The sequence below is a fragment of the Balaenoptera musculus genome, chromosome 14 (assembly GCF_009873245.2).
Source record: "Balaenoptera musculus isolate JJ_BM4_2016_0621 chromosome 14, mBalMus1.pri.v3, whole genome shotgun sequence".
NCBI classification, from domain to species: domain Eukaryota; kingdom Metazoa; phylum Chordata; class Mammalia; order Artiodactyla; family Balaenopteridae; genus Balaenoptera; species Balaenoptera musculus.
Window position 1 is genome coordinate 83,471,998 of NC_045798.1, and position 144,179 is coordinate 83,616,176.

A 144,179-nucleotide genomic window follows, 5' to 3' on the forward strand; every position below is an offset into this window, starting at 1 on the left:
CGTCTCCTATCTCCATATCAGGCCCTCTTACTCTTTCCTGCTGTCTAAGTGTCACATGTGGCTTTGAAATCAGCCCCTAGTCACTAGCTCAGTATTTCAGGTCAGAATAGCTCAGCTCTAAGTTCTTTTTTTATTTAGTCAACATATATTAGTTAAGATGCTCGAGATACAAAACAAATACAGTTCCTCTTCTCATGGAATGTCTAACCAAGTGAGCAAGGTCAGACATCGAATATGTAATAATAAGGATGCCAAGTGTTATAAAAGTGGACATGCAGGATGCCATGGAGGTAAATTACAATAGGAGCTCGTCTTACCTGAAGCTTCAGGGAAGCCATTCCAAGGGAAATGGCATTCCAGAAATTTGAGGGGTATGGAAACAGCAAAGTGAAGAGAAGGGCCAGAGTGCTTTAGCTACAGCAGTGCATGTTAGAGGAACTTACTGGAAGAACAGAAGGAAGACAAGCATGATTGGAGGGCAGAGACAAGGGAGTCACGGGGTAGAGGATTCATAACTCAGAACAAGGTTTTTGACTTGGCCATGAGAAGTCACTGAATGCTTTTAAGAGGAGAGCGCAATCAGTGAGGCAGCACTGCCCCCTTGCCTGCTCTAAGTTCACGTGCAGCTCTCTGTGTTGGAGAGTTCCCAGGCTCCCTGGTGCACCCTCTCAATGGGCTCTCCTCCCTGCGAACTTCTTTGGTAGCGCACAGTATGTGTTCAGCTGGTGTATGAGTCAGCAAAGCATTGGGCGTTTCATGCCATAACCATCAATTCTCAATAAAAGAGAGAGAGCAGAGTTTTTCATCCTTCAGAGGGAAAATACTGAGGAATCACTCCACGATCCTTTAAAAAGCCCTAAAGGGACTGAGCTCCAGTTACTCCTCTGAGTAACCTACTTATTAGATTTCTCCATTCTCTACTGCTTCAATTGTATTTCCAGAATCACATCCTAAATAAACTGCCTGCATGAAAGTCCTTATCTCAGTGTTTTCTATTTAGGGAACTCAAATGAGGGTTAGTACTGGAAGTTACAATAAAAAGCAGACTCTAAGAATAGGGTTCTGGAAACTGGACCTTTCACTGGTGATATTTACCATTTCTGACGGTAGTAAATGGGATAGTGATAATCCCCAGGATGTTGTATCATCATAATTACCCAGTCACCCCTGTGCATTGGTTGAGGTAAAGGCGGAAGCAGAACAAGTACCTTATGCAATGACTTCTGTATTTGAGTCCAGTATGGGGGCAATGGTAATTACATGGATTGTAGAGTTGTCTTCTATTTGTTAACATCCCTTGAAGCCTAAAGAAAGAAAATAACAGGCTCAGATCAACAGCTGTCATTTACGGAACGCTCTGAAAAGTGGCATACTCCTACAGCCACAGGACAGATTGTATTACAAATCTGACAGGAGATGAAAATCTGAAGGAAATGGAACGCACAGCCTGGTAGTTCTCTCATGTAAAAGTCAGGGTCCTAATAATAAAGTAACAGGACCCTGAGACACGGGATGGGGACTTTTGGGTGGAGTCATGATAACCTTGAACCCCCAAATTCTCATTTGAACAGTTCACCTGTAGTGTAATGAACCCTAACCCTAACCCAATCACGTTGACAGTTTCCAATCTCTCGCATCCTCATCTCCCTTATTTCTACCTGGCAGCTGCCTTCAGTGACACGAAAGCTCACCACACCCATGGATAGACTTGGAAATGGCTGGGATTTAATGTCCACTGGAGTAACTATCAACAAATGCTGGCTCTCCCATCCCTCACTGGGACGTGTTCTGTTTGAGATGTGCTCTGTGACTCTGAGATGTGCTCTGTTTGGTTGCTCAGAAGTGCCCACCAGTTGCCCTTTGTAGTCGTCTACTCAGGGCTCATTGCCATTTGCTGTCTCCTTTCCCCACTCCCTCACCTGTGCTTCTGGTGGTCACCTCCCAGACAGCTTACCTAGACTCAAGTCCTTGTTTCAGGGTCTAGTTGAGGTATCCATCCTAACACAGAATTTTAAAAAGTCATTCTAGTTGCAGTATGGGATGTGCACTGGAGGGGGTTGACTGAACCAGAGAGAATGTGGAGAGACCAGTAAGGAAAGTATTAGTCATTCAAGAGAAAGATGCCAGTGGTTTAGGCAAGGATTGTGGCTGGGCATGGGCAAATTCTAGAGCTGGAATCTACAGTACAAAATTGATTGCATATTGAGTGGGGAAATATTTAGATTAATTTCCTGCCTGTAATAGTTGCCCCTTTTGCTACCTTGGGACCCATGTCTGCTACCACAATGGCTCTTAGCATTGGCTTTTCCAACATTTGCGGGGGAAGGACATTTTGCCTCTGAACACATGTCCACTTCTGGGATTTTGCTCTTTATTTCCGTACACCTCCTCAAGTTAACTACCATGTATACTTAAATCTCCACATACCATCACCCATCAGATTTCAATTATGTTTCACGTGCCTTTTAACTACCTTCCAGTTGCTTCCTGGTTAGCCCATCCTCCTGTTTAACTCTAGTGGTTCTTTCTTGCTTCTCGGTCTGACTCTTCATCATCAGGCATCCCTGATCTAAATGAATCCTTGCTCAGGATAAGTAACAGATAATCATCAATTATGTTACTACCAGTCTAAACAGATACCCCCAGCAAGTTGCCTCAATTCATGCAACTATTCAGAACTGCTGACACGTTACTGGTATCATGTAAGGATACATCATTTTTCTTAAAAATGGATGCTTTTGATGGGTATTGAGTGTTATTTTTCTATGCATGAGAGAGATCTCAAGGGCAATTCTGTCTACCTCTTCCCTTAAATTCCACCTCTTTGCTGGAGTGGGCAAGCCTCCTGTTTGGCTGAGAACACAGATCTCTCTATTCAACTTTCACAACGTCATGGCAACTCTATCTCCTTACATCTGGTGCATAAAGGGTACAGTTCTGGCTCTTCACCACATCTCAGAATATCTGCACTTAGAAGCCCCCGTTAGTGAATTCAGTAAGGATTGACAACAAGCCAGGATGTGGCAAAATCTTACCTAAGATCTTTAATATTTGTAAAGATCTGTGTTTTTAAGTAAATAAGCAATAGAAAATGTTAAATCATAAAAATGATATAACTAGTAATTAAAGGAGAAATGTTACACGTATCTGAAGAAGCACCATTACACTATTTCTGTGGCAGAGAAACCTAGCTGTTTATAAAAGTCCATATCTTCTTTCTGGCCACATGGCTAGACTACATTTTGTAGTTTCCCATGAGGTTAGGAATGGCATGTGACTGAGCTCACAATTCCAATGAAATTGTAAGTAAATATGATGTCCCTTACCTTAAATTCTGGCTAGGTCTCCTATTAGTGCTATCCCTTTTTGGTGGGCTAGAATGGAGACCACCACCAAGGTCACCTTGGAAAAGATTCACTGAAACCCTTTGTCTTCCTGGTCAATGAATCACAGTGCTGAGGTGGCCTATCCCCACCTGTGTCTGGTCAGTACTGTACACTGAGCAAGAAACAAACTTCCCATTAGAACTGTTACAGTTGATAGCTTACCTGGTTGATACAGTACCACAGTAAGAGTTTATTTCAGGCTGGATATTCTAAAGTACACCTTTTTGGAAGATGTGGATTTTAACTGGATCTTGAAAGACAGGGTAGGATATGAATTGGCTGAAGTAGGGGTGGATATTCAAGATATATGATAATACAAAACAAAAATCAAGGAGAACTTTTTGTGCAAATAGGTTTGGAAAGGCTATAAACAAATCAGTTTGGGCAAAGTAAAAGGATTTTAAGAGTAGTTCAAAGCATGGATAATAGGATTGAGCCAGGTTTTGGAAGACCTTTAATAGTTGGATAAATATTTTGATTTCATAACGTTGGCAATATATATATATATACATATATATATGAAAATGTAAAAAATATATATATAAAAAAATGAAAATTTTACTGGCACAATAAAGTAGTATTCTAAGAAGATCAATCTTGTGAACATAGTTTGAGGCCAAAATGAACTTTTCCTAGAAGTCCGAGTAAGAGAATCCAGAACTAGTTTTATGTGAGTTACTAAGATCAAGAATGTTAATGGACTTCCCTGGTGGTGCAGTGGTTAAGAATCTGATTGCCAATGCAGGGGACACGGGTTTGAGCCCTGGTCCGGGAAGATCCCACATGCTGCGGAGCAACTAAGCCCGTGTACCACAACTACTGAGTCTGAGCTCTAGAGCCCGTGAGCCACAACTACTGAGTCAGTGTGCCACAACTACTAAAGCCCGCGCGCCTAGATCCCATGCTCCTCGACAAGAGAAGCCACCGCAATGAGAAGCCCGCGCACTGCAAAGATTAGCCCCCGCTCGCCGCAACTAGAGAAAGCCCGCACGCAGAAACAAAGACCCAACACAGCCAAAAATATATAAATTAATTAATTAATTTAAAAAAAAGAGTAAAGGAACTTTAAAAAAAAAGAATGTTAAGAAGAAAGTAGATATGGCTATTCTAGCTATGAAGAGAACTCTTGTCTCCCCATTAGTCAAATTTAAATCCTGAGGATTTTCTTCTGTTTTGTAAATAAAAATTAAAAGGCAGAAACAATTAGTTTCAACTGCCTCTCTGCGTACCAAGAAATTGCCTAATTATTTTTATGAAATGGTGGACATGTATTCTTTAGAACTGAGGTTGCTTGACCAGCATTTGTAATGGTCTTTTTACTCACTGTGCTCTCAGTCTGATGAGAAAGACAGATATTCAAGAGCAATTACATAATTACAGTTGGGTCTAAGGGCTTACAAGGAGGGTTATAGGCATGTGTGCGTAGCGTGGATCCTAATGTCACAGAGGGGGGACAAGTTGGCATTCGGGACGCGTTCCTGAGCAGGGGCAGTTATGGTCAGTATGGGGCATGGATCCTCCCAAGGATCATCAATTAATTTATAAGGTCGAATAGGGTTGGGGGTGGAGAATATCAAAGGGGCAGGCGGTACACTGTGTAGGAAACACGGAAGCACAGGTAACTCAGGAGGAAATGAGCAATAACTGCTTGGCCTATTGAACGTTCTTTAGTGCGGAGGAGAATGGAACGTAAAGGGGAGTGAAGGTAGGACCGGAAACCATAAAACTTAAGTTTCAGATACACCGATTTAAATCCATTAGCGCTTCCCTACTTGGGAAACTGCTCAGACAGTGGTTAGAGAAATGGGATAAATAACACCAGTATCCTCAGTGATATACTTAGAGCCATTTAAAATGTTTATTGTCAGGCTGCCTTTAAATTTACCAGGAAAAAAAACCCAAAAATAAACACCTAAAACTCTTGTACCAGACTAATGCATTTTACCTTAATTTCCTTTTAAATCTCCTTCTCTGTGTTTAGCTTAAGACTCCATTTCCTCAGTTTAATTCTCACATTACTCATAGTTGATTCTCCTTAAAATAGGTGGGTTTTTTACCCTGATCATCTGGAAACAATTTAAACAAAATCCTTCATACATAAGCTCAGCTTTCTGATTTCCAAAGACTTTCAAAATGATTAATGTTGACTAGTTAAGTATCACACTGGTCAATAAGAACAGGTAAAGACACTAGAAAAGCAAACATCAAACTCTCATTCTGAGGACAAGGAAGGAGAGTCTGTATTCCAGCAGCCCTCCACTCCCCTCCAGCAATCCAGAATCTCAGTTATATGCCTTGTGATTTATGCTTACACTTTCCTTTAGTGTAATTCATTGATTCCTTGGGTCTAGGCTATGCTTTAAGGAATAAAGAGTGAGAAAGCCTTAGGATATATATGATTTGCCATACTTACTAAATCACTTAATCATTAACTATTTTTTGAGTGCCTACTTTGTGTCAGGGGGTGAGGATGGTCTTTGGTAAACCCCAGTGTGAATCTAACCATCATCCCTTTACTCATAAAGTTGCGTTAGAGTGAGGAAACAGACGCTAAAGTAATTATAATGAACTGGGGTGCGTGTTCTAATGGGGGCATGCAGGGTGGTAAGCAGGCCTCCAAGAGGCATCTGTGCTGATCAATGGGCCAGAAACGTCCTCCCTGAGAAACTGATGCTTAAGTTGAGACGTGGAGGAGCGGTGGAATTAGCCAGAAGAAGGTTTTAGGGGAAAAAATGTTCTTGGCAGAAAGAAGATCATTGGCAAAGAACACGGACAGCTTAGTGAGATAGAGGAAGTGAAAGAATTTCAGTATATTTTGGGAATAAAGTATGTGTTAGGATATCCAGAGTTGAATCTGGAGAGGAATCTGGAGGCGTAGGCCATGCAGTAAACCCAGGAGCTTATGTTGGATTTTATCTTAAGAGCAAGGAAAATCCATTGAAGGGTTTCAAGTAGGAAGAGGCATGATGTTATAGGGTGGAGGTGGCAGTTATCGCGTTAGTACCTGTGAGAGAGGATGGGCGTCCGCACTAGTGTGACAATGACTGTAAAGGAGCAAAGGCGTTACACCTATAACCACGCCACGTGCTAGCTTACTGGTGGCAGGACTAGTACACTGTCCTATAGGCTCCTAACTTCTGATGCTGTGACTGTTTCTTGGTGTGTTATTTTTCCATCAATCTTCAGCATTTTAAAAATGTGTACATCATTGTGATACCGGTCTATCGGCATACAAGGCTAGGCTGTGAAGTTCCTGTGAAGAGATTTTACATCAGGTGAATCACTAAGAACTCTCATTACCCTCGGCACTATTATCAACAACACCCGCAAATAACTTCCTGGTCTTTTAAGGATGTAAGAATATGCCTATAGAAGTTGAAGTGAACTAGCAGGTGAGAATGACAATATTTCAAATTTTTATGTAGCTTGTCACATTTTCCCCTGGGGCAGACTGCACTGAAGGCAACTTTAGAAAAATAGAATCGAACATAATATTCTTCAGATGTGAATTTATTAACATCTCTCTGGGGGTCAAGAGACACCCACAAAGCAGCTCTTTTATGTTGTGGGCTAAGTTTTCCACTAGTTTTTGGTATAGAAATATACATATCTTTTATTTTTCCAGAAGGAAGTTACTGACCAGGGTATTCAGAAGGCCCAATTCTTGGTGGTATTAAAAATATTTATTCATAAGAAACCAAATGATCAGTTCAACATTCAGAGACTTTGTAGATCTCTATAAAAAAAAGACTAACATCCCCTCCACATTAATTTTTCTATTGTGAAAATGTTACTAAGAATCATTTTTCCTCTGGTAATTAAATGTGCTTGGCATCATCTGAATATTGTAATGGTTCTGATCTGTGTGGTTCAGGTCATGTTGTCATATACTAACAGTGTCAAATAGGACATTGGTTCTACTTCTTGCAGTCTGCTCCAGGGACCAGGTTTTTATGTTCACAGAGGCTCCATCTCCTATAAATTGCCTGTGAAGGAGGTCAGGGTCCATATCCCCGCAAATGCATCCTGACTAGTTCTGTGCTTAACTAAGGCTCGGATAGGCTTCTGTAAAAGCAGGCTCTTCAGAAAGTGGGACCCAAAACAGGAAGCTGAGTGCTTGGAGGAGGGTAGTGAACACCACCTTAGAAGACAAGCCTGGGGACAAATACCGTGAGTGTGCGTTTGTTTTTATTTTTCCATTGCTCTGATATCCTAAACTATGAATCAATATATCCAACATATAAATGTTTAAAGATGCCTACATTCTGTCTCAAGACTTGCCCTTGACACGCTTTGAGAAGCAGACAGGTAGAACGATAGATGGATAGACCATTGGGAGCAATTCTATCTTACAACTCGCTGTTGAACGCCAATCCCAGGAGAGCGATGAGGGCACCTGTGCTTGAAGTTGGGTTTCCAGCATCAGGTGGAGGATGGAGGTTGCTCTGACTTGAGAAAATTTTCAAGTGAAGGGAAAGGAGGCTCTTGTACTCATCCCCACGTTGGCCAGGGCACCTGGGCCTGTCCTGAGTGTCGAAGGACCTGGGAAAAAGGTAAGGACCGGGGAAAAAATAAAAACAGGTAAGAATTCCAGAGAAAGCTGTTTTGTAAGGTAAAGTTTTGAAAGATCCTGTGAGAGAGAATTGAGGTGGGGGAAGAAGGCTTTTACAGATGTAAATGGTGAGCACGCAGGTGAACAGGGCGAAACTGGTCAGGGCGCCAAACAACAGCACAACCAAAACACATTTTTGATAGAGATGAGGATTAAAATTAAAAAAGAAAAGAAAAAAAGGGTAGGAGCTTTTCTTTTACTTAAGTAAAATTCCAGCTTTCAATATTGTGACTTCATAGTATCCAACAGTATTACTAAATAAATGCCTGAATATGCATTATTAAATATGCAGACCCTACCTCACTCATGCCTCCAACATTGAATCTTTCACAAAAGACTAACTGCTGTTAAAATTTATGGTCTCCTATAAATAGTTTACTTGGTGTCCGTGTCCATATGATACTTGGAAAAGGTCTAATTTCTTCTGTTTACTGGGTATGCCAGATGTTTTATGACAAATAGACCCAGTTTTTGGAATTACCCGCTAAGTATGATATTTAGCAACTAGACAGTGACCCCAATTTGTAAAATACGATGCTTGTAGTGAACAAGTTATGTTAATAATTGAAATGCTTTTTCGAGTTGTTGGTTTTCAGTTTTGATTTTCTCAGTACTCGTTCTACACATCCACTGGAATTTTCAGTCATCTGATTTTGTCAAATAATCGTTTGCATGAATTAAATATTTTAATCATTGGCTCTAAAAATACTGACAAAACAGCTGCACGGATAGTTCAGTATTCACTTGTAGGCAAGGCTAATTTATGAGGAGAATACTTGGGGTTAAAATTTGCATATGCTTACATTTACAAATGTTAACACGGACATGGCACATTGATCCTGATATTCCTCTGTTATGCAAGAATTCCTACTGACCTCTCCTTTGGGAAGTGTGAAGGCCATCAGGCAGGATTCCATTGTTTCCCCTCCCTTGTCTTCCACGCTGCTCCCGCCCTCCTTCTCCTATTTGCTGTTCTTGATTTCTTGGCCGTAGAAATTCCACATACCTCGAGGGCATCTGGTCGTCTGCTGGGAGCAGCTTGTCCACTGTCTGCACCTCTTCCCTCCGTCCTGGAGGGAATGAGACAGCTGGCTCTCTGAGGAGGGGCCTGCCTGGTGATCTTGGGTGACAGCGGAGGAGCTGGGTGGGTTGGGCATCTTCCTTTGTGCTGGAATGTCACTGAGTTCAAGCTCGTACTGCTTGATGCATGACCGGCTAATAAATCGAGAGGCAAGCTGTTGGGTCAAGGAACAGAGACTTTATTCGGACTGTCAGCAGACCGAGAAGATGGTGAACTTGTGCCCCAAAGACCCATCTTGCCTGAGTTAGAATTCAGCCTTCTTTTATACTAAAAGGGGAGGGAGGGAGTAAAGTCAAACATTTCCTGGCTCCCATCAGCCTCCGGAGGGCACGTGTCAATTTCTTCCTCCCTGCAGTTATTCACAGGTGGCCCTGGGCAGGATGTTTCCGGTGAGCAAAACAAAGGTATTTTCGCTTAATGCTCATTGCCTGGGAGGCAGGGTTCCCAGAGATGGGCCATTATGTATAATTTAAGCTTCTAGGCAACATGCCTTTAGTGATTGACTTGTGATAGAAGACAAAAGGTTCTTCCCTATGACAAGAGGATGTCTTATTTGCACACTCAGGGGGTGGGGGTCAGGAGATCTGACTCTAAAATTACGTTTCTTAGTCTATGGTTTTACTCTGTGGAAACTCAAATTTGGGCTAATTTGGCATGGCTAATACTAGGAAAAATTTTTTTCTTCTGGAAGCGTACCAGCTCAGTGGAAAGAACAGGAGTTCTGCACCCCGAGAGGCCAGCTCCTTGTTAGGTACACAGATACCAAGGGCAAGGGCTTACCATCCAGGTCTCAGTTTCCTGGGAGCTGGGAAGATTGAATGGCCTGTTCGTTATCTGTCCACCTGACCAGAGAAGCCTCCTTCTTGTCTGGACCATGTCCTGAGCCCCTGACATACACATTCGAGACATATTTACACCAAGCGAAAACACTGACTTACATTCGGTACTAAACAGAGTTATGACAATGGCGAGAGAGATTCTATCTCTGTTATCGCTTTAGGATTAAACTGATTTATCTGTATACTGCCTAATTGTTTTAAAATCTCCAAAGGAGAAAAATGCAGCAATTGTGAAAGCAAACAAAACAAAGAACTTTTCATAGGATACACTCAGATAGCCATTTGTTCAAGCAAATGTACTGAGGTAGGTAAATGGAACTGAGAGGCAGTTTGGTGTAGTTAGAAGTGCATGTACGTTGGAACCAGATACACCCAGTACTGAGAACCAGTTCTGATTCATGGTAGCTGACGAACAGTGAGTATTCCACTTGACATCTCTGAGCACTGGTTCTCATCTGTAAAATGGAGACAATAATAGATTCGATTCGATCTTTGTAAGGCACCCAGCACAGCATTTGACCCGTGGAAGGGAATAAAAATATAGTAACCGTTATTTTAATAGCATCATTCTGTTAGGATGACTGAACTTTCTTATATTGTCAAATATTCACTACACAAATTTTGATTATAGAAAAATGTTTATGTGTCGAGTGAAACCTTGAGCAAAAGATAAAATAGATTCAATTGCATTCATTGCTTATCAGAACAGTTGAGTTTTGGGAGGAGATGGGAAGGAACTTTGCCATGTTGGATGTGAGTAGTTCAAGAGGGAATCTGTAGGCTGGATGCTAAAATGTCTTTTCCCCCCTTTTAAAAAAAAGACTTTCACGCGTTCTCATGGACTACAGTGAACTAGATTGCCTGTTCCTGAATTCCTTAAACAATGTGTTATATAATTTTTTTAAATGCTGTCTTGACCCAGTTTTGAGACCCTGGATAGAGGCTGGTCAGTGCCCCTTCTTTTTTAAAATTTTTCTTTTAACTTGTTGAAACGATAATATTTTTAATATATTGGGTTAAAGTATATCATTAACATTAATTTTACCTGTTTTTTAAATTTCTATTGGAGTACAGTTCATTTGCAATGTTGTGTTGGTTTCTGCCGTACAGCAAAGCGGATCAGTTATACATATACCTATACCCACTCTATTTTAGATTCTTTTCCTATATAGGTCATTACAGAGTATTGAGTAGAGTTCCCTGTGCCATACAGTAGGTCCTAATTAGTTATCTATTTCAGTGCCCCTTCTTGACGGCCGATTAAGTCCATCCCAGGAAGGTCTCTTATTGGGCTCTCACACCCCAGGCTTGATGGCCCTGCCCAGATCACCCCAGGGCCAGGTGCCAGACCAGCAGGGACAGCCTGTTTGTTCAGAGCCCACTGACCGTGTTCATGGCAGCCCATGCTCAGCCTGCACCTCCCGCCTCTCCTGTTCCTTCCAGTGGAGACCACTGTAAACGCTTGTTCCCGTAGCTCCCCCTACCACCTGCCCCCAGCCTCGTGTCTTACCCCAGCGATCCCCTGTGTGGCTCCTTCTGGAGTGACATGGACTCCCTCTCCCAGGGAAATAACTTATCTTTTTTCTCCAGTTTTATTGAGGTATACTTGGCAAATACAAACTCCATATATTTAAAGTGTACAATGTGATGTTTATATATATGTATATAAAAACGTGTTTATATATAGTGAAATGATGACCACAATCTTGCCAATTAACATATCTATCACCTCCCATGGTTACTATTATTTATTTATTTTTTTGGTGTGATGAGAACGCTTGAGATCTACTCTCTTAGCAAAGTTGAAGTATATGGTCCATTATTATTAACTCTAGTCACCATACTGTACATTAGGTCTTCAGAAACTATTCATCTTTTGTATATATATATATATATATATATTTTTTTTTAATTGAAGTATAGTTAATCTACAATGTTGTGTTAGTTTCAGGTGTAGAGCACAGTATTTGTTTTCAGATTCAGATTCTTTTTCATTGTAGGTTATTACAAGATATTGAATATATCTTCCCTGTGCTATACAGTAGGTCCTTGTTGTTTATCTGTTTTATACATAGTAGTGTGTATCTGTTAATCCCAAACTCCTAATTTATCCCTCCCCCTTCCCTTTTCCTCTGTGGTAACCGTAAGTTTGTTTTCTGTGTCTGTGAGTCTGTTTTGTAAGTTCATTTGTGTCATATTTTAGATTCCACATAAAAGTGATATCATATGATATTTGTCTTTCTCTGTCTGACTTACTTAACATGATAATCTCTAGGTCCAGAAACTGTTCATCTTATAACTGAAAGTTTGTGCCCTTTGACCAACATCTCCTCGCTTCCCCCCATCGCCCGTCCCCCAGTCACCACCATTCCATCCTCTGTTACTGCGGGTTTGACTTTTTAAAACTCCACATATGAGTGAGAGCATACAGTGTTAGTCTTTCTGTGTCTGGCTTATTTCACTGAGCATAATGTCCTCCAGGTTCATCCATGTGTACATATTTGGCAGGATTTCCTTCTTTTTTAAGACAGAATAATCCATCGCATATACATACCACATTTTCGTAATCCATTCATACGTCAATAGACACCTCGGTTGCTTCCACATCTTGGCTGCTGTGAATGATGCTGCAATGCGATGGGAGAGCCGATAGCGCTGGGAGACAGTGACTTTATTTCCTTTGGATTTACACCCAGAAGCGGCGTGCTGGATCAAGTCCTTGTCTGCTTTTGGTATCAGGGTAATACTGGCCTTGTACAATGAGTTTGGAAGTCAGATATTTCGAACAGTTTAAGGATTGGCATTAATTCTTTAAGAGTTCGGTAGCATTCACCCTTGAAACCATCAGGTCCTGGGCGTTTGCAAGGGCTCCTGGGGTCTTGGGTGGCACAGGCTGCTGGGACCCTCCTGTTCTCTCGTCCCCACAGGGAAACTTGTGGCTGCAGGGATTCCCTTTGATGCTAGGTCAGGCTCATGGTGCTGGTAGCACTGGTGTCTGACGGGTGGATGACCTTGAAGTGGCCGCGAGGCTGGGTCTGATGGGCGGGTGCACGTGGGGGGACCATGGCACCAGGGTGCAGGCACCTCCACCGCAGCGTTGCTAATTGTTGTGAGGCACAGGCACTCCGGGGGGTGGCCGCGGCTCTCGGGTCGGGGCGTGCAGAGGTTAGGGGAGCGCGGAGGCCACCCACGGTCCTGGAGCGATGCAGCAGCGACTCCTTCCCGGGGTGGTGCAGCAGCGTGCTCCCTGGGGGGGTCTGCAGCAGCCATGGCTGTTGGTTGCCTCTGGCAACATGTGGTAAGCGAAGCAGCTGGTGACCTCTGTGGAGCGGGCACTGTGGTCCACGCCAGCGAACGCTAGGGGCGTCTGCCGTGAAAGCCGCAGGGAGCTGTGGCTGTCGTAGAGGCTGTGGAGGTCCTAGGCAGCACAGGCTGCCCCGCCCTGCCTCTGCAAACAGGACCCTGGGGACCACAGTAGTACCTGCCGCACGGCCGATACTGACGCCCGAGCTTCTTGTCCTCAGCCACCTCCAGTCACCTCGGCCACGCCGACCTTCCCTGCAATGTTTTCTGTGCAGATAGTCTCCATTGTTTGTCCCACCGCGTTGCTGCAAGTTCTTAATTAGACTCTTGGACCCTTCCAGGGCTGTTTTCCTTTGTGGATCGCTGTCTCATTGCTGTTTTTCTGTTGGGGGTTGAAGGCTGGTGTCTCCTACTTGGCCGTCTTGCTGACATCACCCCTCAGTAACCTCTGCAATGGCCGCTGTGTGCTGAGCTGCTGGCCTTGCTCTATCTGAGTAATACAAAGTTATTAAAAGGGCTCCCCTGGTGGCGCAGTGGTTAAGAATCCGCCTGCCAGTGCAGGGGACACGGGTTCAAGCCCCGGCCCGGGAGGATCCCACATGCCGCGGAGCAACTAAGCCCGTGTGCCACAACTACTGAGCCTGCGCTCTAGAGCCTGTGCTCTGCAATGGGGGAAGCCATGACAATGAGAAGCCCGCGCACTGCAATGAAGAGTAGCCCCTGCTCGCCTCAACTAGAGAAATCCCACGCGCAGCAACGAAGACCCAACACAGCCAAAAATAAAAACAAATAAATAAGTTTTTAAAAACCCCAAAACTTATTAAAATACCCTGGTCTTATAGAAGCCATGCTAAAGGCAGTCTTTTCATGGCACTTTGATACAAAAATATTTTTTGCTGTGTACATAGATGTGGACAGTTGAACATATAAAGGAGCATATATATGCACAACGTATGCACATTCTGACCCCTTGAGTGGGGATAGACCAAGCTCTAGCATTGCGTTTTACTCTTTATTTCATAGTGTTGTTGTTAGAGACCAAAATTTACTTTGAAGCAAAAATGACAATTGGAAAAAAAGAGGATCCTGGAGGCTCTCTCGTTTTCCCCCTCTGCCATTCTCTCTTTATAATAACTGTTATATCACATCAAGTGTTGTTCCAACACCCCTGAGAAATCTGTGCTCACCTGAAATGCCATGTGTATGTGAAGGGGCCTAAATGACTATTTCCAGGGGGAGGAAGTACAATTTTGAGTCTTCTCTTCTGGCCGAGTTTAAAATTTTAATTTTAATATGACAGTAAAATGAGTTGATATATCTGCTTTGGATGAACAGAGAACCAATTCTGGGGATGAAAATCCTCCACATTTGGGGCCACTGACACAGTGACTTTCTATTTCCATGGCTAAAAAAGATTTCCCCAGAACCAAAGCTAGCTAGCTTTCTGACATTTCCATTTTTCCTTTAAAGATTTGGAATAGAAATATTTCATAACCTGACTATTAGTACTCCTTATCATGGGAGTAGGTTTTAAATTTGATATTTTCTCTGATATCAGCAACTATTTTCTTCCTCAAGGTTGTTTCTTAAAGTTAAGGTCTAATGATATGTTTATGTTACTCTATGTACAAATTCTTTTTTGTGTTTAAAAATTTCCAAAAAGATTGGATAATTGAAAGCTTTTTGGAATTTTAATGCAATTCTTATTGGAAAAGTTGCATTTATTTTCCTGGGAATGATGGTTTATCATCATATTAAATGTCTTAAGTTTCCCTGGTTTTCTTTGCAGCTAGTGGGAACAGGTGGATGTATTGATAGTTCATTTACAAGGGGACATTTTTAGCATGGCAGTGCCCAAGGCACCAGGGCAGTAGAGGTAACCAGGAATGATAATGATCAATAATGAGACACCTAGGGTCAGATTGCTTAGGTTTTAACACTGGGTCTAGATCTAACTAGCTATGTGACCTTAGGCAAGGTGCTAGACTGTACTTTAATCCACTCAATAGATGTTGAAAACACAATGTATGTTTGCTACACTTTTTATTTTTCTATAATCATGCAGTGTCATAGAAAACTTGGTATTTTCTCAATAGGGGAAATTATGCTAATCTAGTACTACTTCACATACTGTTTAATGATTTCAGTTATGAAGTTATGAAATTTGAAGCCTACTGAAAATTTCTCTCACTTATTTTCATTGCAGTATTTATCCTTATTGCATAAGATAGAGAGACTTTTATTTTTAAAGGAAAATGTCAGAGCAAGATCACCTCGAAGTAAATGTGTGCAGCATACTAAAAGCTAAATATACTAATATCCTATTTAAAATAAAAGCCAGCATATAATATAAAAAGAAGAACCATAGGTCAAATTCATTGGCCAGGCCTCACTCTCAGCACAGTTTACACCTGATCTCATTTGATCACCACACCAACTAACCAAACCAGACTCCAGTATTTGGTCCATTTTACAGAGGTGGAAACCAAAGCACAGAGAGGTAGGTAAGTTTCCCAGGCCACACACAGAGTAGCTGATTGTACCAGGTTTTAAACCCAGGCTAAATCCATCTCTGACCCACTTGAGAACTAAACATCAAATATAAGTCAATTCAGCAAATGTTTATTGATGATATGTTTTCCTCAAGGTTCTAGACAATTCCATTATGCTCTCAGACATGGGGGCGGGTAATGAAAGAGAATTTAATATATGGATTTACCTTTAAGGTTGTTAAAGACTTTAGAATCTGACATATATATCATTTTGCATTAAATTAATGAGATAATACATGCATTTCCTGTATAACTTTGCAAGACATGATCTCCTCTGATGGACTGATGGTCAGTGCATGATAATAATATTTGTGTATCTCATCATCATAGGCAGTCATTACCCACCAATATCACTTTAACTTGGAATAGTAAATTCAGATCGACTAAGCTGTTACTTAAATGATTACCTGTTTAGATTTTGAGTTAAATTATAAAGAGAGACATCAACGGACATTTTGACGGCTGGGGAAGAACATTGGTGTTTTCGGTTGGTTGGGACCAGTGTGTTTATACTCTGGGAGACGCTAAGCATTTGAGAGCATAAGAGAGTGAGGGGCACCCAAACAGGTATTTATCAATACTTTGGCTGGCAAAATTCCTTTACTTTTTTCAAAACGTTTTCTAGGGCAGTTCTTCTGATTTAGATATTACAGAGTGAGAGTACAGGGTAGTTCAAATGGAGAGACAACTTAAAAATGTTGAAATTCTTAAATAACTCCTGCTTAATTCTTACTACAATTTTGTTATTGGTGGATTTTGTACCCTTTGCAATTAATGTTGGTTGAAATTAATTGTTGAAATTGTGCAACCACCTAAGCCAGAGGCTGCGATGTTTTCTAGGAGAAGCAAAAAGCAACTATTATCCAAATATTAGGTTTGCCAAATAGTAGCAGATTTTTCTCATTTTCTCTTCCCTATATCCTAGTGAGGATTAATAGTGATAAATATATTATTTAAGCCCTTTTAGCAGAAAACAAGTTTGGCATTAAAGAGTGCTAACATAAAAACTTTTCAGTAAATAAATCATTGTTTTGATTATACTCCAGATTTCCTGATGGGAGCACCATTACTGGAAAATATTCAGTGTGTTAAAAGGAGTGAAAATTATTGTTTTGAGCATTTCATTAGATTCTCAATTTCCTGATGGTATCACTGTTCTTTACAGAATACCGTCCATAAGAAGAACAGTGTGATTTCAAAGATTTATCAAAACCTTTGTTCCACAGAGAGTCAAATGATTTACTTGTCAAGTAAATACTTCATGACTAGTTAAAAATAACTGTCGGAAAATACTGACTAATACAGGGTTTGGGATGCAAATGACACCCAAAGCCATCACTGACAGGGCTTGGCTTTCCGGGTGTTATTTCATAGGGTTTTTCATTTCCATCTATGAGATTCCATTCCCTATGCGGTTTCCGTATTGCAGCCATTTCTCTGCAGCTGTGACAGAACACGGTGTCAGACTGTTCTGATAGTCTCCAAGTCCCTGTGGACCACGCTGGTGCACAGACAGGAAAGACATATATTTTTGTGTCAGAGGGGGTAATGAGCATCTTTCTTTCCACCTGCAATTTTTGCTGCAGTTCTTTGTTTGCCTGTTGATCCCAAACAATTCTTCCCACATGACATTCTGTCTCACCAAGCCCTTTATTCTTCCCCTACCTTGAAACACAGGATGACTATGGAAATTTGAAAAGAACGTGAAAATAGAATTCTGACTTGGTGACATAGAAAGATAAAGATGAAGGTAAATGATGAGCCCAGTTGTGATACATTATTTAGAAATCTTGCCTTGCTTCCATGAGGCTGTTCTCCTGAGGACCAACAAGAAGTGACAATGGGAGATGCGGTGATGGGCAGATGGAAGAGAATCATGTTAAAGATGCTTTTTTTCTCATTTGCCTTTGTGTACTTGCCCAGGGGTCAAGAAAGAAAAAAAACCCCTTTCACCAGCATGACTTATAGTCATGACACTGCTCCAGATAATTGTACCTTGTTGGTAGTTGGTCATTAATTATTTGTCTATTTGTCAAGAATCATTTGCTGCATGCTTGTTGTTTCTTTGCCTTCTTTGTATGAATGGTGTTCTATTTTATTTCATTAATAATGCTCATATGTGCTTTAACACAGGGGACTTAGAAACGAGGATGCATGTTTATACAGCAGGCAGGTCTGGCTTTTACTGCTAAGGTAGCAAATAATGCAAAGGGATATTTTAAAGCAAGAAACCATCTTTGCTTATATGGTGTCAAAAAGGTAAGAATACATTCATTTTGCCTGTAGAAACCCTAGGTAATTCTGCAGTATAATTAGAACCTTTTCACAAAGATTCTATTGTGTTTATACAGCCGTATCATTTATGTAGAACCTGTAAAAATGGATATTTTTAATTAAACAATGGAAACAGGTTATCCCTAGGTTAACGGTCTCCAACTTCATTACCACTCTGCTTGTTTTGCATTACCCTCCTTCTCCTTCATAAAAAAATTAGTCAATGACTCATTTTCTCAAGAATTTGCTCTGGGAAATTGAGGATTCCTCCTACCTAGGTTTTGGCAGCTAAAGTTTCAAGTGCCCTATTCCATAAATGCCCACATCCGGGATCTGAAGGGATGAGTGGCCTCTCTGTGAATCTACATGTGGGATGTTAGGTCTGTAAATGAGGCTGGAGACTATTTCAAGTGGGGGCACAGACTCTGCTTTGCAGAGCGGTGTGAGTGACAGTCATCAGAGCGACCACTTACCAGGTGCTGGCGGGCAGGATTATCTTTAACACCAAATAATAAAATTAGGTGATAAAGGTGGAAATATTAAAGACAGCACTTGGGGAATGATGGAAGAGCAATCCAGATGAGCTAAGACCCTCGCTAAAGGTTAACCTGACCAATTGATGAAGAAAAATTAGGACAAGAATAACCACGAGACAGGGCAAGGGTGCCATTATGCACAAATTGAGTGTTTAGGGGAAGACATAAATTGGGAGGAAGGAAAGTCCTTCCTAAGGGCTGTGTTAAGAAGTATCCTTTAGAATATTTTAACATCACTTATAGTGATAACTATAACCTGTGATGCATCCAATCAGAGACTAAGAAGTAACTTACAATTGCTGCTAATGATTTTATTTACTCAACAATGTTGAGATTCTATGTAATATTGAGATGTAAAAGGAAAATACGAAGTGTGCTGACATTCTACCTTTTATTTTTTTGGTAGAAAACAGTAAGTAAAAGAGACAAAAGCTACTGTCCATATCTCTCCCAATTGTGTTCCCATCCTACACTAAAAGCTGGGAATGCTCATGTAGGAAGTTATGAAATAGGGGGTGTATCTCCTGGTCGAAGAGAACTGCGGGTGCTGCCCCCTGGGAGGACTGAAAGAGGGCATGTCTTTTGAGGGTAAGCTTCTGCTTGGCCAAGGCGGTATTGATCAGCACATCCCATACATCTAAGACAGAAAGCCTTAGCAGGTTTGCTATAGAGGATGACTCAGGTGCCTTTACTCTCAAAGCATAGAGAAACAGCTAGGAATCCTACAGCTTGGTCCCTGGCCTAAGTTGGTTTCATTCCCAGGCTCCTAGTTTCCTTTCTTGGAAGCCTAAAATCAACCTGATAATCAGTATGACAAAAAGACTCAGATGCATACTCTAAGCTAGAGGTTCTAAGATCTTGAGTGTTTAACTGTTGCAACCAGCCTATTCATGTTTTAAGTTTTCTTTGTAAAATAGTTATGTACTATAAAATGATGCTAGTGATTTTGAAACTATGGATTGCTATGCTTGTAGGAAAATATGAATATAAGTGAATAGATCTATGTATGTTTTAGAAGCTGCAAAGTTTAATTTTATTTACTTCTCTAGATTTTGAGGCATAATGCTTGCGGTAATATTTGTTTGTTTCTTCAAGAAATACTACATTAGGACTTTTCTTTCTAATTTGTTTTACCCGCTGTGGTGATTGCACTAATGGTGTGAGGGCTTTTACAATTGGAATTCATTCATTCATTCCTTTAATGTCCATTTATGGAGTGTCTACCAATGCCACTGTTTTCGGGACTGGGGGTTAAAGGTGAAGACAACAGGGACTTCCCTGGTGGCGCAGTGGTTAAGAATCTACTTGCCATTGCAGGGGACACGGGTTCGATCCCTCCTTTGGAAAGATCCCACATGCTGTGGAGCAACTAAGCCCGTGCTCCGCAACAAGAGAAGCCACTGCAACGAGAAGCCCGCGCACCACAACGAAGAGTAACCCCGTTCGCCGCAGCTAGAGAAAGTCGGCACGCAGCAACGAAGACACAACGCAGCCAAAAAAAAAAGGATGACTACAACAGACCAAGCCCTTATGGAGCTTGCATTCTAGTGAGAGAGAGAAACAATCAGAAAGCAAATAAATACGTGATGTAAAGTCAGGTAATAATCAGAGCTAGGAGGAAAACGCAGAGTCTAGAGAGTGATGCAGTGGGGAGAGGCGTTATGTTTGATCCCGTTTTCAGGGCAGGCTTCTCTGGTGTTGAAACACGGAACTGGAGGGAGGGAAGGAATGTTTTGCGAAGATCCGGGAATGAATCTTCTCAGAAGATTAGCTTCACGTGGCTTCACCTAAAAGCTCACAACCGTACCCTACCTCTAATGTTCTTTCCCTACTTTCTCATGAGTCTGTATTTTGTGCTTCTATGAATCATTTTGGGGACCTCTACTGTTAGCTTATATTATGTTGATAGTAAATTCCTTGGATTGCAGCTTGCAGATTTCTCTCTGGTTTTGACGGTGGGTTATACTCACTCTTGTTGTAACGTCTGTGATTTCATTTTCTGGGAGGATGGCTTGCCATGAAAGGTAGGAACGGACACTGTGGTGGGCAGATGTGTAAGGTGGAAAAGGCGTGGGCTCACATCACAAAGCTTTTAATTTATTTCCAAATCGGAATTAATCACAAAGCCAGACATGGATTAATGATTGGTTTTGCAGAAGCGGCAATGGGTTAAAAGCGCCGAGAAACAATGTAATAGTCCCCCTCGGACAGGTCATCATTCTCTTAGTTTTATTTCATGAAAAAATCCTAGACCAATGAGCACTCCCTTGGATGAATTATACTGTTGGAAATATTAGTATTTTATTGCAACTGTGTAAATTCTATAAGTTCCTCTGTAGCAGCCAACCCAGCCCGGCGCAGTGCTGAATTACTTGGAGAAAAATTGATATATTTTCACGGTATGCATAAAGTAATCTGTATTTTCAGAAAAAGAGACTCATAGTGGCCTACCTTATTTGGGAGTTTGCTCTAGAAGCCTTTTGTTGGAATTTGTTAAAAGCTTGGGGAAAATAGCCCAACTCTTACTTAGCTGGAAGATAGATCCAAAAAACGGAGTTTGTTGTATTTTGTGTATAATCCATGTGTACAAGGTGCCCAAAGTGTGAACGACCCATGAGGAAGCCTTGTGATACAAGGTCTTTTCATCTTTAACCAAGTATTGCTTGGTTCTTTGACTCTTGTGGTGATGTACAAATTTCAAAAAACTGGATTGATGTCAAAGTTGAGGAACTTTTCATCGTTCTGTTATTGGAAAATTTAAAAGGTACATCTGTTAGCCTCTGCAATTCTGTCCCATTGCATATAATCACTAAAATTAAAAATGAACTTCTAATGAAAATAGAATCCCAGCACAGAAGTTGAACTTAGTACCTTTGAAAGTTAAGGCAGTCACTTCATCAAACAGATGACTTTCTCCGGTTACAGCCGATGGGAATTCACAGGTGTTAAATTAGCTTCGGAAGGACTCTCCTATTGTTTCTTAATGGAAAACTAGAACATATGGAGACTTGCACATGGAAAATAAGCATAAATCAAGTGTAAGACTTAGCATAGTCTGAGCATTTGTCTTTAGTTTTCTGGGCATGCAGGATTTGTTGCCTACTGAGCTGTGTGATGTGGTTTGCTATTTCATTTCAAAATAATAATGCAACAGTTTCAACATTTTAGCTTTAATCTTCTCCATAACTAGAGGAACTATTCATATGCTTTTGATGTGATAGTAGAGTGATTCTGTCTTTTGAGAATGACAATCAGTGCCTTTGTGATTTCACGGTGTAAACTATTTGAAAGGTGGAAATGAGGAGGCCAGGAGCCTGTGATGATATTGAATCGTTTGGGTATGTTTCTGAACAGTTAGGGACAGAGAGGAAGTACAAACCCAGACTAGAAAGAGTTCTTTTTACCCCAGGGATTTTTAGACTTTCTGGGTGCATATGGATTTTAGAAAAAAATTTTATTTGGATTTGATTTATTCTTTGACCTTGATGATATAGAGTGAAGTGTAGTTTTCCAGTCTTCCTGTAGCAGATTTGGGGCATTAAATGTTCATGTTCACACATCGTTTACAGGTACCAAATGTTATGGGTTATTTGTAGACCACTGGCTCAATAAAAGTCCTGGTAAGCGTTTCTAATCTATTGTTACTCCATAGAGACAAACTGCCTGACCCGAAATCATAGCATAGATTTATGTTGTCAGTAGGGTTGAGAGAGTAAAGTGGGCTGGTTTTGGTCCTATTGTTTCAAAAACTTATTTCAGCATCTGCCTATATTTGCACACGCAAAGAACAGCTGCAAATCTCATTGCCTTTTGAGCATTAAAAAGTGGCAATCATTCAAGAATACCATTCTTGGGGCTTCCCTGGTGGCGCAGTGGTTAAGAATCCGCCTGCCAATGCAGGGGACACGGGTTCGAGCCCTGGTCCGGGAAGATCCCACATGCTGCAGAGCAATGGAGCCCATGCGCCACAACTACTGAGCCTGTGCTCTAGAGCCCACGAGCCACAAATACTGAAGCCTGCACGCCACAACTACTGAAGCCCGTGCACCTAGAGCCTGTGCTCCGCAACAAGAGAAACCCGCGCACCACAATGAAGAGTAGCCCCCACTCGCCGCAACTAGAGAAAGCCCGAGAGCAGCAACAAACACCCAATGCCGCCAAAAAAAAAAAAAAAAATGAGTACCATCTTTTATGAGTTACACATCCAAAGAACACAATGAATGAATGCATGAGTGAATGAGTGAATATATAAACCAACTCATTTGTATAAATGGAAGTTTAAGGGCTCATGAAATTAATGATCATGAGTTAGAGAAAACCTTGTTTCATGGATTTGTTTGGTGACGCCTCCCTTAAAAAAATACCTCTCCTGGAAGAAGACCAGAGAGGAGGCTGTCATAGAAGTACCCGGAAGAATGATAGTGGCCTGATGTAGAATGTTGGTGATGGACTTGGGGTGAGGTGGTTGGATTCTGTGTATACTCGGAGGTAGAGATGGCAGGATTTGCTGATGGTTTGGATGTGAGGTAGGGGCGTGTGTGTGTGTGTGTGTGTGTGTGTGTGTGTGTGTGTGTGATTATAAACAAAGATGAATAAAAAGGAAACTCAAAGATGAGTGAGATAATAATGACTTTTCAAATAGAATAGCTAATTTAGTTTGTGTTTTAAAAAATCGAATAAACGTCTTTGAACAGTGGACATTTAAAACTATTGTTATTAAAATGTGTCCAAAAGTTCCAAGATTATTTAAAAATACTAAATAAAAGACAAAATGAAAATATACCTCTCCTGAAAATTTTAGCGACTTATTACAAAATTAAATCACTCGTTTATTTTATAGTAATTGGTTCTCCTGCTAACTGGCCCTCTTCTGTCCTTTGGAGGTGGTGGTGTCATCATTCTGACCCATCACCACTTTGCATCCAACTGCTTTATGGAAAGATACTGCTCGTGGTCTGCCTTAGGGGAAACAAATCAATCAGCCGCAGCCCTCAAACAGATAGGAAACATTTGTATGTGCTAGAGAGGCTACCACCTCTGTTTCTCATTTGTAACAGCCCGAGGTTTCTCCAGGAAAAAAGAGTGTCTGTAGCAAGTAAGCCATGGGTTGAATTCAAATTTAAGACTTCCTGTCTTTCTAAATTCTTGTTCAGTTTATTGTGTCTTGCCTCCTGCTGTATAAGATACAGATGAAGAGATCCTGGTTTTCCTGGGGGTTTGAAACTCAAGTTAAACCGACATCAGAAGGGAATTCTCAAATGAATTTTCAGTAAGTGTGTTGACAGTCTCAGAAATTTCAGCTCTAGCAAACACAACGTTCTTTTTCAATTAATGTCAAAACATCAGTGAGCTTGCAGTTCCGTTATACTAACATGGTATCTATATTCTGTGGTTTTCAGCCTGGCCCTGTAGGAGGTGAGGATTAATTGTAGCCAGTTTCTTTGACTACCCATTGAATCATTTCAGAAATAGTTTTTACCTTTTTAATTGCCCTGAGGTTATTCTGATAAGAAACCTTCTCTTCTTGGTTTGCAATATGCTGTGACTCCATCCAAAGTTGACTCAGTAAGTTGACTCAGTAAATCTTTCCTGAGATATAGAAGGTTTTCATTCATTTGCTGGGAGTTTGATGACAACATATACATGTGTGTTCTTTGCAGGAAAAACTGTTGGAAATTGTTTACTTCTGATATGTCTTATGTGCTTCTTAGTATAGCCTAGCTTACATCATTTGTAGAGGATATAGGCCTATCAGTGGTGAACTGTGGGTGGGGAAAAGACTCTGAGAAGTAGTTGCTCCTTCTGTGTTTTCAATAATTATGTGCTATCAGCTTTATGGGCTCTCAGAGCTTAGCAGTGCCTGGTACATAGAAGAATGATTAATGGTGGTATTGCCTGAAATGAAAATGTAGAAGAATGAATAAATGAATGGATGAAACTTCATAGTATTGTAGCTCACATGATTTGTAAAATGTCTACTATTTCTGAGCGCAGGCTTTTGGTTGACTGCATGTCTGAGGATATCTGAGATGGAATCATAAGACACAATGTTCAGAGAAAAGACACAGAGCGAACTATGTAGAGGGAATCTTTTCTGACATGCCCATCTATTCAACTACAGGTGTAGATGTGATAGTAACCCTGAAAGATGTTTTCTTGTACAAAGGTAAGGTAATAATTATTATTAAATATGTCTACCATCATACAAGATGTTCAAGGATCATTTTACATTTTATTTTGTACAGGTTAATTTGAACTTGCATAAGCTAATTAGGTTGTATGTCATCTTTCTGCATTTGTTAGAGTACGTTTGATGATTCAGTTAAGAATGGCCTTCGCTGATGCCTTCTGAATCCTCCATCACATTCACGTCAAGTCCATGCTTCCTACCGGCTGCACCAAGCCAGTGACTAAGTATGGCAGGAATACTGAGACAGGTGGGAGGCAGGGCTTATCCTGAGGGTGACTTTGACTTGAGGAGTGCCCGTCAACTTGGCTGAACATTTTTGAGCTGCTCTGCGGCCCAGTAGTGCTTCTGTTCAATGCTCCTTCCTTCCTTCTCTCCTTCTGCAGGTAGCAGACTTGCACTGTGATCTGAATCATCTTCTTGCTTTCTCCTGCCTCCTCCTTCAATAAATTTCTTGAATATCTCATCTCATCTTGGTGTCTGCTTCTTGGCAGACTCAAAGTAATGCAGATGGTACCAAGAATGGTCCAAAAGCCTGGCAGAAGATGGAGATTTGGGGTTGGCTCACTCACCGCACAGTGGGTGAAGAACACGTTATCCTGAGTGGTGGATGGGGCCTGGGTTATTCCTGGGACTCCGTGGCAGCCCCCCTGCAGTGGTGCCTCGCAGGTGCCATGGCTCAGGCATTTGAAAGGCAGGGGTGGAGGGGGAGACTAAGTGCTTCAAGGACGGCAGAGACAACAGGTTCAGGCTAACTTGGGTGGACGCGCCCTGCAGAGGGATAATGAAGACTCACGGGCCATTTAGTAGCAGGTGAAGACTTGTTACTTCCTGAGAGCCTCCAAGGTGACTTACAACAAAGCTGTTTCTCCTGCAGTGGAAGAGATGACTAAAGAATTGATAGAATCCCAGAGCTTCAGACATGTTTGAATGCTCAGCCAGCGTAGGTCTGTAACACTGGGGTGAGGTGCATAATTGGGAAAATGTGGGACCTTGAAATACGGGGTGGGGATATCTGGATGGACGCCTCTGAAGGTCTGGCTCTATAGACGCCGTGAACCTCAGAGCTTGCAGGGGGCCCATCCTTCCCCGTTAAGACCTGTGGGGAGATGCTGCAGATGGCTCTCCCCTGTAAGGAAGTAAGTGTCTACCTTAGGAGCTGTCCTTATGCCTCTCCTGAGTGCCTGTGTGAGCCATGCTTCTGACTTCCGTAACCCTGATGTTTTAGCATCTGCTCTACATGCATAAGTTAAATGCACCTTCTTCTGGGCACCTGCCTTGGCTTCCAGCCTCCCTCATCTTCCCCCTCTCTACCCCTTAGGAGGAGTCTTCTTCTCATACAAACCGAGCAATCCAGCATCCACAATCGCCACCACCTCCTCTACGGGGCTCTCATGCTCAGGGCCACTATCCACCTGCCCTAATCACCCCAGGGCCAGGTACCAGACAACTAGGGACAGCCCCTCAGCCCCAGAACCCCCTGAAATGATTCAAAGCAGCATATCCTTACCCTGCTCTGCCTGTTCCTTCCTGGAGAAACCACAGTAAAAGCTCTTGCCCACAATTCCTCCCTCTCCTCTGCCGCATGAGGGACCCTAGAGCTTCCCCGTGTGCATTTCCCCGTCACCCCCAACGTCAGGGCGTGTCCCCTCCTCTTGGCAATATGAGTAATAATGTGTCTTTTCAATGGCAGTCATTTCCTGATCTGTTAGCCTTACTGCACCTCAAATTTTCTATTAATAGAAAATTAAATTTTTTTTCTATTAATAGAAAATTTGTATTTTAAATCAGTGTCTGGCCAGTGGCTAAGGTAAATCGCAGCATGACCAGCTGGAGATGTACAGAGTCTGAAAAGGGAGACAGGAGACTCTACGCCACAGGGGCTGTAAGAACGAGTTCAGCTGGTGGTATTGCAGAAGCCAGGGCAGCAGCCTGGGCTTGGATCTTGAGGCTGTTTGATCAAGGGGCTTGAATGCAACGTTGAATGAGCAAGAATTCATTGACTTAAGGGCACATTCTCAAGCCTTGGCATTTAACACCCTGGCAAAGAACCCAGGCCATGGGATGAACTTATTGCTAGAATAGCTCTTAGAATCCTGGAAAAAAGTGATGGCCAGTCCCCAAGGAAGGGGAAATGCCTGAGTTACTCTGGCAGACAGCAGAGGAAGGGCTAAAGAGGCTGAGGGGGAGTGGACAGCAGTCACGGATATTTTAGGTAAGGCCAGGAGACCCCCAAGAGGGTCCGGGGGGCACAACATTCAGGAAGGCATTGATGACTCACTGGCAGTAGGGGACCAGCAGCACCAAGGTCAGTGGTGGTCCTCCTCTGCAGACCCATAGAAATGGGTCAGTACCATCCACAGGGATGCTGGCGCTCTGGAGCCATAGAAGCCGGGTGGTGAATCTGTTGTGATGAGATTTACTTGTGAATGGGGTTATATTACTACATGTGCACCAGATAGAGTATTCCTGGAACTCGAGAAGCAGAAGAGTCCCTGGCTTACAACCTGGAAATGGCATAGCTTGATTACCACCCCCTGATGCCTCTGGTGTGGACATCCCAGACTTTGTTTTGTTTCTTTTTTTTAAATTTAATTAATTAATTAATTAACTTATACATTCTTTTTAAAATATTCTTTTCCATTATGTTTTATCATAGGATATTGAATATAGCTCCTTGTGTTGTACAGTAGGACCTTGCTGTTTATCCATTCTCTATATAATAGTTTGCATCTGCTAATCCCAACCTCCCCATCTATCCGTCCCCCAAACCCCTCCCCCTTGGCAACCACAAGTCTCTTCTCTATGTCTGTGAGTCTGTTTCTGTTTCGTAGATAGGCTCATTTGGGACATCCCAGACTTTGAATGTGTCCTTGACCAAAAATGGTTCAGATGCAGGACACATAAAAGAAGCGGAACCTGTAAATATTTCAATAAATCTAGCTATGGTTTTGCTGAAACTGCCCGATACCTATGGAATAAAAGGAGTCTATTGCAGGATGATGGCCCATTATATCCATGTGCCTCCAGGAAGGGCTTATTATCCTGTACTGGCCCTTGTAATACCCCTGTTCTTTCCATCACAGAGACAAATGGGCATGGGTGTCACTCTGTACAAGATTTAAGGGCCGTTAGTGAGGTTTTACTTCCCTGCTTCTCTGGGTGTCTTCACTTCTAACAGCATCCTATCCTCAGTCCTGGAGACTGCTGCTTACTCCTCCACAGCCATAGAACTATGCTCAGCAGTCTTTAGTATATCCTTCCTTTCAGACTCACTGTATCTACTATTTGCATTCACTTGGGAAGATCAATAATACACAAGGACAGTTGTGCCCAAGGGTTTACAGAAGCATCCTCTTACTTCTTGCAAATACTCAACTTTACCTGAATCGTTAGAGACGTCCAATTTCCTGAGGACTACACTTTTATACAATATATGGATGATCTTCTGCTTGTTCTCCAGGTTGAGAGTCTTGCAGAATTGATTTCTTCCACTTGCTGACACTATCAGTGTACAGGGACACAAAGTCTCTAAGGACAGACTCCAATTTTACCAGAACCAAGTGTATTTTCTTGGCCATGACATCAAACAAAGACTAGGAGTCCCTTTCCCCTTAAAGACTGGAACCTATCCATGACTTTCCTGGCCAATTAACAAGCGAGGACTTAGAGGATTACCTTGGTCCCATAGGGTATTGTAGACATTGGATTCCTGACTTTTCTGGATCAGCTGCTCCTTCCTAGAAGCTAATGAAAGCTGACACCCCTGAGCCCTTGCCTTACAGAGACTCACTAGAGAATGATTTTTACAGCTTAAAGGACTCTCCAGTGATCGTAAATCTTTCTTTCTATTTGTATATTGAGACAAGTTTTGCGGATTCTACCTTAACAAGACAATGGATATCTGAGACCCATGGCTATTATAGCTTCACATTGATTTCATGACAAAAGCCTGCCCTTCTTGTTTGCACACAGTGGCAGCAGCTCAAGGTCAACAGAGGGTCCTGCTGACTTAGTCTTAAGATCTCCACTTAACCCCTGGCCCCTCGCACCATTCAGAGCTGCCTTTTGATTGAAAACACAGGGCCTTTTTCTGTTTCTAGACTGACTTCCTTTGAAATCCTTTATCTCTTACCTGCATGTATTTCTACCATTGCTGAAACACCCTAAAACCTGCCAGTCTTCTCGCAGAAGAGCAAGAAACTCATGATTGTTACGAATTTATTTGGGAGTTTCCTTTGGTTTTGTATGACCTCCTTGAACCCCCTTTGGACAGCCCTGATTGTGAATTACCTGTGGGTGAGTCCTGTTTGAGAACCGAAGCTATCAATCTGGATATGCTGTCAGAACCCCCTAAGACTCGTTCAAATCCAACCCTCTCCGAGACATGAAATCTGTACAAGTCGCCAAAACTGTAGCCCTTACTAAGGCCTGCCAGTTAGCTAGAGAAAAGAGAGCAAATGTCTATACAGAAATGCTTTTGGAGTGGTTCAAGATTTCAGTTTGCTTTGGAAGAAAAAGCACTTCTTAATTGTAGCTGGTCTACTCCAATTAAACAAGCCATCATACAAAAGCAGTTTCAAGAAGCAAAGTTTCACCTTTTAACAGATTAATATACTGAACAAGCTGTGTGAACACATCCAGGCTGCCCACCATGTCCAAAATTCAAAGCCAAGATGCCCTCCTGACTATTGGCATCAGGCCTTCAGCCAGTTCCAGAATCCAGCACCTGATTCTGAAATAGCACATTGGTAAAAATCAGATTGTTTGCTTCACCCAGATGACATCTGGTGGCACCGAGATTATTTGGTCTGCATTGGGATTCTGAAATAGAGTGTCTCAAAAATAAGCTATAACTGTCCAGAGAAAAGAAAATTTAAAAATATCCTAAGTAAGTATTAACAGGGAAATCTCAGTGAGATGACACGTCTTTGGTGCACGTTCCAGCTGTCAAACCCCAAATGGTTTTGAAAACTGTGAAGGTGCGCCAAGGCCATGAGCCAAAACTTTTAGACCATTTAAAACAAATCTATTAATATCAAATCCATCTGCAAATGGATTTCATTCAGTTGCTCGCAATGTGATTATGAATACATTCTTAATCACAGGATATTGTCTATTTTCTGGTTACCTGGAATCATTTCTTTTCCATAAAGTAACTTTTCTGACAGTAGCAGAGCAACTTAAAGATTCTATGTTTCCCACTGGAGTAATACTCATCTACAGCCATGTAACCAGAACAGTAATTAAAAGACTCTAAGACTTTGCCTGTCGCCCAGAAGCCTCACCACCAGTCCTTAGGGACATCAGGAGCAATGAATGACCCATTAAAAGGGAAACTTGCAAAACTCTCTGTTGCTATGGTCAAAGCTTTTACTCTTAGCTCTGGCTATTAGGCCCATTGTCACGGGAACTTAGTATCCCCATGTGGTTGGAAGCCTATGCATATGGGGATATCACCTCCATCCTTGACTGTGCTTGTTCACAGGCCACTGCAGCCAAATGTTGTAGAACCTTAAGGACAAGCTTATTTCCATGAAGCCCACATGGCTTTACCCAGAGATAAATCATGTGCAGCACTGCATGATGTTCAGCTTGAAGACCTCTTCTACTAAAAAGGAGACCAATGAAGATTGCTCTTAAACTCTTAACGAAAAACACCGCAGTGAAACTCCTAGGAACTGCCCTTGAATTCATGTCTCTGTCAAAAAGGCAGCATACACCCACCTCCCAGACATCCATGCCAATGGAAGCTCAAATGCTGAGAATCTCTTGGGGTTCTCCAGAAGCAAATGGCATCGCAGAGTAGACGTCTTTCTCAAGAACTTCAGATCAAAACCCATTAATGCTGGGAGCAGTTGACGGCCATCTCCTTCTCATCTCTTTCCCCCTTTTTTTCTATTCCTAACTCTCATTTTCCTTCTCTGTTGGTTTAAGGATTTTGTTTGTAAAAGTGAGATTCTTTAACTTTATTCCCCTATTTGTGCCATTTTGGGTAAATCAGTATCCCAGTTCAAAAAGGATCTTGGTTAAAAGGCAATGTCCAAGGGCTTCCCTGGTGGCGCAGTGGTTGAGAACCTGCCTGCCAATGCAGGGGACACGGGTTCGAGCCCTGGTCTGGGAAGATCCCACATGCCATGGAGCGGCTGGGCCCGTGAGCCACAACTACTGAGCCTGCGCGTCTGGAGCCTGTGCCCTGCAACGGGAGGGGCCGCGATAGTGAAAGGCCCGCGCACCGCGATGAAGAGCGGTCCCCGCACCGCGACGAAGAGTGGCCCCCACTTGCCACAACTAGAGAAAGCCCTCGCACGAACCGAAGACCCAGCACAGCCAAAAATAAAAAAAAATAAATAAATAAAAATAAAAAGTAGCTATAAAATTTAAAAAAAAAAAAAAAAAAAAGGCAATGTCCAAGGCTTACTGGTAATCTTATGTTAATGTCCCTCTCTGGGAGACTGGGATTGACATATATACACTAATATGTATAAAATGGATAACTAATGAAAACCTGCTGTATAAAAAAGTAAATAAAATAAAATTTAAAAATTCAAAAAAAAAACTAAATAAATAAAATCATAAAAAAAAAAGAAATTTAAGATCTGGTAGAAATGGGGCTGAGATAAGCTAAAGGAATGTGAGATTAGATTTGTAACATCAATTTAAGTTGGAATTGGATGTACATTCAGAAAGCTCTACAAAAAAATGAATTCTAAGATTTGCAAAACTGCCTGCTAGGAGGAAGAAATGGACCCACCCCATCTTCTCACCTGAACCACACACAGCTCTCCCTCAGGCACCAGCAGGAGGTACCTGATGAGTACCTTGTGGTGAAGATGTAATTAAGTTTTTTTATTTCTTTCTCAAGTCATCACAACCAATGAGATGGTGTCCCATCCAGGCCCCCAGCTGAATGAAATCAATGGATTATAAGCTTAAATCAGTATTTTGCTTTAAACTTTCTAGTTCTCAGCCCACAAGGTATCTCAGGGCTTGGACCTCATCCCAGGGATGAAGAGGTTTTTTTTTCTTTTAAATTAATTGATTGGATGTAAGTTGAAGGACTGTGTGAACAGACCTCTTCGTGTAAAATAATGAAAGCAATATTGACCCTGCCTCTGAGGTTGTTGAAGAAATGTTAACAGGAGGTGATTACAAAAGCCCAAAGGCACAGAGGGCTCATATGAATTCTAAGAGGCCTCTTTTACCCACAAAAAAGCAGGAAAATATTTTAATCTTCCTGAGTGCAAAACAGAGATCTGATTTTATCTCCTCAAGGCAAAAATAATCTCATATGGCCATAAATATGCAAAATGACTTTTCTTTTGCTCCAACTAATTGCTGTAGAATAGATGAGCTATTTCTTACATGGATGGAAAGGTAGAATGAATTGTGTAAAAAAGTGCGAGTTTAAAAAAAAAAAAAGTCCCTCTCTATCCTCATTGCTCTGTTTTCTGCAGCAGCTTTAAGGCTTTTGTGCAACCACTCACTCAACAAATAATTGGAATTCGACTGCAAAGAAAAAGTCACAAGAAGCCCTGATGGCAGTCATCAGCAAAGAGGTTAAGACTGCTGTTGACCAGTGGTGTAGATCAGGAATCCCGGGAAAAAAACAGAACAACACAGATACAGAGAATAAACTAGTGGTTGGGAGAGTGTGGGAGGTGGGTGAAATAGGTGAAATGGATCAAGAGGTACAAACTATCAGTTATATAATAAATGAGTCACAGGGATGTAATGTACAGCACAAGGAATATAGTCAATTATGTTATAACTTTTTTATGGCAATTTTTTTTTATTTTATTTTTAATTGACGTATAGTAGAATTACAGTGTTGTGTTGATTACTGCTGTACAGGAAAGTGACTCAGTTATACATTTATATACATTCTTTTTCATATTCTTTTCCATTATGGTTTATCACAGGATATTGAATATAGTTCCCTGTCCTATACAGTAGGACTTTTTGGTTTTTTGGGGTTTTTTTTTGTGATTCTTTTTTTTTTTTTCACACACACACACACTGTATTTTATTTTTACAAGAGATAAATAAACTGACACCAAGCATTGTAAATGGATGACCACAACAAAAGCAACAATGATTGCAATTACCAAATATTATAACTTTGTATGGTGGGTAATGTATAAAAATATTGAATCACTATATTGTACAGCTGAAACATAATATCGTAAGTCAACTATACTTCATTAAAAAAAACAAAAGCCAAAAAACAAGGTATGGTCAAATGTTGGGACTCGGAATCCCCATGGACCCAGAAGGGAGGCTGTGAGAAACCTTGCATGTCTGAAAGCTTCCACTTTGACCCTCGTATGACTTTAGTCCCCACAACCACTCCTCTCTTTTTTGTCAGTTCTCACATGAACTTAGTGCCCAGGCATGTTGATAAACCTAAATTGCTCAATCAAAATCTCTCAAATTACAAAGATAATTCCTTTCTCTTCTGGGTCCCGTCTTCGATGAACCATTCCTGAAACAAACTGAAATTCAGTGGTCCCCTCTTTTTAAAATTTTATGATATCTCTCTCTTCCTTCTTCAAAGCAGCACATGCACATGCACATACACACCCCTCCCAGAACCTCAGGGTCTGCCTGGAAGGCTCTCTTGGTTGCCTCCGCTCTGCCTTGCTGAATTAACTCCTACTCATTCTTCAGATCTCAGGATCAAAAAGGTCATATCCTTAGAAAAGCCACCTCCCTGATCCCCCATTATGTGCTCTTTTCCTTATGACACATATGCTAATTTGCACTTGCCTTTCAGTGACTATTTGATTATTATCTTTCTTCTCTAACAAACTATAAGATTCCCAAGGGCAAGGACTGGATTGGATTTGCAACCATTTTCTCTCCTGCCGCTAACCACGGAGCTTGGTGTGTTGTAGCCTCTTGGTAAAGTGTTTCTTGAAAGATTAAGAGAATGAAATGAACAAAGTAATAGGAATTAATTCGTTCATAAAAGTAGGCAGGAATGATTTCACCGATGGGACCAGAAGATTTCAAATATCTAAATTCCACGTTTCTGCATTGTCTCTCTAGCAGAAGCAGAAGTGTCTTCACACTGGGTGATGGAACTTACTGGGTATTTCAGGTCGCCCTCATATGGAAGCATTTTCTTTTTAGGTTTGTGAATACTTATAATCAGGTAACCATCAGATCTTGCTGCTCTGAGAGCTCAGACTATTTCATTAGTGAAGGAGAAGGAGGAGGAGGAGAAGGAGGAAGCAGCTTTCATAATGAGAAATATTTACAGCAGAACAAATTTTATTTCCTTACTGTATTATTTTGGAGGTAGTTCAGCTTTGTTTCGTTATACATCGAGAGTTATTATAAGCTCTAGTTTGGCTGAAAGATCTGATTTTTGCCGAATTAGGCAGGGCCTCCATTAGTGTGTGATGTGTTTTTCATGCCCTTTTAGAGGGAAAATTGTGAACTGTCGAAACATGGCTCTAAATGGAAAGATAATGTCAAAACTTCTTATAAAACACTGTAGGAAATTTCAATTCTCTTAGCAAGAAAGAGCACAAATTTAATTATGGATCAAAGTGCCTTCTGCATCAAGTGGAGAGAGGTGGGTATTGGGAATCCTGTGGTGCTCCTTATTTTTCAATATGACAAAAAAATAGAAACCTAAATATCCAAGGAATCCAATTTATATTTGTTCCCATGGTTTCTAATATGTAGGAATGCTTCACATGGTTCTATCTGAAAACAAAAAGGTTAATGAATTTCCTGACAGTATGCTAATATATTTAAGCCTATTCTTTTGGCCTCAGGTAACACAAACACACACGTTTGTAACCCATGGGGTGCTGGTAATTTACTGCCAATACCACACTTACTAGCAGTGAGGTAACACATTGTTACATGTCACTTGATTATGTCATGCCTGGCGTTTCAACCATCTGGATCCTTCCATAATAGCATCACATGCTAAGCCCAGAGGTGGGAAAACAAATATCAGGACAGAGAATCTTGCTTTCACTTGTTGTCAGTGAATGTCCAATCTGTGGAATAAAACCTAATCACAGCATTGCTACCATCCACTATTTTCCCGTGGATAACGTTTTATTAATGGAAGCTAGTTCTGCTGCTTTTAACATTTGCTTAGGTTACCAAGAAAAATGGCATGAGTCCATTCTCACATTAATCAGTATGAACTAATCTATCATGTGACCAAGTCATGGGGTCATGATGGATGACTGAAACCCTATCAGCTTCAAGATTGTGGCTCATGGTACATTCTACATCCTTCATTGGTGGGTAATAATTCATATAAAGACAGCTCATGAGAAATTTTTTGAGTTTAGTGAGTGAAAATGTTCCCAAAGCAAGATTGTTGGCTTTACTTATGTTTTTTATTTTTTCTCAAGACCCAGAATGCTTGAGACTATGTATCTGAAAAATATTGTATGATGGAGATATTTTTATACCTAATTTTTCAAGTCTGAAAGAAACATCACTTACCAGCTTGCCCCAATAACTATGTTTGTCGTAAGCAGAATGGTTTGTCAAAGATGTCTACAACCTAATGTCCAGAACGTATGAATATGTTACGTTACATGGCAAAAGGGACTTTACAGGTACAATAAAGTTTATGGACCTTAAAATAGGGAAATTTTCTTGGATTGTTTGGGTGGGCCCAATCTGATCCCACGACCTCCTAAAAGCACAGTGTTTTCTCTTCCTGGAATCAAACGACAGATGTGGCAGAAGGAGAGGGTGGTAAGATGTGGAGGGGAAATCTGAAGTACGAGAAGCACTGGACCCTACCGTTGCTGCTTTAAAAATGAGGGAGCAGCGTGTCAAGGAATGTAGGAGAGACTCCTGGTGGAAGCCAGCCATGAAACGAGGAACTTAGCGCTAGAGCTTCTAGAAACTCAATTCTGCCAACACCCTGCGTCAGCTCAAATCAACTCTTAACATCTTTAAGATCCTCCCCAGAGCCTCAGAGAGAATGCAACCCTGACCACACCTTGACTTTGGCCTTGAGAGACTCCAGCAGAGGACCGCGCTGGACCAGGACATATTGCTGATGAAACTGGGAGATAAAACCGGATGCTGTTTTACGCTACTAAATTCGTGGCAGTTAGGGTGGCAATAGAAAGCCAGTGCATGTTACAAGATAAACTGAGGTGTATTAAAGATTTTAAGAGTTTATTTGAGCACAAATAGATTGGAAAAAGGCCGTGCAAAAGCGGACAGGAGCCAGGGGAAAGACTTCTATAGAGAAAGTGCAGAAACAAAGTAATGAAATTGTTGACTGGCTGGAGCTTAAAGCTTAGCTGGCTGTTTGTGATTGGTTGTCCTTCGCATTTTGATTTTGCAACCTTGAGCCATTTACAGGCTTAGATTTTTGTTTCCTTACACAGGCCACCCCGACATTAGAGCCACCTGAGCCCAAGGGCCTCCTTGATTAATTAAACACAGTATTCTTGCCATTTTAAGATTTAATGGATTAGGTGTCTGATTCAATGTATCGATGTATAAAATATTTTATGGAAAACATCCATCCACATATCTTGTTGTTTCCAGGGTTCATTTTCTACAAAATGTTGTAATCTCTCAGTGGAAAAAAAAAACCCAAAAAAACCAGAACCTTAGAAATAAACGCTTTGAACTCTGTTGAAAATCTTGAAGAAATATATTCCGAGACAGTTTTAAACTTGGCAAGACGTGTCCTTCCATCTTTGCCTTTACTTTCTTACCTAACCAGGCAGAAAAACCCTCCCTGGAAAATTGGGAGCCGTAGGTAACCCTGTCATGCTTCCATTCATTTAACACCTGCTGCTGCACCGGTCCTGTGCTCTTATTATCTCCACGACAGATTTTGCCCTTGAGTATTTTGTTCAGTGGAAGTATAACAAGAGGCAGGCTGTTGACAAAAAGGATTACTGTTTTTCTGAATCGGTCCTTTTTATTTAAAACAGAGCTGCAGAGAAGAGAGGGATTCTTTGGCCAGATTTCCTTGCAATCCCATGGGGCCGAACAGAGCTATCTTTAAGATTAGATGCACATGACCCACGAGTGCCCCCTCCTCCTGATTGTACTTTGAATTCGCAGTGCTCAGTAAAGGTTCGTAGAATGAATGAATCATGACAGTCATTATATTGTAAGTTTGGGGGGCTATGTCACTGACTGCTGAAGTCCAATTTTTATGCAAGAATTTCCCCATAAACTTGCGGCAGCCCGCAAGCGCATATAATAGCTAGTGTCATTTGGAGCACTGTATCTGTACATCACAGGAGGGCGGCGGTCCTGTATTTCTTACCCTTAGAAACCTGCTTCTGCTCCTTCTCTGCAAACAATACACAGACCTCTGAAGTGCAGGATTTATTCTATAGCCGAGGGAGCAGTGACTCTTTGAGCAGCCGTTGTGGAGAGGTACAGTGATTTGCCACCGCGGGGAGACTTGCCCTGGGCTTGTGCTCTCAGGACATCCAACGCATAAGCTGTGCCCCAAGATAACCAGGGTGATAGATCTGTAAAACCAAAGAATCCTACCAGCTCAAGAGGTAGCAAGGATGCACAATGCATTTCTTTGCACAGGAATAATTTAATTCTGGAACATACACATTATGTTAAGGTTTCCTGAGATTAAGGAAATAGATATTTCTTTTGGAAAAATCTGAAGCCAGAGTTCTAATATTCTGGGAATAATAAACTGCGAAATTGGGCTTTTTGATTTTACCAGAGTAGCTTTCTTCAGGGAGTAAAGGAGAGACTCCCTTGGATGGTTAGATAAGAATTATCTTCTCTCTTCCATATTCTTTATTTATGGTTCTTTCTCATTCTAACCCAGAAAGCTTAAGAATATGTATCTTAAAAGAATTACGTTATGAAAATATTTAACCTAATTTTTTAAATTTGAAAGAAATATCATTTATCAATTTGTTATGGACCTCCTGTAAAAAGTTTTTGTTATGGGCTGAACTGTGTCCCCCTCAAAAATTATATGTGGAAGTTCTAACCTCCTAATACCTCAAAAAGTGACCTTATTTGGAAAAAGGGTCATTGCAAATGTAATTAGTTAAGATGAGGTCACCTTGGAGTGGGGTGGGCCCTTAATTCAGTATGACTGGTGTTGTCATAAGACGGGGAGTTTTAGACACAGGCACACATGCAGGGAGACAATGCCATGTGAACATGAAGATGGCCTGGAATGGCTCCTGTCCTCACATCCCTCAGAAGGAACCAACCCTGCAACACCTTGATTTGGACTTCTAGCCTCCAAAACTTTGACATTTCTGTTGTTTAAGCCACCGTTTGTGGTGCTTTGTTGTTGCGGCCCTAGGAAACCAGTACACAATTTTTTAAAATCTCTTTTCAAGTTGCTGCCATAACTATATGTGTGTTAGGCAGGATGACCTCCCAAAGATGTCCACACCCTACTGCCCAGACCTATGCCTATACTCTGTCATGTGGCAGAAGAGGCTTTGTAGATGGAATTAAGGTTATAAAAATAAGCTTTAAGTTATCAAGTGGGAGAATGGTTCTCCGTCTTCTATATCATCTGTGACTGAAAATCCAGGAGGCTTAGGGAACCCCTGGATATTATGGGGTTTGAAGTAAATATCTGCCAAAGTCCAAATGAGAATTTTATCTTCTATTATTATCATTATTTATGTGGATTAAAAAGCAAGATTAATTTTATTTGATATTTCAAAGCCTATTGAGGACAGTGCAAGATTGTTATATTGGTCAATTATGGGTCAAAAAAAGAAAAAGAGAACTGCTTCTTGGGGTTAGTTTTTCATGTTTTTAAAAGGACTAGATGTATAGAAAAACTACTCCACTGTTTTAGGTTGTATTTAATACTCTATAGGAAATCAAATTACATATAGGTAGAGACCTATATGTTTATAAGATTGAACAGTATTTGTGAAGTTTTTTGTTTTTAATTTATTTGTTTAGAGGCTTTTCAGAGTGACTGTTTTTTCTTAATACCTGTACCTTGTTTATTTTTCCACATTGATTTTTAAATGCTTCTAACATTTTACATTTTTTGCCTTGTATTCTAAGCCCAGTAATTTCCTGTTTTTCCTCTTGTCTCTCTGTCAAATTGGCTGTTATTTTCAAGTCACTAACCCACACACTTACACATGACCATTTTACATTTCCTCCATACCTGAATGTATTTCTCTCTTACCATAAACCCGAGACACATCTTTTGAAGCACATAGAACGTCTTTTATGTCAGGAAGCCAGTTTCATGCCCCCATCTTTGACATTATAGAATGCTAATAAAGGTCCCTCCGTGTGTGTGCTTGTGCAAGGCTGGGTGTGTGTGGACCAGTGTTGCGCTTTAAGAGCATAGTCTTTTAGTGACATCTGATTTCAGTACTTTGCCTTTTATGAGAAATGATTGAACACAGTCCTCTTAAGCTTTATTGGTTCCTGATTTTTTTCAAATCTCAAGTTGTGTCAAAATCGTTACGGAGAAACTGCATTATTTTTCGAAAAAAAGCGTCCATGTCTGTATACTTGTTTTTCCACCATTTTCTTAGTTGGCAAAGTTATGAATTTATCTTTTTTTTGTCAAGCTGAAGACTGGTCTTGGAGAGCTGTGGAGACATGCCCTCAAGTCCAGCCTCCAGGTTACGAGGTACCTGGACGATAAGTCTTCCATGCTGTGTATGATCTCCTCCTACACAGATCCCTGCAGTGATTTATGGACGGCTCCAGAGGTCAAGCCTGCTGAGCAGGGAAGCAGAGAGCTCTCTTTGCCTTGCCATGCAGTGGTAAATTAATACTTTGGGAGTTATATAAAGGAAGTTTTGTGGACATCCCACTGATATGAGAATTAATTCATTACTTGCAGATTATTAATACATGCTCAGCAAATAGGTTTTTTTTTTTGAAATTCACGTTCTTTTATTTATTTATTTATTTATTTATGACTGTGTTGGGTCTTCTTTTCTGTGCGAGGGCTTTCTCCAGTTGCGGCAAGCGGGGGCCACTCCTCATCGCGGTGCGCGGGCCTCCACCATCTCGGCCTCTCTTGTTGCGGAGCACAGGCTCCAGACGCGCAGGCTCAGCAATTGTGGGTCACGGGCCCAGTCGCTCCGCGGCATGTGGGATCTTCCCAGACCAGGGCTCGAACCCGTGTCCCCCGCACTAGCAGGCAGACTCCCAACCACTGCGCCACCAGGGAAGCCCAGCAAATAGGTTCTTAAGATTGTTAAGAAGAGGAAAGTATAGTGGCTAATTAAACTTCCCATTTACTTTGTAGATTTCAGTTTGTAATTTTCAAAAAAGAAAGTGTGTGATGTGGCCAAAAAGGTCTCTTTTTTTAAAAAAAAAAATAAGATTTAAAAATTGAGAATTTTATAGAATAAAATCACTCTATGAGCCTCACTGTTTTAGTGCCAGAGAAGAGACGGAAGAGCAGATTTCAATTTTCATGGTGCTGTCGCAAACTGAAGATGTCTAAAAAAGAATTGACCCAATTCCTCAGGTTTTGTGAATGTCTCTTAAAACTCTGAGATCTCATTTTACATGGGAAAGAAAAGATATTATTCATATGCAAAATAAAGAGAAGAAATAGTTGATATAAATTTACTCACTCTGATTAGAGACCCACTTTATCTTTTAGCTGCATTTAGGATTTGAGCCTTTAGCTCCCCTCTCTGTCATCTATTCCCCTCAGACTCCAGCAAGACTGTAGGTCCGTGGCTAGTCTTTAAGACATCTTTGAATAAATTAGAAGAGGCTCCCCCTCCGGGTGGATGCGGGTACAGCGCTTGATGCCTCTGTGAGAAGAAAGCATCCCTAGAGCAGCGTCCTCCAACTGAATGGCTTTGCCGCCAGTTTCTTAGCCCCCGGTGTAGTCCACTTGTGCATGGGGGCCTTTGGGTTATGCCTGGCCGGCCAGTCATCCCATGAGTTTGTATGTTGGCTATACTACTGTTAGGCCCCTTCTCCTATGTTGTTGCTAACCTGCTTATTCTTAAGAAAAACGTGTGACAGACCTACAGCTTGGGAATCAGCTGTGCATATTCTTACCCAGAGCTCCCGTTAGAACCCTCTCTCAGGAGAAAGAGCTCAAGTGGAAACAGACCTGTTTACAAATCAGCAGAGGAAATCCATGTCAGACCTCAAGGATCATCAGACACACTAGGGAAACCAAGAACAGGAAAGAGAAAACTGAAGAGAAATGAACAACAGAGCTGATACCGGGGAGATGGAAATAATATAGAGAATGAAAGACAGCTCAAATAAAACAAACCAACTTAAACATTTCTTTCACTAACGTATCCAGAGAGATGTAAGAAGGTACCACAACAAATGTAAAAAGGACAGAATGATTTGGAACGTGAATAATTCAAGAACTTCAGTTCAAAGAAATGTAAAAAATTAAATTTGAGTAACTTCCCAGAATGTAGGACAACAAGATAATAAATGAAACTATCAGACCATTGTGCAGTGCAGATGTGGAATGGAATTTATTGAGGGGAATTTTACCATGTGAGAAGTAGCAGAGAGTATGCATCTCCCTAGCTCTCATTGTCCACACCTAGGCCAGGTATAGGTGGTCTGCATGATGATGGTCAGGAGTCTGGCGAGAGGGGCTGACCCCTAACACCCCATGCACTTATGGGTGCAGCAAGGGGACATCTGTGTGACTTTGTAACAGGGGGATCTCCCTGGTCATGTAAGGGGTCTTGCTAGGAATGAGGGTCCTCAGGAGTCCACTGGCTGTTGTCACCCTGTTTCTCTGTGGAACTAACTCTGACATCCTGAGCCTGTTCTCTGCAAAGCTATCAAGGCAGAGGAAGTAGGCCTCCAGGGTCATTTAGGTGTCTCTCCTCAGAGACATTGATGACCAGGAAGTGCAGAACATCTGACTACAAGAGTTCCAAAATGATAGGGAAGAGAACATGGATAAGAGCACATTCACAAAGGAATTAGAAATAATAATGATTTCTTAGTGCTGGAGATGGATTCAAATCTTCATACTGAGCGTCTAAAGGATGAAGAAAGTGAATGTAAGCCCAGACTAAGCATGTCCTCAAGGTTTTTAGGATAACAAGGATAATAAAGAGAAGTTTCTAAAATCTTAGGAAGAAAAAACAAACAAAACAAATCAGATTACCTAGAGAAATTAGAATCAGACTGATAGCAGACTTTTATCTCCAAAATGCAGTGCTAGAAGATAATAGAGGAATACCTTCAAAATTCTGAGGAGAAATTCTTTGGAACCCAGATTCCAAATGGAGATAAATTATCAATCAAGTGTGAGGCCAGAGAAAACATAATTTCAGACATTTGAGTACTCAAAACATTTATTCCCCCCATGCTTTTGCTTAGAATGTTAATTAAGTACTCCAGCAAAATGAGATATAAATCAAGATGTGGGCATGGGATCTAGGAAGGAATGGATTCATCCCAGATGAGTTAGTGAGGTAGTTTCCAGAATGATAGCACATAGCAGTACTGGATTCCAGACTGGAGCAAGAAGATGGGGCCTCCAGGGAGAAAGGACAGAGGACTCCACTCAAGAAATGATATGATTGAGGGTCAGAAAAATTAGAGCAACACAAAACTCCAGGAAAAAATAAATGGCAAACCAAAAGCTATGGTCCAAGTACAAAGCAAATTTAAACGTGTCACAGTAATAGCTCCCTGATGGAGGATAGAAAAAGAATAATTCATTTGACATTTTCACTAGGAACTTTGTCTTTCAAGTGTCCCAAGGTCATGACATTGGAATGTAGAAAAGGAAGTGGCATCCTCACATACTAAGTGACCTGAATAGTGAATATTCATACAGTCATAACAATGTAATTCTGTTTAGTGGCCTTTCAACTTTTAGAATCCACCTATAAAGAAAGCACAGAAAGCTTGATCATGGTTAAAGAACAAAATATCCATGTTTTCAGCTCTGAAAGTCTGAAAGTCCAACTCTGCAACGAGCAGATGTGAGAAGGAGTTGTATGGATGGTGGAAAGTATGGTTAGGGTGCTAATATTCTCACCTTACAGAGTGAAAGTTGACTGATATTGTCAAGAATTGATGAACGAGAAATATTTAAATATATTATTCAAAACTACTCAGGTAATTAATAGAAAATTTTATATAATTATAACTTTACAACTTTATAAAAAAGAGAGCTATCTGAGTCAGTATAATGAGCAGTATACTTACTTTTTTAATGGGATATCAAAAATATTGTTAAAATTGGGAAACGATGGTGTAAATATATTCCTTCATTTTTTGTACTATTAAAAGATTTGAAACAGAACGAGTTAAGAGTTTGTCTCTGATGAGTGTTGGGATGGTGAGCTTTGGGAAACGATGGGGAAAAGGAATACTACTTTTCATCATGAATCCTTCTCTACCACTTGATTTATTATTATGAACATATATTTCTTGATAGAACATGAAAAATCACTTGAAAATACTTGGAGTATAAATAATTCTATAAACGTGAAAACAATCTGGTTATTTTTGAGAATGTGTCTTACTGAGTTTATATTTTTTAATATTATTTAGCATATTATTATATAAATACACAACTACTCAATTACTCTGAAATATTCAACAATATTGATGAAATAAAAGTTCCTCTTAACTCTCATCCAATCCTGTTCATCACACTGGTAATATTCTGTCATCGGTCCTATGAGACCATTTTATACACACTTATATTACACATATATGTATGTAGGGGAGCTCCTATGATTTTGTTTTATTTTAACATAAATAGACCTCTAAATATTGATATGCAACTTCCTTTTAACCTTGCTGTATGTCTCAGAGAGATTTTCATAAGTATATTTTCTATTTCTGTTTTGTATATAAGTTCATTTGCATCATTTTTTTTTTTTTTAGATTCCACATATAAGCAATATCATATGATATTTGTCATTCTCTTTCCGGCTTACTTCACTTAGGATGATGATACTAAGATAATACCACCTCTGGAACTTGAGGGCTCTGAGGTGTGAACATATAAATAGCTTTTATTACATAGAGCAGCAGGGAATTTGTGCTAATAGAGAAAAGTTCTATTTCATTTAAGGAAAGGGGTTAGAGAGAAATGTTATTGGAGAAATTTAGGATTTTTGGAAATATCTGAGATTCAGAAACTTATAGGTTAGTTATGAATACACATATTATTAGAAAATTTCAATTCAGGTTTTTAAAGATTGTGACATGGAAATGCTGTGTTTGAATAAAAAAGCAATTTGACCTCTCTCTTTTGATATTTACTGTGTTGACTTTTTTTTAATTGTCAGGGGGTACAACAGACATCTCTGACCATTTCAGTCCTAACTTTGCCCTCTTCTCTAAGCCTTGTCCCATCCAGGAATATAACCATTGAGGTATATTGGGTTGAAGTGTGGGATGGGATAGAGGTGTCTTGATATATACAGTTACAAGGTAATGAGTTTTTTTTTTTTTTAAGGGCTAAGGGTTTACATTAAAAAAAAAGATTGTGTGAAGATATCCGCTCTCCCAGTGTGAACAGCTCTGTGAATATAGTCACATCAAAACAGCTCTGGCAAAATTTCAAGCATTCCTGTTGGAATATAAGATAGGGCCAGTGGACAGGAATGAGTTAAATCAGCTGGCTTACTATCTTTATTCACACTTTTTCTACAGTGGGGTTGGATGTTGGTGGAAAAAGAAAAAAGAAAGGAAGAAAAGACAGATGACTTTGTCAATATGATAACTGGACCTCCTGGGAAGTATAATAGATCAATGAGATTTACTAGAATATCCTTATCTGTGGAATGTTCTTAACAGGTTGTCTCTATTTCAAGACTGCTTAAAGTAAATAAGTTCCTTGAAATAATGTCACGTAAGCTGGGGTATAAAATGGATATGTTTCATAAACTAAACAACCCCACTGTGAGGAAACAACTTCTAAGCACCTTGCTTACTTTGGGACATAGAACACTTGTTTGTGGCAGGAAGGACTTGGGAACTACCCTTAAAGCCCCAGATGTTTTACGTAATCCTCTTGATTATCTGTATCTTTGAAATTATTAAGTAATACCTGTTAACGAATAAGGTCTTTGGTTCACTTGAGTCTGAAATGACAATATTATCCTGTGTTTGCTGAGGCATTTGTGTGAGTCTGTGGTTTCAGAAGAGGCTTTTTTGAAGAGTTGAGTCTAAAAGCTGAGCAGAGGTTGATTACCAGGAGGGCACAGGTGGATAAAAAGAGCGTGAAAAAGTTTAAAAAATTCTGTGAAGGATAGTGTCACTGGGAGTGACAAGAGATAAAGTTAATAAAACAAGACAGGGCCAGATGGTGAAAAGCATGGGCCATTGAGGGGCCTGGCTCTGGCCGCTTTGTGAGAGGGACGTTTATAGCAGGGAAACATGCCCAGAGTTGCAGAGAGAATAAGGTGGAGACCCTCAGGATGCTATTTTGAGGGGACGCAGGAGGACTGGAGAGGAAGCCATTGGAGTAGCTCGCAAGAGACATGGCGAGGGCCTGACCCAGGAAGATGGCACTAGGGATGTAGCAGAAGGAAGGCTTTGGAGAAATATTTAGGAGGAAAAGCTTTTAGGACTGGCTGATTGCTTGGGTATGGGCTTGAGGCAGAGAATAAAGTCGGAGGTTAGAGCGAGATTTCTAGCTTGATTGACAGACCAGACAGCGATGCTGTGACAGGAAGTGCAGGCATGAGAGGCAGCGGGTGTAGGAGGCATGTGGCTTTATTTTCAACACATAAAGCTTGGGATGCTTGTGGGTATCGTGGAAGGTATACCCAGCTGCGACTGGCCCTAAGAACCTGGAGAAAGTCAGCATCAAGTCCCGGGGCAAACATGTGGGTATCGTTTGCATATAGTTTGCAGTTAAAACTGTGGAAGTCAGTGAAGGAATCCACAAGGAAGGAGTAGAATAAAATGGGCAAAGCACTCTTAATTTACTGTCTAATTTTTATTGTCTGTTTATCACTGGATTCTTCAGGACTCTAATTAAGTTGAACTTATTTTGATCCTTCTATTTAAAGAATACATAGAATTAACTTCCTGGGTTACTTTGAAGATCAGCATATTAGTAGTAAAATGTGGTGATATCTAGTTTCCATAAGAGAGAATTCGTGTCATGTACGATGATGGTATAATTTCCTTTATTCTCATTATTCTAATGAATAGGAAATCCTGTTCCATGCAGTGAAAGTGATGAGAAAGCCTAATAGTAGGTACCGTTTTAAGTGCTTTCTCTATGCCAAAGATTTTATGGCAGGAACCAAGTCACACCTATATATTATTATAGCTTATCATTGTGTACTCAATAATTGTTTGTTATACAAATGAAACTGTGCCTGTGTGAAATCCTTTATTTTCTTTTTAGAAAGGGGAATATATATGCTAAACATGAGCTAAACCCTTTTACTGTTATTATTAATAATATCAAAGAATATAAATATCTTAGCTTCCAGAAAATTGTTATTGCATATGAGTAGCTAAAAATTATAGTGCCATTTCATCATTTTATGAGATTCCTTTATTGTGAAGTTGAGGTGACTGCTAGCTTTATTCAAGTCAGTGCAATATTGGATTTTCTTTACAGATTTTCATTTTCATGGGTAATCATGTTTTTTTCACAATGCAACACTGTTCATTTATTACTTAATTTTCATTTTTGAGCTTTTGTTGTCATACATATTCTAAAGTGAATAAGTTTAAAGAAACTAAAAATTTCTTATACTTCAACCTTTTGAAAGTTTACATAAACATTACATGTCATCGCATTATGATATTGGCGCACAGGGCACTTTTGCTTTCCTTTCCTTTCTATATGATTTTTTGTTAGACATGATGAGAATCTGACACACAAACTAAAATTCATAGCATGGAGAGAAATGAGTAACAGAATGAACTAAACAAGGACAGAATGCTGGAATTTAGGTATTACACATGGCAGAGCATTTTAATTATAGTGTACTTTTCTTATAATTTTTCCTGCCTTAAGAATTGCTTTTTTATTTTTGTGTCTCTGATGATCTTGATATTTCCTTTGCTGGTATGTATTGTTTTATGTTGTATCCTTGCTTCACCTGGAGATGTTTATGGTGTAGTTCTCAATTGTTTCCCCATTATTGAGAACTTTTTCACTGGGAATAAAATTTCATTTCATTTAAAAATCCAGTCGGTTTAATGCAGTCTTATAATGACTTATCACTCAACAGCAGCGTTTTGGAGAAAATGTTAATTATATCATGAAACTTCAATTATCATAATGATGGTAACACTTGAATTTTCATTTTTTATCCCTTCAGTGAGTTAACTCTTTCTGTTACGACTCTGTGATGTAAGGTGGTTGGCCTGTGAATTACAAAACAGGCCTGGTTTTAACAGAAATGAGCCCCATGACTTTGGATTAATCTTGGAAACTGTCTCACCTAGGTTTATTCAACCGTCTATGGAAGGAATTTAACTTCCCTCGAGCTCGAAATTTCTGACACTAATTTTCATGTTTGCTTTGTTTTCTTTTTTGTCTCCTCTGTCCCCTATTTCTCACTCTTTTCCTTTACCATTTTCCATGGTCAAGTCCAAGAGCTCACCCTGAAGGCAGCGCTTTCTCTGCAGACATTAAGAATTAACAACCATGGTACAGTTTGATATCTCTCAATTGTTCCTTTGGGGATTTACAAAGACAGCCCTCTTTGTGTGAGCTGTAAAAAGAAGTGCTAAACTAGTAACCATAAAAATATATGCTAAAAGCCTAGAATGAAAATATTGTTTAGAATTTTAAATATTAAAAATGCTCTGGATTTATTGTGCCTTTGAGGCTGAGCGAGATTTGTGCAGCCTGATTTTATACATGATAGTGCTATTTTTGTCAGTTGACACAACATGATAATATCTTTTGATGGAGGTCCATGAAACTGTGGGTTGGAAGCCTTTAGGGGGGTCACTGAAAGAATTACAGTCCTTTAAATGTCAACAAAAATGAAAGGACACTGTTGTTTTCTATTGGTATTTATATATCTACCTGCACTTGGGGGAGATTTTCTTTTCTAAGCCTTCTCATTCTTCCTCAAGAAATTTCTGCAAAAATAAGCAAATACTTTTTCAGTATGAGGAGCATTTTTGTAGATCTCTTTGTATAATGTGAATGTAAATACTAGAAATAAGAGCAAATGCCAGAAACATAAAAGCATTTAAAATATAGGTGGGGAAAAACTAGCTATTAATATAAAGAAAGAAGTACAAAGAAGAAAATCTATACTGATGGGTCAGTGCTGGCAGGAGACAGCTGCCTGTTTAGTACTTTCTATTGAAAGAAAAAAAATTGAAATACGAAAACTTTTTGGAAAACTACATTCCATTTGTAGTTTGAGAACAGAATTTCTAACCTCTTTTGCTTGTGAGGATCCAGAGAGATTCAGTGTAATGTAAAGAATTTGGTCTGCATATCTTGATTCAGTGAAAATTTCATCACATGCTGGCTGCAATGATAGGCAAGATACTAACTCAAAGACAAACCTTAGTTTATTAGCTGTGAGACTGTATAATTCAGGGATTAAGAGGAGCATTGGAATGGAATCATAAATCTAAAAGTATCCAAGAACTACGTAAATATTGTAATACATCAGTATTTTATAGACAAATTATGTTTGCAATTCCAACCTTATATGTTTCTGTACCAATTTACCTCTATTTATGCACTGCTTTGTATCATAAATAAATTCATGGTGGTTTAGAAGAAAATGGCAAAATGTAAATTTGAATAAAATTAGAATTTAGAAAAATGTGAATTAAAATAGGAAGTAGATTTCAGGGGAAAAATGAATCCCAATTTGCTGGCCACATGTGCTTAATAATGGTTATAGCTGAGGCATCAATTTGGTTCTGAGTTTCATTGCAGATGTAACAAAAAAGGGAGATATTCATTTATATAGATCTTACTATTTAATAAGGTACACATTGCTTATTTGCATATGTGATATGAGTGGCTTTTTCTGACATCTCCAAAATAAAAAATTCACTTGGGGCTTTATAGAGAGGCACTAAGTAACTTAGGGATAATGGCCTCAAAAAACACAAAAACCAAAACTGCTAATGAGGAAGGGGCTATTCTTTTATTGCTCCTCCATAAAAACTAAGTGTATAATAATGTATTGACATTCAGGTACAACAAGGTAATATAGTCTAAATAAGCATGATTCTGATAATTTTGGTGGATACTAAGCTAAAATCTGGATTATTAAAAGTTTTGTAGACTACGTTGGAGCAATATTTCATGAAGAAACAAATTCATTCCTTAAATATTAATTGAGCATCTACTATGTGCAAAATATGGTAGTCCTGGTGGCAGAATGTCCATTTACGGAGATCATTTAATGCTGGTCTCTGTTAGGGGCCTTTTTCACATCTTCTCTCTACTCAAATCTCTATCAGCACCACTGTCATCCTCACTCTAAGATGTTGACCTTGTTTCTTTCTCCCCAGAGAAAATAGAAGCAGTCAAAAGGCATTTCCCCATTTATCCGCTCCAATCTCCTCACCTACGTGCATCTACACCCTATACTCTGACATTCCTCCTCCAGTGTATGAGCTATCGCTGAGCCATCCAAAGCCATATATACTCAAGGACATTATTCCAACCAGTGTCCTTCAGTCTTCTACATTACCTTTGTTTTTTCTCTTTTTCTTCATCATTCTTGTCAGCATGCAAGCTTGATGTCATGTCCCATCAAAAATATCTTTTCCTCGACACTGCATCTCAGTTCCTATCCCATTTCTCTGCTCTATGTATAACAGGAATCCTTGAAAGATTTTTAAAAATATTCATTTTCTCCCATTTTTGTTTATTAAACATACTCTAATCAAATGTTGTACCCATCAGTCTACTAAGACTGCTTTTGTAGAGGTTACCAGCGTCCTCTATTTTGCTAAATTTCTTGGTCAATTCTCAGTCCTTACATTCCTGACCTGTCATTCGCCCTGGGTGACCACCTCCTCCTCCTTGCAAGACATCTTTCGTTTGGCTACTGGGACCCGGTTTTCCTGGAACACCTTTGTGGTTTCTTCTCAGCACCTGTGACTGTTTCCTTATCTCTCCAACCTCCCTAAATGCTGGAATGTCTTCTCTCTTTCCTATCTATAATCAATAATCAATCTCTTGATGATCTCATTTAGTCTCATGGTTTAAACATCATTTAGACCAGTAGTTGTCAATCCTCACTCCATGTTCATTACTGCCTATTAATCCTCGTTACATCTTAACCCAGGAAGCTCTTGAAAAAACTTACAGGGACTACAGATATTTTGATATATCTGGTTTGTGATGAATGGCCCGTTTTTGACACTCTCCAGTTGATTCTGATGTGCAGCCAGACTTAAGAAGAGGCACACATATTAGGTAAAGACTAAACTCAGTTCTGAACAGAAAGAAGAAAAGACTTGTTCCTTTCCCTGCACGCCCAATCAGCCACTTATCAGTCCTAAATATCTCTTAAATAAGTTTCTCCACTTCCATTCTTGTCATTTACGCTTTATTGGGCCAACTGAATGAAATTCATAAATATAACTAAGAGATTGAATAGAATGATGAAAAATCAATCAGCATTTTCTAGTTTTCTTCACCATCCCTTGCTTTAAATTTCTTGCCCTTAGAAAGACAAGTTATTATTTAATAATTGTTTTCCTAATGCTTGTATTCTAGAGTAATCATAAATTAAAAGACAGAATTTTAGAACAATGTAGATTGTAACACAGCATGTAATATGATTCAATATTTAACTGTGTGTGTGTAGGGTATCTGTAGGTGGGAGGTCTATAGATGGTTTATTTTCTTTGTGCTGGTTCTATTTTTATTAAATAGGGTTTATAATCATCAAATATAATAAATGACAATTTAGAGATACATTTTATTTTAAGAACAAAACCTCACAACATATTACTATGTATGTATTCTACATATTTATAAATACATATTTTTATTTTACATATTTTTTCATATATTATTTTATACATTTTTACATATTTGTTCAAATACTTTACATACTTTTGGTTCTTAGTGACAGTAGTGTTTGCCTAACTACTCTGTATATTAGAAAATGACACAAATAAAGAAATATGAAGATTCCATGGATTAAAACTCTAATTCAGTAACACAAATTAAAAGATACAAGATTGTCTATGTAAAGTGGTAATTTCCTTTGCTTTTTTATACAGTCAGACTTCCTCTGGTATTTGCATCCAGCAGCCCTATACTAGTTTTTACTAGCTATCATCACTTTTTAAAGAAAAGGCATTTTTTCTACATAGATTAAAATGAAAATGCTTATGTAATTAAACCTGAAGATCCTAACTTTTAAAAATGCAGATAGGCTGCACTTTTCAATAGCAATCTTGACCTTGTGTTAATAACACATTTCTCCTGCTAGGCTAAACATCTTTGCAGCTGATTGTAGGATAATTTAAGGGTTAATTGCTCCTGGAATCAAGATTAGGCAAGTTATTTTATTGTAATGAAATCAAAGCACATCTTGTTAGCAACTCTGTCCACAGTGCAATCACCGTTTATCAGAATCATGCAGTTTGGTGGTATTTGGCTTGAAAAAAGAAAAATAAGAATGACTGAATCTTGCTCTTTATTTTCAAATAATGCTACTACCCCCCTTTAAAAAAATCTCACGTGTTTCTCCAGAACGTCCTAGTTGCTAGTGCTTTGCTATGATGCAGAATGCTAGAGTTGGAGTCTGGTGTAGGGCACTTTTTGCTCTCTGCATCCCCAAACCATGCCAGGACCTTGTTTCCAGATTATTCACACAGAGCTCATCACAGTACTTTTAAGACAGCTTCCAAAGAGTAGGACATTGCATTAGCTGGACAGTAAGCATAGAACAGAGAAACCCACCCAATGCAGGGGATGCTGAATCAATATTCAGTGGTCTATAAATGAATACTGTTTTTGATTATAGAATTTACTCATTTTCTTACAACTTACCAAAATTTAACTCTGTGGTTTGCCTTCGTATATGCACTCAAGATTGTGCTTCACATGTGCCTCCTTTAGCAATTTAGACTAATTTCTCTATCTTCAGGGTGGCTTTACCTGCTGTTTGGGATTTGTGACTCTAGATGGCGATGTAGTGCACATAATCCACAGCTCTGTTCAGGCTGGTTTTGAACCCGTGCTCTCAAAGACTCTGATCAATGATGTACTGAATTTCAGAGGTATTTTCAACTCTGTGTGTTATATAAAACAGGGATTAATTAGCCATACTGCTTAACTTACCTATTAATGGCATGCCACTTCATGCACTAAGTCATGTAATGCTGTTGTCTTTTAGTGGTTGAAAATTAAGGAATTGTTTGTGTCTGGACAAAATGGAATGTGACATAGACCCCAAGAAAGACCGCTTCTATTGTTTTTGTTGCAACAACGTAAAGATTTTGGGGTTTAATTTTCCACTAATGCCTGCTTTCTGGTGGACGCTGAAGATAATGAAGGTGATGCTCATGAAAGAGGAAGATGTCTGGTAATTTAAAAAATTACACCTTGTGATTCACCCTCAATATGCACAATAAGACTCCGTTTTCTGGGTAGTTCCACTTGAAAGCAGTGACACAAAGTTACCTTGATTATCCCTAAAATTTCCTATTTCGTATATTTCCCTTTCCCTAATTTTAAGGTAGGAGGGTGAGTCATGTTTCCTTCCGGAGTTATACACCGTCCGAACTTTAAAATGATAACGCTTGTCCCCGAGCAGAAAGTGTTTCCTAGCTGCCCGTCTGAACCTCTTTTCCACCAGCTCATGACCCTGAGCGGTTCCTTCTTTCACATCTTTCTCTTCCTTCTTTCTTCCCTTCTTCCCCTTTCCTTCCTTATCTTCCTTCTCCCTCTCTTCCTTCCGTCCTCACTTTCTCTCTCCCCTCCTTTCTTTCCTCCCTCCCCTCTTCTTTCCTTCTTTTGACCTAAAACAATACAACAGCCAGTTACCAGCAAAATGCGTTTATTCGGGAACACCAAAGATTTGCACTTATGAATCTGCCATCCATAGCGAACCACAGGCAAGCCTGGAAAAGGAAAGAGAGGACCTTCTTTTATAGAGGAGAAGGGGGTGGGGGTTGGGACGGGCTGTTATAAATAAAGAGCCCATTGGAGGAAACTGAGAGTTCCAAGTGTAGTGGCTTTTCATTGGCTGAGTTGTGATGGTCTCTCATTGGCTGGGCTGTTGCTGAGCTGAGCCAGGGGAAATTTTTCCTTCCTCCGGCTTGGTAGTAAAGTAGTAACTTCCTTCCTGTTGGAGATGCAAAGGCACATCTCCCCCTGTTGGGTCAGCAGTTGATGGCAAGTGGTAGGGCTGAAAGTGCTCCCTTGTGGCCCCCTGACTCCATTTTAAATGAGGTTTCTGATCATTAATTTTCACACTTATTTCCTTCCTTCCTTTTTTTTTTTTCTTCGCTGGAGTTTATTGAGATGAGTACAGCCTTGGAGATTTGTTGTGAGTTGAATTTTCCTGAAACCTCATGCATGTTGAGTAGCCTTGGAAAAGTGACTTAACTTCTTTGAATATTATTTTTTCTCATCTGTAAAATAGACTAACTAATAACGCTTTTCTCATACAGCTGAGAAGGGGGACAAATGAGTGAGTGTGGTACATCAGTGGGCACATAGTATCGCAGCCAAGTGAGGCTAATTCTATCTTTACAGTAGGAGCTGAATAAATGGCAGTTATTACTATGTGAACATGCTTTACATATTTTAGTGTAATTTTTTTTCATAGAACGTGCTTATGCTATTTAAAAAATATATTACTTACAATTCCTCAGTAACTTAGGGTCACTTCAATCTGAGATTTCACCTTCCTGATGAAGATCATCTTGGGTCAGAAGCTCACCTGTGCACATGGGCACAGTCCTAGAGCCACGCTGAACTAAGCATCCTGAGACCCGCTTTGGGCTCTGCCATTAACTAGCCCTGGGCCCTGTATTGAATCTTTTCTTTGGTGGGAGAGGGCCATTCATTTTTCTGTGGGATTTAAAGGAGATTATATTATCTATCTTCCCAGGGCTGCTCTCAGTTTGGGCCATGTCCAGATGGGAAGCGAATAGACAGGAATGGGGGTGTGATCAATTTATTTTTTCTTCTCTATTCTCTTTCATGTATTTCTCTTCTTACCATCTAGCTCCCTGTGCTCTGGGATCTAAAGGAGGGAAGAATGTTTGATGGTGGACATGAGAGGAAGGGATGGGGAAGGCTGTTAATTAGATACTTTCATTGCAAGTTTGAGGCGTCCTTAGACATCTCTCTCCTCCTGATGCTGAGACCTTGCACCAGAAATTTCCTGGATCCTACAAAATGCATCTTCTCTGGCTTGCTTTTGAGTTTTCCCTTGACCCCTGGGGTCTTGCCTCTCCTTCGACTGGTCCTCTTAGCCACCCCCAGCCCAACATCATCTGGTCCAGGGGAAAAGTGGACATTGGCCTACTGTTGAAGATCTGTTGGCATATGGGATGGACTTAACTGCACAGTGATCCATCTGAATAAACCCTTTCTCTAGTCTCTAACTTCTTTCATAGGCAGGGAGTGTGTGGTCATCGAAGAACAGCATAACTGGCTTCTGCCCCCTTACCTGCAAGTCTCACCTCGATGGTCTGGCTCTTCTTTTTGGTATGTGAAAATGTTAGCATTTGTTGTTTTGATCTAAGTCTTTGGGCCCCCAATGAAAATGAAACAATAAACTCCCATTTTATGTACTATTCCATCCAGATAGGTCAGTCACACCAGCTTTGTTCATTTGTGTAGTTTTTGGCACCGTTTCATAAAAAGTGAAAAATATATATTAAAAAAAACCCTAAAGGTCCTATGTAGCTTCTCTTCTCACTCCATGTATTAAATGACCCTATTTGTAATTCATTATTTCTGTTTAAGTTTTAAATTATAAGTATTAGTTGACTTTCTAATGGATTTCATTTGATTGCTTGATTGGTGATTGATTCTAAAGGATTTATTTCATATCCATCCTTAACACTTACAGCTTTTGAGGTAAGGAGAGGAGAAAAAACCTCCATCTGAGAGCGACATTTGAAGAGCTAAGTGTCCTTAGCTGACACATGAAGCTGATCATTCAGCCCTGTTGTTTTCTGGAGAGCCAGCAAACCATGCTGATAACATGCCCTTTGCTTCGTCGTTTGTGACGTAATTCCTGAACAGAACTGAGCTGTAGAACAGAACACTAGAATAAATTCAGCAATGATGGCTAGAGTGGCTAAGATGACTGAGAACTAATTGAGAACTGTCGAGAAAGGAAGTGTTTATTCCACAGCCCAGAGCCACAGATAGCTATGAGATCCTAAGAAAGAGAACAAAATAACCTCTAAATTAATAAATAGGAAGTTTTTCTCAAAGGCCATGTCTCATATACCCTTTTGACCATTTTCTCTTATAAAATATAAATATCAATATAGTCATTAAGATTTAATTAAAAAGTTTTGAAATGTAGTTCTCAGGAGTAGACAGTGACCTTAAAATTGGACTATACAAATAAATCACATCCCACTGGCAAAGGATGATGCAAAATAAATTAGTGAACTTTAAAAGGCTAATAAATTATATTGTACTTTATTGTGATATATTTTAATCACAATGAAATTGATATATTACAGTTAAGTTTTTCAAGCATTTTGAATAGGAAATTATGTTTTCTCTTCAACTCCTTCATATACTGAACATAGAATGTCTGGATATGAAATTCACCCAGTGTCAGAGAATACAGGAAACTCTCCTGATGTGAAGAAACACATTTTAAGGTTCAGGAATATTTTATAAAGTATAAAATCCAAGAGTGATGACCACTGTTTTTACCTCACTCTGGATGTTCTCAGCTGGGCTTTTGTTGAAGCATATGGAGTTGATTTAAAGAGAAAATGCTGCTTCTGATTCTGCAATAACCCTCTGCTTTGGCTCTGGAGTATTAGTCTATTCTGGAAGCTAGAATGACAATTGGTAGAGTGTACTTTGAAAAATGGGAGGGGTTGATGAGGTCTTTTGTTATATGATTATGTTCTCTACTTTCCCATATAATTTGCTATAAGGTAATTCAACCTGTATTTTCCCATCTTTTTTTTTTTTTTTTTTTCTAAAGAAATTCACGTTCTTTTATTTATTTATTTATGACTGTGTTCTTCGTTTGTGTGCGAGGGCTTTCTCTAGTTGCGGCAAGTGGGGACCACTCTTCATCACGGTGCGCGGGCCTCTCACCATCATGGCCTCTCTTGTTGCGGAGCACAGGCTCCAGACGTGCAGGCTCAGTAATTGTGGCTTACGGGCCCAGTTGCTCCGTGGCATGTGGGATCTTCCCAGACCAGGGCTCGAACCCGTGTCCCCTGCACTGGCAGGCAGATTCTCAACCACTGCGCCACCAGGGAAGCCCTTTCCCATCTTTTAATGAGGATGAATAGCTACACAGTCTGTTTTAGGGGCTTTAATTGCTTGCTAGACATCGCAGATCTTTTCTAAGAGTGCTTATGATGCTTGAGAGAATGTTCCCATTCTTGGAGGGATTCTGCTAATCGGACTTTTTGAATAAGCTCTAATGGTAAAACTGTTGAGAAGACCATTATGAGGATGCTATCAAAGTCTTGGAAGTGAATTATAGGCAGTAGGAGAGTCCTAAGGGTGGGGAAGGAGGGAGGGAGAGCCTGCAAGAGCACTGACCAGATCTTTCCTGTTCTTAACTATAATGAAGCAGAGTTGTTTCTTTTTAAAATTGCTCTCATTAAAAGCAAGGAGTAAACTACTAAATCTTCATCTCATGACAATTTTGTGATCTATGGAATGTAGCATTCATTTCCTCCATCTGGCTTAATAGTTTGTAACATATTTCCTTGATAAACTGTCTATTCACCTCTCCTTTTATAATTTTCCTTATGGTCATCAGAAATCTCCCGCCCAAGAAAAGTGTACCTCGAAAGTCTGCCTGTCTATCTATCTATCTATCTATCTATCCATCCATCCATCTATCTATCCATCCATAATAAATCAGGTATTCCCTACAAGTTGCTATTAGCTACCAGGAGTGTGCCTAGTGCTGATTATGAAGCATGCTGGGAGACAAAAAGAAATAATGTAAGAGGAAGAAGTGGTTAATGCAGAGAAATGTGGAAAAGAGGAGAAATAGAGATCAGCTGGACCGAAAAAGGAATATGAAAAATCTGAGCTCTGAGATCAAGACCAAACAGGAGTGTGAACAATCCCACCAATGTCTTTCCCTGGAGCCCATGACTCTGAACAGTGGAAGAATATTCTGAAAATTGATGATGGAGTGGATTTGAGGTTGGTTCCAGGAGCCATGCAGATAGCGTAGGATAGTTGACCAATGATCAGGAAAGGGCAATCTTATACTCAATGGTAGTTAGCAATAAGGCTGAATGTTCTCTGTATATTCTCTTTGCAATTAAAAAGTAAAACAAGGAGGGGATTTGGGGATATATGTATACATATAGCTGATTCACTTTGTTATACAGCAGAAACTAACACAACATTGTAAAGCAATTATACTCCAATAAAGATGTTAAAAAAAAATAAAAAATAAATAAAACAAGTAGAAAGGTCCAGTTTGATTTTTTGGCAGTGGGTAAAGCTAGGGAGTTCCCTGCCTTCCTTCTTGAAGAATGGATGCAATCAAGGGCAGGATTAGTCATGGGGCCACAGTGAGGGGGAAGGGTCCTTGGTGTGTGAGGGAAAGTGCTCATGCTTTCATTGTGCTTAGTCCCACTAGCTAGCTATTTTACGCGTGGTAGTGTATATATGTCCATCTTAATCTCCCAATTCGTCCCACTCTCCCCTTCCCCCACTGTGTCCACATGTCCGTTCTCTACGTCTGCGTCTCTATTCCTGCCCTGCAAATAGGTTCATCTGTACCATTTTTCTAGATTCCACATATATGCGTTAATATATGATATTTGTGTTTCTCTTTCTGGCTTACTTCACTCTGTATGACAGACGCTATGTCCATCCACCTCACTATAAATAACTCAATTTTGTTTCTTTTTATGGCTGAGTGATATTCCATTGTATATATGTGCCACATCTTCTTTCTGCAGGCCATTTGACTGGTGTATTAGTGTGTGTGTGTGTGTGTACAGAAGTGCGTGTATGTGGAATTGGCTTACACAATGATGAGGGCTGGTTAAGTGGTCCTTTGGGGTCTGTCTCTGCGTCTGGTGCTGGAGCTTGAAGTTCAGGGCAGATGGGCAGGAAGGGAGGAGAGTGAGGAGGCTGCAATCCCACAAGAACAGACTGACACTCGTTCCCGTGCTTGCTGCCTCTGACCTTGCTGACGGGCGTATCCAGCAGCTGCCAGGACCCTTCCTGATGGTGCTGAGACACACACCTGGCCCCAGGGCTCCTGTATACTAATGGGGTGATTCAGCAGATCAGCGACAGTGTCCATGTGCTTCAAAGTGGCTGCTACCTCTCTTCCAACCTCCAGAAGCTCCCCGAATCTCCCCTGTGGCCCATCCTAACCAGACACACACAAGAAAGGGAGTTCTGGGGACTGTCCTTGCACCTGGGCAAATTGGCATTGCAAATGAACCATGCTAGTAAAATCTGTGTTGGCTGTGATGGTGGTGGTGGCGGTAGTGACATTGACATCAGCTGACATGTATTGAATGAATGATTTCCATTTATTAGACTCTGGGCTAAGCTCTTCTTATGATTATTTCATCAGATCGTAACCACAATCCTATGAAGTAGGTTTTATTATCTCCCTCTCAGATAAAGAACCTGAAGCACAGAGATTCCATAATTGCAACCGCTAACACGATTGGAAACCAAGTGGTTCTTAAACAATTGTTTTCAAAATATCACCTCCACAGCATAAGTTTATTTGTATAAATGGTTACTTTTCTCAGTGGTTAAAATGTCACCTCTGCCTTGAAGGAAGAATGTGTGTGTGTGTGTGTGTGTGTGTGTTTAAACTTCAACTGGGAAGAATATCCATATAGCCACTTGTCTTCACAAACAAGATTAGTAAATTCGGAACACTGAACTTTGACAACTAGTTAGATAATTTATCCCAAGATAACTAGCGCACCTCTGATACAAAAGGGTTTCATGATCGTTTCCCATCTCACTACAAATGTTGTAATGATCCTAATATACTTTAAATGTGCCATTTATGTAAAAGTTGCCACATCCATGACATCCTGTAACACATTGTGCATTTTGCTGCATTTGCTTGCTTATGAATAATGCAGTGAAGAAAATTCACTTGCTCATGATTCACTCTGGAATTCTCTCTTTGTTTCAGCTAGAGCAGCTGTTCCATCAATGGTGGTTTACACAATTTTTCCATAAAACATTGTTTTCTATCTAAGAACTAATTTAGTATTGAGATGATATCTTTCCTGGTATTTCTTTCTATTGGCTTACAGAAAGTAGCTTTTCAATGTGTTTCATTGTTGAAAGAGAATCTATAATGTACCAAAATACTATAAGCTTCATACATTAGCAACATCTGTATTTTCAGGCAACTGTGTAACAGTTTCCCCACACTACATATTTTTTTCTAACACTGTTTTTTCAATTTTTCAGCAATGTTTTCCATGTCTTCTAGCAGTATTTGCAGACAAAGGAATGCATTTTACTTTGCTATTATGCTGTCCTTCATATATGTATTATTTCAGCCATTTTTAATACATCTGAAAGAACAAGTGTTTTCCAAATTTATGGGTTTTTGTTTTCTATTTTTGAGTGAGAAACCTCAAAAAAGCCTTCTCAGCATTTGAAATTCTTTAAGGTACTCTATTATCATTTGCTGAAAAATTGAGGTGTTTTCATGTTCTTGATACTTAACTTTAAAATGAATTACTGATTATTAGCTAATATTTCACAATATACATTTAAAGAGAAGCATATTGCAAGTGATAAGCAGTTTTCTTATACAATTTTTTGGTCTTTTATCAGACCTAATTACTTCACCATCATTGCTTTTATTTTTTAATTTTTTCAAAGCATTTAATTAATTAATTAATTAATTTAGGCCACTCCGTGCAGCATGTGGGATCTTAGTTCCCCGACCAGGGATCAAACCTGTGCCCCCTGCAGTGAAAGTGCAGAATCTTAGCCACTGGGCCTCCAGGGAAGCCCCACCATCGTTGTTTTTAAACTCATAAAAACAAAGAGCTTGGACTAGGAAAATAAGATGATCACATTGAATATTTTTTGCTGTTTGATTGTGCTTGCATTATTAATATTATCTTCAATTTTGATTTCTTTGCAGACATCTTTTAGAACCAGCCTCCCATTTTGTGGTTTTTAATTAAAAGCTAGGAAATATAATCTATAACTCCACAAATTTGAACCAGTGCAAATGGTTACATATTCATGACAGACTTTGTCCGGGCGAACATCCGTTTCCAATCCACATGGTAAACATTAGTAGAATTAATTTTTCCCCCATAATTTTTAGATAAAAATAGCTATAATTGGAAGTTCTAACATCCTGTTTTGCAGGAACTTTTGGATACTAGGAGAGGACTGGGGATTAGAATACTATCTAGACCTGGGAGAAGGGACCCAGGAGGCTGCTAAGCCCACCTCACTCCTCAACCTTTAGACTTCACAGAGGTTATCAGTGACGATCAGAGGACATATTGGTAACTTGAGGCAAAAGCTTCATGAGGGTCAACAGCATGTAACTTTGCCCAGCCTCCCTGGGCGTTTAGTTCTCTGAATTCTCATGGAACAATAGAGTAGCTCAGTTAGGATGTGATATGATTCCGAAATCCAAACAAAGGCACATTTGCTGCTTTAACTTCAATCATTTTGACTCTTAAATAAAGTGATCGGTGAAAACAGAACATTTCCCTGGCAGGAGGGTAAGTTTCAATGAAATCACTGTGTGAAAACATGCAGCTTTTGTATATTTTCATCAAAGTATATGGCTTCTATACATTTGACTTAATTCAGTAGTGTTCCTTAATTTTTTCTATATTTCTATAAAAGGGATACTATAGTACCAATGTCAAATAATTTAAGGGACAACTAGTAATGATTATAGTCTCAAAATTCCCCTCCTTTTATGTATTGTGTTTGTTATTGACACGAAATTGTGATGAGTTACTAACACATACTGAATGGAGTTTGTGGAAGAGAAATAGAGAATTAATATTGTTTTGGGAAATACTTGCTGTGAGAACAGTCACTCCTGAATATTTCTGTTAGTTCTGTCTATAGCCTTATTTTGTAGTGACATCTGTACAATGTACACTTTGCTACCCAATTACAACATGTAAAATGTGAGCTGAAAAAAGACCTTAAGATTTTGACTCAGGATAGCAAATGTTATCTCACTGGTATCAGTGAAGTTGTATAGAAAGGAATTCAGGATTAAAGATGGTGATTCCCTCAACTTACGGAATTACTGTTTGCCAGGGTCTGTCCCAAGTCCTTGAGATTCAACCACAAAGAAAGCTTATACATTGTACAATGAAAACTGTGAAGGAGAAGGCAGTGTAATCTTATGCATCAAAAATATCTACACTGTACAGAAAATTGCAGATATCAGTGAACATTTCAGGTGGCTAAATAGAGACATTAAAGCAAGTGTTACTCTAGGAAAGTGACTGAACTATATAGCCAGATGGACAAACTGATAACATGAATGACAGGTGCAGAAGAGATGCAGGCAAGCTCTCAGGGTCTGCTCTCTGGGCATTGGCTGGATCACTTCTTGGGCTAAATGTAGAGAATCAGGGAACATCCTGATGCATCTTTTTGAGAATTTTATTTCTTGCAAGGTAGAATATTGTTTCTCAAAATGTGAATATGCAACACCCACACTAAAAATCTTACAGTATGTATTTTATAATTCAGACTCTTGGGCATTCCAAAGATTCAATAAATTCTGCTTGTGGCACCAAAGTTTCTGATTCTTAAAACCAGGCATCCTAGGTGATACTTGGTGATACTTACATACACACAGAGTTTGAGAACTGCAAAGACATGGGAAACAATTGACTGAACTGATTCTCTGAATGCAGTCTAACAGGAGTTGGTGAGGGAACTCAAGGAAATGTGACTATTTTAGCCAAGGGTGTATTATCGTCAAGGAAGGAGAAATTGAAAATAACCAGACTGCTTTGCTCTCCTCTATGATAGCAGATTTCAAAAGCTTAAGTGAAATGTCAGCTTCATTTCAAAGCACAAGTTTCTGGAAAAGGAATCGCTTGAGAGAGTTGAGTTTCTCTTGGAATTCAATCCAATGTGCAATTATTTAACTTCCCTGTGATGAACAGGGCGCAGTATCTAAACATGCCAATATGGCTGTATAGGAGCTTTCTGAGTTCTGATTTCTGAAAGGATGTATACAAGACAGAGAAGAGATTATGGGCCTCCCTATTCAAGGGTGAATAGCAAGTGTTGGCACAGAATTGTACGGTGAAAGGAAGGTTGTTTCCTGAAATGAGCAGACGCCAAAACGCTAGCAACACAGGTCTATTCATTTACTTATTTATCGCATTAGTTTTTCATTTTACAAAGATCAGAAGAGGAAGGTTTTGCTATTAGAGTTTATGGTGAAATGATAAGTGTTGACCTTTTAAACCGCTACTCTATTTCTATCTTCTAAGTTATTTTCACACACAAAAAAAGTGTGAAAAAAGTATAGATAAAAAGCAAAAGAGGACTGTTTTTCCCCAAACAGACATAGATTGGAACTTGGCATTGTCACTAGTTCTTGGACTTTAGGAAATTTCTTTCTTCTTTGAGCATCATTCTTCTATCCTTCTTATCTTAAAAATGGGGAAAAATATCTGACTCATAGATTTATTATGGATAATAAAGAAATAATAATATAAAGCTCTTGTGCAGATACACAAAATGTTATTTTTCAAAATAGTCAAGTTTTGGGCTCAAATTTCTTCCTACCCTACCAAAGGCATTTGCAAATGAAATTGGAAATTGCTGAATCAGGTGGGTCATTTCTGAAACATGTGGAAAATGGGAGAAATGTCAAGACAATGTCATTCTGATTTTTAAATTGGGGACATTGTCAGATTTAGAAAAGTAGAGATTCGTGTGTTTAACCTTGATCTCTGGCAGGATTTTTATGCATATTATTCAAAGAATGGAATGTTTGCATGTAGAACTAAGACACACCAGGTCCAGACAGCAGTTTGCTATGAGCAAGTCACATTAGATTAATTAAATTTCTTTCATTGATAAAGTGCATTGATCAGGGAACCTTGTTGGCAGAAGTATATGAATTACTGCAAAATACCTTAGTTTTTTTTGTGTTTCAAAAATGGGTATAGCTATGATTGTTGGATTAGGAACTGATTGAGTATCAGTATTGTTTTCATGTGTTAAAAGATAAACTGAGGCATATGAAACATTTTAACAATTTATTTGAGCAAAAATCCACTTGAGTCAGGCAGCATCCAATCTAGCAGATAGAAAGAAGCTCCAAAGAGCTGTACAAAATGAGTTTTACAGGCAGAGGGGAGTGGGAACAAGGAAGTTATACTTTGCAGGAAGAGTGAGTTGGTTATTGCAAAGTTACTTGCCTTTAGGGGATGGCAGGTGTGTCTCAGGCAGGTTATGTAACTAATGCTGATCAGCTGATTCCTGACTGACTGGTTTAAGATTCCATTTCCTGGAGAGCCGAAACTGTCATCAAGTTTGTCTTGGTTTGACTACACGTGGCTTAGCATAAGCGACTCCATTTTGGGCCTGCTGTCTTGTATTTACCACACTCTATTAATTTTCCTCAGAAACTCGGTGATCACCCCTTACAACCTGTTAACCGTGAAGAATTAGGTAGATGAATATAGCTGGCTTGGGTGGTTTTCCTCTGCTGCTGTGGACGCGTTTTCCCAACAGTCCGTTCCTTTTAATGGAAGGACCCATGGGGTGGTTTTGGGAAGTGGGCCTGGGTGTGGGTAGGACACAGAGGGAGCGAGCTGCAGATCCCCCCAAATGCCAACATAAAGGCTCCTAATCTCCAGGGAGAACACTTGCATTTATTCCCGGGGAAAGCTGCCTTCCACGTTTTTGTTAACACGTGCGATTTTTTTCTTTTTTTTTTTTTTTCAGCATCTGATACAAGGCCCAGAGTTTCCTCAAGCTTTGCTCTTTTATCTTGGGCTTGACAACCCACACTGGTTTGCTCCTAGACGAACCACTTTCTTTTGAGAGTGGTTCTCAAGTTTTATTCAAGAAGTTAAAGCTTTTTTCCACCCGACAGAACCCGGGAATGGGAAGAAGCAACAGCCATGTGACCAGCTGTCGGGACTTGACCTTGTTAGTGGTGACCCCGCCCTGGGCCCGAGGAACGGGGAGAGGCAGCACAAACTGGCCAGCTGTCAGGAATTGACCTTGTTAGTAGTTAACCAGCCCTGGGCCCGAGGAACCGGGAGAGGCAGCACAAACTGGCCAGCTGTCGGAAATTAAGGTTGTTAGTGGTTACCCTGTCCGTGGGCGGGAGGTCCACACCTGATTCTTATAGTGGTTGCTTCTCGGCTTCAGTTTGCTCGGAGCTCTTCTGGGAAGAACCACGCTTTCCGCTGCTCTCTTGGGTGAGTGTTTCCCCTGGTTTTTTATGTTTTCTATCAGTCTGTTTTTCAGTATCTCCGAGTGTAGACTTTCCATGTCGTGTTTTCCAACCTTGTTATGGTTTTCTGCTTCCTTTTTTGTTTTCTTTTTGCTCTTTGTCCGGCCCTTGAGAGATACAGAAGGTAAGCAGACATACTGGTTGTCTTCTTTGGTTCACAGTGTTAATATGGTTGCTTTTTGAGGGGAAAAACCAAAGCAAGAGAAAATTTTCATTGGTCATGCTGACACAGTTTTGCAAAGTGCTGACATAGTGTTTTAGACTTACGGAGAAATATTTAGTTACTGGAACCTTGTAAAATAAGCGTCCTTATTTCAGGTTTAGAGATGAGGAAACTAAAACTTAAAATAGTTTAGTTACTTGGCCTCAACTAGCAAGTGGAGGAGCTGGGAGTTGGCTCAAGTCTCATGACTCCAAAGGCAAAAATTTATAATAAATGTAGTAAAAGCATTACAATATATTGGATGAATTGAAAATATATTTTTAAAATGCAGTAAAAATCCAAGCTGGTGTAATGAGAATATGCATTTGTTGTCATTGTTTTTCCATCCAGAATTTTGTGTTTTTACATAATTGTGTCAAAAGTTCAGAAATAGCAGAGGTAAGAACACTCAATCACTGAGGTAAGTAATTAGTGAAAATTTATTGTGCACACACACAAAGTTGGTGAACTGGGAGCCCTGAAACCAAACGTGGACTGAGCCTCAGAGGCATGTTATAAAGCAGTTTATACAGTAAGGAGGCAGCGACTGTGTATGCCTCACACTGGTTGGTTATAATATTAGCGTTTTTTTTGACGGTAAGGAATTGGTTAGCTTCTATCAACTTGGGGGGAAAAATATAAGTTTCGCTTATGATTTTCAGAGGCATTAACAAGAGGTGTACGAGGTCAAGTCTCACTTGTCTTGCAAAATAAGCTAAATTAAGTGTTGCTTGTATGAGTAAAGTGGTTTTGTCTGCTCAGGAAGTTTCCAGGTCTGATCTCCATTTGTGTTTGATTTTAACAATTGTAATTATTATAGTGGTTTCCTGTTTAAAAAAATATTTAGGTTTTATTTTCACCAAAACAATATTAAAAATACTGCTGTTACACACATCTTTATGCATTTGCTCTCAATATTTCCTGAGGACAAATTCACCAAAATGGAAATTTCAGTTCAGAAATTAAGAGGTCTAAACACTTTGATCTTTTCCTATTACGTACTGACAAATCTATTTTCAAATGCTTTGTTCCAGTTAACCTCAGTCTTACAGCACACTCTGTTGCTTTGTAGCCTTCTCATTATTACTGACCTTTACAAACAATGCTTCCTGAGCTGGCTTTTACTATCAGTTCATCTTAAAATAACAGAGTGCAGGAGATGAGACTTAGCAACTACTAACATTAAAAAGGCAAAAAGCCATTATTGTTAATTCCAAGCCTTATGTGAGGAAAGGTGCATAAAAACTACCAGAAATGTAATGTGATATTGGCCTTCTAATAATAAGATTTAATTCTGGTACGCTGAATCCTTAATTTTTTAAACTGTACCCAGACCATCAAGGCCAGTGCATGGTTTATAGTAGTTACTCATAATGTGAAGAGAAAATCAAGTACTTTCAGTTCTCAACGCCATGGTTTTAAAAATATGTGATTTTTCTCTAAGTTAATGAAATGGATGCAAAAGGGCTTAAAACTTTGGCATGTTGAGAGCAGTTAAAAAATAACTTGTTGGAAGAGAAGAAAATAAGAGAACATGATACTCTTAAAAAATACACTCTTTAGTCCCAAATGATAGAATTAGAAACCACACAGATTGAAATTTAAGTGATTTGAGGTCAATATGAGGAAGAACTTTCTAACAAATCAGGCCAAGTATAAAATGTGCGGTGAGAGCGAACGAATTTTTGGCCACTTTCTTGGAAATTCTGTGGCGTTTCTGATGAGGGCTTGAATTTGGTAAGCTGAATAATTTGTATAACTGTGCTGCTCTGTAATAGTTACTGCTGCAGGTTCTTGGACTCTTTAATCAGTAGAATTGATCAGAGGCCAGAGGAGAAATTCAGGCGAGGCTTTACCGGGCCTCTTGCTGCAGCGCGAGGGGGCGATGACGAGTACCAGGTGCCCTCGCTGCTCCCTGAGTGGGGCGGGCTGGTGCCTTAAGAGGGGTGAGGGTGGGAGCGGATTGTTGGGTCGGGCTGGAGGGCGTCTTAGGGGGTCCGCCCACCCCCTTGGCGGTGCTGTGTGTCGGCATCACGCGCAGGACCCTGCTTTTGCTCCCAGCACCTCAGAAACGGCAGTTGCTATTTGGCCTTTTTGTGTCTTGTTGTTGATAATTTGCCGCAACTGCGCATGCCGGCGGTCATTTCTAGTCCCTTAGAGTTGCTGTGTGTCTGTTGCTCGTGGAGACGTTTGTCCAGGTGCAAGCCCTGCAGTAAGGGTCCCAGGTCCCAGCCGGTCTCAGTATCTCTTAAGAGCATGTTTGGTATAACCCCAAAGTGAGTCCAGATTGGAATCTCCTGTCTGTAAGCAACATAAATGAGAACTGGTTGAATAGAGGTGATAAAAACAAGAATATTGTCTTATAAAGTTATATTTTCAATAATTAATGGATTTGTCTCTGAATCTCTAAAATGGAAGGCCTTAACTTTCATTGTGTTATTTAAAAAAAGTAATCTTAAGAGATTGGCATTTGTTTTGGATTTCCTATAATCAGAAAAATGAAAAACAGTGTTTGGGAAGAGAGTTATTGTATTTCTTGTTAATTTGTCCTAAAGACAGATATTTTCATATAATTGGTTAATTGTCTCAATAAATGTAATTTGATTTAAAGTTAAACACACATTACTTTTTTGAGACATCCTAATAATGGACTTTTTATTCAGTCAAGATTTCAAGACAGTGTTCTAAAATCTATATTGTTGCCACAAAAAATCATTTGCTTTGTCATAATATATCAAGTCTCTTTTACGGTTGCTTAAAAGTGGTAGTTACTATTAAAGACCACTCACATTTATTTTGATGGTAGATTATTTTCTATTCACATGGAAAATGAATTAAACTAGAAAACCGGTAAAATGTGCATATAGTTTAAAATCCTAGGTAGGAAAGGAGAAAGTGGGATTGATGTTTCCTTAGTAGGCAGGCCAGAGGCAAGGGAGCTAAGTGTTATTAATACCTGTTCTAAAGTTTATTGTACTTTGAATAGCTGACTGTGACAAATGCCTCTCAGGGGCTTGGAGTGTGTCATGTGCTAGAGGTGGCCGTGAAGGCAGAGGTGGGAAGTTCGTGGTACTTACCAGGAAGAGAGCAAATTCCATTCTAGTGGCCCTAGAAATCACATAAATCAAAGTGATGGATTTATTTTTATTATGAATCCCTTTATAGTAAGCAAATGATTCCATTTCCCCATAATCCTTTAGGCATATAAACTGGAAAGTCATAAACAAATGGAATAGAGCACACAAGGAAGCAACCTACCTAATTACATAGTTTTCTCAAACTTGGGGGTCTCCACTAGATTCCTAAGGCAGTGGCTAACCAAGAACAGCATAGGTGGGAACAGATTTTTTATGGCAATAACAATAGTTTCCTCAAATCTTTTCCCTAGTGCTATGTCTAATCCCCCTTCACATAACCTAAAGTTGCCAACAACAGGATGGTAACTTTTTATGATTGTCAACTCTGTCCTTAGTACAATCATAATTTTCATTTCTCCATGAACCAATATTTTTAAAGATTTTTACCTTCTCAGGTGATTTTTATTGTTGAAAGCCTCCAAATTCTTAATCTTGAACCAGCTGGGGTAAAACAAGAGCCCTTCTCCCAAAAGAGGAGAGGAAACAAGGTGAATGACACAATCCACCCCCCACCCTGCCAAAACCCAATTCTGTCCTCACAGACCAGTGATATTCTCTGGAATTTTAAAGGGGATGGATTCGTTATAAAATGGAGGTAGCCCCCAGCCAGTTTTAAAATGGGGACTTTAAAAGGAAAAAAAAAAAGAACGGGAACAAAACAAGGGCCTCTTCAATGACTCTCAAAGGCTTTATTTTCTAGTTTCAAATATGTTCTCTGGGTTCATATCAGAGTATTTCTTGTAAATGGAATGTATATCTATATGTAAGTCTGAGATGGGGGTGCTGTGAGGTATTAGTTATTGGCCAAAGAAATAAAGAGACTGAAGTCCAATAAGTCTCTTTATTTCAGTAACTAATAGCATCAGGGACAACTTTTTGGAAGTTGGAGAGTCACATAATCAGTTGATTGTGTAATCTCCTATATTTTTAAAGCACCTTAGGATTACCATGGGACTCCATTTTGACTAGCTGAGTAGATTTTACTAGCTACACCTGTTTCTCCCCTTCATAAAATCCTTCTGTAGCTTTCTGTCTCATACCAAATGACATCCACATGTTTGACTTAGTGGTTCTCAGGATTTAGCTTGCATCAGAGTCACCTGGAGGGCTTTTAAAATAATTGATCCTTAAACAACATGGGTTTGAGCTGCGTGGGTCCACTTATATGCAGATATTTTTCAGTAGTAAATACTATAGAGTACTACACAACCCCCAGTTGGTTGACTCCTCGGATGGGGAACTGCAGAGACTGAGGAACATCGGATAGAGAGGAACCCTGTGTATGGAGGGCATGTTACGTGCAGGTTTTCAACTGCTCGGAGGGTCAGCCTCCCTGACCCCCACGTTGTTCAAGGGTCAGCTGTGTAGATGCTGAAACTGAGGATGGAGCCTGAGAACTTGTGTATCTACAGTTCCCAGGTGATGCCAATGCTGCTGGCCAAGGGACCACGCTAGGAGAACCACCAGCGCAGAATGTTCTCCCTGATCTGCCCCAGGCTCGCCTAATCTTGGACCATTTCCTCATGCTCAGGCGGGTTTGTCCAACTACTTGCACTTCCCAAATACGAGTGCTCTTTTGTGCCCCTCTGCTCCGCCTCCTGCCTTTAAGAGTGTTTTAGATGAAGTCTCCTCTGAAGTCTGATGCCCCATGATCTCCTTTAGGTCTCCTTTGCTGTTCCAGCCCTTTAACACAGTTTGTTAGTTGATAGTTTTTGAGGCTCCTAATCTTACTTTGTTCATTTTTGTCTCCTTAGTTTCTGCCACTGAGTTTTGGGTTCTCTGGGAAGAACTGTAATCACTTGTCAGATTCATAAGTTTTACCTTAGTTTTATCTGCTCTGATGCAGTGGTTATGAGCAAGTATTTCAGAGCCAGATGGTCTGGGTTCAAATCTCAGTTGTTTGAGAACCTTTCTATCTCTAACTATGGCAAGTACCTTAGTCTCTAGAAGCCTGAGTTCTCACATCTGTGTGAGGATGATACTAATGATCTCATTCCTTGTAGTTTTGTGAGTGTTAACACGTTGAAGAATTTCGAGCAATACGGGCAATTATGTCAGCAATACATAAATGTATGATACTATTATCATTAGAATGTACTATCCACAAGGGCAGCGACTTACGATTAAATAATTTATCATAAGTGATTTAAGAGGCTTGGGGATGGCCTCAGTAACTTGGATTGAAAGATGAGAACATTTGCAGTTGGAAGATTATGTCAGCAAGAACTATATCGACATGGTAATGCTTTTCATGTTGAATGTGCAGTGTTTACATTTTAAAAAATAGCCTTTACTCTTAAAGCAGTCTTACGTTCATAGAAAAATTGAGCAGAGTTCTCATTTTCCCCCTCCCTCATAGGGGACACAGAGTTTCCCCTATTAACATCTTGCATTTTGGTATAATTATATAATATTATGTTATAATATATTGAACCAATATTAATACATAATTATCTAAAGTCTATAGTTTACATTAGGATTCACTCTGTACAGTTTTATGTGTTTTGGCAAGTTCATGTCATGTATCCAATGTTACAGTATCATACAGAATAGTTTCACCACCCTAAAAATGACCTGTGTTCTACCTCATCACCTCCCTCTGAAACCGTGGCAGCCACTAATCTTTTTAATTTCTCTTTAAGTTTGCCTTTTCCAGAATTTCATAGTTAGAATCATATAGTATGTAGTCTTTACAGACGGGCTTCTTTCACTTAGCAGTGTATACCGAAGGTTCCTCCATCTTTTCATGGCTTGATACTGTTCATTTTTTATCACTGAATAATATTCTATTATTTGGATGTATCATAGTTTGTTTATTGACTCACCTATTGAAGGACATCTTGGTTACTACCAGTTTTTGACAGTTATGAATAAAGCTGCTATCAACATTCATGTACGGGTTTTTGTGTGAACAAAAGTTAACTTACTTGGGTAAATACATAGGAGTATGATTGCTGGATCTGATGATAAGCCTCTGTTTGGCTTTGTAAGAACCTGCCAAAATGTCTTCCAATGCGGCTGGGCCATTCTGCATGCCCACCGGCAATGAACGAGAGTTCCTGTTGCGCTACATCTTCTCCAGAATTTGGTGCTGTGAGTGTTGCGGATTTTAGCTGTAATAATAGATACTTACGTTTACTTTTTTTTTTAAAGTCCAACCGATAAAGTTTCCTCTCGGTTCATTATTGGTCATGTGCTTGCATGGTGGTAGGTGGATGTTGACGGGAAGGTCCAGTGCTGAGCCTTTCCTGTGTTTCCAGCCGGAAGCTAAAGTTGACAGATTTGCCGGTCGAAGGGCATAAAGTGAGCTGTGCAGCATCACTGACATGAGTCACATGAGGAACTCACTAATTAATCTTGGAAATAGGGCAGCACAAGCAAAGAACTGATCTTTGCCCTAATCTCTTTTAGATGGTACAGGGTTTCATAATATCAATCCTCATAACACAGCACAGAAAAGAGTGAGGACTAGGAATCAGGGGCCTTGGGTTAACGCAGCTGATGTTCTGCTAGTTAATCTGGTGGCCCTCAAGCAAGTCACTTAACCTGTAGATCCCACAGAGAGTTGTACTACAGGATTTGTAAGATCCCTTGAAGCACCACAATTCTGATTCTAAAATCAATCTTGGCATGACTGTTTCGGCACAGAACAAGGGAAAGAGGCCTCCCAGCCCTCACTTTGAGGCAGACATGAGTTCATCAAGCAGCAAACCCTCTTGAGTGAGTTGTCAGCCTCTGAAGCGGCTGAGACTTGTGACAGGGTGGCCTAAGGTAAATTTTTGGGGGGACATGCTGAACTTCAAACAGGGGATGTTGTGTGTTGACAACCCGAGCAAGGGGACCATAGGAAGTGGGCATCTCTGACTGGGTCGGGGATCGGTGGTTTGCAGCGGCTGCCGCAGCAGGGATTTTGCAAACGGAGTGAAACACACCCGTGTCAAGCGCTCTGGTGTACAGCAGTGCTCCGTCTTGCTGAGAGCTTTTTTATCTTTTCGTTTATAGGCGAGGTTAGAGGGATTGTATGACAAGCAAATTAAAAACTGAATGGGGTGAAGAGGGACACGGGGAAGAGCTGGGGAGTGACAGAAAAGCCATTGTCACACAGCGTGATTCTGCATCAGTGCATTTTTTAGGGGCCAGTGAAATCACCTCTCTCCCTCTGAGACCGAATGGCTGGTGTGATATTGCTGGGAACAAAAAGGGACATTTAACTTTAAGAAAATGAAAGGTATCGCTCACATTTTTCTCTCGTGCTTGTATCTTTGTCTCCAGTTACATTTCCCACAGAGCTAACTGGTCTTTCTGAAAAGTCACTGGGGTGCGGGAAGCCAAATGGTTGTAAGTGAAGCCCGGATGATTTCTCCCCACCCCCCGGGTCAGAGAGTTGTCCTTAGCGATAATCGTTGGTTTTAATAACTGTCCTTCATGGCAGCGCAGGAGCAGGGCCCTGCTCGTGCATTAGGCTATTTTAATCTTCCTGGAATGAGCCCCCTGAGCATTTCTAAACTTCTTTAGTGCCGTATCAGCCCTAATTACCTGTGCCCGAGACCAGCAGGTGCGGCCCCATCACAAAGGAAGTGAAGCTGCAATGCGATGGGCAAGCTTCCCACTCACCTCACGGCGCAGGGGCAGGCGGCGCCTCAGGATGTCCTGCTGTTCTAGGTGTTTCTCTGGGGGGACTAGATCCAATCAGAAACTGGCCCCCAAGTGATTAATGGCTCAGACACAATAGAGACTAAGATACTGGAGGGTTGTCTAGGCCAGCGGGGCAGCCCCCTTCACACAGACGTCTGGCGCTGGTGTGAGGGTCTTCAGCACCTTCAGCAAGCGGCTTCTCAGGTCGCCCTGGGTGGGGGCGGAGCCGTCCTCGCAGCGGGAGAAGCACACGGCGGTGCAGGGGCGGGCGTTTCAGGGGCCGGACCAGGCGGTGACTCGGGTCGCTTCCATCTGCAGGAGCCCGGTCACGTGGGCCTAGCTGGGGGCAGAATCCAGCTTCGGAGAAGCTGCTGCCCGGCGCGATTCTCTGTGAAGGACAGAACAGACACGTTGGCAGGACGTTGACCGTAAGAGTGTCTGAATCAAGGTAATTATGGCTCGTGCTGTGCTAGGGATCGGGCATCCTAGAAGATCTTTGTTCCAGAAAGAAGATGCATGTGGAAAGAGGAACGATGGCTTAGGAGAAGTGTCTTTACATGGTGTTAGGGAAGGTGCTTGAGGGGTGATCCATCCCCTTCCCTGGTTAATGGTAAGAAATGCGGGCAGGCCGGCTCTGGTCTCCCCTCAGCTGATTCTTAACATGCAAGACTGCATTTCTCAGTGAAATTCTGACCCACCTCCCTGTGGAATCAAGCAGCCTGGGAGTCGGGGAGCGGGGTGTCTTCTCACTTATCCTTGTCGTGGGCATGTCCTCGGCACTGATGTCTCTCTCTCTCTCTCTTTTTTTTTTTTTGCTGGTTCTACAGATAGAAAGGAGTGGCCCATTGTGGTCAAACCCAGCTCCAAGGTGGTTTCCTCTACTAGACATATTTCCTTTTAGCCAAGTTTCGATTGAGAAATTTGTAAAAAATTCTAACCGTTCTTATAGCAGCATGTTTTCTATACATTGCTGGTCATCCTTGGCTGATGGAAGCCTCTGGTAGAGCCCGAGTGTTCCTAACTCCCTCCCAAATGATACGGTTCAATCCTCCAAAATCCTTCTTTACCTTCTCCTTCAAAGCTCCCATTCCCTTAGCAATTGGAGGAAAGCGTTTTTACTAAAATAATAGCTAACAGGAAGGTGTGAGGGGTGAGAGATACTTTAATGTGTGATCCTGCTCATCTTACAAGTTACCAGATTAGCCCAAAGGGTTGCATCTGTAGACATCTAACCAAATGTTTATCACTGGCCCCTCCTCCTGGCCGTGGCCTCCTTGGTGTGCCTACTTGGTCACGTTGGCATTCGCTTCTGTGAGCTGGTGCAACCATCGGGAGCTGATGGGGAAGGAGGGGGGAGCAGTGACGTAGTCGCAGTAAAAAGCACCTGTGTCACTGTCATGAGGCCCGGGTCCCCTTTCTGTGTCCTGGGCTGCATCCATGGATAACAATCAAGGCACTGAGTGCTGGGTTTCCTGCTTTCTCTGAAACCTGTGATCAGGTGTTGCAGGTTTGCTCCAATTTCCCTGGGGGTGGAGGGGGGAACTTGCATTTTCCCTTGCTTTCCAGGAAGTAATTGCAACTTCCTGTTACTTTTCTAGACAGTTTTCCTTCCAAGAACGTACTCACTCTGCCCTTCCTCTCCATCACCTCCACATCGTCCTGTGGGGTGTGATAATCTTGATCTAACACAAGTGGATTATTATCTTGGCAATTTACCAATTTTAATTTGAGAGTTTTTATAACCAGCAGAATTTCAGTAACTTAAGATTTCACCTTCTAAAATGACTGTTTATGAGGTTACCAAGGACTGTGGTGGGACTTACCTCAGACGTGGAATATGTTCATTTGCCTTCATAGAAAATGCAGCTGATTTTTCTAATGACAGTAAAATGCCAACTTTTTTCAAAGTAGAAATTTCATTGGTGCCATGTCATGCTCTTGAGTGATTTGTGATATTTGCATGAATTCCAGGATGGTTATCTCTTATTTGGTGTGAACACTACCACACATATCAAGGTATCTTGGCCCTGGACTCAGAAGGACTTAATTGTTTTTCAGCTGTTACTAGTGTAAATTTGGGAAAGTTTATTTAACCTCTCTGTTCTTTAGTTTGCTAATCCGTAATTCTGGGATAATAGTATCTTCAGAGTTGTTAGGAAAAGTGAGATAATGCATATAAAATATTTGCAACAGTTTCCAGAATGTAATATCCATGTTTAAAATATTAATTTTGTTATTTTTTATTTCTAACATTTGCTCTCCTTTCCATAAGCGAATATTTCAAAATTTACCATCAGTATATTTTAAGTACGTCTATACTTCGCTTAACATTCTGCAAGGAGTGCTTTGAGCTCTGGGGAGGGGGTAGTGATCGCTGAAACTTGTAAAACGACTGACTGTTCTCAGTAGATCTTGAAGAGCTGTTAGGATTGGAATACTCAGCAGTTCACTACATTATTTAAAAACTGGAGAAGAACCTACAGATACAGAAAGGTAAATAGGGTCGGGAGTATAAGATGTGGGAAATGAGACTCGGCAAGGTAAGATCAAAAGCATTGCAGAGGGGGGCGGACAAGAGGGACGAGGGTTACAAAACAGTATCCAGTCAAACCTCAAGCACATTGTAGGTGTTTTGCATTATGCTGATCTCCAAGGCGGATGCAGAATAGAAGCCATATTTTTTCTTAAAGTTAGTCTTCTCAGTTAGATTTTATGTAATGCACACAAAATCACAAACAGGACACACTGATAACCCATTTTGGGGACTGTTTTTCATTCTCTATTGCTCACAAAATAAATGTAAACGTAAAATGTAAACTGCTAACTAGGGTCATTAATAATTCCTTAATTGTTAACCGAAAATGTCCTCTTCTACACTTTCTTCCTTATTTAAACCTTCTGTCGCAATTGACCCCGTTCCCTGCTCCTTCCATCTTCAAATTCTTCACCCCGGGCTACTGGACAACATCTCTTGCTGGTTCTCTTCTTGGCTCTTAGAATGTTCCTTTTCCAACTCGCTCTTTGAATTAACATGGGAGTAGGGCTTCCCTGGTGGCGCAGTGGTTAAGAATCCACCTGTCAATGCAGGGGACATGGGTTTGAGCCCTGGTCCGGGAAGATCCCACAAGCCACGGAGCAACTAAGCCCGTGCGCCACAACTACTGAGCCTGTGCTCTAGAGCCCGTGAGCCACAACTACTGAAGCCTGCGTGCCTAGGGACCGTGCTCCGCAACAAGAGAAGCCACTGCAATGAAGAGTAGCCCCGGGTCACCGCAACTAGAGAAAAGCCTGCATGCAGCAACAAAGACCCGATGCAGCTAAAAATAAATAAATAAATTTATTAAAAAAGAAAATAGGTATCTAGTGAATAAACACCTATTTAAAAAAAGAACATGGGAGTAGATGCTGACCGAATACACTGTGACATCGCACATTAGATTCACATGGGGACTGGGCTTCCCACGTAAACTCACTGCCTCTCTCACATCGTCAGTCTTGGTGATGCCGCCTCCGTCCCTCCACTCATGCTAACTTCTTCCATCTCCTGTAGACCTCCTCACTGCTGTCAAGTCGGTGATTAGGTTATATTTATTTTACTTCCTAAATTTTGCTCAGATTTTACTTACCTTACTGTGTGTGTCAGGATGTGATCAGAAGTAGAATCCCTAGGACGTATGTCCGTATGAATTGTCTCATCCTGCCTCCCCCACCCCGTTACGTGTATTAATAAGGGGTTTGTCACGGGGACCTGAACTTGCGTAGCTGTGGGAGCTGGGGGCGCCTCTCTGGGAGGCTCTCGTCTGCGCTCCTGGTGTTGGCGGTGAAGCGGCCCGTGTGCTCTCTGAGCTGCCGCTGCCGTGCTCCCAACCACCATCTCTTGCTCGGTCCCTTTTTTCCTTGGTCTCTTTGCTTCTGCCTTTGCTCAGAGCCTCCGGTGATCCCTTGATGATGTAAGTAAGTCAGGTCATTTCATTTCTGTGTAAATTCTCCAGTGCTTCCCGTTTCACTTACAGTAAAACCCACAGTGCATCCAAAAGATCCACGCAGCTCTCGACATTACGTCAGATGTGATAAATCTTCTGAAGACATAGAAACTGGTGGTGAATTGGGGAATATGTGGAGTAGTTTGGTCTCCATGTCAGAGTGGTTTTATGGAGAATGCTTGTCTCTATAGATTCCAGTACAGAACTTGAGAGCTCCACGCAGCCACTTCTGTTCTTTGACTCTTTCTTAATGAAATAGTTTTACCGTTTTAAAATCATTTCATTTTCAAAACATAATGTTGGGGCCAATTTTCTTTTACTCTTTGATCACATATCCGTGGATAAAGTAGTGAATGTTTGTGAAATCTAATATTCATGTGTATGTTTTCTAAATGAATTATTTGTGTGGCAGGCAAGTTATATTTGAAAAGAATTCACTTGGCTGGTGTCTACCCATGCTTGTCAGACAGGAGGAACCGCATGCCGTTCATTCTAAAATTATTAGAAATGAATGTGGCTTTACAAGGCTAAGGATGAACTGTAGTCATATTTCTCTAACTGCTCATTTTAGGATTATTCATATGCATTTTTTTCTTTAAACACACATCCTAATTCCAAAATAATTGGTCACAATTATCTTTCCTTTCTTCACCGGCCGGTTCATAATGAGGTCTTCAATGGGAAATAGCCATATCCATAAATGTTGTCACTGTTTGCATATTATAGTTGTTGCATAAATAGTATCTTCTCTGTTCTGCATTTCTCCAGCTTCTCCTTTATTTACTAATACTTAGGCAAACCTTTAGATAACAGAAGATTAAAAACCACAAAATTAAGACAAAGTACAATGTATTGGTGTTTCTTTTATCTAAGAATTCATAATCATTTAAAATTTTAATATTTTATCAAAGATTTTGATAGTGGGTATTACAGAAGTATATCCTTCCTAAGTGACCTATGCAAGGGAGAACAAATTATTAAAGAACAAACAGCAATATATTAATGACATTTAAAAAGTAGAATTGACAAATACTTCTAAGAACTTGTTTTTAAAATTTTACTTTTCCAGTTTTATTGAGAGATAGTTGACATCATTGTGTAAGTTTAAGATGTACATGTTTTGATAGCAAAATAACTACCACTGGAGCGTTAGCCAGTTCCTCTTTCGCATTATGTAATGACCATTCTTATGGTAAGAGTTGATCATATGATTTTTATCTTTCATTCTATTTATGTGGTATATCATTTTATTGGCTTGTATATGTTGAACCATCCTTGCACCCCACAGACAAATCCCACTTGACTGTGGTGCAAGATTCTTTTAATGTACGAGTTGAATTCAGTTTGCTAATATTTTGAGAATTTTTACATCTATATTCACCAGGGAGATTGGTCTGCAGTTTTCTTGTAGTGTTATTATCTGGCTTTGGTATCAGGGTAATGCTGGCCATATGAAATGAGTTTGGGTGTGTTCCCTCCTCTACAAATTGTGGGAGAGTTTGAGAAGGATTGGCACTGATGCTCTTTGAAATGTTTGGTAGAATTCACTAATGAAGCCATCTGGTCCTGGGCTTTTCCTTATTGGGAGGTTTTTGATGACTATTCAATCTTGTTGTTGGGTGCTGCATATTTTCTATTTATGATTTAGTCTTGGTAGCCTATATGTTACTAAGAATTCTTATACGTATTTTTTGAATTCTGTATCTTTTCTGGCATATTACCTAGAAGGAAACCCTTAATTTTTTTTTTGTTATGTGTATATTGTCTTTTCCTTCTGTGATACTCCTTTGTGTCTTCACTGTATTAAACTGTCTACTCTCCTGGAAGTATAACCTGATTCGCCTTTAATTGGCTGCTACAATAGATAACCTTACAGAATTTCTCATACACATCTCTGTTTGGATGTATGCAAAATTCTCTCACTCTCTCTCTCCATATATCAATTACACATATACACATATATACACTGGTTGGTAATTTATTTGTAAAACTAAGTAGTTCTAGACAGTTTTCCAGAATGGCTGAACTAGTCTACCTCCCAGTAATGGTGCCTAAGTGTTCCTACTGCCCACAATGATACACACCTACACATTGTATTTTGCAGTTTTCTAATTTTTATTAAGCTTATAGACAATTTACAATGCTCTACCCAGGAAAACTGTCATTTAAATCGTATGAGAAAATAGAATACACATTGACACTGAAATTCTGACCTCCCGTTTATCCACTTTGCCCCAAACCAGAAACAAAATTGTAAGAATGCAACCAAGCATAAAAGGAGTGGGACAAAGAAGATACCATGGGTTATAAGAAAGCATGCTTGGCAAAGAAAATGGTGCACCTAGACTTAAAATCTTTATGCAAAACAAGTAATTGCTGAGGCTGTGTGGTTTTGAAGTTTAAAGGATTTTCTAAAACAGCCAAAGCATAGTAGAAAAAAATCTGGAATTAAAAATTCCAGATTTCAGTAAACTTCTGTGGTGCTGAGTAAAAAAGCATGTTCCCTTTTGATTAGTTGAATATTATGGATACAGAAATTCTCAACATTAATAGAAAAATAGAAGTTAAAACATGTTTTAATACAAGAGAACATTGGAAAAATGGAAATCTTTTTTCTCAGTATTTAAGTAAAGAGAAATGAACAAAAGACATGGTATTTTGAGGAAAAAAAGGGAAGAAAGGAAACAAGATTAACATGACATCCAGTAGATGCAAAAATTGAAAACGATATGTCAAAAGTCGCAGCTATCAAAATAATTATGGTTTTTAAATGCCTCATTAGAACACCAAGACACTCAGGTTTTATAAGTGAGAACAACAAAATCAAATATTCCAAATATGCTGCTAAAATACCTCAACATCAAACCCAACTGCCCAAGACAGAAGAAGGGGGAGGGGAAGGACCAGGAGGAGAATTCCCGAGTTACTGAGTCATGGTGGAGAAAGTCATCTTCAAGCTCCCCCCAACTCCTCCCCCTGCCCTCCCCATAAGGGGGTCTCAGCAGAGGCACCTGAGAGAGGTCTTGGCCAAGGGCCACCTATGAATGGAGGTGCCCAGGCACAGAGTGCAGGTCTTCCTAAGAACGTGGCTGGCCTGGAGGGTGGCGGGCTGAGTCCTTGACTGAAACTCCCTCCAGAGACTGCAGTGCGTTGTCTGTGCACCAGGTCTGGTGTGGGGGGCAGCCAAGTGAAGCCTGTGTCATTGCCTAGGGCCGGGCCTGAAGGGTCACTCATAGGGTTTCGGTCTGAAACCAGACTCCTCAATGAAACTACTGGGAAATTTTTTTAAAAAATCTAAGAGCCAAAAATAACAGTTACTTTGTAAGCTGGGAAGAAAAACTTTCATACCTTGAAAAAACTTAAGTGTCAAGATATCACAATGAACACGGCATTTTTAAAAAATTTGAGTATTTCTAATGTCAAATACTGAAAGGATGATGATAATTATTGAAAAAAATGGTATGTACCGTCATAATTAGCAGATGACATTTTTCTCTCTGGAAAATCTGAGCCCCATTAGAAAATTGCCAATAAATAATATTTTGGAAAAATTGCAAAGTCAACTAGCAATATACAAATAATAGCAATCAGCTAATAAATGTAATAAAGGAAAACAAAAACCCATGTCTTAACATAGAACCAAAGACTCTAATACCTAGGAATAAACTTTAAAAAAATCAACAAGCAAAGGAACCATCAAAAGCATCACTGTTACCTTTACAGAGTCTATACAATTTCATCAAAGAAGTTCCTGAATGGAAAGAATCAGTATTGTGAGGATGTTGGATATCATGAAGCCAATCAATGGATTTCCAAATGAGTTTCTTGAAAATAAAATTGAACAAGTTGAATTCAAGTTTCTCTGCAAGGAGAAGTGAAGCCAAGAAAATGTTTAAGGGGTTAAAAATCTTTGGTATCAAATTATAGTATAAAGTTATAATAGTGTATTGATACAAACAGAATTTCATGAAAGAATTAGATAGTTTAGAAACATCTACGTATAAAATCTTACAACTAATCACACTGGAAATAGTCAATTTTTCATAGAATGCTATCAATTTAGAAAAAGTTGAATCCCCATCTGACATTTCATAAGAAACTCCAGATAATTAAAAGACAAATGTAATATTACATTATACACAAATACTTTTATTAATCTTATTGAAGACAATAACAGACAATAAGTACAAAAGAAAATTTTAAGAATTTTGAAAACAGTAATATTGAATATTTTAGCATTGTAAAGATATTCTATAATAAAGATAAAAATTAGTTGCTATTTATATTTCTGCAAAGACTTAAATATATATATTTACTATTAAAAAAAAAACAGTAAGAAATATGCAAAAATACCCCTAAAAACTTCACAGAAGAAAAGAGGTGGCCAATAATTATATTGTAAAAACAGTCAACTGTATTAATTAGTTAACTGTATTAATAACTTGGCAGTATCAATTAAAATACTGTCATGCATCTGGCCACAGCTTAAAGAATAGATGGATGGGGGACCACAGGTGTTTGCGTATGCGGGTGATGGGGGTAGGAATAACTTCTGTGGGAGCAACTTGGCAATGTCTATCCAGCTTAATCACATTTTTTGAGCAAACAATGTTACTGATGTTGGAATCTGTCCTACGTAAATGTTCGCCTGTGTGTACAAGGGTGTCGTAAACATCGTGGCCAGTGTACTTGGGCATCATCCTTGGCTGGAAGGTGACATCCCGGGGTGGCCCGCATTCAGTGACTGGTCTGTGCAGGAGTCCAAAGGCCCAGCCGTGGTCTCAGCTGGGAACAACTTTGAGGGCCACTCTGCAGCTCCAGGGTTACTCTGGGATCAGCTGAGGTCCCGTCGTAACTGTATCAGTTTCTTCTCCCTCTGCCCAGTTCTGCTGCCCTAACTTCCTTTAGGTGTTGCTTCTGAGGACACAGCCTGTGTTAGTTTCTAGATGTTGCCATAACGAAGTACCGCCAACCAGGTGGCTTAAAGCAATAGCAATTTATTCTCACATTCCTGGAGGCTAGGGGTTCAAAAGTCAAGTTGTCGGCAGGGTCATACTCTCTCTGAAGGCTGCAGGAGAGAATCTATTCCGTGCCTTTCTCTGTGGCTCTGGTGTTGCCATCAGCCCTTGGTGGTTCTGAGTTTGCAGATGCATCACTCCAATCTCTGCCTTGTTATCACGTGGTTCTGCTCTGTGAGGCTTCACATTGTCTTCCCTCTGTCCATGTCCACCTCCCTGTGTCTCTGCCATTTCTAAGGGCACCAGTGTTGTAGGGTTAGGATGTACCCTAATGACCTCATCTTAACTTGATCGTATCTTCTAAGACCGTGTTTCCGGATAAGGTCCCATTCACAAGTACAGGGGGCCTAGGACTCCAGCACATCTTCTGGGGGACACGATTCAACCCATAACACTCAGTAAGTCACCGATGACAAATCAGGGCTATGAACTGTTACCTTTCCTCTGTGCTACACGGATAGAGGATTAGACTGTTCTTCTTTCCTGATAACTTTCTGTAAATTCCTAAAGGGAAAAAACGATGTTAGAATAAAGTATAAGTTTAAACATGTAACAATGTCCTCATTGTTTTCTGAATCAGTTTAAAAATTCCTTCTCATTTAGACTTTGGAGAGTGGTTATTTGGAGAAATATTGCATTGGTACACAGAAAAATGGTCACTAACTCAATACACAATATTAAAAACTCACTCATTTGACTATGAGTTTCCAGTCTTCCAAAATATTTAGGCAACTAATTTGTGGATGTGTTGACTCCACTTCGGGTACAGTGCTGCATTTGGAGAGTTCCAGAAAGAGTTATGCAAATGAGCTATAGTATTACTGCCAGCTGTAATTTTGAGCCAGACTGAGTAACATAAATGCATTATCTTTCTTGTGATTTTTCTTGCCTGATTGCTTAATGTCTGCCTATATGCCCTCACAAAAAATAGAATTGCAGCATGACATGATGACTTATGATAGCTTTTTTGAGGTATTTGGACAGTTTCGTCATGTAAACAGCCTGATAACTTGACTGCCTGAGGTGCTTACAGAGTCTGGATAGATGTCAGTTTTCTGAGGTTTTCCTAAAAATTGAAGTAAGAAACAGTAGAGAAGCAGTGCTGTAACAATGAAATGGGCTGGGAAAGGGAAATCTACAAAATTATTATTTTGCATATTTACACTAGTATTTGACAATTAAAAAATAGTTGTATGCAATGACCATTGTTCATTCCTACCCTCCCTACCCCTTCCCCCAGCCACATACCCTTGGATCTGTGATTCTTTGAGAGAGGGGCTTAGGGTTAGAACATCAAAGATGCAGAGAATTGTTTTAAAATCTCACTAAGCCTGCACAAAAATGGCATGACGTCTGAAGAAAGGCAAGCATTTATCTTGTGAAGTTATTAACACCCTCTTTTGCAAGGAGAGGGTGGTTAAATTTTTTTTCCTTCGTGAAAGTTTTTTTTTTTTTTTTTCCTGAGACGGTTAAAACCACTTACAGTAAATTGTCCTCCCTTTGTGTTCAACACCTGATTTCACATGTTGCCCTGCACGGGATGTCATCTCTCAGGACGCCCTGGAAGAGTTGCTGGGCTCAGCGAAAACAAAACCCATTTGCTCTGACACAAAACATCTGACAGAGTTGTTTACTTGTCTTGTGGCTTCTTAAATGAATGCAAAATATCTATCAGCTGTTCCAGTAAAAGTAGTTCCCTAATCATCAGTGCCTAGGATAATTTGATAACCAATTCACCATTTTCTGAGTATCAAAGTTGTAAAAAAATCTTTTATCTAACATTTTATCACTGTAAAGGCAATTGATGTAATTTTAACCTAATATCAACCAGAGTGGTTTCATAAGTAAACTATTTTACGTGTCTTATTGGAAATGACAACCTGAAAGTGAATTATACTATCTATGCCCATTTCTTAAAAAAAATCTGTACTTACAACTTTAATAATGAGCCATATGAATCTACTTGGTCTTTTATGTAGGTAAACAGGTAATCTAATAGTCTTTCTTTGCTAGTAATTTTTATTTTCTTACTGATTTTTACTGTCCTTGTTTCTGCCATGAATCAATAGAAGCCTAAAACATAGTCTCCAAACAGAGAAATGATTCCCTTTCGTACAACACTTTGCTCTGGTCTAACTTGAAATCAAGTTCAGAATTTCTGCATTCAATTTATGAGTCTACATTTACTACCAACTCAAATATTTATGAGACCAGAAACAAATTCTCTCTTGGCTATTCTTCCTTCTTAAATCCTATCAACTTAAATAATTTTTGAAAGCGTTTTAACTACCTTGTTCTGTTATTCCAATACACTAAAACAAAACAAAACAAAAAAACCTTCTTCACCTCTGGTCTCCACTGCTAAGCCATATAGATGTCATTCTAAATTATGCCCTAAACCTAAAGCAGACCCTGAATACTGCTCCATGATCTATCATTGTGTCTCTGTCCAAATCTACTTCCTTCTCCATAGCCTTCTCATATTTATACAACAAGCCTTTCACAAACACCGGGTCCAAGCTGGATGTTGCTCTCATGGGGCTTGTAGTCTAGTAGGAGAGACGGGCATCAAACAAAATTGCACAGTAAGTTGTTTCACTGCGTTGGTAATAAGTCCTGTTAAGCAAAACCATGAGGGGCAAGTTGTCTCGATGACAGCAATGTTTCAGTGGACACTGAGATGTTGGAAGAAGTTAACGAGGCGCAGGTGTGGTGGTCAGTTCAGGAATGAAGACCCACTTACGAGAAGCCATTGAGGCAGAATATCAAAGACCAGACATCTGACCTCAGGGAGGACAGTGGTGCCCTGAGAGACTGGTGAGGGTCAGGACCAGTTCATGCAAGGGGTGACCGGGACGAGCTGAGGGTGAGGGCACCTTCTCTGAGAAGCAGGAAGCTCTTTAAGGTTTTAAGCAGAGAAGGAGAAAGGATATATTTGGAAGTTAAAATATTCTGACTGCTAGTGGAGAAAATTGGAGGAGTGTGAATGCAGGAGCCCAGGGTACGGGGGGGCTAGTGCAGGATATTGGGGAGATGGTGGTGGCTGGGATCGCTGTGGCGGCTTTGAAGATGCACCAAAGTGGGGAGACTGGAGAAATGCTGAGAAGGTCGAGTTGACAGCACCTGGAGAGAGTTAACTGGCTGTGAAGGAGGGACAGGCAGGTCTCTGCACGGGCAGCCCCGGGCTTCGCTGGTGCCGTTTCCCGGGTGGTGGGCGCAGGATGAAGGGCAGCCTGTCGTGTTGTCTGTCTCTGTGGTGTAGACTAGAAGGAATAGGCTACCGAGGCTTACCTGACGTAGAAAAGCCTGGTTTGGGTCTGTCAGTCACCTGAGGACACGACATCCCAGCACAGGTGTGTGACTTTAGTAATTGTAAAACCCAAGGAGGCCCCTTGTAGCTGCCTCATTGTTACATCAGTGACCATAACAGCTGGACACGTTTTCATTGGCGAGTGTGACCTTTCTAATTGATAAACCCCTGGGGACTCCGCATCACCTTCCTCCTACCCCTTAGAAGTTTCCTCCAACTTCTATCTACCAGCCCTGCTTGAGGAGCTGAGGGCAAACTCCTGTGGAGCTGGAGAAAAGCTGCTCTCATGGAAACATTGTGATTCTGGTTTTATTCTCTTACTCTACGCTTTCCATCAAACACACTGCAGAGAGATGTGGAATTGTGATTTTTCTTCTGGGACAGTTGCCTATGAGCCGTTCAAGACAGGATGTCAACTAGGTAGTTGGATGTACTGACTCAGACTTAAACGTTTTATCTGGGCTGGAGAGAGATGTTTAACAATCCTCCAAAGACATGGAAATAATTTTATTATATAGTAATGAATGCATCCCCGACACTGTTGTACATGCTTTTACAAGTAGCAATTAATCGTCAAAACCACCCCAAAAGTTTAGTGCTGCTATTATGCCCATTTTACAGGTGGGGAAACTGAGGCACAGGGAAATGACTTTTTTAGAGGCACATAGCTAGGAAGTGGTGGAGCTGGGATTCTGAATGCAGGCTAACTATAAAATTCGAGCTCTTAATCACTGTGCTCTAAGGAAAGAGTTGAGACTAAAACCAAGCAGGGGTCTAGGAGTCCTCCTTCTAGGTGCCCTGCATCACTCCAACAGTTACATCACAGTAGTGGTGATCAACCAGCAGCGACTTAACTTAAATCTTCCTTCCTTGCTTCAGACATCCTACTTCTCTGTTTCCTTAGGTCCTTTGATCTCCCTCCAATTGTCAGAAATCAGATGCCATCGGACAGGAATTACGGAGTGGCTGCCGCCATCTTGGCGGAGTCTGTGCTCTTTCTCTTCCCCCTCCCGGTCGAGCTCCTTAAAAAAAGAAATGGGTTATACCTGGGGAGAGAAACACCTCCCAAAGGAGAGGCAGCGGCGGCTGTTTATTCAGAGCTTGCTGCAGCGCGAGGGTCCCCCCACCCCTTGTGTTTGACGGAGACCCGAGGGCAGCCAGGGGCGTGGGGACGCTTCACGGCGGAGAGACGGAAGGTGAGGCTTCAGGTGTGTCTTGATGGGAGGTGCTGGGCACTGGGAAGCTGGCGGGGGGCTGACCAGGAGCAGGGCCTCCTACGTGATTGGCTAGGGGAGCAGGTCTGGTTTTCTGTGGTTGGTCCAAGTTGGAAGTGAAGGTGAACCTAGGAAAGCTGTCAGGTGCTGACCGAGTCCTGGCCGTATGGAGCCTATCGCTGCGGAAGCTGGGGTTTGGCTTCCAGGGCTGGTTGCTGCAGGTCGTGGGCCAGCGTTCTCTCTTATTTGTGGTCTGCCTGATGTCCTGTAATGTGTTCAGTCTCTCATACCCGCTGTTCTTCATTTTCTCACGTTCTTGAAACATACTTTCCTTAACTTCTATGATACCACGACCCTCCTGGATTTAGTGCCCTTGTCATGTTTTTATTTGGACAGGGGGTATGCTTTCTTTGCTATTAATTAAATCTTGCTGTTGGCCAAATGGCTCCCCATCATTTGGAGTCTCTTCTTTACCCTCATCTCAACTTCCGTGTGTTGAATTCTATGTCTGAGCCAGACTCAACTACAGAAAGTTTCAGCTGACCTGGAAAGTCTCGCCCATCATTTCCATCTGGTGGCTAATTCCTGTTTACTTGTAAACCTCAGCGTAGAGGTCACTTCCTCCAGAAAGCTTTCTGGGAACCCTCAAAAAGTCTGAGCTCCCAGAATCCCTACTCTTAGGACACTGTTTTTAAAACACTGATCACATTGTATTGTGTTGTCTGTTAACTCATATTTTCTCCCCCAAACTCTGAACACTTCTGAGGAACAGTTACCAGTATAGAGCCCTGTAGAGCAGAGAGCCAATAAATGTTTGTTGAAGTAATGAATTGGTTCTAAACTGGGTGTGAGAAACTATATGAAAGCTTGCGAGGTTCACAGAATCCTTCATGAGCCCCAGAGTATGGGGCAGGTGCACTTCACGGAAGGGTGTTTCCTGTAAGCTCCTATAAACTGGTTGACAAGGAGATGGGAAACCAGACGTGTGAATCTTTGGAACAGAAAGCGGACGACTTTGCACTCCTCCTCCTGAAATGTGGAAACGAGAGAGCGCCTGAGTGATGCGCCCCGAGGCCGTGTTGGGAATCGGGGAGCAGAGGGGGCTCGGCCTTCCTCGGGCCTCTAACCATGGAGACCTGCTAACGCTAACTGCCCACGATAAGCACTCGTTCGCCAGATCAATTTCACAAGACACATTAAAAACAAAATACATTTTTGCAAAGGGCAAGCGATGTCTATCTTCCATCTTGAAAGTTCATTAGAAATTGAAAAAGCTTATCTGGAAAAAAGTGAACACTTTTGGCCCAGCACAGAGACCATCCTATGACTTGTTGTTTTCAGTGCCCTTCTGGACAATTGGGATTGTTCTAGTTCTCTGTGAGTTGTTCTTGTCAAAATTATTTTCAATTTACTTTTTGTAAAGATCAAAAAAAAAAAAAATCCTGTAGTGAGAGTACAATGAACTAATTGCCTTTCATCCTCCAAAAACTTAATTTTAGGAAAGATTTTACTTGTCTGAGAAGAAAGGAATTGGAATCTGAATTCCCATTGGAAGGAGGGCTCACCTGAGGAATCTGGTTGAGCCCCTCAGGCCCATGTATTGTAATTAGCTGTGTGAGGGGAGGGAGGGAATTACAGATTCTGTGATAACAGGAGTACGGAAAGCTTTGAATGTGCTTCCTTTCTGGATCCTCTCTGCTCTGGTTGAGTGTGGACTTTTCTGCTTCCCCTCTAAGGCCAGATTGTCAAGGAGTGAGTGTAGGATTGCTCTTACACTGGCAGGAAACTTGGAGTACACTTCCTGTCTGCAAAGTTGATCCCTGCAGTATCCTTCCTGTGCATTGCTCAGTCATCAAAGGCCCGTGAATTGCTTATTTTTCCCTGTTTTCCAGTATGAGTCTTGTCCTAATGTATGACAGTTGTAGCGTTACCTTGATTTTCCAGGACCTGTATGTTTCTAAGCTCATAATGGTAGGAGTGGATAGATAGACAGCTTTACTTCAAACTCAATTCGATGTAGAAGCTTCTGGAATCTTATTACAATTTCAGGGGCATTTATAACTGTCTTAAAACTTAAGGGAAGAAGAAAGATTCACTTACACCTTTATTTTATTCACTTTATAAATGTGAATTGTCAGAAGAAGTTTTCCTCTGTCCTTTTAGGTTCTTCTGGCTGGTCTAAGAACTGAATTGACATCAGAAAGAATAACAAAATTAAAGTTTAAAAAACATGTATACATGGGAAGAGACCTAGAAAAACTGAGTAACTCAACAAAACGGCTGAAATTCTCACCTCAAATATTTTCACCTAAAGACAAAAGAGGATGTTGGGGAGAGTGGTTCAGGGACTTCAAAGGAGAGGAAGGCAATTCACATGGAGATGGAAAAGCAGATGTGTTGGTAAATGTTTTGTGGGCCAGGCAGAGACCATGGGACAGAGGGGACTCGGATCCCTAGGCCCTGCTAAGCTTCGCCACCACACCCAGCCCGTACTCTTGGCTGATAGCTCTGGCGATGGCTCTGCTCCAGGAATTGGCCCTTTAAGTTCTTAGGCAGCTGGGGGAAAGTCAAAGACGTTTCCTAAGATTATTTTGGCTCTTGATTATTTTCAGCTTGAAATAATCCCCAAACCAAAAGAGACAGTTTGGGGTGGAAGATGTTGTTCCCCTACATAATCAATTTACAATCAAATTTTCTTTAAAAAAATTAGAGATGTGGAGTTGTAAAAAGGCAAAAACAAAACCAAAAACACCCCTCCGTTCTGAAGGCTGACTTTTGCCTGTCACTAACTCCATGACTTGTTTTGATTCCAAATCCCTGGCTTGGTGTTGCCCATCTGTCTCTCCATGGTCACCTCTGCCTGGACCACCCTTCACGGGGTGTCTCCACCTCCACCCCTCACTGCACTGCACACGCCCTGAGCAGCTTGGGTCCTCACCCACAGGCAAACACCTTGTCAGAATGCAGTCTCTGGAGGGAGAAATTTAAAAACACTGGATGAGGACTGCGTTAATAATACTTTTTAAGACTACGTTAATTACGTCCTATTTTTATCTCATTTATCTTTTCCAGTTTTTCTGTTATAAGATATTGATATATATATTTTATGTTTTAACACTAAATGTTTTGCAGAAATTCCTTGAAGAGGTTATGATGACTGAATTACTGTAATTTATACATGATTGGCTGCCTGTCAGAAAGCAAAACATGGAGGGGGTTATTTTATAATAACATTCCTAAACTATCCGTTACACTTAACAGATGTTAGGACACTTGTTTCTGATGATAGGACACAAATATATTGTAAGATTGAACACTGGTAGTCTTGAATTAAAAAAAAATAAACTATGCACACTCAAGACATACCTCTTTTCATTTTCTGTATTCGCATTATTGGTTTGCGACAACTAGGACATAAAGTTAAGTAGAATTGTTTTAATGATATCATCAAGAAAAAAATTGAAATGGTTGAGCAAAAGATGACTGCTTTAACAGAAAGATATTTTTAAGCAAGGGAAGATAATAAGGGCATTTTTTTTTTAACATCTTTATTGGAATATAATTGCTTTACAATGGTGTGTTAGTTTTTGCTTTATAACAAAGTGACTCACCTATACATATACATATACATATATCCCCATATCCCCTCCCTCTTGCGTCTCCCTCCCACCCTCCCTATCCCACCCCTCTAGGTGGTCACAAAGCACCGAGCTGATCTCCCTGTGCTATGCAGCTGCTTCCCACTAGCTAGCTATTTTACATTTGGTAGTGTATATATGTCCATGCCACTCTCTCACTTCGTCCCAGCTTACCCTTCCCCCTCCCCGTGTCCTCAAGTCCATTCTCTATGTCTGTGTCTTTATTCCTGCCCTGCCCCTAGGTTCTTCATAACCATTTTTTTTTTTTTTTAGATTCCATATTATGAGTTAGCATACGGTATTTGTTTTTCTCTTTCTGACTTACTTCACTCTGTATGACAGACTCTGGGTCCATCCACCTCACTACAAATACCTCCATTTCATTTCTTTTTATGGCTGAGTAATATTCCAGTGTATATATGCACCACATCTTCTTTATCCATTCCTCTGTCGATGGACACTTAGGTTGCTTCCATGTCCTGGCTATTGTAAATAGAGTTTCAATGAACATTGTGGTGCATAACTCTTTTTGAATTATGGTTTTCTCAGGGTATATGGAAAAGGCATGTTTTTTACCTAAGCAACATAATTAAGACTTCTTCCCTGAAGGTTGGCTTTGCCTCTTGATGTTTAATCAACATGGTCTTTTCCTATATTGAATAATACACATTTACATATTTTAATATAAGCATGGCAACTTTAATGTGAGAATGAGTTAATTACAAATGTACAGGTACTTGGAACCCTACTCGCTTAACTTGTTTGCATAAACCAAAAAGGTGTGTGTTTGTGAGTGGCCAACATGTTTTGATAATGAGGAAGAATGAAGAATTTACTTCAGAAAAACTATTTCGCCATGTGCGCAATGTGGGTGATAAGTACTTTAACCCTGATGTTTACTGAAATTCAAATACATATAGAGAATACCGATCATCCTATACTTAAGCTATGATTTTTTAAAATAAAAATTTGGCACACCTTTCTATTGAGGTAAAATGCTAGTTCATCCTTTAGAAAGTTGAGATATGGAAATCTCTACTTCCCTACTTGGGAATGAATCATTTTGCGCCCTAGCCAAAAGCTAGAAGCCCAGAGCAACACCTATTAATTAAATCCCCGAACCAGCTGAGTCCATGTTCCAACACTGCTGGAAACCAATACGGCACATCCTGAGATGCTGAATGGTCCATTGTCAGTGTAAAAGCAGCGAGAGGAAAGAAGGAAAACGGAGGGGCGGAGCTCTGACATACTGGTTTTCCGTTTTTTTGTTTGTTTTGAATTGACCACTCCATTTATTTTTAATCTTTATATTTTAAAATGGTTTGATTTACAGAAATGTTGAATAGATAGTGCAGAGAGTTCCCATATACCCCACACCCAATCCTTCCCTATTAACATCTTTAGTATGATACATTTGTTACAATAGATGTATCAGTATTGAAGACCATACTTGATTCAGATTTCTTACCTTTACCTCATGTCTTTTCAATGATCCCATCTAGGGTATCACATCACAGATAGTTGTCATGTCTCCTCAGGTCTTTTTCACTGTGATCGTTTCTTAAACTTGCCTTGTTTGACATTGACAGTTTTGAGGAGTATTAGTCGGGTATCCTGAAGGATGCCCCCTATTGGGATTTGTATGATTCTCTTATGAATAGATGCGGGTGTGGGTTTTTTGGGAGGAAGACTACAGAGGAGAAGGACCATTTTCACCACTGCGCATCAGGCTACACACTATCAGCATGGTGGTCACCAGTGCTTACCTTGATCACCTGGCTGAGATAGTGCTGGCCAGGTCCTCAGCTGTAGAGTTACCCTCTCCCTCCCCCTCCAGCCTCGCTCCTGTCCCCTTTGGAAGGAAGCTGATACTTAAGAAGGGGATTTATTCTCTCACCTCCTTTAGGTGCAGTAGCTCAGCAAATTATTTGGAATTCTTCTGCAAGGGACATTTATTTCTGCTACTCCAATTTATTCAAACATTTATTTATATCAGTGTTTTGGACTCATGGATATTTTATACTTTGTGTTATCAACAATTGTGTTTCTTTTTTTTTTTTTTTTCCTTACTCAGATTATTCCAGCTTTGACCATTGGGAACTCTTTCAGTTGGTTCCTGAGTCCCTTTGATAGAACCCCCATCAATGTAGGGTTTTATTTATTTTTGAGCTCTTTCTTTCTGGTGCTACAAGATACTCCGTATTCATCTTGTTCGTTTCCTGCTGCAGTTGGGCATCAGCCATTTCTCCATAGAGACCAGGTTCTTTTTCTAGGAGGATGGTTTAGGAACCAAGGTCTGCTCCTTACTGCTACACCATCATTTCTGTTAGGGCCTCTCGGCTGATAGAACACAAAAATATATACGCATATACTAACCCATGTGTGCATGCACATCCAAGAAAGGTATTTTCTGCCACAGGCCTGTAGCCATTTCTCCGTGCATCCCCTGGTTCCTTTGATTGGAGAATGACATCAGAAATCAAGTACCGGGTACCAGGTGTGCTGTTGTTCCTGGGCTGGTGTTGCTGACCCAGCGAGGAACTATATGTGAAACCAGGCGGGGCCCTGTGGGGCTCCCGGGCACGGAGCCTCTTTTTGGTCCCCCATTTCTTGTAGGCAAGACTCCAGCCTCCATGACCTTCCCTGAGTTCCAAAGGGCAGATTCAAATAGTTGCTAATCAAGGGAGAAGCAGCCAAAAAACTACCTGAGGCAAGATTAAAGGGACCAGAGAAGCTCATCAAGATTAGGAGACCAAGCACCTGAGACCCTGCAGGCACCCTAATCTTGTCAGCAGCCCCTCCCTTGGGAAGTATTGTTATAAAACGCCTTATCAAATCCTCCTGGGTTGGGACACATAGTTTTTTGAGGCAGGAGCCTGCTGTGTCCCCCTTTGCCTGGCAAAGTAATAAAGCTATCCTTTTTTAAAAATTTTATTTATTTTTATTTTTGGGTGCCTGCGGGCTTTCTCTAGTTGCGGCGAGCAGGGGCTACTCTTTGTTGTGGTGCACGGGCTTCTCATTGCGGTGGCTTCTCGTTGTGGAGCACGAGCTGTAGGCACGTGGGCTTCAGTAGTTGTGGCACGCGGGCTCAGTAGTTGTGGCTCGCGGGCTTAGTTGCTCCGCGGCATGTGGGATCTTCCCGGACCAGGGCTCGAACCCGTGTCCCCTGCATTGGCAGGCGGATTCTTAACCACTGTGCCACCAGGGAAGTCCCTCTACCAACATTTTAAAGATATCTTGCTGTTGTATTTTGTTCTCTACTATTATTGTGGAAGGAAGTTGTTGCCAGTCTCATTTCTTTGTATGTTCTTTTCTCCATTAATGCTTTTAAGGTCTCTATTTTGTGCTCCAAAGTTTCATGACAAAGTGTCTGGGCGTGCGTTTCTTTTCATTTATTCTTCCGTGTTATATGCTGTACCTAATATACCTGTAGATTCAGGTCTACCCGTAGTTCTGGAAAATTCTCAAGCACTGTTTTTCAATTCCCTTTCCTCTAGTCTCTTTTCTCCCTCTGAAACTCTCACTGGATATGAGTTACATCTTCTCATTATATCCTCTTTGTTCTTCAGTTCCTCTTCCAAATTTATCTCTGTCAGTTTGTGGTTTATCCCAAGTGATTTTCTTTCAGAAATATTAATTAGTACTCTTTTTCTTTCAGTTCAATTTTTATTTCTTAAAGTTCTTTTCAGTTATTTCCCAGTTCTGCCTGGATAATTTTGGGAATCCTTTGCTTCTTGTTTTATTCCATCTTTTATTTCCTCATCCATGTATGTGGATGATGCATTTCCTCCTTTTTATTGTCTGCAGTGTTTGCGAGTCAGTCTGTTTATTGCTTTTGTTTTGGGTGATTTTACTACTAAGTCATATTTGATTTAATTAGTCCTTAGAAATCTGTGGGGCAAAATTGTTTTTGTTTTTTTTTTTTCTCTCCAGAGAAAAGATCTTGTGGGCCTCTATGTGATTCCTGGTTGTCTATTGCCCTGGCAGTGTTTTAACTAGTGTTTTGTAAATGATCTTGAGTGAGTATTGGCTTCTTAGAGAAGGCATCCGGACTGCTATGGGCCTGAATCCTAATGTTGTAACCCTGGTGCTGAAACTGATACATGCCCAAGGACAACCTTCACTTTAGCATTTACTTAACCACTGTCCACTCTGTTAGTTTGCTTTTGTTGTTTCTTTCCTTTCCTTTAGGAAGGGGATACATTTTCTTTAGATATGGGATATGCTATAAGAGTATATTTTTGCAATTAATCAGAGATCTAACTGTCTTACAGTGGGAATGCCTTCAGAATATTAAGGAAGTAATACTGCCAGAAGCAAGAGTTACAGCCTCTTGAAAGCTTACAGGATGTATCAGTATACGTTGTGCAACTTCATCTTGTGCTGTCTGATGTGGGGTGCTAGTCACAATTTCTCTCATTTATTCCATAAGCACTGTAGTGATTCTTAATCTTCTGTAGTCACTAATCATTCAGAGAATCTGATAAAAGCAAACCCATCTCTACAAAAACGTGTATATGCATATATGATTTATATTTTGCATGTCATTTCAGAGGTTGCAGACACTTGAAGCCTATCCATGGGCCTTTTATGAATCCAGATTGAGGCTCTGGATGGGACAGCTAATTGTATAAACTTGACCAAAAATGAGGAATTGATGAGAAGGTGTAGGGTCAGTGTGCAGGAAGAAATAATAAGTCTGTTACCCCCAGGTTCCTTCAGGGCCTCTTTAACATACAAGGCAAAACAGAGTTCAGAAACAATTTTGATTCTGCACATATTAAATCATAAGGTTAAATGGGCTTTTCTATTTATGACAGTTTTGGAAAGAGCAATTTTATTTCTTATGTGGTTGGAAATGTAGGTCACTAACAGTTAAGGTCCTTTATATGCTAAGCCCAGTTTTAAAAGTGGGATTCAAAGTTATAATCTTGACACTTAGGTGACAGATTTGAGGGGTAAATCTGGGAGGAAAAGAGCAACTAAGATAGCTTGCTTGATTTCCTAGTGGGATAGCCTTGCATTTGGCCTCAACCATAATTCTGCTATCATGAGACTGATCAGCATTTCCTCTCCAAGGGCTGACAGCATGAGGTAGGTCGATGCAAGACAGAACAGGTGGGGAAGGAGAAAGTGGGAGATTGGGATTGACATATACACACTACTATGTATAAAATAGATAACTAATAAGGACCTACTGTATAGCACAGGGAACTCTACTCAGTACTCTGTAATGACCTACATGAGAAAAGAATCAAAAAGAAAGTGGATATATGTATAACTGATTCACTTTGCTGTATACCTGAAACTCACACAACATTGTAAATCAACTATTTTCCCATAAAAGACACACACACACACAAAAGACAGAACAGGTAGAAGAAATGACTGAGGAACACTCAGTTATATGTGGCCATATATAAGTATCAAAAGTTTAATCAGGAGAAGCAGAGTGGTTGCCAGAAGAGAGATGAGAGGATCCAGAGGGCCCCTTAGGTGACCAGCACCATAATCATCGGTCATCCAAATGATGGTCACGAATGAGTATCAGTTCTCATTTGTAGGATCGCAAATCAGAGCTGTGTTGTAAGGAATACATAATTACTAATAATCTGCTATGGCTAGGGAGTGACTTACTGTTTACGTAAATTAGACTGAATTCAAGACTATCTCTAAAATAGCCTTACCCCCTAACTTACTTGCATTCCAATATACCTTTTTAAGTTGGCATGTATTTCAAAACCTAAAACACATTTAGTAATGGTAAAGGCCTTTCCACCTAATTAAGAGCAAAGAGCATGGGCCTCTGGCATTGGAATGCTGGAGTTCAATTCCTGACCCCCCTCCTTAATAGCTGCTTGATTCACCAAGATTATTAACGTTCCATGGCTTCACTTTTCTCTTCAGAATACTGGTAATTATAAGACTAATCTAAAGGTTTCTATAAAAAAAAACAAAAATGGTGATTATGTAAAGCATTTAACACAGTATCTGGCTTGTAAAAGACATTCAATAAATGTATTATATTATCACTCTCAGTAGTGATTATACTAAACCATATTGAGTAACTCTTACAAACGTGCTGTAAATGTTGATAAGAGTTATGGATTATTTCCGTGGTTTACTTAGCCTCCATCATGGGAATCTTCATCAGAATCTGGATACACCTACAGGAGTCTCACACCCAAGGCCATCATCCACATGTGATGTGACAGAAGAGAAAAAGGAGATAATCCTCCTCTTAGAGGATAAAGCAGATTGAACCCTGTAGGTGGTCAAATATAAGGGCAATTCTGGAATCCAGTTCAGGAAGGGCCAAAGAGTGAAGCTGAGCTCAGCTTGGGGCCATGAATTGCACAAATGTGCCAAGAGCCTGGAGAAGGTAGTAACACTGCAGCAATGTAGCAGATGAATTTGTAGTGTGCGAGTAACTTGTTATTCTAGTAATCAGTGAGAAAATGACTTAGTCAATGATGCTAATTATATGAAAAGTACAGTTATAAATATGAGCATGAATTCTTCAGAATCTTCGTGCGACACTCAGAATTCATTCATCTTAAACTGAGCTGTCTCACAAAGAACAAACTCCATCCTATTTTCATTATCCCTGGTGACCAAAAAATAGGCAGGGTTAGTTAGGCCCAGTCAGCATTTATATCCCACTCTATCTGCCTATGGTTAAGGGCTAATTATATTGTTAATAAGTCATCGCAGTTTATTTTGGCCACGCTGCCTGCCTTGCTTGTGGAATCTTAGTTCCCGGACCAGGGATGGAACCCGAGCCCCCCTGCGGTGGAAGCTCGGAGTCTTAATCACTGGACCCCCAGGGAAGTCCTGGTTATCTCTAACCAACAGCAAATTATCTCACATCACAGAACAGCCATTAAAATTTACACGAGCGACCCTTTGTAGGAAACAAGCAAAATCCCTTAATACTTGAGAGAACAGAACTATTTCTCCATTAACTAGAACTTGAAAGTGATAGCCAGAAAAGTTTCAGGAGCATGAGGTGGAGAGTTTTGGAAAGACTCTCCTGAGACCTGTACTCACAACTGAGTGATTCACGTGATTTTAAGGAAAGTTTGGGGACTCCTCTGCCTCATGAAAACAGAAGAGCGAGAAACATTCTCTGCTCAGCGTGAAGGTCCTCTGTCTTGCATATTTCCAGTTCCAGGCAGCGTGCATGCATCTGCTCTAAAGAGCAAGCCTGCAAATGCCAAGCTTTAATCAGAGGGGTGTGGGCTGTGTGGGGCTTTCAGGTCAGTTGCCCACACCAAGCGTCATGTAGATTCCCGTTGGAATATCAACGCCTGGACCTTTGCTCCAGGTGCAAAGAGAAGGTTGCAAAACACTGAAGATGAGCATTGATTCTGGGTTAGCTTAACATTCTTTTTCTGTATTCAGAAAAGTGACAATTTCAATTGAACTTAATTCTGTAATGAAACTAGGAATTGAAATCCCTAGGAGTTGAGCTAACCTTTCTCTAGAGTCAGGTTTTTTTTTTAACAATATCTTGTGACACTGATGGCCCAAGGCCATCTGAGGAATAGCAAAAAAAAAATGTTAACAAGAGAAATAATTTAAATTTTCTTGAACCTTAAAAAGCTGCTTTTTAATAAGGATTTTTGTTTTTGAAAGTACTCGAGCACTAATTACCTTTAACCACAAGATATTTGATCCTTTTACTTTATCCTTTGTAAAATTAGACACAATTTCACTGATGTATATTAAGGCTTGAAACTTTTGGTTCTCCATAGCACTTAATTTTGAATCCTAACTCTGTGGATTTTTTTTTTTTTTTTAATGTATTACATCCCGTAAGATTTTACATCTCATGATTCCCAGTGCGTTAATTGGAGTTCCAACTGGAATGGAATTGAAACGATATTTTTCCTCTTGTCAAAGGAATTGTGCTGGGTGAGTTAAACAGGCAAAGACTTGAGTCAACACTATGGCAATAAGGGAGAGAGACTGAACTCAAATCTGCTGAAACAAACGAGAGGATTTTTAAGCGGGAAGAGTTGGGGAGGAAGTCGTGGGGGTCGCGTGTTGGTTACAGCGATTAGGCCATCTGTTTGCTAATTGGCCCTTATCAAAGCTAGGCTCCTCCCCTCCCACAGAAACAGGAGAAGACTCAATTTGAAAAGAGTGGCTCCCAGGTACCTGAGAGAGAGATTCCTGTGTGGTGAAACCTGAAAACGGCTTTTGAAGAATGTACATCTCAAAGGGGCAGAGAAGAAATTTACAATTGCAATGTACATTTCTTAGCTAAATGCTCTAAGAAAAAAGAGGTCAGGGTCCTACAGACAGGAAGAACTCTACAGTTGAGTCGAGCTGAATGAAACTTACAGGCCACATTGATCACTATCGTCCCCAAAAGAGAAAAGAAAACTGCTTCTGGTTAATATGTGCGTTGCCGTGTGCTAAAACTTCCATCAGACCAAGTGATTTAGGAGATGCTGTGGGTTTGAAAGATAACAAAATAAGCCTCCAAATATTTGTGTTATTAAATTCAAATGGTGCATGCCTAAAATATTTAATCAAATTAAGTATATAAAACATGATATATTCCACTTTTAATTTATTGACCTATTATGAATGGTGTTGGAAGTTTGATTTTTGTGTGTAGAATATAATAATTACTTTATTTATAGTAGTCTAGTTTAGGATTTGCCTTTGCAGTGAAATAGAATCCCCAGTTTAAAGATGGTATAATTTAACCTACGTCCATTTTGATTCAGGTTTGTTTTATTGTCGTTTGTACTTAGCTACATACTCTGTACAATAGGAATGATATTTCTAAATAATATAACTGGAGTGTCCTGTGTTATGGAAAACCATATTTAAGTTTACTGTGCGCCTTAAAAATAACTTTCATATGTGTTCTCTTCTGCCAGTCAAACAACGGATGGATAGTTTAGAGCTTCTGGGGTGAGGTTTACACTCTTCTGGTGACTTGTTGAACAGAGCTTTAGGACTTCACATTTTCTTACCAGGTCTGTTTGGTTACAACATTTTCAAGGTCATTTTAAAACTTAGATTTTTCATTATTATTTCATGTGTATTTAGTTTAATTTTAAATATTCTATTTTATAAAGAATTAGATGAATGTATAATAGAAAATTAGCAAACTGATATTTCCTTTTTTTTTTTCCTCCATTCAGGAGGAGAAAAAATATAGAATTAGAATTTCTCTCTATTTGGGGAAAGGTAGGCAGAATAGCCCCCCAAAGATGCGTGTGTCTTAATCCCGGAAACTTGTGAATGTGACATGATCAGACAGAAGGGACTTTGCAGCTGAAATTGAGGTTTGGACATTGAGATAGGGAAATTACCACAGACCACCCAAGCAGGATCAGTCTAATAACAGAAATCTTTAAAAAACAGAACTCTGCCCAGCAGATGGGGAGGTGAGAGTTGAGGGGGGGGGGGGAGTCAGGTAGTGACAGCAGAGGAGGGTCTGGACTCTTTGCTGGAGGGGCCCCATGGGGAGCGCTGGGAGTGAAGTGCAGCCGCTAGGAGCCAAGTGGCCCCCGTCTGGCAGCCAGCAAGGAAACGGGAAGCTTGGCCCTGCATCAGGGGGCAGAATTCAGCCTGAACGATCCTGCCAACCCATCCTTCCCCAAAGCCACCAAAAAAATGAGTTCAGTCTGGCAGACACCTTGATTTCAGTCTCATGAGACCTGGAGCTGAGGAACCTGTCCATCCACATTGTGCCCAGTGTATTTTTTAATTAAGGAATGCACATTGGGTTTTTTTTTTAGACATAATGCCATTGCACACTTAATAGACTACAGTGTAGTGTAAACATAACCTTTATACGCACTGGGAAAGCCATCATTTTGTGTGACTCTTTATTGCAGAGGTCTGGAACAGAACCCGCGGAATCTGCAAGGTCTGCCTGTATCTAGTTTGGGCCGTTGAGAGTCTATAGTGAGGTCATCTGCTGGCTAACACAAGAGGAAGGACAGCTTTTTTAAAACAATGTTTTTCAACTTAAGATAACTATAGATTCACATGTTTCCGTTAAGAAATACAGAGCGATCCTTTGTACCCCTTACCCGCTGTTTCCAATGGCAACATTTGCAAAACTATAGTACAATAACATGACAAGTATCCTGACACTGATTTATTCAAAAGAAAGACTATTTCCATCACAGGCGCTCTCCTGCTGCCCTTTTGTGGTCGCGCTCACCTCCTGCCCCCAACCTGTCCTTAAGCTCTGACAACTACCAGACCATTCTTCCTTTCTATAGCTTTGTCATTTAAAGAATGTTGTGTAAATGGAATAACACAGTATGTAACTTTTTAGGCTTGGATTTTTTCACTTAGCCTAATTCCCCAGAGATCCACCCAGGTTGTTGTGGGTATTAGTAGTTGATTGTTTATGCTGAGTAATAGTCCGTGGTGCAGATGTACTATAGTTAAACTGTTTACCCGATGAAGGACATTTAGATTGTTTCCACTTTTGGCTACTGAGAATAAAGCTGCTGTAAACATTCACGTATAGGTTTTTGTGCCAACTTACATCTTCACGTTTCTGGGTTAAATGCCCGGGAGTGCAATTGCTAGGCTGTATTGTCGGTGCATGTGTAGTTTTAAAATAAATTGCCAAGTTTTTCAAAGGAGCTGTACCATTTTTTCTTTTTTAATTTATTTATTTATATATATATTTTTTTGGCTGTGTTGGGTCTGCGTTTCTGCAGGGCTTTCTCTAGTTGCGGCGAGCGGGGGCCTCTCTTCATCGTGGTGCGCGGGCCTCTCACTGTCGCGGCCTCTCTTGTTGCAGAGCACGGGCTCCAGACGCGCAGGCTCAGTAGTTGTGGCTCACGGGCCTAGTTGCTCCGCGGCATGTGGGATCTTCCCAGACCAGGGCTCGAACCTGTGTCCCCTGCATTGGCAGGCAGATTCTCAACCACTGCGCCACCACGGAAACCCCACTGCACCATTTTACATTACTATTACCAGGGTCTTAGTGATCCGGTTTCTGTGCACCCTCACCAGCATTTGGTGTTGTCACTATTTTTATTTTAGCCACTGTGATAGATGTGTAGGAACATCTCTCTGTGGTATTAATTTGCATTTCCTTAATATGGTTTTACGGTTCCATTTTCCTTTTGGTAAATCTTTAAAAAAATTTTTTTAAACTGTCTTCTTCAATTTCCTATCTTATTATTCATTAATGCTAAAAAGCCATTTGATAAAATATCACATTCCTCCTTTAATTTCTTGATGTAACTATAAGAAAGGGAAAAATGGAAGTCTCGATGTCTCAGTTTTAGCCTGGGTACCGAGGCAAACAATAGGTGCTGAAGCCGAATCTGTTCTCTGTACCCAGACACTGAATTAAATCTCGGAGACAGTGTTTTGGGTGAAGTAGAAAAGAATAGTATTATTGCTTTGCCACAGCCTTCTGGTTCCAACCAATCTGGGGTCTCCGTGCTTGTGGGCAGCACCCTTACCTTCTCCCACCTGCTGGGGGTTTCAGTATCTACAAAACAGCTCAGTGATATTGTTCTGTGTATCCCTTGAGGGGGAATCCGGACCCTGCCCCAAGGCTGCACTATTGTTTCTTTAGACCGTTCCTCCCTTGTCTTCCTGCGCAATTAACAACTGTTTAAACCTGCTCCTTGGAACTCAGGGAAGGTCTTGGAGGCCAAACGAAGCCTCTTTCCTGTGATCAAGAATGGAGGCCACAGAAAGGCTTTTGTGCCTAAGAGCCCCACAGGGTCCTGCTCCGTTTCCGTGCCAGGCACCCTCATATTAAAGAAGAGGTGACTGACCACTTATGTCGGACATGCAAATGCAGAAATGAGAAAAGGTCTGTGTTCTTAGCAAATCTTGACTATCTGAAACTGTGAAGTTAAAGATAGAGGAGATGACTTTTCGGTGGGTGCTGGTTGGCTTTGACACCCCTGTCCTACACACACTGCCGTGTCCTCCCTGCTGGAGGGGGCTGGGGTGCTTGCCGTCAACCAAAGCCCTGTGAGAGATGCTGATGTTAGTCTCCAGAGCTACTAAGCAAAGGGACTGGGACATCACCGGCATCTAGTGCTGAGTAGAGCTGGGACCACGGGCAATGTTGCCTTGTCCTCACAGGGGGTGAAGGTGGCCGCGTTAGGGCTAGGGATCCGCTGTGAGTGCTGCCATGCTGAAATCACATAAGGAGACAGAGTTTTGGAGGAGAAGGAAAGGGTGGCTTTATTCTTAGCCAGGCAAAGGGGGGAACACAGCAGGCTAGCACCTCAAGAACTGTGCCCTCCTCCCTGGGGAATAGGGGGAGGTCTTACATTCAGAGCTCGTGGTCAGGGGTATTCGATAAGGATCAAGGCGGTAACAGTCCTGTTCTTCTTTCTTCTGCAGAATTTCAAAAGGGAGGGGCTGCTGACAAGATTAGGGGGTGTCTCAGGGTGTCAGGTGCTTGGTCTCCTAATCCTGAAGAGCTGCTCTGGTCCCTTTAATCTTGCCTTAGGTGGTTTCTTGGTTGCTTCTCCCTTGATTAGCAACTGTTCAAATCTGCCCTTTGGAACTCAGGGAGGGTCATGGAGGCTGCAGTCTTGCCTACAAGAAATGGGGACAAAAAGACCTTTGTGCCTGGGAGCCCCATAGGGCCCCTCTGGGTTTCATGAGCAGCACAGATGCTTGTTTTCGGGGCCAGACCTACACTATGCAGTGGGAACATTCTGGGTGCTACCTTAGAGACCTTCCCCAAAAAGGGTCAAGACACCCTCAGCTACAGGAGGTTAGAGGTGTTCCCTAAAGAAGAAAAGTGAGGGCCAGATGGAGGGTGATATTGCCTGGGTCAGAGTGAACCTGGGCAGAGCGGCTCAGTGGGGGAGGACACCTGATGGATGTCACAGCATGAAAGCGTGAATCCCCTTGAGATCCCACTACTCCTAGAGGCACGCGCCCTGGATGGCATCTCCCCTTACTGCTGTCTGCCCACTGCCCCAACCCTGGAGAAGCCACAGAAAGCCCAGTGAGAACTGCAGGAAGGGGGTGGGGGGAAAGACGAGAGCTAGACCAGTGGCTGAACCTGAGAATCCCCTTGGGAAATTTTAAGTGTCCCCATGCCGAAGCCACAATTAAATCAGAGTCTCTTCCTAGCAGGATCCAGGCATTAATCTTTTGAAAATACTCCAGGTTAATGCGAGCCCTGTTTAAAAGCCAAAGCTACAGTCTAGTGCTTTGGTGACCTTGTTAAAATGCAGATTCTGATTCAGTACATGTGGGGTAGGGCCTGAGATTCTGCAGTTCTAACAAGTGCCCAGGTGATGCTGAGGCCGCTGTTTCTGGACCGCGAGGGAGAAGTGTGTGGCTTATTCTCCCGTCCACTCTGCCCTCTCTGAGACTGAAGAAGTCCTGAGTACTAGGCTGGGTATTTCAGAGACTGGGAAACAACTTCGCCCCAAGGATGGGTTTGTATGGGAAATGCAGGTCAACTCTACACTTAACTTTCTGCCTTCCCCCACTAGAGTTTCATACCAGCATTGTAGTAGTTGTAGTTTTTAAATAGTTATAAGAGTTTCAAAATCAATACTGTTGACAGATTTCTATAAAATCGTTGATAGAGTCACTCGTGCATTTACAGAATAAGCTCTCCCTGTTGTAATGGAGGTGGAGAGGTCATACCCACCGGAGCACATCTGAGTGACCGTCCCAGTTCTACCACTTAGGTGCCTTGTGACCTTGGGCAACTACTCAACCTCTCATGGCCTCAGCTTACTTCCGTGTCAAATGCGGATAATAGTGACGTAAGGTGGTAGTGAAGATAAATACGAATTATGCAGTGAGAACAGAGTCTGGAGCAAAATAAGCACCAAACAAGTATTATAACTTTAACAGTTAAAATTGTTCAATCATACTATTTGCATTAGTCTATTATATCTCTACATCTATCTAATATTCTGAAACTATTATTACTAATACGATTACTGAAAACGGTTACAATGTACTTTGTGTGGTGGTTTTTTTTTTTTTTTTGGTGTAAACAACAGAACTATTTTCCCACAGTTCTGGAGGCTAGAAGTCCAAGATTAAGGTATTGCCAGGGTTAATTCCTTCTGAGGCTTCATTCCTTGGCTTGTAGATGTCTATCTTCTCCTTGTGTCTTCACATCATCTTCCCTCTGTGTATCTGTGTCTACAATGTACTTTGAAGAGTTTTTCTTCCCATCTTTAGAGTCTCTCTCACTAGGGACCATTAGTCCAGTTAATACCTTTAACCATTCTAATCACTCAATGTTAGTCCTTTTTTTCCCTTAATGCAGTTTATGGGACTTTATATAAGTAAATAAATGTATTTTTCACTTTTTAAAAAAACAACTTTTCATCTTGATAGTTTTTTCTATTTGTAAAAAAAAAAAAAAAACTATTATCAGTTTCTACATTTGGCTATACTTAGTCCCTTCGCTGCTTTTTGCTATTTTCTATTTCTTACCTTAAGTGCTAGTGTATTTTATTTTCAGTCTTTATTTAATTATGGAGATCTTCACAGCTGGACGTTTCTGAGTACAACTCTTGCAGTATCAATGTTAGGAGCAAGTTTCTAAATATCAAAGTAATTAACATATTTGGTCACCTTTATATTACATATTAATCATTTTTTTTTGGATTCCATCAGAGAAAGTGTACTGGAAGATACGTATCTTGTTAATTTGTTCTTTGCGGCAAAATACAGGGTTAAATTTTAAACGTTCTATAGACGCAGAAGTAGGTGTATCCTCACTCACACATTGTTAACGTCTGCTTACCCATTACCCATTCAGGTTTGTTCGCTGTACTGTTCAGTTCCCTTTCTGTCCTCATTTATTCCAGACTTCAGAAGACATGGCTTGAAGTTTCCTGCTGGATTTGTGTCCTTTTCGAGTGTTCCTTGTTTACACGAGTTGTTGCTTCATCTGTGCAACTGCTGCTGTGCTTTGTGTCTCCTGGCTGCTGTATTTCCTTCAGTCACAGTGCCTGTTTGCCCCTCACTACATGATGGCTCTTTATCATGCTTAGTGCTTCTGCCCTGAAGTCCATCTCCTTGGACTGCAACACTGTCACTCCTGTTTTCTTTTGTTTTTTTCCTGATATGTTTGCCCACCCACTATTTTCAGCCTTCTTGTTTGACACTTTGTTTTTTTTTTTTTTTTTTTTTAAACATCTTTATTGAAGTATAATTGCTTCACAATGGTGTGTTAGTTTCTGCTTTATAACAAAGTGAATCAGCTACACATATACACACGTTCCCATATCTCCTCCCTCCCACCCCCCCAGGCGGTCACAAAGCACTGAGCTGATCTCCCTGTGCTATGCGGCTGCTTCCCACTAGCTATCTATTTTACATTTGGTAGTGTATATATGTCCATGACACTCTCTCACCCTGTCACATCTCACCCCTCCCCCTCCCCATATCCTCAAGTCCATTCTTTAGTAGGTCTGTGTCTTTATTCCCATCTTGCCACTAGGTTCTTCATGACCTTTTTTTTTTTTTTTCCTTAGATTCCATATATATGTGTTAGCATACTGTATTTGTTTTTCTCTTTCTGACTTACTTCACTCTGTATGACAGACTCTAACTCCATCCACCTCATTACAAATACCTCCATTTCATTTCTTTTTATGGCTGAGTAATATTCCATTGTATATATGTGCCACATCTTTATCCATTCATCTGATGATGGACACTTAGGTTGCTTCCATGTCCTGGCTATTGTAAATAGAGCTGCAATGAACATTTTGGTACATGACTCTTTTTGAATTCTGGTTTTCTCAGGGTATATGCCCAGTAGTGGGATTGCTGGGTCATATGGTAGTTCTATTTTTAGTTTTTTAAGGAACCTCCATACTGTTCTCCATAGTGGCTGTATCAATTTACATTCCCACCAACAGTGCAAGAGTGACACTTTGTTTTAAATGTATTTCTTGTAAAGAGCTGTTGTTCGTTTCTTTGTTTTAAAGCAATGTTACAGTCTGTTTTTGGATGGAGTTTCTTTTTCTGCTCACATCATGTATAAAACTCAACACACTTTTTTATTCTTTGTGTTTACCACTTATGTGTCTTTGGGTGCCTCCATCCTTTTGTTTTGGTTGGTTAAATCACACTGTCTGTTGATACATTTTGCTGCAGTTTTCTATCCCTTTTCGGTTGACTAACCATACTTCCTAGGTTGCCCCCAAACAGTCCCTTTGGTGCCCATCGTCTAGGTAATGGTTAGTAGAGCCTTTTCAGTCTCAGAAATGTTCCTGCTTGGATGGTGTATTGTGTGCTCTTTGGACTTAGTGGTTACTTTCCCTTTCCCCATGTTTATAATCATGCATGTATTTCTTTACTATGATGTGGAAGGAAAATAACTCTTTATATGGTAATTCTTCACACTCTTCCCTCTCAGCCTAGAAAGAAGAGATCTTATAGTTTCCCTTCATTCCTTTCCTACCCTGTGAGCAAAACTCCCTCCCTTCCTTTCTCCTTGGCCACAAATCTGAGTATTGATCTTTTAGTTCATTTAATTTCAAAATATTATGAGAATGTATTTGCAATATCTTTTTTTTTTTAATGTCAGGAATCCTTATTTAGCATTTATATTAACTCAGGCAGAATACCATCATCTCTGATGCCACCCACTGCAGTTTCTCACTATTTTCTCTCTTGGTGATCTCAGGCTTTATGAGTTTTTGATACTTGGATAGAGGCTTTCTCAGTTATTTTCTCGATTGGGGTTTTGTGGGTGGCAGGGTCACGGAGTCTCTGCTGTCTTCACGTGGCCTTCACCCTGTGACAACGTGTTACTATGCTGGGCGTGGCTTTGCTGGCGTGGTACTCCCGGTGGGCTGCGTCTGTGCATATGTCTTCCAGCAGACTCTCCCCTGTTAGGATCCTATTTGGGGTCTTCTGCTGGTCAGTCCCTCTCTGACAGCTGAGCACCTTGGGCAGGTATTTTCTCTTTCCTGCCCGCTGAGGTCCGGTGGCTGGAACACAGAAACAGAGCCTCATGAAAACGGATCCACTGGCAGCGCACCAGTTGGCAGGTTTCTGGCCCCCCGTTTGGGCCCCAGGAGGCTAGGACTCTTTCCCCTCATGGTTGATAGGATGCACAGTCCGCTGTTCACTTCCTCCTTAACTCGGTGACGGCGGGGAACTAACGCTAACAGACTTTTCTTCGTCTATTTTTAGGCATAAATGAGTGCCTGTTGTGAGTTCCACTCAGACAACTATTACCTCCTTGGAGACAGATTCCTGGGCACTTTTCCTCTAAGATGTCATTTAGAAGGAAAAAAGGATTTTGTCTGCTTTGTTCACTGCATTGTCCCTAATTTTGCTAAGAGGGATGCCTGGCATAAGTTAGTGAACAAATGGATGCACTTTAGAGATGACGTCCAGTAGTCAGCTGGCGTGAGTTTGGGAAAGCAATTTCTCACAGCAACTTTCCAAGCATCATATGCTCATTTATTGCAATAAGGCAATTTTTTCTTTAAAAAGGTGTGTAAGTCTTATCTGACTTACCGAGAATAATAAACACTACCCATTTGTCATCTGTGTTTCCAATGAAAGAGGATAGATAAAATATAAAGCATATGGTGAATATTAAGAAGTCTTAAGCTTACAAAAGGGAATTTTACTAAGAGCCTCCCAAAGCAGTGATCCTTCCAAGGATACAAAGATGGACCTCTGGAGACTCTGTTCCCAGTGAGAAAAGCGTCATTGCCAAAGACGAATTTATGGCTGTGGAGTTGGCTTGTCCCTGTGAGGGCATCTGTGATCTGGCTCGCAGGAGATCGGCAGCTGAGGCCCTGTAAGACCCCAGGGCAGGTGTTCAGTCATCGTCACGTGAGGCTGGAAGGAGGCCTAGACGTGGACAGACAGGCGCCATCCACATGCAGTGATGCCGGACACAGCATAATAAGGCCTTGGAGCAATGCTGGTTCTCAAAGCCATTCTCCTGCCTCTTAGTGCCTAATTTAGAAAAATGACATAGGGGAAGGCAACGTTCTACCGTCTTACCCCAGGCTTAGCATTTACACGAATGCTGGTCTTTTGTGCTCTGAACGCACATTCTAAAAGTAGGCCCATAAAGTGTAGTCCACAGATGCAGATGAAAGAAGGAGAGACCCTTCTGGTGATCTGTGCCAAGAGACGCACATCCTGAATTTTAAGAAATGAGGTCTTGGAAGTGAAGCACTCGACTGATGTGGTGGTGCCATTCCTTTTCCCCTGTGGTTTCATCTTCTCCTTGGTCTTATTTTCAGTGAGTCTGGACATGTTCCAGGTGTCCCCTAAGGGGGAGAAGAGCATCCTCAGGCATGCGGGAGAACTGGTGCTAGATGATGGCCTTCTTGACACCATGGCACCACGTGAGGTTGGATTTGCACCTGGGGTCACACAAGTCCATCAGGCAGTGTAGCCATTCCTGTTTCATCCCTTGCTTACAGCTTGAATTTTGTTTTCCTTGAGCTTGTAGTAAAGTCGCAAGACATATTAAACCCTGATCTCAGCTGTGGCTTGTATGGGGGAGAGGGCAGTGCATTCCCCTGATTTTCCTGTCAGCTCTCTGGTTGCTCTCTCTCAATCTTTTTTTTTTTTTTGCTGGGTCCTTCTCACTTCTCTGACTTTAAACATTGGTGGTCCCCCAGATGGAATCTGTGGATCTCTTCTCATTGATCTCCACTCCCTCTCTCCCTCAGTAATCTCACAAAGTCTCATAGCTTAGAGTCTGCATTTGGAGTGAATGGTAACGCCAGTCTTTAGATCAAATCCAAAATACTGGCATCAAACGTATTCCTTCCTTTCTCACATCATATATTTGATCCGGTGTAAGCCTGATTGGTTCCACCTTCGAACTAAATTGATTGTCCATTCACCATCTTTACTGTTATCACCTTAGTCTGTCCTTATCTTCATTTGCTTTGGTTAGTCCAGTGGTTCCTCCTCTTTGCCTCTCTTCCCATCTCTGTATTCTCAGCACAGAAGCCAGAATGATCTTCTTAAGGTAAAAGCAGATAAAGTCAGCCCTCTGAAGACTCTCCACTGGCTCTCCATTTCAGGGAGGTACAAGCCCGGTGCCCCCATGGCTGACAAAGCCCTGTGAAATCTGGACCCGATGGACCCTGACCCCATCTTTATCTATGCATCCCCACTCATTTTGCTCCAACTCTATGGACCTGTTGGCTGTGCCTTGAATTCAACACACACACACTTGTCACTCAGAGCCTTTGCATGTGCACCTTCCATCCAGAGACCAAGAAATTTACGCCACACTCCCTAACTTCCTAAGGTTCCACTCAGATCGCATCTGTTTGGTTTCTTTCACTCTACTTGAAGATGCACCTCCTTTAATCTTAGCACTTCCCATTATACTTCCTTGCTTTAACTTTTTTCTCTTTATTACTCAGCACTAGATGACATGATGGCTTTTTTACTCGATTACTTCATTTATTGCTAACAGCACCCCGTGGCTGCCCCCCCCCATCTCAATAGACTGAGCTCTGTAAAATAATGGGTGTTTTTCTGTTTGCTGTAGCCCCAGGCCTCAGAAAGGTGTATGCAACATAGTAGGAACTGAATAAGTATTTGCCAGATGAATGAACGAATGAATCAATCTCCTCTGAGACCTGGTGTCAGCCATAGGAGCCCTGTGGTGGGAAATACATTCTAGAATTGAGAATTAATAGAAATAAGGTTAATAGTCTAAGTCAAATGACAAGAAAATAGAGCAGTGAAAATGGGTGTCATGTGACAAACCTCTACAAACTGTAGAAGTAAAGTCAGAGTAATCCTCGAAACCAGCCTTGCAGTTCTACCCATACAGAGGCTGCTCGTCAGGTAGCGGAATTCGGTCATGTGTAGTAATGTGATTGTTTGTGTACGTTGGATCTCTGGTCACTCAGTATACATACTTTCATATTTGTCTGGGTCTGAGTACACTTACACACAACAAAATGTATGAGAGTGTGTATGTGTGTGTGTTGAAGGTCAAAATTTTAATAGTGATTATGTGTTGTACTTGATGGTAGAATTCTAATGCTGGGTAGATTTAATTTTTTAAAAATAAATGTGTTTTCAAGTTTTTCTGCAACTTGAATAAGTTACTTTTATAACAGGAAAAGATGCTGTCATGATTGTAACTTACTTTAAATGCATCAGCATATATAGTGTAAAATTATGTGTTTGTTACTTAGGTTCTAATCAGGAAATCAGAGTTTAGGGTGGTTCTAACCAGGCAGCACATGCTTAAGAAGTGGCCACTCTCAGCAGTTTTTTTTTTTTTTTTTAATAAATTTATTTATTTATTTATTTTTGGCTGTGTTGGGTCTTCGTTTCTGCGCGAGGGCTTTCTCCAGTTGCGGCGAGCGGGGGCCACTCTTCATTGCGGTGCGCAGGCCTCTCACTATCGCGGCCTCTCTTGTTGCAGAGCACAGGCTCCAGACGCGCAGGCTCAGTAGTTGTGGCTCACGGGCCCAGTTGCTCTGCGGCATGTGGGATCTTCCCAGACCAGGGCTGGAACCCGTGTCCCCTGCATTGGCAGGCAGATTCTCAACCACTGCGCCACCAGGGAAGCCCCCTCAGCAGTTTTATTCCACGTATTTCCCTCAACTAGGCCACGTGGCGAATTAGTTGATTAAATATCCAAAATGAGCTTTTGTTGTTCAGAATGATGACCTACTACTTAGCAAGATGAATTTCAGAAGTGGGCTCCTTTCGGTGACAGTAGTTCTAAATACACGGACTGACTGAAAATATTTTAGACAGTCTCACCTGTGCATGGATGGGGACTAAAGCTTTGGTCTTCAATGTGTAGGGCTGATGTTCTGGGCTAAATCCTTCAGTGGCCCCGTATTCAGCTTTTGATTGCCTGATCCTAGCCTTGAGGTGAAGGAATCTTGCCTCTGGATTTTGGTGATTGCCCTAAATGAAAAATTAATAAACAGGTGACTAAATCAATTAAAAGGAGAGAAGCCTGAAACTTCATCCAGCTTACAGGTAGGCTGTAAAGACCACCTGTTGCGCTTGATTGCTAGTAAGCATTTCGTTGTGAAATGACTGTCTTGCCGAATTGTGTCTCTGAGTAGCATCCTTCATAACTCGGTACATTGTGGGGCAGGGGGTAGCTAGCATCTGTAACCGGAAGTGGCGTCCGGCTGCTCGCAGCTCCGAAGCCAGTAAAGAGGCGAGTTGGTGGAAAGGAAAGTTTGCTTTATTTTGGATGCCAGCAGCCGGGTTGGGGAGAGGTAGAGCAGACTCCTGTCCAAAGGCCGACTCCCTCACTGACAATCAGGGGGCAAGAGCTTTTATAGACGGAGGGAAGGGGCTACATGCGGAGACAGCACAGTCGGCTCTGACAGTCATCTTGAAATTGGTCATGCGGTGGTCTGACCAGCATCATCTTGATTGTTTTAAGCACAGTTAATCTTCAGTTGCAGAGTCAGTTTGTTCCCATGTTTTTGAGGCCAGGTCTCAGAATTCTGGAGGCTTATGTCATGGCTACAGTCTGGTCATCATGTAGTTAACGTCTTCCACCTGGTGGGGCTTTCAGTATCTATAAGACAGCTCACAGGATACGGCTCAGAATATTATCTAGAGCCCTTGAGGAGGAACTAAAGGTCCTTGACTTTGCTTAATGACTAAACTAGTATTATTTGGTCTTGTTGGACTGTTTTCCTTTGTTTGCATATTTTCACTTCTCTGATTAAACTTATTCTTTGGCTGAAGTTTTTCCACAGACAAAAGGCAGGCTGAGGACATTGGGGACAAGGACCGTAGGGTCCTGCTCCGTTTCACATCCACCTCAGACTTCTTCAGCTACCAACATGTACCCAAAGGAACATGATCCCAGTTATGGGTTAAATCCGGTAGTAATAATCTGTGTTTAGAAGGGGAGAGATCTAAAGTTTGCCTGTCAGTCATCCCCTCACCATAGTTTTTTTAAAAATAAAAATTAACTTTCTGCGGAGAATCATTCAGATGACTTTTATTTAAATATCTGTCATAAAGGTGAAGGAGGAAGCCTTTGAGTTGACTGTCTTTGCCTGTACTGGTTATTTCAGCACATTGATTCTCTTGCATGCTTTGGAGATCAAAGCATGTGAAAGATGTAGAAAGAATGCTTTTGGTTAAAGATATTAAAAACTATGTTATGTCTCAGATTCAGTTTTCCATTTGCTGTTTCGCAGGGAGCATTGCTATATGCCCTTAATTTCGACTAAAAACGTGAGGCAAAATATAATCCACAATTACCATTTATCTATTTTTCCAAAGGCAGATATATACGTGGTTCCATTTGAGGTTTCTCATTTCCCTTTGATTTGTATCCCTCTTTGACACATCATGAAACTGGAAACATGGGCTCTGTGAGCAGCATCTTTTATAAGTCAGGGTCTAGGTCAGTCCTTCAATAGAAGTAAAATGGAAATCTGTATCTGCTCCAACTTCAGAAGAACTAAATATGAGCTCCAATGATTCCTTTTGCGTTCAGCAAATATTTCACTTACTCTTTTGTCTACTTAATATATTGATCATTACTTTTTTATGTAAATGAATGTTTCTATGACCTCATCCTTCTTTTATTACCTCTTTCTTGAGTGATCTGATGTGATTGGTACTTGATTAAAATTATGTTTCTATCCATATTTGCATCATATCATTCATAGATACAGTTGATGTGGTGGAGGGAAATCCTCTTCCTTTGATAACTTATGAAATTAATGCTATACATTTTGAAGGATAATGCACTGCATCTAGTTACAATTAAAAATGGATAAAACTATTCTAATTTTATAACTAACTTGGGAAATTTGTCACTGTACTTTCCAAATGTAAGCTGTGATCTCATCTTTACAACATCCTTTAGATAGCATTTAAAATGTAATGAGGTATGTGCCAACCTCTGTTACAGAAGAAATGACCACTTTATAATTTGTACTTGTCTCATTTCAGTTTGGTCTTTTCATGTTTATCTGATTCAGGTGTTTCAACCCATCCTAAGCCTCAGATGGCATAACATACACAAAGGCTGCCGCTAAGATTCAGTTTCTGCTGGGTCTGATGTTGCCACCGTTAAGGGTATTTGGACTATCATTCTCTACCCTGCTAAAGTTCTGTCTTACCATTAAGTTCTTACACATTTTGCATTCTTTTACTTTTTATACTCTATGATCTTATAAATAATTCATTGACCTCAGTTTTCTCATCTCTGAAATGGGAGGTGTTTTTATTAGAAAATACTTAGTTTGGGGGACTTCCCTGGTGGTCCAGTGGTAAAGAATTCACCTTGCAATGCAGGGGATGTGGGTTCCATCCCTGGTCAGGGAACTAAGATCCCACATGCTGCGGGGCAACTAAGCCTGTGAGCCACAGCTACTGAGCTCGTGCGCCTCAACTAGAGCCCGCGTGCCGCAAACTACAGAGCCCACGCACTCTGGAACCTGTGCGCCACAAGTAGAGAAGAGAAAACCCATGCGCCACAGGGAAAGATCCTGTGTGCTGCAACTAAGACCCAATGCAGCCAAAAGTAAATTAAAACAATTCATGAATCTTAAAAAAAAATATTTAGTTTTCATTCAAGAACTGGCATCCATGCGTTCAGTGGTTATCAAAAGTTTATTGAACAGGGATTGAGGATTCACAAAGATGACAAAAAATTTTACAATTATCATAGTTGGGAAGATAGACATATATGAAAGAATAGAAGACAATTTGCAGTATCATACAGTATCTTTGAATTGATTCGGACGAATTGTCCACTGTAGAATTTCACTTATCTTCAAACACTGGGGCGACCAGAGGAGATTTAGAAAAGAAGAGAGCTTCATTTGGACCATCAAGAAAGTACAGGTATTAGGCAGATGAAGGAGACTTGAAGTTGTCATGGAGATCTTTTTTTTAAATTAATTAATTAATTAATTAATGTCTGCGTTGGGTCTTTGTTGCTGTGCACGGGCTTTCTCCAGCTGCGGCAAGCGGGGGCAAGTGGGGGCCACTCTTTGTTGCGGTGCGCGGGCTTCTCACTGCAATGACTTATCTTGCTGCGGAGCACGGGCTCTAGGCACGCGGGCTTCAGTAGTTGCGGCACACAGGCTCAGTAGTTGTGGCTCGCGGGCTCTAGAGCCTCAGGCTCAGTAGCTGCGGTGCACAGGCTTAGCGGTATGTGGGATCCTCCCGGACCAGGGCTTGAACCCGTGTCCTCTGCATTGACAGGTGGATTTCTAACCACTGAGACACCAGGGAAGTCCCTGTCATGGAGATCTTAAACTAAGGATTTGGCTAAATGTGCATACCCTGAAAGTGGGGCTTTTTAGTGGTTGCTCTGGGTATTACAACATACATGTGTATGGTAATACACATGACTGGTGTCAGTGTTTTACCACTTTGAGTGACATGTGGAAACCTTATTTCCATTTCGGCCCCTACAATGTTCCCACTTCTAAATATCACCTTTAGTATCAGATTGTGTTGTTAATAGTAGCAAACATCACTACTAATTGAGAAAACTCATGAGGATAGTCTATTCTATTTACCTGTATTTCTGTTTTTTCCATTGTTCTTTTTTTGCATCCTGAACCTCCTTCTTTATTTTCTCATAGCCTTTTTGTTTGCTGAACTTGCTTTAGCCATCTCTTTTAGGGTAGGTCTACTAGTGACATTTTAAAAGTTTTTCTTCATCAGAGAACTCATGTTGTTTTCCTTTGATTCCTGAAGGATAGTTTCATTGGGTATAGAATTCATGGTTGACAGTTCTTTCAGCACTTGGAAATTGTGCTACTTCCTCTTGTCCATGGTTTCAGATGACAGATCGTGTGACCTTGAACTGGTGTTCCCCTAGAAGAAATATGTCGCTGTCCTCTGGCTGCTTTCTAGATGCTTTTCTTTTCAGTTTTTAGAAGTTTAATTATGATGAGTTTTGGCAAGGATTTCTTTGGGATTATCTTCCAGAGAGTTTCCTTAACTTCTTAAATCTGTTTATGACCTTTGCTAAACTCAAGTTTTTAACCATTTACTCAAATACCCTTTAAGCCCACTGACTGTTACCCTCTTCCTGAGAATCCAAGGAATGTTGGGCTTTTCGTTATTGTCCCACAGGTCCCCAGGGCTCTTTTTTCTACAGTGTTTGCTCTGTTAAGATCGGGGTGAATTTTATTGATCTGTCCTCAAGTTCACTGATTATATGTACTGTTAATTCCAGCCCATCCAGTGAATTTCAGTTTTCATTTCTGTTACTGTACTTTTCAGGTCTACAATTTCAATTTATTTCCTTTTTATAATTCAATTTCTTTGAGATTTTCTATTTTTTTCATTTGTTTCAAAGGAATTTGTTATTGGTGGTTGAATTACTTTTGGGATGGTTTATCATCCTCATCAGGTAACTCCAACATCTGACCTTAATGTTCACATCAGTTGATCTTTATTCATTCGCTTTGTGATTTTCCTGCTTCTTAGTATAGCGGGTGAATTTCAGTTGTATCCTGGACATTTTGACTCTTAGGTTACATTAGATCTTTCTTTCTTTCTTAATTTATATTTTATCAGGCATTCACCTGTTTAAGTTTGGCATGAAAGTCCTAGTCTGCCTTTGTTGGCTATGGTTCTTATGACAATTATCAGAGTGTTAGTCTTGGTATTTTGAACTGCTTGATTTATCTTGTGCCACTGAGTCTCCTGTAGTCTGTGCTGGTGATGGATGAGATGGGGGCCAAAGAAGATTTCTCAGTCCAGGGTGTCTATTGCCTGTAGGTGGGAGAACCCCTCAGGCCCTCAGGGAAAGTATTTCCCTGGCCAGGTACTTTTTGCTGTAGGATCCTCTCTACCTGTCAGATGTGGAGTGGGCTTCCCAGGTAGGCATTTGTGATGGTAGGAGCCCCCTTGCTTGTGCTCCTGGCCTCCCAGTGTCTCTTGGCATCTAAGGGAAGGGTCAGGCCCTGTGGTGAATGGGAAAGGAGGGCATTTCCTTGGGTGCTTGTTGATCCTTTTTGCCAACAGGGTTTGCCTGTTGTTGAAAAGACTCCTGTTCAATCCACAGAAGAAAACACCTGGTTGCTTTCTGGGGTTAGGATTTGGGTTGGTGACCTGGGTCTCTTTCTTCTATTGGGTGGGGCATCATAAGTTACCCTCTTGCTACATTGTTCTCTAGTCCTAAGTTCCTAACTAGTTTCCCTTTTTTGTCCCACCTTTTTGAGTTCTCCTTTGGTTGTCTTGTGCACTGTTTGAGAGTTTATATTTGTACTTAGAGGAGCAGGGAGAGAAAAGTTGACATCACCATTGAACAGGTCAAAAGCCCTCAGTGCTCAAATGTGGATCTCTGCAAATGCATTCCTTAAGAAACACAAGGCTTCACCAGTGTGCTAAGAAAGACAAATCTAGCAAGGCAGCTGGCATTTCTCCACCTCTTCTTTTTGGGATCTTTCATGTTCTTTCCTGCTCCTTTGTCTTCCCTTCTTTTTCCTCTGATTTAGCAACTAATAGGAAAGTTTTGCACAGCCAAAACTTTTGAGAGAGAATTTTGATCATTCCTTTTAGTTATTGCCTTTGCTATTCAGGTTATTTTGCTTCTCATGTAGCTGTCATTTCAGAATGTTATGTAATGTTTTCTGAGCTACCGTCCAGAATGTGGAAATAGAAATAAATTGTGGTGATAGTCCTAAAAATTTCAGCATTGTTCAGAACCTACAACTGCATATAGCTCTAATAATTTTCCGTGTATTTAGATTTATTTTCAAACATACTAATTGTTATCCTTTGAAATAACAGTAAACCTAATGGTGTGAAAAATGATAAAATAAGGTAAGAATTTTAGTTTAAAAACTTATTTCCATTATCTGTAATAGAAATCGAAAGTAGAAACTGATTTATAATTTTATTATACTTCAATTCTAAAATATTTAGAATTAAATTAATTCTTCAAACTCATTTTCAGTGTTCAATTAACTTTGCAGACTCATACCAGGACTAAGGATTGGTTAGCTAAAATGTCAAATATGCTCACCTTTTGAGCAATGTGATTGCTGGAGGTTCCCTGAAGGCCCTGGGAATTCAAAGTGTGGGATGTGGATTCGAAGTTTTGTATGTGCTGCCTATTTCTTTTGAGTAATATGGATTGGCACTTTTTTCTGATTCTCTTCAGTGTTCTTTATAGAGCATCACAGTAAGTGCTGTGCGTTAAGTGGTCGTACACACTGCTCTGGTGATGGTTTAAATGGACTTTGGTTTCTATTAGAGGGACTCTCCCATTTTATCTTGTATAAAGTATAAGGTAGTTTCTTTTAGTTTTTATACTTTTGTGAAAGATAGTCTCAGAATGTTCTTAATTTGGACTGATTATCTTATTTGTGCATTAACTATATTAAATATATTTTTAAGAATAGACTGACAGGGAAGGAGGATAGAAGCCTGGTTCAGACCAAACAACACAGGACCCATAAGTCTTCTGTAATAAACACTATTTAAGTTTTGACATGTTCACAGTTAAGATTAGTATTATACTTTGGATCATGCGCTCTTCTGGATTGAAGCAAATGCCTTGCTATCTACTTAGTTGGTGTGAGTTGGTAAAATAATAGAACACTGCACTGTAGGTGGACCTTCTAATTCTTGACCAAACATCCAAAGGCATGTCTGTTTTTCCTGAAGAATCGTAATTTCTTTAATGTTAGTGCAATATTTATGGGAGACTTTCTAGCTACTTAATGCTTGTTCTGGAGCAAAGAGCTTTCCTAGCGAATGCTCCCAGTCGGGAATCAGAAATATTTGCTCCGCTGCTCAGGCTAGGGAAAGGATTAAAAGGGCTTTCGAACACTAGGACAAATTATGTTAAAACCTCAATTAATAATTAAGAATCTCATGTTTTAAAAGACTTTACAAAGAAAATATTCACCTTAAAGTGTCTCCTAGGATCAAATTCTTTCACCCTTTTGTGCTGGATTGTCGATCTATAATGCCTCTCACATTTCTTTAGTGGCTTGTGGGACCAGAATGTGTATAATTATAACTGAGGAAATATCTCCCTTAGTTCCTTTTCTTGTCCTCTTCCTCCTCCCAGTCTCATCATCGTTATAGTTATTATCATTATCATCATCAAACTACCATTTATTGATAAACTACTGTGTCAGGTACTGTGTTAGTACTTTAGATGCCTATTGGTACAAAATATTATTATGCATTATTGACATGTATTATAAGAGTTTATCTGGAGATCTTTTCAGGAATATATTGAAACATTAACTTTAAAAATTCTTGATTGAACATAAAGGGGAGAGGGATAAATTAGGAGTTTGGGATTAATATATATGCACTACCGTATATAAAATAGATAACCAACAAGGACTTACTGTAGCACAGGGAACTATACTCAATATTTTGTAATAACCTATAAGGGAAAAGAATCTGAAAAAAAAAATATGTGTATAACTGAATCACTTTGCTCTGCATCTGAAACTAACACAACATTGTAAATCAACAATACTTCAATTAAAAAAAAAAAGAAAAAGTGGAGTTTTATGATACTAGATACCTAATAAGTTTTTTCTAGGTATGTAATTCTCATTAATTGACTCAGTATCACAATTTGGAGATTTAAAAATATAAACAGTAAATAATTAACAATAAGTTCACATTTTTTGTGTGTAGTTTCTATGGTCAGACTCTCTTAGTGAATTACATGAATTATCTCAACCTTAAAAATCTATAAAGTAACAAGTAGTAGTATTCTTGTACAAAGGCAGAAATATAACTCAGGTAGTTTTCCTGTGGTTACATAGTTAGTATGTGGTGAAGCTGGAATTGAAATCCATGTCTGTTTACAGCAAAGAATCGGGAAACTTGGTAGACATAGACTCTAGTTTACTTTAGTTAATTTTAAATACTTGATAGAGAATTCTTTGAATTCTCATTCATTCTTGTAAGTGAAGAAAACCACAGGTTTTTTTTCCTTCTTGATTTGACTATTAAACTTGAGAGAGGATTTTGCTTATTTAGTAGGTTAGTTTTCATTACCGTGTTTTTCATATTCAATGGCAGAATTTTACGTAGTAGTCCACAACTACTGATCAGGTCTCTGGATATCATGTAGGATGAAGAGCACAACCAATCTTAAGTCATGTGACAGGTGAATTTAAAAATCCATGCGTGCTCACCATCAGTTTTTGGTACCTCACCCCTGTTTTGGCAGTAGGTGTCCTCTGGCTTATAACAAGCATTGTAAGCGTCAAGAGCCCCCTCTGACATTTCTGACCATGCCAGTCCAAATTTTTATCTCCATGTCACTTCTGTGACATCAATTTAGACAGCAGGAAAATATAGGCAAGATCTTAGTCTGTATCCTTATCAATACAGTGTTTGCGTCCTTTTCCATCGTTTCTTTCAAGAGATTCCAACAACCAGCACATCGTTTCTTTCTTACCATATCACTAACTAGAATTTTACTTTTGAATTTTAATAGACCATTCTTTCTCATTGTACTTACCTTTTCGGAGTCAGTTGGACACTTTATGTCTAGTTCCGATAGAGAAGAAACTGCCTTGGAATGATACATCCCTGAAATGAAAATCAAGCCCTCTTTTGCCAGGTGTGCTATTCCATCCCTTCCTTCCCCCCAAACACCTGGAAACCACTGATCTTTTTACTGCTTCTGTAGTTTCGCTCTGTAGATACATACAATTGCAATCACACAGTATGTATCTTCTTAATGACTGGAGAGCTCAAAACATTCTGAATAATAATCTACTTCATGGATATACCACAGTTTATCCATTTACCTGTTGAAGGCCATCTTGGTTGATTAGTTTTGGGTGATTCTGAATAAGGCTACTATAAACATTTTCATGCAGGTTTTTGTGCGGACAGGAGTTTTAAGATCAGTTGGGCAAGTAACTAATTCTATAAGAAACTGTCAAACTGTCTTCCAGAGTGGCTGTACCAGTTAGCATTCACATCAGCAATATGAGAATACCTGTTTTTCCACATCTTTTCCAGCAGTCAGTATTGTCAGTTTTTTGGGTTTTATCCAAATAGCTATGTAGTGGTATCTCATTGTTTTAACTTAACATTCCATACTGACAGATGATGTGGAGTGTATTTTAATACACTATAATCTTCTTCAGTGAAGTGTCTATTCAGATTTTCTACCCATTTTGAAAACAGAACGTTTTCTTGTAAAGTTGTATCACTAAAAAGTTTTAATTTTGACATTATTTCAGATTTACACAAAATTATAAACACTTTACCAATTATTAATATATAAATTTCATCAGATGTACAAAGTGCTAACATCTTTTTTTTTTAATTAATTTATTTTTGGCTGCATTGGTCGTTGTTGCTGCACGTGGGCTTTCTCTAGTTGCGGTGAGCGGGGGCTACCCTTTGTTGTGGTGCATGGGCTGCTGATTGTGGTGGCTTCTCTCGTTGCGGAGCACGGGCTCTAGGCATGCGGGCTTCAGTAGTTGTGGCACGCGGGCTCAGTAGTTGTGGCTCACAGGCTCTAGAGCACAGGCTCAGTAGTTGTGGTGCAGGGGCTTAGTTGCTCTGCCGCATGTGGGATCTTCCCAGACCAGGGATCGAACCCGTGTCCCCTGCATTGGCAGGTGGATTCTTAACCACTGAGCCACCAGGGAAGTCCCTAAACTGCTAACATCTTAAAAAACCCATAACTTGATAAATGTTATTAAGCTGTAGGACTTGTTTAAATTTTGCCAATTGTGAGTAATGTTCTCTTTCTGGTCCAGGATCAAAACTAATATCATGAATTACATCTAGTTTTCATGTCTCCTTGGTATCCTTTAGTCTATAACAGTACCTCAGTCTTTGTTCTTTAGGTCCTTCAGAGTTTTGAAGAGTACTGGCCCAGTTATTTGGTAGTATATGCCCTGCCTTTGGTTTCTGACCTTTCTTTATAACTAAATTCATGTTACACATTCTTGGCAAGAATACCAGAAAGTGATAGTGTGTCCCTCTCAGTGCATCATATCAGGAGACCTACAAGGTTGATGTTTGTTGTTGTTCAGTTAATGGTGATGTTAACTTTAATCTCCTGGATAAGGTGTTGTCTGCTAAGTTTCTCTGCTGCAAGTTTATCATTTCTTTTTGTAATCAATAAATAGCTTATGAAGACATTCTTTGGGACCATGTAAATGCCCTGGTTTTCATCAGAATTTAGCATACTCATTTTACTGTGTTACTTGGCTGTTGCCAAATGATGATTTCTCTATTTTTATTATTCTTTATACATTTGTTAGTTGGAATTATACTACAGAAGAGAACTGTTTTCTCCCTGTTTGTTTATTGAATTTTTATATCAGTATACTCTTCTGGTTTCTTGTTCTGTTCTATGGGGTATAATCCATTACTACCATTTTGTTCTGATTGGTTCAGATCGGCTCCTCTGCCCTTTTGACATGCCCTAAATTTACTGTGTTTTGAAACATATCAACAATCAATTAGATAATATATTCCAATGAAAAGGAAACACAAACAAAAGAGTTAATGTCTTATACAATTCAAATTTTATGTATTCATGCAACTAAGTGTGGGTGTGCATATATACATTGGTTGTGTAGAGAGACCTTGACATTGAATAATGTATTTTAAAAGTTACTGACTATTGATTTTTTTTTTTTAATCACACAGCCTCTACAGTGTAATATTTTCCTCCAGAAACAAAAGCAATATTCACCAGGTAGTTTCGCCTAAAAGTTTCTATTCAAGCTGATGGTCAGTTGATTCATTTATTCAACAAATAACAACCGAGAACACAAGTCTGGGTCAACCAAGAAGACAATCCTAGAATAGCTCACCTTTTTCTCACATCCTTTCTCAGGTCGATGCCTGGGCACTGATGGGAAAAGGTCACCCCTGTAAAATGTTGCATCTGAGGCAACTCATAGCATTTGGCCAGCACCTTTACATATGAGAGGGGATATAAAAATAAGGATACCCTGAAGATATGCAAGGCGGGTTTACCCAAATACAGACACATGACTGACAGCACCTCATGCTACATGAGTGGGAGTAGCCATCCCCTTCCGTAGAAGAAAAATGGACTCCATTTCTACTTCAGAATTTTCTGCCGTATAATGCATTCTTTGTGTCTTTAGCCAAAACCTTTAGAGGTTCATAGACATTGTGACCATAGATGAGTTCTCTCTTCTGTTCTTATCTCAAGCACAGAATCTGACAGCCCAAACCTACAAAAGTAAATCTCATAAGAGAATTTTATTTGGGGCATTATTTTGATTTTGGAAAGAAAAACCTTGCACTTCCTAGAAATGTGTATACAAAAATAAGATCTAGAATAAAAGACTGGGAGGGACTAAGAAATAAGCACCAGTTTTATTCTTTATTTTTTTTAATTAAAAAAAAATTTTTTATTGGGGTATAGTTGATTTACAATGTGTTAATTTCTGCTGTACAGCAAAGTGATTCAGTTATACATACATTCTTTTTCATATTCTTTTCCATTATGGTTTATCACAGGATATTGAATATAGTTCCTTGTGCTATGCAGTAGGACCTTGTTGTTTATCCATTCCATGTATACTGCTTTGCATCTGCTGATCCCAAACTCCCAATCCTTCCCTCCCCACTCCCCACCCCCCAACCCCCTGGGCAACCACAAGTCTGTTCTCTATGTCTGTGAGTCTGTTTCGTAGGTATGTTCATTTGTGTCGTATTTTAGATTCCACATGTAAGTGATATCATATGGTATTTGTCTTTCTGACTTCCTTCACTTAGTATGATAATCTCTAGGTCCATCCATGTTGCTGCAAATGGCATTGTTTCATTCTTTTTTTTGTGGCCGAGTAATATTCCATTGTGTGTGTGTATATAATATATATATATATATATATAATATATATATATATATAAAACATCTTTATCCATTCATCTGTTGATGGACATTTAGGTTGTTTCTACACCTTGGTTATTGTAAATAGTGCATCTGTGAGCATAGGGGAAGCACCAGTTTTTAGTTGGCACCTTCGGAGGGCCTGAACCCATGGATTGGAAATTTCTACTTCTGAAATGGCAAGCTTAGGGGATGAGAACCAATGAGAATCAAGCTCCAGTTCCACATGATAGGTTCAAGAGAAAAAAAAATCATTAAAAGTGCAGACATTGTGATGGGGTATATCTTGATTGCTTAGGGGATGCTTGATATTTGCCTTCATAACATAAGGAACTGAGGTCGGAGCTGAGCAATGGCCAAGTCAAGGCCCTGGCCAGAAGTGCTCATCCCCACTGTATTAACTTAGGATCTGTTACAGCCACATGCAGAAAAAAAAATTATTGGACCATGAGTTTCTCTGATCTTGATGAATGAATGAATGGGACAGGTGGTGTTTGCAACTCTTTGTTTACCTAGTACACTACCATTAGGGGCATGTTTTTTTAAAGAGCCTAAATATTAATGAGGTTTACATCATTTGACTGCTGTTTAGTTGAGGGTGGTTAGTTTAAGTTTTAATTATGGTAAAAAATTATCAGTTTTGGTCCAGCTGAAAAAACTATGTTCAGTGAAACTGTGCCCCTGGAGACAGCAGTGTCAGTTCATGAAACTCAGAGCTGAGGAAGGGAATGTCCCATAGATGTTCACAGGTAACGTATTCTTTTGAACTTCATGTGCCTTTTTTTTGTAGTCTTCCTGGTTGAGACCTCAATTCCTTGCCCTGATATTAAATGTTACACCAGATAGTTTTAAACCTTCTCTTATATTAAAAACTTAGAGTTCAGATAACAGTATCACTTAAACACAGTGTGATATATCCTGTACCTCTTCTACTCTTTCAAACAAAGCTTATTTTTTGCCTGTGATTTTGTATTTGTCACCATAGGATTTTCCAACAATCTTTAGCAAATACTATTCCAAATATAATATCTGTGGTATTTACTTTGGATGGTAGCCCAGGATATGAATATTTGTTAATTGGTATGTTTCATATTTTAAAATCTTCACATGCCATAGGTAGAACATACTATATTGTGCTTAAATTATGGTAGATGAAGCCCCTGAGTTCTACAGCTGCTGAGCTCTTTCTATGCATTGTCATGTGTAATACGAGGAATATTCATCCAACATGTCTGCTGCGGGCAAGGCCCTGTGTGCTAAGTGTTGAGGGGAAGCCAGATCAAAAGCAACATGCCCACTGTCCTCATGAGACTTCAAATGTGGCAGGAGAAATGAACACGAGTATCACCCAAATAAACAGCATTTGTGAGCTGTGTAAAGTGCTATAACAGTATAGAGGCTGAGTGAAGCCTTCCCCCAGGAAGGAACAGTTGACCTAAGAATTGAACAAGGTTAAGTACACGAGAGCTTGTAGATGGGAGGGTACCATTTTGAAGACCCTGGGACAGGCGGTGGGGTGGCTGGATTTGAGGAATGGACAGAGGTACGTGTGGCTGGAGGGAAGTTAGAGGGATGTGATTTGTGACTTATATTCACATCTTAGAAAGAGCACTGCAGTTACTGAGTGGGGAGCAGGATGGAGTGGGAGCAGGAGGGGGGAGCCCGCGGGAGAGTTCAGACAAGAGAAGCTGGGTGGCAGTGGTGGTGCTGTAGGAAAGGGGACCCTGGTCATCTGGAGGCAAAGCCCAAGCTCATAAACAACACACTCCTGAAACCCTAACTTCTCTTCCAAACACTGTGCACTCTGGGTGCTTAACTAAGGGGCACTCGAGATTTCCTTTCCTCCCTTTGAATAGCTATCAAGTAAAAGTGGAGCGTTCCGTATTTTTCAGGCTGTTGCCTGAATTCTTCTCCTTGGTAATTCTCCACCCTGACTGCACCTTGCAGTCAACCTGAGAGCTTTTTCAGTTTACCTAACCCTGGGTTCCACTCCCATGGATCCTAACTCTGGGATCCATGGGTTTGTGTTACAGCACAGATGTTTGTATCTTAAAAAGTACCCCAGCAGATTCTGTTCTGCAGTCACAGTCAAGAATCCCTGTTCTGGCCCCTCCAATTTCTTTTAGGGAGCTTGACACATGGGTAAGCACTTAAACTATGTCTTAGGATGAACATGGGATGTTCCCAAAGGTCAAACTTTTAAATTAAAGAAATTGGTGTCCTCCAAACTACATAGATTTTTATATTAAAATATAGAGATTACCATACGCTTTGATGTAGTAAGATGACTGAAGTCTAAACATACCCTGGGTTTGATATCTCATTTTGGTGGTCACAAAAATATTCTCCTAGAGCACCATGACACGCAGTAAGGAAATGAGGCGTCTGTGCTTGACAAGAGTTGTTTGGTTAGTTTCCATCTTCTTAAATCAGATTCCTCAGGAGAGCTGCTCTTGAAGCAGAATCAACAGACATGGTCACAGCCCATTTCTTTCAGTGGAATAATTACGCATCACTGTAAGTTCTGTAGCCATCTTCCCTTCATTTTGGCGCTCTAAATTACTGGTTCGAAATGCCCTTTCCTAAGTGAGGTGGAAAAGAACATGATATCTGCCTTCCTTTTCTGCTGAAGAGCTAATAATGAGAAAATATTATGCTGTCTTTGGCAAGCAAAGACCCCAGGAGATATCTAAAGAGTTGTTTTGACTAGCATCTCATTACAATTGGAAACCTTTATCATTTTAACTCACTGAAAAAAAAATTTTGTGGTTTTTTTTTTTTTGGTCTTTAGAAGTTCAGAAATATTTTTGATTATTGGGTCCAAGAATAATCCCTTGGAGTTTAACAGCCACCAGCTTCTAAATTGACTAACTCATAGTTTATATTAAGATCCAATGGGGAGAGATCATTGATATCATTCATTACTATATAGCAATGATTCTTTTGGAGACCATAGATATTTCAGGGGTCTAGTTTCCTTTTTTTTTTATCACCTAATTTCTTAAGATGATTTTACCAAGGTTTATTAGAATTTATAGAGTATCGTATCCCAAATATTTTTTGTGATATCAGAATTAAGTGATAATTACCTTTACTATTTGAAACCCATAGGGTCATGTCTACCCCTCTGCAGTATTACGAATTGGAGATATTTAACTCGGTAATACCTGTTGCATTTATTCTCTGGTGTATCCTGTCTGTATCTTCCCTTCACTCACCTATTTCCTGCTCTGCTGTGATGCCCAGTTTGTGTGTCACTTTGGCTAAGTGTTAGTCCCCAGCTATTCAGACAGTAATCTAGGTTTTGCTGTGAAGGTGTGTTGCAGATGTGATTAAAGTACATAATCAGTTGACTTTAAATAAGGGAGATTATTCTAGATAATCTGAGGGGGCCTGATTCAATGAGTAGAAAGGATTAGGAGTAGAATTGAGGATTTCCTGAGGAAGAGGAAATTCTGCTTTTGGATAGAAGCTTCAATTCGTGCCCAAGGGTTCCTTCCTGCTTTTCCTGATGGTCTACCCTATGGTTTTTGACCTTGCCTTGCCAGCTCCCTGCAGTCTTCTTACCCAGGTCCTCGCAGTATCTACCTTAAAGAAAACCTCCTTCCAACTCTGTGTGTCGGGCAGAAGCCTGCCCTGATACACACACCTTCTGATCTGCGAGGGCCTCTCTGTGCTGCTCCTATCCAAGCGTGCTCCAGAGCAGTGCTTTTCACACTTGAATTTCCATAAGAATTGCCTGAACATCTTGTAAAATAGAGATTCTGTTAGTAAGTCTGGGGTGGGGCCTGAGTGTCTGCATTTCCAACAACCTCCTAGTTGGGAGATTTGGTAATCTTTCTTGTTAAAATGCCAAATAGTAACTGTTGTAGGCTCTGTGGGCCATAAGATTTCCGCTTATCTCTGCTATTGCAGTGCAAAAACAGTTATAGACCATATGTAAACAAACGGACACGGTTTGTTCTAATAAAGCTTTATTTACAAAAAAAAGGTGACAGGCCAGGAGCACTGAAGACTGCCAATACCTGTCTGAGATTCTGCCAGTGCTGTCGGTTCAGGGGCTACACTTTTCTGTAGCAACATTTTAGAGCAGAGGTTCAGAGCTGTACTGTATAAATTTTTGGGAAATCTGTGTGTTCTGGTGGTCTGCTGGAGTCTTCTTCTACCCTCTCAAGAAAGCCAAATCTTAAATACTTGAGAATTTAGTGAGCCAGTTGTTAAACAGTTACTACGATGAAACTGACCCTCGTGGAAGTATTTGTGCCATGGAAATCAGCAAATGCTAAAAGCCAGGACTTTTACTTTTTTTTTCTTCCGGGAACCATGGGGCTGTTTAGCAGCAAACCACTAGTGTTAACTCCTTCAGGGTTATTTACAATTTGAAATTCATCCAGGTTGAAAGAATTATAGAAATATATAAAATGGCAAATGAAATATTTCAGCTGACATTCATTAAATATTGAAATTTGACTTTTGGGTCAAGTTTTTTGTTAAACATCAGGAATGAGGTTCATCTGGTTCCTTTTCCTGGCCATGGAAAAATAAAAGCTGATTCAAAAATATCTGTGGATTTCGGCCCTTGTTTTTCCCTTTAGAGTGTGAAAAAGTACCAGCAGCGTTTCAGACACAAAGGGTTGGCCAACTAAGGAAGTAAAGGCCATCTCATTCGTTTCCCTCACGTGTCGTTGCTGTTCAGTGAGAGGCAGCACAATACTGAAAATCACTTATTGTTGAGAACAAAAGGATTTATTTTCAATTCAGTTGACATTATCTATTTTCTTCCTGGGACTTGAAAGCGATATCTTTTTAGTAGATATTAGTGTCATCCCTGGTAGAAGTATAAGTTAAATTTGTAAGCATTTAGTATTAAAAGTATCCTGAAAAATTTCCCACTCATCTTTTCATTTTATAAATAGTTCCCTGGAGCCTGAAAGATGAAATAAGTGATGGAAATGTCATAACCAGTTAACAGCAGAGCTGGGCGTGCCCTCAGTCTGCCTGCCTTCCTGGACAGTGTATGTTCTATTGTCCACTGGCCTTGTTCCGTGTTTCCTAGCTCCTCCTATGCACCAGGCTGGGTGCTAGGCTCTGGGCATACAACGTTGAGGAAAAGATGTCCCTGTTCTCAAGAAGCTTACAGTCTCCTCTAAGTAAAACAGTAATTCCAGTGTGTTAGATGTTTTAAGGCAGGTGGGAAATATGTTCTGCAGGGGCATAGAAAACAGAACAAAGATCTCTACAAAGATGAGAAAAAATTCTGACAGTAGGAACATTGATTCTGTTAAAATGAATGTTGAAGAAATAAATGAATGGGATAAAATAATTAGCCCTGCATCTCACAATGATGGCCTTCTTGTAGATCAGGTCTTTGCCTTACTCTCACTGTCTTTCCAGTGAAGGAAAGGGTTCTGTAGAGATGCTTGTTGAGGGATGAGAAAGGAACTCCTTGAAGTCCATGTATCCCCCAATAAAAACCATACACTTCCATGGACAGCAAGGACAGAGTCCGAGGGAGGTATATTTATCAAATAATCTATTAAGTTGAAATCCAGCACCTTGGGGTGTGAAGAAGACAGAGGCTGGATGGTGGTTTCTGTGGCTTTCAAGGACTCACCTCTTGGCTGTTAATTGACAAAGCTCCTTTCATTGGGCTCCTCACCTTACCTTCAGAGGTGAGCTGTGGTGGGTTGCCCTGGCCCCTGAAAGACAGCTGTGCACATCTCCTCCCAACTTCCTGTTCCTGAGGTCAGGTGGGCAGCATGCGATCAGCCCTGATGGGAGTGTTGACCTCGGAAATCAGCAAACCTCACTGATGAGGGACTAAGGTTTGTTTGTTTGTGTGAGAGTGTGTTTACCAGCGTCTTGTCATACATTTGTCAGTTTCTACAAACTTGTGGCAACAGGAAGGAAGAAGTGACTGGACTGAAGGTGAGTAAGGACCGAGGGGTAGAGAGATGGAGGGATAATGGGCTGGGGCTGGTTGGTGGTCATGTTGGCTATGGTGTCTAAGTGGCTGACATGTAGCAGACCTTCCGAGTGCGGGGACATGGAACCAGAAAAGGACAAGAGCAGTCGTCCATGCCCTGGTCGGGGGACAAGGTCACCTGCATCTCACGACCAGCCTCTTTGGAAACTGGTGCTGGTGGGAGTGTGCGCACACACCTGTGTGTGGAGAGAAACCCGTTCAACACACGGATTATCCCTGAAGGCACTGCTGTTACCTGCATGTCTTTACGAGTTTAGACGCGTTCTCTGGCCTTCTCCTTACTCAGCCTGAAGGCAAGCTTTAGGAATTCAGAGAAACTCTAAAACTTGCCCTAGAGCTGCCTCCATGTTGGACTCAGCTTTCTCCCAAAATATGTAGTGATGTTTAATTTAAACTTATTAATGTGTTTTTTTAATGAGAGATTACATCTTAAAAATGAGAACAAATTGAGCTTCACATCTTGGCTCCAGTGTTTATTGTTGGTTTTTTACTGGATTCCTTCCCCATTTACCTGATGCTTTGCAGGTGTTCCTTTCCCCATCTTTTACTCTCCCCTCCTCCTCCCCCCACCCTCTGTTTGGAAATGATTTTTTTTTTTTTTTTGGTCTCCATGTAGGAGTTTATTTTGCGTGAATCCCTCCTACATGAGTAGGTAACAGAGGTTTATTTTTGTTCCCGTGTGTGTAGTTGTGGCAGAGGATGTAGGTATGGTGATTTGAAGCCCTCAAAGAAATATTCTCAGAACTCTCAAGACTTCTCTTGATTGGAACTGAAAGAGACCTGGAAAAGGAGGAAAGGAAAAGGAGGAAAAGAAAAGGAGGAGGGAGAACGAATGACTGTTTCTCAGTAAATTCACCTTCCTGGTTGATTGTTCTGTCTTCTCAGGAAATGATTCTTTTGGTTAGTTTGTTACAAGGAACATTTTGCCTCCGGGTGAAATCATTAATGTTGACCACAGAGATCTTTGGCTGGCCAGAGAGATTTTGTGCGTTCATATTTGGGCATGTCTCTTTTCCTAACTTAATTCTTGTTTTCTATTTTGCTTAAGGAACTTAAAACAATGTCATCTAGGAGATATTAGGGTCTAACTAGACAAGCTTCTCTTTTCTTTGCTTTCATTTTGTCAGGCACTACAGGCAGTGGATGTTGAGCGGTAATGGGGTGCCACGTTCTGACAGTCCTTCCATCTTTGAACCTCTGCTTAGGGCGCAAGGCTCCAGATACAAACTCAGTGGCCCCCGGGCTGAACTCTGTATTTCCTCAGTGTACTTCAGAAATGATATTAAAATTGATTGTGGACAGATTTGATTTTCAGTAATACACTTTCGTACCGATGACTAAAAGGGGACTTGGGGGCTTGCGTTTTGGTCACTTAATTAAACCTCTCATACTCACTTCTTTATTTTAGCTTAAGTCAGAAGTGCTCAAAGCTAATTGACTTAGTCGTGGATGAGACCATGGCTGTGCATTCTCAATCCGGAATAATTATTTCCCTTACTAGCTATTGACCTTGTATCTCAGGTAATTTGAAATGCAGCCCTTTGAAAACCAATTTCCGAATATAGATCTTTCCCTGAGTGTGATTTTGGGGACTACTTTCATTAAACTGTTCAGAGATCTAATAATTAAAGTATTCCCCCAAACACAGCATCTGATACTTAAAACTGCAAGCTAAAATACAGGAAGGAACTTATAAAACCTAGAAAAGTATTTGCACAAATTCCATTTTGAATATTTAAATTCCCCAAGGTAAATATACATAGATATATGTGAAAGAAAATAGAACAGTATATACCATGCTAGAAAGTAAGACAATAAATTATTTATATTATTAAATTTTTTCATTATAATTAGGAAAACTTTCTATACTTAAAATATTTCTAACATAGATGAAAAGTTTTAAACCATATATCACTGGCAAATTACGAAATTTGGGGAAGTTTTACTCAATGATTTTAACTGTTAAGTCCGTTTGTATTTTACATCTCGTACATAGGAAATATATTTACAATAACCACAGAACAGGCTCTATATTAATCTATTACCATTTTATTTCAAATGTACAACTAGGTGTTAAGACTATGATGTTATTTTCTTTGAAGTGCCATTTTAGAGAAGAAAAGCAGAAATACTGATGCACAGAGAATCAAAGTAAATCAATCTGATAATATAAGTGAAATGAACAAGCTGTGCAGTATAAATATTTTAATCACTTCTTGATCCAGAAGTATCATGTCTACAAAATGAGTAATTATGTTCTACCTCTTGGGAGTCGACTCTAATTACAAAGCAGTAGGAAATTACTAAATGTTAATATTGTAAATATCAAACATCAGGCCCTTGAATTTTCCCGTGATTTTTAAAAATATTACAAATACTTTTGGCCTAAACTATATAGGGTCAGGAGTTGAGGAGTATTAGTTGTTTAGTTTTAAGTACTGTATTTATATTATAAAATATTATTCACTGATTCTAAGAACAGATGTTTTAAAAATGGGCAGTGGACAACACATAAACATGTAGAAAGCCAGCAATTTAGGGCTCTACATATTCTATACCAAAGTATTTTTACCCTGGAGTCAGATGTCACCAAAGGTGTTTGGGGAGCCATGTTTATTGAGAATTTAGGGACATTGCACTTTGGTCCTGGCCTTCAGACCCGAGACCAGGGAGGCTCAGATACAGAATTGGGCTCTTTCCATTAGGATGTATTTAGGTCCTGTGATAACTCAGAGGGCTCCTTTGTTCATAGGATCATAGGGAAAAAGGGGAATTTCTTGGGATGCAAACTTGTGTGTGTACATAGAACATAACTTTATGTAGAGTTTGGGGATGTGTGGTAGGCTGAGTTCTAAGGTGACCCTGAAATTCTTGGCCATTGTTGTACACACATCTTTGCCCAGTTATTCAATCAAATACTAATCTAGGTATTGTTGTGAAGAAATGTTGCACTTGTTATTAAAGTACTATATCAGTTGACCTAGAGATAGGAAGATGACACAGATGGATTGCCCTAAGCTCATGAGCCCTTAAAAAGCAGAGAGTTTTCTCTGGCTGGGCACAGAATGGAAGTCAAAATTTCAAAGAGCACAAAGGGTCTGACTCTCTGTTGTGGGCTTGTAGATGGAGGGGGCTAAGGGTGGAGAATGGGGGCACCTCTGGGAGCTAAAATCGGCCTCTACTGACAGCTAGCAAGGAAACAGGAACCTAAATCCTATAACTGCAAGGAATTGACCTCTGCATGTTTAAAAAAAAAAAAAAAATTTGCAACAGATTTTCCCTTCCAGAGCCTCCCAACAGAAATTCAGCCTAGCCAATAGCTTACATGGACATTTCTTATAAAATCAGGAAGAATCTCAACAGGCTCATGATGATGTCATGAAGCTTATAATATTCCTCGAATTTCATGGTATGTTTCAATCTAGAAAGTAAGTGGGTTGCAATCCCTTTCTCAGTCAAAGAATCCTATCATTCCTTACATTCCAGGTGAGTGTCCTACACACCCTACATAATTTTGGTTGCTAAGAATGTGGTCACAGACCCAAGTATGAATAGATGTGTAATTGGATATAGAGAAAAAAAATTTTATGCAAAATTCTGATAAGGATTTGAAGATCTTTTGGTAACAATCAATTTGCTTATTGGACAAACCATTTTGATAAAAGCTTAGTTTATTACAAATTTCACATGATTCCTCACATCTTCCAACTCCATTTCTGTAAAACCTATGACTTGGATCTTAACCAAAAGTTGTTGACTGTGAAGGAAAATATCCTTTACAATAGTGCTTATTCTTCATATATAATATAATCATGTGAGATTTTAAGGAAATTGCCTAGAATATTACCAATATTTCATTTATTTTTAAAAAGTTTTTAATTTATTATACAGCAAGTTCTTATTAGTTATCCATTTTATACATATTAGTGTATACATGTCAATCCCAATCTCCCAATTCATCACACCCCACCCCACCCCCCCTGCCGCTTTCCCCTTTGGTGTCCATACGTTTGTTCTCTACATCTGTGTCTCAATTTCTGCCCTGCAAACTGATTCATCAGCTTTAGAATAAAGCTAAGAGAGATTTCCTGGCATATTTCAACTGTTAGGTCTTCTGTCATGTCTCAAGTACTCCATATGCCCAGCCAATCAGAAGCACAGTGGGAGTCGATGCCAATTTCCTGTCCATGGTGGAAATTGCCACCAATTTCATTTCAGCTTTCTATTGCAGAAATAAAGAATACTTATTCATGTTCCATGCACAGTATTCAGCCTTGTTTCTGCCCAAATGTCCTCATTTTTTTGACACTTTAGTTTATTTCTATGCTTTACATAATGCAGAGTGCTTCTATGTCTATTATGCACCAGTTTAAGAGTGTACCAAATTTTCTATTCCCGTTTGAGAGATAAGAAAATAGAACATGTTCAGGGACCTAGCCAAAAATCAAGGGGTACTGTCTGAGTCCAAATCCAGGTCCGTTTCTAGTATAAAATGATGTCCTAATATCATAATTAAAATATATTTTATAGTGTAGGAGAAATACCGCCTCATAAATTTGAAGAATGTTATCTTGAAAGTGATTTTCTCATGTGGCCTTTTTCAAGGGAGTGCTTCTTGGGCAATAAAAGGCCATAGATCCAGTGGCTTACCAAGATGAGAATTTTCTGCTTCGCTTAATAAGCATTCAGTATATTACCAGGTTATATTCTCTAAATTCGTGGATGCTGAGCTGCATCTTGTGTCACTCTGTTACCCACAGAAATCAATTTTCTCATAACTAATGGTTGTACCCCAAGTTGCATCGCGGAATGCTCCATTTAGATACAAGAACGCCTGCAGCAAATCCTGAATGTCAGAGTGAATGATGCTGTCCTGACCTGGAAGTTTACAGGCCAACCAAACACAGCCTAAGCTTGAAATCTATCTTCTATTGAACTCTTTGAAAAACAAAGTGCTTTCAAATTAATGACAGTGGTATTTAAATCATTTACTTTCACAAAATCACACTCTTAAAATTATAAATAGAATTCATGAATTAATAAGAGATACTTGATTTTTGGAAGTGTTTTTTCCCCCTAGCTTTCAATATCCTATCTTATCTTCCCTCCTTATTTCAAAAGTACTTATTTTTGTATATGTGTGTTTGTGTATACGTGCTTAGCAATTTCTGTGGCCGTGATTTTGAAGCTTACTCAGACTTTGGGTGAACTGCTGGGAAAGTGGAGGAAAAACTTAGAACAAGAAGAATTAATTCAGCTGTATAATAAATCCCTAAGGGAAACAGCTGGTGTTCTTTCTATATGGAGTATTATGTAACTATTAAGAAAAAATAAAACTGGTGTATGCTGATATGAGATTTTCATGGGATGTTGAAGTAGACACAGATTACAGAACAATGCATATAGAATATACTTGTTTCTGCTTTTTAAGGCTAATACATTTAATATACTGTAATTATATATGTACTTGTAGTATATATACATATATATTGCAAAGTTCTGTGAGCTTAAAAATATGGGGGGGGGGAAGTATGGTTGATGACTAGTTTAATAGTCCATTATGATGTTTACCACATGTACTTACTTTCATAGACAAAAGAACATCTAAGGTCAAGTGAGTTGGGGCAACTATGGGGGAGTGAGAATCAGCATTCACGAGAATTCCTCTGAATTATAAGTCCCATGGAACAGATTTGGCTTCTTCAATGCTGTACTATCAGTGCCTAGTTGAGCGTCTAGAACAGGCTTAGATGCACAGGGCTGTGTAGGTAGGGAATGGTGGTTGACAGTTCTAGGCAGTCAGTCTATACATAGTCTGGGTAGAGGCATTGCTCATTGAGAATACAGTTGGAGCCAATAATGTGTTTGAGGAAATATACTTTATCCAATCAAGAGGATGCGGGCAAAGGCTGGAGGGGTCCTTAGTGCAGCACAGGCTCCAGCACCTGTAGGCAGGTGAGAGCTGGTGAGAGCCTGGGAAGCGAGGTCCAGTGCAAAGGAACAGGCAGATGAACTGGAGGTGGGGAGAGACTGTGGTGCCCAGGAATGGTCCTGGGGCTGCCACACCTTGTTCTCCGAGCTGGACAGCTTATCTGTGTCGCCCAGCTAGTATGTAGCCCCATCTGTCCTGCTCAAGAATTAACTGGAAATTGGCAGAAACTGAGGCTGAATTGGAGACTGTTAGTTAACTTGGTGGTACTAGAAAAAGAGGAGACACTAAGGGGATGGTTTGAGATGCTTCTCTCGTTCTGGCAGAGCTGCCATTGGTGAAAGGAAGCACGGCACCACCTGGTCAGGGTGACTGCGTGGCTGATGGCTTATGACCTCCAAACCTTTCAAATAGCACATACTGCTGAACTATTTTCAGAGGATCCTCCTGACGGCATTGACGGCCACTCTTGGTTTTCCCTTTTCCTCTACCTCAAGGACCGTGGCTAACTGGCTTATGAGGACAGGAGGGTCCAAATGTTTTGATCACACACTTCATTAGTAAAAGTTACAAGTATTTACCTAAGTTTTTTTTGTTGCATATACATATCATTTATTTTGTATACAGGTTTTTACACATTATATAGCTATTCTATATTAATAAAGTAATAGTGGAAACTATATTAAAAGTGGACATTTTTAAATGATAAGATTTGAAGAAGACATCAGAAGTTTTCAATTTACTCCCTCACTCCTGAACATGACCTTGGCTGTCCCATCAGGTAATTTTCCTGGTGGCCACTGTACGTACTGCTGGAGGACGTGAAGCTGGCAGTAAGGCCCTAAGAGCAACAAACTTTATCACCATAAAACAGACAAAGAAAATGTAAAGACAAAACCAGGAAGTGCAACACAAATCCTACCATTAAAATGTGACTGATGCTTGATGAGAAGGAGGAAAGGCACCCAATATTAATTTCCGGATCATCTTTTTTACCCAGAGTAATACAGTGGCATTCATTTTAATAAGTTCCGGATACATCCTTTTTTTATCCCTATATTAATATGATCTAGATAATAGAATTTTCTTAGCCACAGTATCCCACAGGGGACCTGGCAACCATGCAACTTTATGTTCAAAATTTCTGTTATTACTCTGTAAGTAGCTTGTTTCAAACTCCATTTATTCAATCACATCACTTTTAGACTCTTCTTGTGGGATGATGTATTACGAAATTCTGAACTTATCTCACCAGGGCCTCTCCTAATCAGGCATAGCCACCTCAGAGAAACATGAACAGGGGGAAAACCAAAAGCATCTTTTGTTAATCATATCAAATATGTTGAGATTTCAGTAGGTTACTTTATTCCAAAAGTTCCCTGTGCTATACAGCAGGTTCTCGTTAGTTATCTATCTTATGCATAGTATCAATAGTGTATATATGTCAATCCCAATCTCCCAATTCATCCCACCTCCCCTTTCCCCTGCTTAGTATCCATACCAAAGATTCTCTTCTTGGTGCACTCATATCATCGTTCCTTTAGACAATCAGAAATTATGCTGTAACTATACTGACAAATAGAGAATATTTTGGCTACATGAGATTGTATAGGCTTAGCAACTATGTTTTTCAAACAAACTTTAATACAAGGCGTTTATTATAGAGTTACTGGAAGGACTGGAGGAAGAAGATTCTGCTGATGGGAGTCGAGCAGGATATTGGAAGGTAGAAGGCATGTCCTCTCCTGCATTTTTTGGGGACGTTGCTGGCAGCAGTCCTGGGTTCCTGCTCAGCCATCACAATTCCAAACATCAGCAGAGACCTTCTCAGTAACTACTCTCTGATGAAAGATTGATGAGGAAGAATTCTGCCAGAAAGATGATATTTGGGATGTGTTGATTAGAGCTTGTCTAAACAATTAGTCAAATTTCTGTTTTTCAAAATGAGAAAATTCAGTGATCGTTTTCAACAAACTTATCAGTCACCTACCTTGGGTAAGACTCTTTGCTGTAAGTTGTAGAAATATACTCATGAATCTCATTTCTCTAACATCTTACTGCTTAATAGATGGGACAAGACAAGGACAAAGCAGCATAAAGAACAATTTTGTCACTGTCCTTCCTCCTTGATCCAGTAGCTATGTCTCTGATCCAGAGCCAGCAGGACCTCACTCCAGATGGAAGTATCAGGCAGTGTGTTTCCTAGGTTGAATAGCATTTGCTCCCAAAGGGAGTCTCTGCATATAGACAGATTAACAATCACACTCTTCTCTCAGATCTTAGATTATGTAATTTAGACCCAATCCTTGGCCCTATTATTATTTAATCCAAGAAAGTAGAAATTTCAGGATATTTCTGGAAATGCCCTAATAGTTGGCTTTACTCTCATCAATACACTCTTTTTTTGTGCCTCTGTAAATCTGGGCATCACAATCTTTTTGCATGATCAAATCTCCCATTCCTAAAAATAGTGTGGTTCAGAGATATATATGTCTATTTCTTTTTTTGTGTTGTCAGTAAAGGTATTCCCCACTTTTGTTCTCCAATTACTGCATATGAAAGTAAAATAGAAGAAGAGTCCTAAAAGAAGTGTGAATGGTGTTGTGTAGACCAAAAGAAGAAGCAACAGCTTCCATAGAATGACTAGAGTTTTTTTGTTTTTGTTTTTGAGTGGACTATTAAGTATAGAGAAAGGGAATGATAAAACATTAGATTAAAAAAACAAAAAAAACAAAAAACAAAAAAAACCCACATTAGATTAGATATATACTAGAAATAGCCCTGAATGCCAGGGTGGATGTTTAGTTTTAATTCACTAGGCAGAAATAAAAATATTAATGCTATTAACATTACAGGCGGACAATGCTATTAAAATTACACTTCGGGAAGAGTAAGCTTACAATAGTGTGTAAGATGCATAGAAGCAGTAAGAGACATGTTTGTAATATAAGTTAGGTGCTACTGCAGTGGTCGAGTTTGATAAATACGTTGAGACATAGTCAATGTTGATGGGACAAAGTTGGCTAAATGGAGTGAAGGAAGAGTATTTGAAAGATTTCTATTGGGTCTTTTGCCTTGAGTATTTAGGAGTGGCATTAGCCCCCAAAGAAAATAGAGCTGGAGTAGTGGTGTGTGTATATATGTGTGTGTGTGTGTGTGTGTGTGTGTGTGTGTGTGTGTGTGTGTTGGTTTGGGTGGAGGAAGAATGGGTTCCACCTTGAAATACCGGGTTTAAGGTATCTTCAGATGATCAGATGGTGCTATTCAGTGACTAACTGGATATGTGTGTCTGGAACTCCAGAGAGTCTGAATTGAATATTCAGAACTGGGAGTCATTCACATAGAAGTGTGATTTAAATTTTGATTAAATGAATTGCAGGGTAAGGGATATAAAAGGAGTAAAGAATAGGTCCAGGTTTAGGGCATTGGGGATTCAAACAAACAGTACAAAGATGATTCAATGGAGAAGAAATAGAAATATCAATTGGAATAGGGAGAAATAGGATGAGCCATAAGGTGCATGGGAGTACGACAGGGAGGAAAGTCATAGACACTTGAGTGCCTACTAGTTGTTGGGTACTCTTTTTTTTTTTAACATCTTTATTGGAGTATAATTGCTTTACAATGGTGTGTTAGTTTCTGCTTGATAACAAAGTGAATCAGTTATACATATACACATGTTCCCATATCTCTTCCCTCTTGCGTCTCTCTCCCTCCCAGCCTCCCTATCCCACCCCTCTAGGTGGTCACAAAGCACTGAGCTGATCTCCCTGTGCTATGTGGCTGCTTCCCACTAGCTATCTATTTTACATTTGGTAGTGTATGTATGTCCATGCCACTCTCTCACTTCGTCCCAGCTTACCCTTCCCCCTCCCCATATCCTCAAGTCCATTCTCTAGTAAGTCTGTGTCTTTATTCCCCTCTTGCTCCTAGGTTCTTCATGACCATTTTTTTTTTCTTAGATTCCATATATATGTGTTAGCATACGGTATTTGTTTTTCTCTTTCTGACTTACTTCACTCTGTATGACAGACTCTAGGTCCATCCACCTCACTACAAATACCTCCATTTCGTTTCTTTTTATGGCTGAGTAATATTCCATTGTATATATGTGCCACTTCTTCTTTATCCATTCATCTGTTGATGGACACTCAGGTTGCTTCCATGTCCTGGCTATTGTAAATAGTGCTGCAATGAACAATTTGGTACATGTCTCTTTTTGAATTATGGTTTTCTCAGGGTATATGCCCAGTACTGGGATTGCTGGGTCTTATGGTAGTTCTATTTTTAATTTTATAAGGAACCTCCATACTGTCCTCCATAGTGGCTGTATCAATTTACATTCCCACCCACAGTGCAAGAGTGTTCCCTTTTCTCCACACTCTCTCCAGCATTTATTGGTTGTAGATTTTTTGATGATGGCCATTCTGACTGGTGTGAGATGATATCTCATTGTAGTTTTGATTTGCATTTCTCTAATGATTAATGATTTTGAGCATTCTTTCATGTGTTTGTTGGAAATCTGTATATCTTCTTTGGAGATATGTCTATTTAGGTCTTCTGCCCATTTTTGGATTGTGTTGTTTGTTTTTTTGATATTGAGCTGCATGAACTGCTTATAAATTTTGGAGATTAATCCTCTGTCAGTTGCTTCATTTGCAAATATTTTCTCCCATTCTGAGGGTTGTCTTTTCATCTTGTTTATGGTTTCCTTTGCTGTGCAAAAGCTTTTAAGTTTCATTAGGTCCCATTTGTTTATTTGTGTTTTTATTTCCATTTCTCTAGGAGGTGGGTCAAAAAGGATCTAGCTGTGATTTATGTCGTAGAGTGTTCTGCCTATGTTTTCCTCTAAGAGTTTTCTAGTGTCTGGACTTACATTTAGGTCTTTAATCCATTTTGAGATTATTTTTGTGTATGGTGTTAAGGAGTGTTCTAATTTCATACTTTTACATGTAGCTGTCCAGTTTTCCCAGCACCACTTATTAAAGAGGCTGTCTTTTCTCCACTGTAAATTCTTGCCTCCTTTATCAAAGATAAGGTGACCATATGTGCGTGGGTTTACCTCTGGGCTTTCTATCCTGTTCCATTGATCTGTATTTCTGTTTTTGTGCCAGTACCATACTGTCTTGATGACTATAGCTTTGTAGTATAGTCTGAAGTCAGGGAGCCTGATTCCTCCAGCTCCGTTTTTCTTTCTCAAGATTGCTTTGGCTATTTGGGGTCTTTTGTGTTTCCATAGAAATTGTGAAATTTTTTGTTCTAGTTCTGTGAAAAATGCCAGTGGTAGTTTGATAGGGATTGCATTGAATCTGTAGTTTACTTTGGGTAGTAGAGTCATTTTCACAATGTTGATTCTTCCAATCCAAGAACATGGTATATCTCTCTATCTATTTGTATCATCTTTAATTTCTTTCATCAGTGTTTTATAATTTTCTGCATACAGGTCTTTTGTCTCCTTAGGTAGGTTTATTCCTAGATATTTTATTCTTTTTGTTGCAATGGTAAATGGGAGTGTTTCCTTAATTTCTCTTTGAGATTTTTCATCATTAGTGTATAGGAATGCAAGAAATTTCTGTGCATTAATTTTGTATCCTGCAACTTTTCCAAATTCATTGATTAGCTCTAGTAATTTTCTGGTGGCATCTTTAGGATTCTCTGTGTATAGTATCATGTCATCTGCAAACAATGACAGCTTTACTTCTTCTTTTCCGATTTGGATTCCTTTTATTTCTTTTTCTTCTCTGATTGCTGTGGCTAAAACTTCCAAAATATGTTGAATAATAGTGGTGAGAGTGGGCAACCTTGTTTGTTCCTGATCTTAGTGGAAATGGTTTCAGTTTTTCACCATTGAGGACAGTGTTGGCTGTGGGTTTGTCATATATGGCCTTTATTATGTTGAGGAAAGTTCCCTCTATGCCTACTTTCTGGAAGGTTTTTATCATAAATCGGTGTTGAATTTTGTTGAAAGCTTTCTCTGCATCTATTGAGATGATCATATGGTTTTTCTCCTTCAGTCTGTTAATATGGTGTATCACATTGATTGATTTGCGTATATTGAAGACTCCTTGCATTCCTGGGATAAACCCCACTTGATCATGGTATATGATCCTTTTGTTGGGTACTCTTTTGTATGTAATTCCTTACTCAATTTAACCATTCAAAATCCTTCTAAATAATGCATTTTAATTCTCATTGTACAGAGGAAGGAACTGAGAAGGAGAAGTTTGGTGTTCAGCTAGAAAAGGTGAAGCTGGATTTTAATTCCAAGCTGAACTGACACTATTAAGTGGGCTTTCACTATTGAACAATGCTGTGTCTCAGCCTGGAATAAAGACACTTTCTTGCCGTGATGTGCTAGTAATTCCCTATAGTCTCTTTGCTCCAAGCCCATGCTTCTGTGCTCAACTTGGTAATGATGAGGCTGGGAATCTGCAGATTGTATTTCCCAGATTCGCTTGAAAAACAGCATGCTGTTAGGTTCTGCTAATAGAAAGTACTAGAGAAGATTGGAAAGGAGGAGAAAGAGAAGAGGGATTTCCTGGTTTTCCAGTTGCTGTCAGTGTTATTCTAGCAGCAACAGTTAGTCTATCTCCAGCCTCTGGCATTCTGAACACCAGCTATATAGTGTCCTGTAGTAGAAGCATGGATACCAGCTATGTGGGCTTTTACAGAATCTAAGCATCTACGAATCCCCTGCAGTAGATCGCCTCTATTTGAAATACCTAGTGAGGTTGTGTTTTCCTGGTTGGACCTGTATACTTGAAAGCAAGAAGCATATAATACAAAAAATGATTTAGTCAAAAATGAAGCACTGCCATTGCTCAAAAGAGATTAGGAATGAATAAATGGTGGTGAATTTAAATGTCTGGTTATTATTTACCTTTGGAAAAACTAAATGGACCAGCTGCTGCTTACTCTTTCAAGTATTTTGCCATATTTTCTCAGAGTGAAATGATAGGAGAGGAGGATGAAAATATAAATATTTTTAAGTAAAAAAAGGGGAAAGTTTTCTCTAAAACAAAATGGAGATTTACAGGGTAACAAAATAGAAAGTTTGGGTCAGGTACTATGGAAATGCATTAAGATACCAATAAAGCCTGGATTAGTGAATTTCCAGTTTATCAGTGAGAGTTCACCAAGGTATGATTGCATAAACTTACAATGGTCCCAAACATCAATTTATTACTTCTTCTTGGAAATAAAGTAAAGTTTTACTAGGGGTTACTTAGAATTGGATAATAGAGTGATGATAATGGAAGACACTGCGATTAAAAATTTGAAAGCAGAGAAATAGAAATGAGACCATGATCAGAAGGGAAATTATCAGAGTTACAGATGGAGACATGACTTAATTTTGAGTGATGATAAAGTTCAGATTGTAACTGGGATGAGTGGAAGTAGAACTAATGGATTTTGAGAAGGTAAAAGGCATTGTGAAAAGAGATTGTTAGAGGTAAACATGGAGAATGACTTCAGAGATAGGAAGAGAACATAAACCAGCTTCTGAAGTCACCAGGATGGTGGAAGGCAGAGTATTACAAGAAGAAAAGGGAGAAAATGATGTAAATAAGTTCCATAAATTCGACAAGTGAGTTAAATTGGGATGTGATGGGAATCACCACCATCTTTGAAGTCTTTGGTGGTGGAACAATCTTCCACGTTCCTCCAGAGACACTGTATTGCCCTTGGTTTACTACCTTGGTAAAGAAAGGAATCTCAGTGGGCTTTCATCTGGTTCTTCCTTCCATACCCTTCACTCCATGAACCAGGGAATCAAGATGGGGATTCTGCTAATTGCTGAATATGTTCTTTTTCTTTGTAAATTGAGGAACTCAGGAAGTAACCACAAAAGTAGTCTCCAGCCCTAATGGGTCAAAACTCCACTTATTATCTACTATTCACAAACTTCCATTCTGATCACACCACAGTGACATTTGGGGTCTCTATAGATTAACATCAACTCAGAACCAATTTCTTGCAGGCCCCTCCAAAATTGAGCAAGTTTTCTTCCCTGGTGCATTAGTTACCCTAGGATGTGGTGGCAAATCTCTTTGAGGGAAGGTTGGAGGAAGATTAAGGATATATCTGTGTCCATGTTGTTAGTATCTTAGCCAAAGGGATGATACATGTCCTTAAACAGCTTGGATCTGTGAACTTAGAGGTTAACAGGCTGGGATTATCTGCTGTGGTAAGTCAAGTCAGGTTTCTCCTCATCAGATGTAAAATTTTGTTATGTGGATCAAATACTATCCTGGCAAGGTGCATATTGTGTGTTGAATTGTGTCCCCACAGAAGATACATTGAAATCCTAACTTCCAGTACCTACGAATGTGACCTTATCTGGAGATAGGGTGGTTGCAATTATAGTTGAGTTGAAATGAGGTCATTCTGGACCTCATTTGGGGTCTTTAATCCATTATGACTGGTGTCCTTCTAAGTAGTACCTCTGAGTACTGGAAAAATAAGGGTAGTAGGTGGGTATTTGAGAATACTGCATGTTTTCTAGTGGACTTTAAAGTAGTTCCTTACTAAATGATGTGAGAATGGTTTCTTAAGGTACACTAAATATGTAACCCATGTTAATTAGATGCCAGCCCTATTTGATATGCATTTTGACTTCAAAAGATGATTGGCTAATATTTTAGACTTTGTCTTATTTATGCAGGCATGGAACTTATAGACAATATAGAAACCTAGATGTTGTCATCATTTTTTGCTTTTGATAGAGTTCAGTGTGTGAAGAAGTCATCCCAGGAACTCAAAAGCATCAAGCAATTTGCCTATATATGATTGTTATACGTAGATACAATATCTATTAATCTGTCACATTTGTAGAATGATTGGCATTTGCCACATCTGCACTTTGCAAATCACCCACTACCGTGCGTAGTTTCTGGAAGGAAAGGCAGAATGTCTCCCTGCCAGATGTACTTTATTACTGTCTCCTGTCCCAAATCCTTGTCCCGTGATAGCTGGGTGAGCTTCCCTTGGGAAATGCAGAAAGCTGAAGGCCCAGACCAAGAGCCAGCCATGATATAAATGATGTTTCTCCCTTCTTTTGGACCCTACTGTGTCCAGTTTCTCAAGCCTCCTGGTAGGACCTCACAGGAGGAGGAGCCCCCTTAGGTCCAGATGGAGAGAATTATGGAAGGTGTAAAGAAGTGATAAAGTATTGTAGCAGTCTTCCTCATCCCTTCACAACAGTGATTTGATCCCCTGCTCCCCATCTTCGGGCCTGGGAAGGCTGTGTAGCTGTACACGTTGTGTTTGTGGTGCCTGCCTGAGCTAGTCCTCTCCGTGGAGTTTGGGACAAAGGAGATGTGGCCACAGCATTGCCCTTTCCCCCCTGGGACTAAACCCTGCAGCCGAACTACTGGATTTCACTGTACTATTTATACCGTGTTACAGACCTTTCAGGCTGCTGTAACAGAACACCATGCATGGGGTGTCTGATAAACCAGAGGCTGGAGCACATCACACACTCAGCCTGTGTCTACCTTGGGCCTTTGTCAGATGTTAAAGAAGCTCAGAGTGGGAGGCTGAAGAGATCTGCAAATTAGAGCAGGTTTCCTGCAGCCCCCACGGGTGGAGAGGCAAACTCCTCTATTGGGAATTCTGAAGAATCCTTTTCCTAAAATGGGTTGAGGCAAAGGTACACTGACTGTTAGCCTGCACGCCAACCTCAGCCCACCCTAGTCTGTGAAAGGACTAAGCTGTTTGGTCCTCTGGGCTCTCTACATAGGAGAGGGAAGGTATCATCTTTTACTTAAAAAAAAAAAAAAAAAAAAAAAAAAATTGTCCTACTGTCTTAATTTGGGCTGCTACAATAAAAATGCAATAGCCTGGGTGATTTGTAAGCAACATAATCAATTTCTCAGAATTATGGAGGCTGGACGTCTTAGAACGAGGTACTGGCAGATTTGGGGTCTGGTGAGGGCCCTCGTCCTGGTTCAGAGATGGCTGTCTTGTCACTCTAACCTCATGTGGCAAAAAG